Source organism: Helicoverpa zea, chromosome 27 (genome assembly GCF_022581195.2).
Source record: "Helicoverpa zea isolate HzStark_Cry1AcR chromosome 27, ilHelZeax1.1, whole genome shotgun sequence".
NCBI classification, from domain to species: Eukaryota; Metazoa; Arthropoda; class Insecta; order Lepidoptera; family Noctuidae; genus Helicoverpa; species Helicoverpa zea.
This window is the reverse complement of record NC_061478.1, coordinates 4,790,850-4,896,122: the sequence shown is the minus strand read 5'-3', so window position 1 is coordinate 4,896,122 and position 105,273 is coordinate 4,790,850. Positions and strand designations below refer to the sequence as shown.

Sequence of the window (105,273 nt, the reverse complement as noted above, 5' to 3'; positions counted from 1 at the left end):
AACCGATCTCACGGATATAAAATTTAAGAACACTTTAAAGTCCACCCTAATTAAAAAAGCTTATTATAAAATTCAAGACTTTGTTGACGATAAAGATATTATATGGCGATAACTCATATCTCCATGTGTGGCTTCCCTGGCAATTAAACGACTTTTTCTTCTCCCTTTGCATTGTATAGATTTACAGTTTAACTTTCTTGCATTGTATAATTCTGTGAGCTTACTATTGTTATGTAATAGACTGTTTGTACTGTGACTATATTACTTTTTAAAAAGAGTGTCTATGGAGTTTCTTGCCGGCTCTTCTCCATGAGACCAACTTTTTGGAACCGTGCAACTAATGTCAGCGGCGGCCCTAGCCATTGCGAGGCTACGTGCGGCAGGTCTATGCGAGGCCCTTTGTCCTACGTGAAAAGTCTGTTGTGAGCTAGGAGTTATTTTCTTGTTAATAAAAGGACTTACAAGCGGCGCTACCTTCTAGGTTCGCCTAAAAAAGGATGAAAAAAATAAAAGAAGTGGAAAATAAAGCACCTAAACAAGCAAACATTTTTGAGCTTTGGGTCACTAAAGCACCTAAATTTGTATACTAAAGAACGGTGCAAGGTGAAGTCGCGAGCGCAGCGAGCGCGAAAATTTTTGAGTTTTGGGACATAAAAGTACTCTAATCATGTTAGAATGAACGGTAGTGACAAGCGAACAGCCGCGAGCGTGGCGAGCGCGAAAATTTTTGAGTTTTGGGACATAAAAGTACTCTAATCATGTTAGAATGAACGGTACTGACAAGCGAACAGCTGCGAGCGTAGCGAGCGCGAAAATTTTTGAGTTTTGGGACATAAAAGTACTCTAATCATGTTAGAATGAACGGTACTGACAAGCGAACAGCCGCGAGCGTAGCGAGCGCGAAAATTTTTGAGTTTTGGGACATAAAAGTACTCTAATCATGTTAGAATGAACTGTAGTGACAAGTGAACAGCCGCGAGCGTAGCGAGCGCGAATTTTTTAAAATTGTTTATTTAAGGACTCTCAAATTAAACTCGGAATTAAAGGCTCCAGCAGACCGGATGCGTATGCGTAGACGTAAGCGTAGACGTGCACATAGACGTGCACGTACCATGAGTTGTAATGTATGGAAATGTATGAGACAGGCCACACCGCTTGCGTAACGACGCGCACGTCTACGTTACGCAAGCGGTGTGGCCTGTCTCATACATTTCCATACATTACAACTCATGGTTACGCCGTAACTACGCGCGTGACTACGACGTGGTTACGCATACGCATCCGGTCTGCTCGAGCCTTTAAGCACAAATAAAAAGAATCCGTGACTGGATCGAGAGCCAGTTGTTTTTGTTACGTTGGTGTTCCAATTTTTTTGTTAAATTGAGAACTCAAAAAGTAAACGCAGAATGAATAAGAAATAAATAAAGAAAAATATATTTTTTCTTGGACCAGATATATATGTATTTTTTAATTATATTTTTTATATTAGTGTGGGTTGTAGCGCGAGGCCCCCCCAAGCGCGAGGCCCTGTGCGAAGGCACAGTTCGCACACCCCTAGGGCCGCCACTGACTAATGTGACGTTTCATAGGTGCCTGCAAAGGCCTGTGTGAAATAAAAAGATTTTGATTTTGAAACACTTAATTTTGCCCTGAGCACTGGCAGTCTTTTCATATAGATTTGTACTTATTGCAGGCAGTGGTGGGTGTCCTAGTACTTCCTCTGAGTTAAAACCATGCTCTGTGTTTTGATGAGATAGAACCGAAGAGCCTTGTAATCATTTATTGGATCTAGAACACTGAGGACACAGCACCTTTAAAACCATCGTTATAAGTAGATAGAATCTATTTCGCAATCAACACGACTTTGAAACAACGTAAAAGCAAAAATATATTTATCTAATAAAATAATAATAATTTTCAAATCTGATATCGATAGTTTCAGCATTTAATTGATTTTTTTCAAAACGTTTAACATCACAATTTAACAGATTTAAAAAAAAAACGAGGAGGTTCTCAATTCGACAGTTTTTTTTTTGTGTTTGGTACTCGTTTGCAGTAAGAATGTCTAAACTGTTAGTTGGTTTGATTGCAACGCTTCTATTCAATTCGGTATCTTCACAATCAGTTCTGGTACAGCAGCAGGGACAGCAGCAAACAGGACGTAAGTTTTTAACCTTAAGCGATATTAGTTTCACTTGTAACTATGCATGTAAGAAAATCTTGGAATCTTAATTTGACCCACTTCCCGGTCTTCGATTAGGATGAAATTTTGCACACGCTATGAGTTCTGATGACATTACATGACTAACTGTTTTTAGTTTTTAAAACTATTTTTTTTTAATGTAAGCTATCTTATTCTTGACTAGCCGTTTTCCCGCGGTTTCACCCGCATCCCGTGGGAGCTACTGCCCGCACCGGGATAAAATATAGCCTATGTTACTCGCAGATAATATAGCTTTCTAATGGTGAAAGAATATTTAAAATCGGTCCAGTAGTTTTTGAGTTTATCCATTACAACCAAACAAACAAACAAAGTTTTCGACTTTATCCTAATCCTAACTAATATTATAAATGTGAAAGTAACTCTGTCTGTCTGTCTTTTCTTCACGCCTAAACTAATGGACTGATTTGTGTGAAATTTGGTACAGACATAGTCTGGAACTTGAGAAAGGACATAGGATAGTTTTTATTACAAAGAAATACAAAAATAAAAATAAAATTTATTCCGGACATATACCGCCATCTATTGGTCAAACCATAAATCTGCCGCAAGTCACTATTCCACGCGAACGAAGTCGCGGGCAAAAGCTAGTAGTATATAAAGTCGAAAACTTCTACTATCTTTAGATAGTTAAGTTTATAGATTTTATAACTATCTATATTTAGTACAGATAGTATGGATATATGTATTGACGAGGTATGATATACAACTTCGTGCCAAATAACTTTGCCAACAGTTAATGTAAAACCTTGTGTTACAGGTGCAAGATGTCAGATGCCAATAGACACAGGCAGCTGCGGAGCTCTATATATTTTATCCCTAAATAACCCTACACAAAGGTATGCTACCTATATGTACTTCTACCTATTATGTTATCTATATGTACTTCTGTTGCTGTTACAGCCTTTTTTTATCATCCCACTGCTGGGCATAGGCCTCCTCTTAAACGGAGAAGGATACATGTACATATATGTACTTCTATTCTAATATTAAAGAGGAAATATGCTCGTTTGTACCTTAAAGGAACATTTTTACGGTCAGATGAAGCCCACTACCATTGTTTTATAAGGAGCGACTGCCCATCGGTTCTCCTCAACCCAGTTAGATACGTGGGCAACCCAATACCTGCATAGTCTGGTGTCAGGCTTACTGGCTTCTGACAACCCATAACGACTGTCAGTAGTGTTCAATGACAGCCGGGACCTACAGTTTATCGTGCCCTCCGAGACACGGTCATTGGTGTCCAAGATATACTTAGAAACTTCCTACGTACAGACTTAGAAAAGTTGCATATTTTATGTACTTGCCTGACGTGGAATCGAACACACACTCATACTTGAGAGGTTTTTATTTATTTTATTTGTTCCCAGGTACGCCTACGATAGAATAAGTCGTGGATGTGTGCAGTTCACATACTCTGGCTGCGGAGGCAATAGGAACAATTTTGTCTCGTACCAAAGGTGTATGACGACTTGTAACCCTACACAGTCTACTTTCAACCAACTTGTTAACTTAGTGCAGTATGCTTTGACCGACTTTGACGGGGCAAAGTGGGTAGATATATACAAATAGGCATAAGGATTAAGATCTAACCACACAATGCAGAATTAGTCGGCCGATAGTTTTTTGGGCTCATAAATTATTATGAAGATGAATGGTAATTTATAGATTAATTTATTGTTTATTTAATGTTCTTAGTTAAGTACTACAAAATAAATGAGTTTAAAAATGAACTAACACTTGTTTTTTTTTTGCAATTTTCGATTTTTAAAGGAGTTTCACGAAGAAGGAGCAAAAGACGAAAATTTATTAAGTTTGTTAACATGGTAGCTATCAATTGCCAACAATTTCAACCTGTTATTTCATCATTTTATAATCGCTTCGTGTTCGCAACGAAATCGCCCACATAGAACGCAGATCTATAACCTTCTCCTTTCTCAGGCTACAATACTTAGATCATGATCAGTACCTATATCAATAAATCGAAGTTTACAGTGCGTGTGAATTTAACGCCTTAATCAATGAGTAAAAATAAATAGAAAAGTAGTTACAAAGAACGCGATAACATTGTGTACAGGTTGTTTCGAAAATAGTCGTTTAATTTTTCCTATTGGTTGTATCAATTTCCGCAGAATGTAATTGCATTGTGATTTTAAAAATTCATCATCATCAGCCTTTTTATGGTCCCACTGCTGGGCTGCGACCTCCTCTCACACGGAGAAGGATGGAGCGTTAATCACCACGCTTGCTCAATGCGAGTTGGTGATTTAAAATTTCATAGTCCAGCTGTTGCCTCGAGACGTTTCCCGTCACACTTGCCTGACCTGGAATCAAACGCACACTCATACCTGCATGGGCTGCATGGGAAGTCGACGCTTTGCACAAGTGTGTTGGTTCGATTCAAGGTCAGGAGAGTATCAATGTAACTTTTCTAGTTGGCTGCTAGATGAGTCATCGTCATATCTATGCTATAGAAGAAGAGGTGCTGTGCCGTCTATAAAGAAATTAAAAGAAAAATATACTCATTTGAAAATTATACCCAAGTATTCGTTTCCAGTTTTATCCACGTCCCAGGAGACCCACTTCCCACAATTGAGTAAAAAGTAGCCTTGGCGTTTCTCAAAACTCCAAGGCTACTTCAAAGATTCAAGATAAAGTAAGATTCGGGCTGTAGACATAATGTAACACTTTAATGGCTTCAGTAGTTTTGGTCTGAAAGCACCAAACACATACAGTTAGTTCCGCATTTCATAAAATGGACAAGTGCCACAGGATCGCACAGTGACATAGTGCATAGTGGAGTGGAGTGGGCTAACATTTATGTTAATTTGAGTTTTTATATACTAACATTTTTGAATAATATAATGTTATTTATGTTAGTTTTTAAAGAATATATATCTATGGGAAAATGCAGCCTGAGAATAAATGTATTTTGATTTGATAAAATGTTGATAATTTTAGCATCATACTGTACCTATGTTTAAGATTGTGAAGGCCTTAGAAAAAATCTAACGATAGCCGTGACTGCACCTTCATTCAGACTTACTGGCCGACTACACCTAATTTAATCAGTTCAATTAAACAATTAATTATTATTAAAAATATAACATAAAAACAAATAAGAGAATAAAAATAAAATGTGCTGTTTAATAATGTGCCAAAATGGCTGTTTTTAATTATATTTTTTTGGCAACATTTTCGGTTTTAATGTTATCGATATGCAGAAGTGATGATCAGTCGACGGAAGAATTAGTACCAATGGGTAAGTTTTTATAAATTTGTTTTATTTATTTAACAGCTTATTATGTACAGAGTAATAGAGAAGAAAAATAGAGGTAGAACAATCAAGTTTATTTAAAAAAATGCTTTTCCGGCTTTCCCGCTGTGGGAGAGTAAGAATAAAAGAGATGTAAGTAGACACTGTGAAATAAAAAGAAGTATCGGGTTGCCCACGTAAACTGAGGAGGTCACATTTGGCGTCATCTTGTAATGGGTAGTCAGAAGCCATAAAGTCTTACAACTAATTTTATCAAAGGTTACGGTGCTGCGAGGCTAACTGGGTTATGTATGTTAGACAGGCAGTCGCTCCATGTAAAGTACCTACTGCGACTCAGCAGTTGTCAAACTGCAATAAAGTTAGGAAAATTATGGCAATAGCGGGACCCACCCATTTAACGTGCCTTCTGAAACACGGAGTAAATCATCATGACAAGATGTCAATCGACCACGCCAAGCGTTGCTTAACTCTATGACTACTCGACTACTTACCCGTGCATCGGAGAGCACGTAAATGTCGGTCCTGGGGCCCGATTCTCCTAATTTTACTTAAGCGCCATACGATTCACGTTCGACTCGATTCGACTGATATCCAATCCCGACTCGATTACGATTGAAGCGTATGTGGCATTCCGCTATTTTTTCTTTGAAATAAACGTTTTTATCCTTTTCTGTCATTCAATAATGAATCGTTTTGTCTGCAAATGATTTACGATTGCAAAATGATTGTACAGCAAACTACCGTATAGACCAAAATCACCAAAATAGCAGACCAATCGCACACCAATCAAATGTCAATCGAATACGATTGGTCTTTTATTAGTAGCAGAATGCCCGATATGGTTAAAACTGCTATTGCGATCATATTGCGATTCGTTTTCTATTCGATTTTGACATTATTAACTTAGGAGAATCGGGCCCCTGGCCTGATCTCTCGCCGGTCGTGTCGGATTGTCGTCCCATCGGGCTATGAGAGTGAAGGAATACCTAGTGAGCGCACCTGTGTTTGCTCAAATGCTTGTGCACTATAATATGTCCTGCGCAGTTGGCTAATCTCCTTACATGAGAACAGTCGCCGTTGCCGATAATTGGCTAGGAGGACATCATCATCACTTAATCATGAGCTCCTCCGAGACTTTTTTAATCATTTAATATAATTTCAGACTTAGAATTAGCTGAAGACATATGTAACATACCAATTGATGAAGGGATTTGTGAATCTGAGAGCGTCAGCGACAGCAACGGTGACACTGCAGTTTAGTAAGTACCTAAATCTCTACTAATTTGCATTTGCATTTTTATTTGCATACAAAATTCTCAGGGTGCTGAAAGAATCCGGATAAAATACAGTATATGGCACTCCCAAATGCATAGTTTTTTGTTGATAAAATCTGAGAGAGTTTAAAAGAAAGTAAGAAGTTTGTGAAAGAGTTTTAAAATCGGTTCAGTAGATAATGACTTTACCCTTTCGTTTGAGTTTTCCTGGGATCAGATAATCCCGCTGTGGGTGCAGCGTGAGGAAGTGTATGTATGACTCTCACTGACTACAACCCACCATGTTCCTTCTTATGCCCTCTATGTACCAGGGCCGCGGTAACTCGCGCAAACAATCCCGTAACCCCGGCAGGGTGTTGCCCACTAGGTCTTGCTGACTTTCTTTGAGGAGTACCCCTTACCCCTTACCTACAACGTCATCAACACACAGATATTACTTCTTTAAAATATTACCTGCTATAGGCTGTGTCTACCCTCCTGTTTCCATCGTTTGTTTTTAATACTTACCCTATATTTTCTTCCACAGTTTCGGCTACAATGTAAACACGACGAATTGCGAAATGTTTATCTACGAAGGTTGCGGTGGCAACGGTAACAGGTTCGACTCCAGTGCCGCGTGCTGGCGAGCTTGCTATACACCATTTAGATATTTCTTAGCCAGAGTGACCAACTTTATAAAGTATAGATATAATGATTCGATTGATTGGACAGCCGAATAATTTGAGTAGCAATAGCAACTGTTACCTAAAAATATTGTAAGATCCAGTTGCACCCTTTTTTTTAACGACGTCAGAAATCATCAAATGAGCCCTATCGCTGTGGGTTAGCAGCGGTGAGGAAGTGTCAGACTCTTACTGACTAAAAACCGTCGTGTTCCGTCGTAGGCCTTTTATGTACCAGGGCCGCGGTAACTCTTTCAAACAATCCCGCAGCCCTGTACCTTATAACTATAACCAGCTATATAGTTGGCGCCCATCGGTCAAATCCGATTCGACATCATCATCATCGGTCGATTTGACAACTGAAAATGGTTCGGTTATCGTTATAGTTAAGTGGTTTAAGTGACCGTTAATCTTATATATTAATTAATTGATTAATGTTATTTGTATTTTTCATTAAATGTTTACAAAATATGCTCTGAAATAAATTAAGGAGAATATTAAATAATTGTTAAAGAAACTACTTTTGTATACCTAGGTACTTGTTATTTTGCGTTACTTCGGGTGACCTGATGACTTGATTATTATTAAAAATATAAATGTAAATAAATATATTTTTTTACTGGTACACATGATATAATATCTGCTTTATATTGTTACTTTTGAATGAATGTGCATAATATGTTTAGTATAATTTCATGACATGATACAGGATTACACATAAAAATAATATGAAAGAAAAATAAGAATTTTAGACATTCAATTTTTTTTTATAACTTGAAACGAAGATGGAGAAGAAGTGAATGAAAGAAGAATAATAAGAAATTAATTATGGCGTTTTCATATAGGTATATCATTTGGAGGACTCCTTTAAATGTGTCACTGTGCATTTTTTGTGTTGTTGTAAAGTTTTCTGAGCCTCGAAGCCGACATGATGCGACTCCCGTTCACTGAAAAAAAAAAACAAGGAAATAAAATAGGTACAGTATTTCAATTGGCTAGGAATTTAAGTAAATAAGAACTTTTACAAGTTTTTTTTTATTTGAAAAATTAACTCATTTTAGAATTAGGTAAATGTATGTTAGTTAAAAATCTATGTAAATAGTTAAATACAATAACAATAGGTACCTTATTTAATCGAACTTTTATTTTAAGCAGCATTTGTGAAAAACGTTATTTAAATACTTATTAATAACCTACCTGTGAATAAATGAAAAAATTGATGTAAAAAAAAATCTTTAAAAACAAGCTTTTATTTAAATGCACTAAAAAGAAAATAATAAACTTTTACTGTCAACTTATAACGATATTTCAAATTTAACATATTTGACACAATTTATACCTACATTTTAAAAGCTTGTCGCGAGATTTAAGTACTCGTATTTACTTTCTTAGTAAAATCGCGACAAGCTTTTAAAACATTTGTTGTGACTTTTAAAACAGTTGAGGGCAAGTGCCTTAAAATTGAGTTGTAAAATTCCCCCCGAACACACGTAGTTACATACATACATACATACATTGCAAGTTAAATAAAAGCTTGTAAAATTTTTATTTCCTACATAGGTAGATCTATCACCATAATATTAAGTATCTCATCACAATCGGTTTATAGATTCTATTTACAATATTTTATTTAAGAAAGGCAAAATGACTTACCCATGTTTGCAAATAAGATATAGAAAAACGCCCCCCATACTAATAAAATTAATATGCGTTTCATTTTGTTTCAATAGACACGTGTGATTAACACAAGTAATAATATACTTAATGCAGCTTTACATTGCATTGCATTGATTATAAATATTGCGATAAAAATGCATTTTGCAGATGCAAGTGGAATTTAAAACCGTTTGTGAAATATTATACTTCTGGTTTTATAGAAAAGATAGACTGTGATTTGAACCTGTCTCTGATTGTTTTTTTTTATTTAAACCTTTATCCACATATAATAAATTAGCTTCCGCCAGCGGCTTCGCCCGCGTGGTGTGGAGATAAAAAGTAGCCTATGTGTTAATCCAGGGTATCACCTGTCTACATACCAAATTTCAATCAAATCGGTCCAGCCGTTTTTGCGTGATTGAATAACAAACATACATCCATACATTCTCACAAACTTTCACATCTATACATATAATAAATCTGTAAAAAAACTGTGTCTGTACATTGAATATATTTAAAAAATAATAATTGGGTGGGGTTTAGAAACAGTAATGGAGCACGAATCCAAAAAAAAATTCTGTCTGTATGTCTGTATGTCTGTATGTCTGTTTGTTTGTACACGCTAATCTTCGGAACTACTGAACGGATTTCAATGATTTCTCCCCGTCATCAGCCTCAGATATCCTGCGGTGCTTATATCTCATTATTATTGTCGTTATTATCTCAAGAGCCTTTGTCCCAATTATGTTAGAGTCGACTTCCAGTCACGATGCAACTGAGTACCAGTGTTTTACAAGGAGCGACTGCCTATCTGAGCTCCACAACCCAGTTACCCGCTCAACCCAATACCCCTTGGTAAAACTGGTCAGACTTACTGGCATCTGACTACCCATAACGACTGCCAAGAATGTTCAATGACAGCCGGAACCTACAGTTTATACGTAGAAACTACATACGAACTTAGAAAAGTTGCATTGGCAGGTACTTGCCAGACCTGGAATCAAAGACGTACGCTCATACTTGAGAGATTGGTTCTCTACCCACTAAACCACCACGACTTACACTAAGTCATCACGACTTTGTTATCTCAGTAACATTTAATGTTTTTTAACGTATTAATAAGTGTAATATTTTTGCCACACACAACTTAAATGCGGACTAATTAGAATCACTACTTTTATTCCTATGGTCACATCTTTTTCAGTTCTCAGCGTTTAGTTTAGTCTGCTGTGCTTTTGCCGTTGAAGTACAAAAATTAAATATATGGAACGTTTCTAATGGCTATGCGTATTCCGTTGTTTTCAAGTCAACGGGCCCTTAAAATTCAATATCAGACGGTTCAGATCTTTGATTTTGCTGACCCCGTAGTCGCTGGCATAAGGGACTTTATCCGCGTACGAAGTCGCGGGCAGAAGCTAGTTTATAATATAAGTAGGATATGATGACATAGTGTACAAGCATTTGCGCAGACACAGGTGCACTCACTATTCCTTTACTCTCATAGCCTGATGGGATGGCAATCCGACACGACCGGAGAGAGATCAGGCGGAGGACCTCCAATGCACGGGTGTAGGTATCAATCACCAACTTCCAGGCTCCGGGTTTCTTTGTGAAAGTCTTCTAAAACCCACAAAGCGATTTCGGCCCGACTCGGAAATCGAACCCGAGACCTCGTGCTCCGCAGCCGCACTTGCGATGGAAGCCGACCCCATCATAGTTGGGAAAAGGCTAGGCAACGACTGCTGGGCTGCGGCCTCATTTCATACAGATACCTAAGGAGTGAGCGTTAATCAACACGCTTGCTCAAGGTGTATTGGCAATTTCAGACTTTCAAGTCCAGGTTTCCTCAAGATGATCAGGTACCGGATGTAAATAAAAAACAGTATTTCTATCTTGTTTTATTTTAAGATATGAAAATATATCGTTATAAACTTATCGAATGTGAGTTTTTGATAATGTATGGATGTATTTTTATTATTCTTTCACGCAAAAACGGCTGGACCTAATTAGTTGAAATTTTATATATAGGTAGGTGATTCCATGGTTTAACATACAGGCTTTTTATCCCGGTCAACACACCATGCGGGCGAAAGCTAATATAAAGATAAAGACTAATAATATCGATCACTACAAAAGAGGAGTTTGTTGCGCTACTTCTTCTTCCCAGCAAAAACACATAGGAAGTGGTGAAGGGTGGGCGTTTTGGGAGTTGTCTTTTGTAAATTTCTGACGTTCGAAAAGTGCTGTTTTGCAGCCAAGTTTGAATGCCGTGCTGACGTGAAAAATAATTAATGTGATAAACTGATATGATGATGATGAAAGTATGAATCGCTTGTGACTCCGTGCTCTAATAAGTATTAATCCGGGTACGGTTTAAGTGATAAAGTTTCATCATCCTTTTTGATGACATTAAATCCTGCCCGTTCACTGTAAAAAAAATAATATACTTAAGTAAAAACCCTACTAATGTTATAAATGCGAAAGTAACTCTGTCTGTCCGTCTGTTACGCTTTCACATCTAAACCATTGAACTGATTTTAATAAAATTTGGTACAGAAATAGACCTTGAGAAAGAACATGAACATACACATTTGAAGAATTCTCTTGGAAACGCGATATAACCGAATTCTACGCGGGCGAAGCCGCGAGCGGAAACTAGTAGGCTATATCCTACTAATATTATAAACGCGAAAGTTTGTATGTATGGATGTATGGATGTTTGTTACTCTTTCACGCAAAAACTACTGAATGGATTTTAATGAAACTTTACAATAATATAGCTTATACATCAGAATAACACATAGGCTTCAATTTGTAAACATATTGTTCGAAATACTAAACCTGCGCAGACGAAGTCGCGGGCACCAGCTAGTTTTATATATGAGAAGAAGTTTCCCCGGGACGTGGGTGAAACCGTGGGAAGAAGCTGGTCTGATAAAATGTAATGTATTTAGCCTGATTGATATAGTGGTGAAGGGTGAGTGATATGGTCCTTTGTTGTATGGGAGCCCCCCAAAAGATTTACTTTATTCAAGTATTTGTTGTTATAGCGGCAACAAAAATACTGTGAAAATTTCAGCTCTCTAACTATCACGGTTCATGAGATACAGCCTGTTGACAGACTGACTGACGGACAGAGGAGCGAAAACAATAGGGTCCCGTTTTATCCTTAGGGCACGGAACCCTAAAAAAGTACTTAACTATCGAATATTTTTTTGATAAAAGATTCACTTACCCATATTGATGAATAAAATGTATAACAATACTGCCCAGGCCGATAATATTATTATGCGTTTCATTTTGTATTGCGAGACGACTGCTCTACTTGATAACTGAATAATAATAGACTGTGTCTGTGAAGTAAGTAATTAATAACGAAGCTCATATCATTAATTAAGTAATAAATAATATAGATATGCAGGGAGTTTCAAAGAAAAAGCAGACCTTAGGGTTACCTACTATTATTTTGACCTCTTCACATAATTAAGTACCGAAAACTATTACCTATTGAGCTTCTATTTATTCGATGTTATAACAAAACAGCTAAAATCTAAATCATATTATAAATCAGAAACTTGGCAATAATAGGTAGGTAATAATAATCTATGCCGACGACTTGCAGCTTCATCGACACACCAAGGCCATTGACTTGACTTATACGCTTGACAAAATTAATGCAGATTTGAAAGTGGTGAAGAATTGGTCTGACAGGTTTGGGGTGGAGGTTAACCCTACTAAGTGTCAAGCTATTATCATTGGGGGCTCGAGAGCTATGAGCAGGGTTGATGGTCTTGGCTTACCACCTTTAGTTTTTAATGGTATCCTCATTCCGTACAGCTGCACTGTGAAAAATCTTGGCCTACACATTGACTCTACGCTAAATTGGCAATCACAGGTTGCAGCTGTCAGTCAGAAAGTTACTTGCACGCTACGGTTCCTCTATCGCTTGAAAAATTTTCTCCCGTTCAAGGTTAAGGAGACGCTTATGCAAACCTTAATCTTTCCAATAATCGACTATGGTGATGTTTGCTACTACGACCTGAATGCAGATCTGCTCAATAAACTGGACCGGCTTCTCAACAATTGCATTCGATTCGTTTTTAATCTCCGCAAGTACGATCACGTGTCAGCGTATCGAGCGCAACTTAAATAGCTACCGATAAGACAACGACGTGTGATGAGGGCATTAACTACTCTTTTCTCTATTCTACATTCTCCCACTTCACCTTCTTATTTAACTCCTCACTTCCAATATATGTGTTCTCAACATTCCAAAAATCTTCGTTCTTCAAATAATCGTCTTCTGCACTGCCCTACTCACCGTTCAGACATCATTCATTCTTCCTTTTTCGTTAAATTCATTCTTCTCTGGAATGAGCTTCCTCTGGAAATCAGGATGGTTAACAGTCGATATTCCTTTAAAAAGAAACTACGCGACCACATTCACAAGAAATTGGCAGAATCGCTACCATAGCTTTTTTTCTATTCTTTTTTTATTCCTTTGTCTCTCATGGCAAATGTAATATGTATGTATGTATATATTTTATGTATTATTGTCCATATATTCTATATATATACAACATGTAACTTATATAATTAACGCACATCCTGAAATTAGTTTGTTCAGAATCGTTTACTGAATCGATTTATATCATTTTTAATATAGGTAATTTTTTATCCCAAAAATAATTAAATCTACGGAAACTATTGTCACATTAACCGATTTATTCCATTCTAATACCAAAAACTAATACCACTGGTATTTGTTTCAACTCATATTTTGTTTCTATTCCGAACGGATACCATTGTTTAAACTAATACCAAAACAAGTTCAAAGATATAAGGTACAGTCAGTAAAAATGCTTTGTATGTAAATATAAGACCTTTAATTGAAAAAAAAAAACAGATAACTCCAAAAAAAAACAAATTTTGTTAGCAAACGTCTTGTTCAATGATAAAATATCACTTAAATAATCAACTTTAATATAATTTTAGTTCCTCTCTATACCTGTATAATATTTTTTTTTTGCAAAACCATCAAACAGGAAGAATTTACTTACAATCTAAAAATTACAAAATATCTCAAAAAATTAACTCTTAATTTATATTGAAATTTATCTGACATAGTTATTATTAGATAGGTACGTAATTATTCACGTCTACCTATCTCATAATAACTATGTCAGGTAAATTTTTAACAAAAATAAATCACTTTTTATCTAACAATTGTAAAATATCACAGAAAATCAACTTTTTGTATAATCAAATCAGTCATTCATCACTTACATAGCAATGAATCAGCAATTTTTTTTGCAATGAATTCTAACCTTACCTAAACAATTGTAAAATTTCACAGAAAATCAACGTTTTGTTTAATCAAATCAGTCATTCTTCACCTATATAGCAATGAATCAGCAATTTTTTTTTGCAAAAATGTCATATATGAATAATTCACTTATAATCTAAGAATTATAAAAGGGTATGATTTAAGCTGTCACCAATTTAATTCATTTTGTGTTTCTTTAATAATAGGGTTTGACCTCAAAATAGTAGATTTGTCACCAAAATGTAGTCACCAAACAATATAAAATCAATTCCACAATAAATTACCGAAAATCATGGAGATATGGGGTCAAGTACCAAATAAATGGTTTTGAATGTATTATAATAGGTTTGTCCTAATAGTATTTAAGCAAACTAATTTAAAGAGATCACCAATAACGACGGGGCACTCGAATGCCGGCCGGCCAGCGGGACACTTTCTCGCGGGCTTTTATGGTTTTTTTTTTATTTTTATCGCGCGACGAACCGCGGGCGATACCAATATTTGACTTTTTCAAAGAGAAGTGAAAACAAAAGCGAGACCCGTCATGGCAGGAAAAATTAAAAATAAAGAAATGAGGAAACGACCAAGAAGTCTGAACACACTTAATAAATAAAAATCACTGTCACTGTGATACCAATACGCCACCGCCACCGCACGGAAATGTACTGAGGAATTTATGTAGATAAAAGGAGATGGCCAAAAAAAAACCCAGAGTCGACAGAAACTTCATATGTATGGTTGGATTCAGTATAATGTGTAGATTACAAAAAGTATTTCATATCATCTAAAAACCATGGGGTTCTCTTTTTACAAGGTTTTTTCGATGAAGATTTTAGTACTAAATAAATAATAGTTAAAAAAAAAACTAAAAAACACGCTTTTTATAGAAAACCGAACTAAAAATTATTATTAATAAATTATTATTAATAAATTAATAAATAAATTATTATTAATAATTTAAATTAAGAAAATAGTGTTAAAAATTGCAATGAATATAAATTTATAATAGTGTGAATAAAAAAAAATATTTAAAAAAAAGCGTGGGGTGCATCGTGTCAATAGTTATAAATATTTTATTGACAGATATGAGTAGAGTGATTATCATTTCGAGAATAGGTATCTTAAAAAGCACCCCACGCTTTTTTTTAAATAAAATATTTTTTTTTTATTCACACTATTATTAATTTATATTCATTGAAATTTTTAACACTATTTTCTTAATTTAAATTCATTAAAATTTATTTTCTGTTTTTTAGTTCGGTTTTCTATAAAAAGCGTGTTTTTTAGTTTTTTTTTTTAACTATTATTTATTTTCTACTTTTTAGTTTGGTTTTTTATAAAAGCGTAATTTTTTAATTTTTTTAAACTATTATTTGTTTTGTAGAATTAAAATTGTCTTTAGTATACAAAAAATTTTCAATATTAGAGAAAACGGCTAAAGTATACATATATAAATAAATTATTTATTGGAAATAAAAATTAACAACGAGTCCTGCCTTATCGACTGTAGAGAAAAATTATAGAAAATTTTAATTGATTTTCTTACCTTATCGACTATATATGAAAATTATATAAATTAACAAAAATCATATTTTGCAAATTGAAAAACTTTTTTTCAAAAAAATTAAACCGACTTCCAAAAACACTAAAAAGTTTTTTATTTACAGCTTTTCAGTGATACGAATAGTTGTCACTATCCATATAAGTCGAAAGTTCTCATCGATACAAAGAATATAAGCCCAAATACGAGGTATTTTACATATTCAGTTGTCGAGTTCCCTCGACCTTCTCTGGTCTCCATCATCAGATCAGCTCCAAACCTTCACTGTTGCAAAGGTCTCGTCAATATAAATAATATAAGCCCAAACACGAGGTAGTTTACATATTCAGTTATCGAGTTCCCTCGACCCTCTCTGGTCTCCATCATCAGGTCAGCTCCAAACCTTCACTGTTGAATAGTGCTTTCAGGCATACACCTGAGTGTCAAGTTTTTACCCTACGTATGCCTACAACTTTCGAAGTTTGCCCTCGATTTCTCAGGGTTTCCATCATCAGATCCGTGACCTGATGACTATGGGACCAACCGGCAGCTATTCCGCGTCGAACAAAAAAAGAATCACGTAAATCGGTCTATAAACCTCGGAGTAATCGATGTAAATACATAGAAAAAAAAACACCGGCCGAATTGAGAACCTCCTCCTTTTTGGGAAGTCGGTTAAAAATGGAATAATTTTATCAAATTAGTGTATTGTCATCGGTCCTCAATAAATCTACAAAGTTTGAACGAAATCTGGCCGTTTAAAGTGGGTCAAAATCGCGCCCAAAGAAGTCGGTTACAAACAAACCTACAAACATACAAACATACAGGTGAAGCTAATAAAAAGCGTGTAAAAAGCATAACTTTTCTATTTGCTGTTCATTAGAAGTTGTGCATAAGATAAAACTTTACACTCTGGTGTATGTCTGTTAGCACTATACACGAGTGAAGGTTTAGAGCTGACCTGATGATGGAGAATAGAGAAGGTCAAGGAAACTCGGCAATGGTAAATATTAACTACCTCGTGTTTGGGCTTATATTATTCGCATTGACGAGAACTTTTCACTAATGCGAATAAAAAGCTAAAAATACAAAAAAAAACTTCTAGGTTTTTTTTTTTAACTTCTAAGTTTTTTTTTTACTTTTAATTTTTATTTTTAAATTAATCTTTGCCAGTTCAGAAGTTTACACATAATAGGGAAACCTCTTCAAGCAGGTAAGGAAGGGTACTTAATCGTATCTGGAGTGGTTCATGTCAATAGTGCAACGGGAGGGGGTCAAACTCAAGACCTTTTAATTACCAGGCAAACTCTGTAACTATGGGGATATTACTATTCGCATGTATAATGTTAGTATACCTTGTTTTTTATGGTCCTTTATGTAAATAATCTTTAAAATGAACATAAATTCAACATAACCTATTTTTGTGAAAATATGATATAGCTCCTATACCCCATGGATTTCAGGCTGGACTTTTTGGCACCATCAAAGGTCTATCCTAATGAACCCACTGGTACCCATTTCGTTGCTGTCGATTCTGGGTTATTTTACTATGAAGATTTGGCCATCTCCTTTCTCTCCGAGTCAAAGCACAACATTCCAGTCACACTTGACTCTGATTGTTTGTTTCGAATTTTGGAACAATAGAGCAAACTCACCCTTTCTCGCAGGTAAAAAAAATAGCAAGATGATTCACTAAAACTACTCTTACCTATGCTAACCTTTGTAAAAATATTGGAGTGAAGTGAATTTGGAAAGTTTTAAGCATTATATTACGATTACATAAAAATATTGAAAAAATTTACTTTGATTGGGTTTGACTGCGCTGACTGTACCAAATTCAAGTTGTTGGTATTCGTTCGTACATCAAATTAAATTATTTAAAAAGTGGTATCCGTTCGGAATAGAAACAAAATATGAGTTGAAACAAATACCAGTGGTATTAGTTTTTGGTATTAGAATGGAATAAATCCATTAACCCTGTACAGTCAAAACAAATTCAAATAGACCGTATCTCAAAGTAATAAGACTTCGTGTAATGTCGGCTTTTTCCGTAGTTTCGTTATGTTGTGTCGAGTCGAGCGGCGCGCGGCGCGATATTTGCGTGCGTAGTAGTATGACCAAAAAGTTCTCCAAGAATTGGTATAACTAATTTAGTAAATAACAATGCATATACATGTTAAATTAAAAATTCAGTGTATGTATTATGATTATAACATAATATTCTAATTAGGGTGTTTGAGGGTGTGCGTTAATTACGTTACATGTTGTATATATATATATTTTTTTCTTTGCATGTAGATTGTATTAAAAACTGCACCTACCACTGCTATTTCCCCACCACCCAAAGGTAGACTGGGAGAAAACGCCTAAGGCGTTAAGTCCGCCATAGTACTATTTGTGCAAAAAGTATTATAAATAAATAAATAAATAATAATAGTTAGCACAGAACCGGGGATTGTCCTTGGGTACATTTCTATAGTGTATACAGGGATAATCGTCGGTTTTGTGTCACCATTTCATTAAAGTTGTCTCAAAAGGGCTTCAGCGTGTTGGCTTCGGCCCCACGTTCGCCTCCCAAAAATCCGGGACTCTGTAGTCCCGAGGTCTGGTAGAGACATAACAAGTAATAATAATAGGTACCAACTCTCAGATTCCATAAACCTGAGATCACTCTCCGCAAACGATACATATAAATACTTGGGTATGGCGGAGGGGTTAGGCATCAATGTGGCTGTCATGAAACAGTCATTACGGGAGCGTTTCTTTGGCCGCCTGAATAAGGTCCTAAAAAGTTCCTTATCAGGCGGCAACAAGGTTCGCGCCTATAATGGTTGGGTCATGCCAGTCTTGATGTACTCCTTCGGCATACTCAAATGGACTCAAACTGAATTGGATGCCTTGGATAGGAGAGTCCGCACACTGCTGACCGCAGAACGAATGCATCACCCACGATCGTCGGTGATGAGACTGTACATCCCACGGAAATGTGGAGGCCGAGGCTTTTTAAATGCAAAGACGCTCCACAACCGTGAGGTGTGCAGTCTCAGAGAATATCTTCTCAAAAGCGACGTGGGTATGCATCGTGATATGGTAGCAGTGGACAAAGGACTCACCCCGCTATCGTTGGCAAATGAGAACTGGCGCAGACCTGTGGTACTAACTACCCATGATCGCAAGGAGGTATGGCAGAGCAAACAGCTACACGGACGCTTCTTCGGGGCTCTTCATGGCCCCGATGTAGACTTCAATGCGTCCGTATCTTGGCTACGCTTCGGTGACTTGTTTGGAGAAACCGAAGGGTTTGTATGTGCAATTATGGACGAAGTTATCCTTACGAATAACTACCGTAGATATATCGTGAAAGACGGGACGGTTGACATATGTCGGGCATGTCACCATCCGGGTGAGTCTATCAGACATATTATATCTGGTTGTTCTCGTTTGGCTAATGGTGAATATTTGCACAGACATAACCAAGTGTCCAAGATTATCCACCAGCAGCTTGCTCTGCAATACAACCTTGTAGACCTTGAGGTACCGTACTACAAGTATGCGCCCGAACCAGTTCTCGAAAAGGACCGTATCACGTTGTACTGGGATCGATCTATCATCACTGACAGGACTATTGTAGCTAATAAGCCTGATATTGTGGTGATAGATCGATCAGCGCGCCGCGCGATGATAGTCGATGTCGCCGTTCCGCATGACGAGAACCTTGTGAAAGCTGAGAAAGAGAAACAAATAAAGTATCTCGACTTAGCGCACGAGGTTGTCGCCATGTGGAGTGTCGACACGGCTGTTGTTGTGCCGATTGTCGTTACGGCCAATGGTTTAATAGCCAAGAGCCTCGACGAACACCTCAGGAGGCTCTCGTTGGGCGGCTGGATTAAGGGACTGATTCAGAAGGCAGTACTCCTTGATACGGCACGTATTGTGAGGAGGTTTCTGTCTCTGGGACCCTAACCACCGGTACCTTGGACCCTGTGCCCGATATCGGTGGCAACCTATTTTTTATATTTTTAAATGTTTTTTATTTTTATATTTAATATTTAAAAATGTAAATTATATGCTTGAAAATAAATAGCATAACGAAAAATAGGTACCTATAACTTATAGATCGGAATAACATACAGGCTACTGTTTATCCGGGTGCGGGATTTAGTACTTATGAACCTTAAAAAACGTGCGTAAAGCGGGTGTAAGCGTGTGAAAAAGATATTAAAATTGTAAGGAGCTTTGAGTACGGAACCATAAAAACTGATAAACATAATGTACCTACCTACCTACTTACATGTAAATACTATTTATTAGTGTTTATATGTGAAATAAATACCTATGTGTGTTTATATACCTATTAGTATTTATATGTAAAGAGATAAATACAATCATATAGAGTTACCTACTTACTGCGTCAGTGATAGGTAATGTTCACTTTTATACAAACAATTTAATGTACCGTACTTTTAGAAACACGGAAGAACTCATCATGAGCTTAGCATGGCTGCGGATTATTATAACCGATCATCAGATACCTACGTAAAATGGCAGTCGCCCCTTGTAAAACACTGATTCTCAGCTGCATCCGGTTAGACTGGAAGCCGACCCCAACATAGTTGGGAAAAGGCTCGGGAGATGATGAAAGAAATAAAACCCAAACTTCATATCAAGTCAGTATATTGTTAAAAAAAAAAATCGTACACTGTCTTATCAGTCGGTATCGTTCCAGATCCCCATTGCATTAAACTAGTTACAAATTAATATAATAATTAGTCGAAAAGTAAACTAAATAAACAAAAAAAAAAACAATGGGGAAGTATGAAACGTATATCGATTATTCGTTGTTACTAAACATACATACAAAAACCTATAAAAGAAGGTATTGTCCATTGAGGTTTAACATAATTGAAAAAACCGCCATCTAGTGACAAAAGTATGTAACTAGAAAAGCAGAAATAATTTCTCAGATTTTTTTTTCCATAGATTTAGGATTCCACTACTATTTGATAGATTGGCAATGTGTAACTATTTGTGGTTTGAGTCCAAAATATAGACACTATAGAGGCCCGTAGCGGCCCCGCGATATTTTGAAAAATGACTATGGAAATACAAAATGGAAAAAAATAATACTGATTTTAAAGCAGAAAAAAGCAGCACATATTTCCTCACACATGAAAAAACACTCAACTGATGTAAGTATTTAATTTTTGGCTGCACTAAAATCACTCCATTGCCGATCTATCTTCTTCTATATCTTTGTTTTTTTTTCAATGGACAATAGCGACAGTAACAAGCAAATTAAAAGCAAAATAAAATAGTAAAGATTACACATTAAAATAGCACCGATTGGACGGAATTACTGGTGGAAAATAAACTTAAATATAACTTAAAAAATATGGCATCCATCTTGTCCAATTACGTTTAAAAAATTTCAATCCACGACTAGGTTAACTAAGTTTTGATTTACTGCAGTTTCTATAAGCGATCCATCCGTGGATAGAGATTGAAATTTGACATCTATACTAATGTAAGGAAGAGATTAAAAAAAATTGTTTGTAATGGATAAACTCATACACTAGTGGACTGATTTAAAAAAATCTTTCTCCATAGGAAAGCTACACTCTTCACGTGTAATATAGGCTATATTTTATCCCGGTACGGGCAGTAATTCAAACGAGACGGTGGACGGTGAAACCGCGGGAAATCGTCCAGTAATTTATATGTAGCTTATGTTCAATTTCAAACCGCACCAACAGATAGATTAGTTATAGAAATCCACATTTAATTAACTTATAAGTCAGTGAAATAAAATTTTCATTGAAGAGAACTAGCCCGCCACCTTTACAGGAAAGATTAAGGCCTGTTAGAAATAGAAATTAATATTTTTATACATAGAAACATAGAAACACTGGTACTCAGCAGCCTCCGGTTAGACTGGAAGCCGACCCCAACATAGTTGGGAAAACGCTATTCGGATGATAGCGTAGAAAAATAATAACGTTTTTATTTTATTAAATAAAATAATTCAGTTATTTCGTTTTAATTTTGGCCACTAGGTATTTTGTAGTTATTTTACACCTGAGGATAAAAAAATGGAGTCATTTGAATAATTTTTAAAAGTTTATAAAGTATTAAAATCTAGTTGAACAGGCCTTTAAAACACCCTAAGAAATGACCATTTGTCATTGTTTTTAATCTATATCTTTACGTAATGCAAGGCAACCAGTATATTACTTAAATTACATTGTTTTCACATAAAATATCGAATCACGACGCATACGAATAAAGGAATTATCACAAATTCGTTATTATAGTTCGGCCATTCAGAGAATGCGTTCCTGACACGTCGCGATTGAACTGACGACGTAACTTTGCAATGGCGTTGCAGTTACGATAAAAATATTTTTGCTGGTTGTTTACCGTTTTAACAATTGAGGAGCATTAAAACAACATTATTATATCAATAATCAATGAATGTTATTACGTCGTCAGTTCAATCGCGACGTGTCAGGAACGCATTCTCTGAATGGCCGAACTATAATATAATTATAGGAAATGTGGTTTTAAAACGTTGAAATCAAAATTAAGTTAGATACAGAATAATATTTATTTTGAAATTGCGAAAAATAATATTATTTCTTCAACTTTTTTGTAGTTTTTTTACTTAATGTACGAAATCGCGTATTAAAACCACATTTTTTAACATTATTGCTAGTTTTTTCGGAGTTTGATATTTGTTATTAAATATTTTAAATTGACACAGATGCACTCCTTTACAGTTTTTTTTAATGTAATGGTAAATTTAATACACGTGGTAAAATAAACTAAAAAAAATACTAAATACTAATATATGACTCACTCGCTGTGAAAATTGCCACAACTTAAAAAAAAGTTGAAAAAATTATTAACTCACTGTTATTCGATTTTCACCATCAAATTGGCATTTCGATTTCCAAATAATTTATTAAAAAAATATATCCTAATATTTAAACTTTATATGCGAAATTTACTTAATAAAATGGCGATAAATTTTGAAAAAAGACTTAAAATTTAAACACCTTCACTTTTAAAATTATTTAAAAAATTCGCTGTTTCTGAAACCAATGTCTAAATAAAAGATATTTTTTACATACATGTCCAATACTTAAATGGCACTGAGCTAAATGACATACACTGCAGTTCAAAATAAAGGGAACATTTTTATTTCCATAATTATTTTGTTTCTTTTCTTTCTCAAATAATAGTCTGATTTGTAAATTGTCCAAATGGGAACACTCGAAAGTAAGCACTGCTTAAATCTTTTATATCTTTTTACTTTATTTTAGCGAAAGAAATACTTTTATTGCGCGTATTCAATCACTGGGTAAGTTGCACCATTTAACTATAACGATAACCAAACTATAACCAGCCGTATACTTGCCGCCCATTGGTCACATCGGCATTACCGTTATAGTTAAGCAGAATGAAGAGTTGGCTGACTGTTGGCCCTTTAGTAGGAAAAAAAACAATGTTTTTAATCGTCCTGATACCGGACAAATATCTAATAGTTGTTACGTGTATACTTCCATTCATCTTCATACTGATTTATGAGCCCAAACCAATTATCGGCCGATCAAAACTTGTCGTTAGCGCTTATTCTTAAATAGTGCAAATCTTCGAAGTTTTAGAAGAAAATGGTGTACATCATTTGCATAAACAACCAACTAATTTAACTGGTATGTGAATACCCAGTGTTGGTGTAAGGCCCACTGTACAAAGAGCTGCCAGTTCGCGAGTAAGTCTTGGGGTTTCGTCTCCTAGCGAGGATATAGGCGATGGCAGCTATGACGCAAATCATCAGAATAACTCCAGCTATGCAGATGCCCATAGCGAAGTTTTTCTGGGATATGCAGATTTCGTCTTCTTTCTGAAAGGTGGAAAATTATAAATTAGTATACAATGTGTCTGGGATATAAAGAAATGATGATGATCATGATCTTGATCATGATCTTCTATTCATATTCTAGTTTTATTTGTGGTCGGCGCAGCATGTTTTCTTCTTCTACTTTACTGTCTGCCGTCATCTCACAAGTGACTCTTTCCAGCCATAAAGTCTTTCACCCAATCCATCCATCAATTCTTTGGTTGTCCCTATATAATATACTTTCACGGTCATGCTCAGCGCCTTATTTATATCTACTTTCCCTTGATATAGTTTTGCATACATATTTTAGAGATGTACAAAGTAGCATTCCCAAAGAAATGGGTTCTCTACGGGAAAACTTACCCCCGCACTCAGAGACATTTAATGATTACTTAAGTCACTCCTTAGTGACAGATTCTCATAGAAATTCTGCACTAAGGAATGGCCTATGTAACCATTAAATGTCTCTGAGTGTGTCCATCGGAGTGATAGAGAGATGTGATAGCTAACGAGATCAAAATGCCGTAGCAATATGATTTCTCCTAATATTATGCTCTTTTCTCAACTTTGACAAGACCACTTCATGAAGCTATTGAGCATTTTATTCATCATATTACAACATTCATACCATGACTGGACAGCAGTTTTCAGAAGTTATAACAAATCAAAAACCTCACCTTTTCACTGGTAACCTCATCGTTATCAGGAGAGTCAGCTTCGTTGACGTACAGGCCTTTGAAGAGTTCCACAGTAGCCGGTGATCCTTCATCATCACGACGCACTCGCCTCTTGTGGGAACAGGGCTCCTGTAAAAACCAAATGAAAATCATTATAGATCTGTTGATGAAATATGAATGAGACTTCGTGATTTCCGTGGCTGCGGCATTGTTTGAAAGAGTTACCGCAGCCCAGGTACACAAGGGCTGAAGAAGGGACATGGTGTGTTTAGTCAGTAAGAGTCTGACACTCCCTCATGCTGCACCCACGAGGAGTCTGACTTCTTCTTACAGATTGTTAGAGTTTCTTAGCTCGAGCTATTTCGGCCTGACCCGGGAAATAGAAGCCGAGAATATTTTTTAATATGATAATTTTGTTCCTAAAACGTTTAAAACATTGGATTCCCAAAGTAAATAAAGACAAAAGTAGCTATCCCATAATCTAAGCTTCTTCATCTTTTAAACGAAGAATTACGTAATCAACTGTCGGCAAAATTAGACCTTAAATAAGGTAAGTTTATAAAGATTACCAAAATATAAAACTGTCGGTAAACGACAAACGATTAGTCGGCAGTTCTAGCAACGAATTAACCGCATCCGCTACTAATTTGCTACAAAACGGCGGTATTTTTGCTGGAATTAAATAAATAACTACTCAAGATTCTAAAATTGGAATCATTAAGTTAATTTATAAAATGAAAAATTCTTCACATGGATTAAAACCACCAACAGGGTTGTAAGTTGTAATATACGCGACTGTTGAAAGACTTGAAAGTTATATCCATTCTTTTATTATAATGAAAAGTAACTCTTGTCTAAATCTCGAGCTTTCAAGTCAAAACTACTGAACCAATTGAAATGATATTTGGTACACAGCGAGTCTAGAGCCTAAGACTGGTGCTAGGTACTCTTCATCCGGGTGCGAGAAGTTCTACCCCCATTACTGTAACAGTTCTCCCAAAAAATTAACTCCTAAAACAATTTGGTTTGAAGTATTAAGAGTTTTTTTTTAACTGTTGAAACAGTGGTTGGAAAGCTACACTATATTCCCGAGCGACAAGACTACATTCTAACTGGGTTTGGGCAACAGTTCACCCTATATACGAGTTTTTAACCTTTCAAAATTAACAGTAATTAACCTACTGTTTTTGTAGTACCTATAAGGAGCTCTTTTTATTCTACCTATATTCTGTGCAAATAAATAATTATTTCTATTCCTATTCTATAATACTCACACAATCAGTAGGATGCTTCAGATCGCACAGTTTAACCTCACAGGTGTAATACACACTGGCGGTGTAAGGGAACTTGTGTGCCGGGAACGAGACGCGAGCCGTCTGTCTGTCTGACGAGTACTGGAACTGTCCCATTATCTCGCCGTCTAGAGGGCAGCTGGGGATAGAAAGACGAATAGTGTTAGGTAAATCAAATCAAACCAAATACCTTTATTTTCAGGCTGCGTTGGCCCATATATTTAGATATATACCTTAAAGACTAACTAACATATTCTATTACACAAAATTGTTAGTATATAAAAACTTAAAACTACGTTAGTAACACTTCATTATGCACTATGTTACTGTGTGAGGCATTTGTCCGCGGAAGGACAAGTATCACAGGAAGTTAGGTATATGCATGAAGAACTAAATAACTAATGGAGGTGCCATAACGGAAAATAGAAAAAAATTGTTGACAGATGTCGAAGACAACGAATTCGAACGCCCCGTTAGTTCACATAAAACTGATCTTAACTGATGATGTTATGAATTTAAACAACATTCTATTACATCATACACTTTAAATTATACCAATAATTAAATTGTAATAGTCAGCTGTGTTGCTGGGTAGTTGGTTCTTCATTGCTTCTTCTTTCTAGCTATTAGGTATACAAGGAAATGGTGAAAGGGGGGGGCGTTTTGGGAGTGTTGTCCGTTTGTAATTTTGACGTGAAAAAGAGCTCATCTTTAGAAATAGCCTAGATTCAATAAACAGATGTTGTCTTTGATGCCGAAGATAAGAGCTTACCCATCATCAGCTATGAGGCTCTGCTCGGCCCAGCCCAGGCCGTCCCTCACTGAGCGCTCGGAGACCAGCAGACCGAACTGTCGCTGCTTCTCTAACGACACCACGAGGCTCAGGATGTCTCCTATGCGTACATTGACTTACCCATCATCAGCTATGAGGCTCTGCTCGGCCCAGCCCAGGCCGTCCCTCACTGAGCACTCGGAGACCAGCAGACCGAACTGTCGCTGGTTCTCTAACGACACCACGAGGCTCAGGATGTCTCCTATGCGTACATTGACTTACCCATCATCAGCTATGAGGCTCTGCTCGGCCCAGCCGAGGCCGTCCCGCACTGAGCACTCGGAGACCAGCAGACCGAACTGTCGCTGCTTCTCTAACGACACCACGAGGCTCAGGATGTCTCCTATGCGTACGTTTGATGCCACCTGGAATTTTAAGCATATTTAGATTTTCTGTTACATATTATAACTTTGAAAATGGACCGATGAATTTCACAATAAAACCTCCGTTTTATTAAAAGTTTTCGTAAATTAAATAGTTGTTTCACGAAAACTGACAATTATGTTGTCTGTGAAATTAGCTTTAGTCTCTTCGGGAGTTTTTGCACCCAAAAAAAAAAAAAATAACTGTGCGAAGAAAGAAGTGTGTATGTAGCAAAGTAACTCTTAATTTTGTGTAGTTTTTTTTAGCTGACATGTGGTTTGAAAACGGTTGTTCTTAGATACGTTTCATCGAAATAGGCTCAGTCGTAATTAAACATATTTTGACAAATATAGCAGTAATACCTGTTTATCTTCAGGGTCTCCCTTATAAATCTTCATAGATACGGAAGGTAACAGTCCTGAGTCCTCGTCGAATTCGTCACTAAAAAGAACACAACAGATTTCATTATAAATCTTCTTCTTGTTCTCCAATGATTAATTAAAAATAAGTTGGTGTTCGTTTGTCTCTCTAAAACTCGAGAATAATTGGACCTATAGTTTAATTTGGTTTTAAAATATCCGTATTGTAGTTGAAATCTAGGAAATATTTGAGATAAATAAGACGAGGCGAGTAAGTTCATTCTCAGAATCATCCATGACTTTTTAAAGAACTTATTAAAGTTCGGCCATTCAGAGAATGCGTTCCTGACACGTCGCGATTGAACTGACGACGTAATAACATTCATTGATTATTGATATAATAATGACGTTGTTTTAATGCTCCTCAATTGTTAAAACGGTAAACAACCAGCAAAAATATTTTTATCGTAACTGCAACGCCATTGCAAAGTTACGTCGTCAGTTCAATCGCGACGTGTCAGGAACGCATTCTCTGAATGGCCGAACTATACTAGAACTATTTCCTTTCGCATGTATGCTGGAAGAAATGTCTTTAGATATAAACATTACCTTTGTAAATTCTTTCTTTCCTGTCGTATCTACTGTGTTATATACAATTTGTAAATGTAAAATAAATATTACCTGGTATGATCACTACTAAAATCATCAGCCAGCGAGTTAGTCAGCCGATCAGCGCGCGGCCGGTACAGATGGAAGTGCGTGAGATCCCGTCGGCGGTACCTGCAGCGGACGTGGTACCCTCGACCCTGGCCCGTCACCAGGCGCAGGTGGGGCTGCACTATTATGTTGTTGTAGTACTCTACGGTGCCGTCCTCCTGGGAACAAGAGAAAAATATATAAGGAACAGTCATTTCATCATCTGTCTAGCCTTTTTTCTACAATTATGTTGGGGTCAGCTTACAGTCTAACCGGCTGCAGCTGAGTACCAATGTTTTACAAGGAGCGACTGCCTATCAAATACTGCTTCAACCCAGTCACCCGGGCAACCCGATACTCCTTAGTAAGACTTGTGTCAGACTTACTGGCTTCTAACTACCCGTAACTACTGCCATGGATGTTCATTGACAGCCGGGACCTGCAGTTAAACGTGCCTTCCGAAACCCAGTCATTGGTGTCTAAGATAAACTTAGAAAGCACACACAAACTTAGATAAGTTGCATTGGTACTTTCCTAACCTGGTGGTCTTTTGCCCATCAGGTAACCACCAGTTTTCACGTTAAAGAATATCCATATTAAAATAAACTTTTCTTAAAACAACTGTTTAGTTTGAAAACTGCTCATGAAATTTACAGTAAACAGTTGCAGAAACCCATGAAGAAAAGAGACGTTTACGTTTACAAGGAACCTGTGCCTTATTATATTTGAAAAGTTTATGAATTAAGTTCTCTAACAATAGCGAAACGTATGCATAATTATGGTACAGTAGTCCATGGACCCAGGGTATCAGTTTGACACATAGTTTGTTGCAATTTGTACGCAGTTGCAGGCCCGCCGCTAGCTGTTTGTTCGCCCGCGTGCAAAACTGATTATGCCGCCCTACGACTACATATTATACTGGGTTTTGTCAAAAAATATATAAAGGGGGGGGGGGTCCGGACGGACCCCCCCGGCCATTCATATCCATTTTACTTGTCCAACAGAAAAATATATATCGTACACCGCTCTGATTGCAGAAAACCCGCCTACTTTTGGATACATAAATATTGCAATACATAACATACATTACACATAACTTTTTATTTACTTGAAATGCTCTAAGACTTAGAGTAACCTAAGAAGTCCTGGGTTACCCCATTAGCAAACTAAGCAATTGCTTAGGGCATCAATGCAGTGCAATCATATCCCAAGTGGCCCCTATGTATACGATATACGTTAGGTACCAACATAACGTACATCAAAGTGCTTAGAACAGATTATGAGTAACTTAAACTAACGAACTTCAATATCTATAACAATGTTTAAATTCAGTAAAATATTATGTTATTTATGGTTTTTGGTGAGTTTCCCGTTGAAAAAGTGAACGTATAAGACACCTTCCGTATGTAAGGAAGCGCGAGCGAAGCGAGCGCGAAAATTTTTTAGTCTAAGGACATAAAACAAATCAAAATCACTGTAAATTAACAAAGCAAAGTCAAAAAGTAAGATATGCACAGAAAGGAAGTGCAAATGTATATGAAGCCGCGAGCGAAGCGAGCGCGATTTTTTCCTTTTAGAGTTTTCATGAAGTAAACATATCATAAAAAGCCAAAGTGAACAAAAAGCTATAAATGATTTAAATTCGGAACTGAATGCCTCAACAATTAAACAAAGATAAATTGTGATATCTGACATGGAGCCGCGAGCGCAGCGAGCGCGAATTTTTTTGCGGATGCAAAGGGTGAACCCGTCAAAATTTATAGGAGACGACCAAAGCGAGGGTGGCTTTTTCTGAAATTTTATTGCAAATCTACTCATCTATTATTAGTAAAAATAGTTTTATTACATAATTATGGTTTAATTTTGCCGCCCCCTAAATAGTGCCGCCCGGGGCATTTGCCCCAACGCCACGCTAAAGGTTGATCTTAAATCGTTTTTAATAATTTTTAATTTTGAAAATGATCTTTCAATAGAAGTAACTGAAACCGGCAGTGTAAGTAATATTCTTAGCGCTATTGCTGTGTTCGGAAATATTGAAATCAAATCATTGGTAGAAAGATATTGTATTTTTTAAATATTACGTGATAAGTCGCTCGATTTGCCGCCCCCTAGGACGTGCCGCCCGCGTGCGGTGCACGCCTTGCACGCCCGCTTACGGCGGGCCTGCGCAGTTGCTACACTTAAGTGTCCACGATCCCTTGCTAGTGTGACAAGAATATTTAGAGATAGACTTTATCAAGCAAAAGCTATTTATAGACTTTGTAGACTGGACCAATTGTACTATTGATTGATATATCAGATAGGAAGAGACAGCGCCTGGACGTTATAGAAAACATTAAATTACCGTTCTACCATAACTACAATTTTTTCACGGGGTGAAATTGATAAAATCCGTTTTTCAAATCAAGCCGTTTATTTTGCAAAGAATATGGGTACGAAATACGATGTTAACATTTTACATTTTTCTTTATAAATTAAAAAACGCATCCGAAGAGTCATCGCCCAGCCCTTCTTTTTCTCTCTGAATACGCAAGTCCTAAGTTTTAAGGACTTACTATTAGAAAAAAACTCAAAACAAAACGAAAACAACAAAAAAACGATCCAAATTCGAAAACCACGATTCAAAATTCGAACATGAGCGTTCCTCAAAATCGTGCGCCCGCGCTGGCTGTCTGGTTGTAAAGGAAGTTACGTCATTTCCCCCTATTGTTGTGTCCCGGTGGGCTTGGTACCCAGTGACCCTACCTTACTTGGTATTTTATTTATGGTAATATTTGAGTTAATTTTAAAAGAGGGTTCGTTTTTTGCCGTGTCGCTTTGTCGGCTTTTGTTTTAAATTGTGGTCAATTTTGATGTCAAAATTAATGGCATATAGTTCGTGCCACATAAAAGCACATAACGAAACAAGTGTTATATTCATATATTTTTGACTTATGTGAAGTTTATTGTATCCAACCTCAGACAAATGCACAGGGAGTCAAATTAACTTCAGAATTACAAAGTTCCGTGGCTCAAAATATACTAAATAGCTATTCATCCCCGCGGATTCATCCACGTCCCATAGGAACTTCTGTTATTCGGGAATATTGCCGCTTTCTAACAGTAAAATATTTTTTCAAATCGGTTCGATATTTTCGGAGTCTTTAAGGTACAAAGGAACAATAAAAACCGGCCAAGTGCGAGTCGTACTAGCGCACGAAGGGTTTCGTAGCCTTATTTATAAAACGGACAAAAAATCACGTTTCTTGTATGGGAGCCCCCCAAAATATTTATTGAATTCTAGTTTTCAGTATTTGTTGTTATAGCGGCAACAGAAATACATTATCTGTGAAAATTTCAACTCTCTTACTATCACGGTTCTTGAAATACAGCCTGGTGACAGACGGACAGACGGACGGACGGACGGACAGAGGAGCTAAAACAATAGGGTCCCGTTTTACCCTTTGAGTACGGAACCCTAAAAAAGAACATGTTTCTTCTTTATCATTGGATTGCTGTAATCAGTATCGTGACTATACCTTTGGTTAAAATCTTCAATTGCACCCTGTGTTTTTCTATTAGTGCAATATTATCTTGCAAACTCTTTCAGTAATTCTGAAGATTAGTTGGTACATACCTAACAACAATACCTAGGTACTGAAATGTCAAGACTTTACGAAATATTTACAGCTAACATTAACTGTTTAACCGTATCTGTTATGTCGACAGAAGCATCAATAAATGCATTCACATCGGCACTTAGAACATTCAACCAACTAAAGAAGACACTGCTGTGTACTCAGCATTTTAAAGAAAAAGTAATTTGTTCGAAGTAGGCCGATAATCAGCATTTTTTGAAGGTCAAAATAAAAGATAGCCCTGACAAAACGCCCGCAAACTTGACCACTTCCTATGTGTTTTTGCTGGAAAGAAGAAGTGGTGGAACGAACTCCCCAAATCCCCATTCAAATTGTGCAGCAAGTATATCCTTCATTATCTGCATAGCTTTTGCTCAACTATGCTGTGGTCGGCTTCCAGTATAACAAGATGTAGCTGATTACCAGATACCCCTTGGTAAGACCAGTTGTCAGACTTTGTACTCCTAACGACTCCCAAAGAAATTCAAATGTCAGACCAATTCAACGTGCCATCCGAAAAGTTTTCGTCAAGTTTAAGCTTATGTTTTTGACAATATTGTCGTATGGGTGCGTAATGATGTGAATGCCTGAGTTCATTATTTGTTGCGTTGTCAAAATGACACTCATGGCGGTCTCAGTTGGTTAAATGTTCTTAACCATTATGTCGAAGCTGCCGAGTGATTGTCGATTGTTGAAATTTTATCGATAAGTTTATATGGCAGTGTCCATTTTACTCGTAATGAAATCTCAATGACTTTGCTTTTAACAACAGCCTACGTAATGTAATAAATTATCACTTATTGTGTGTAGGTATTAAGTAACTACTTATTTGATTACTAGCTTCCGCCAGCGGTTTCAAACCATGTGCTGAGGGAAATACTTTACGCACCCAAACAAAAACTAGCCCATAGCCTTTCCTCGATAAATGGGCTATCCAATATTGAAAGACTTTTCGGAAATCGGAACAGTAGTTCCTAAGATAAGTGCATAAGTGCGTTAGGAAAAGCAAGTTTGGCACAACAATATAATAGTCTTACGAACTCAGTTACCCTTGAAATGAAACATTAAGAAGTTTTTTCACCTCTAACACGCTTGCTAATGTGTGTACATTGGTGAAATACGCAGTTGTACAAAAAAATCTATTCTTAATATGATAGAGAGTTTGTCACGCTGACTTCAGGAACTTCCTAATGATCCGATTTAAAAAATACTTCCAGTGTTAGTTAACCCATTTATGGAGGAAGAAGACTATAGTATAGACTACTAATTATACTAGTAATATTAATAGTAAAACCACAAAATCGCCAATCAAAAACAGAACGCGCGCTTTCAAATGTCAAAAATAATGACAGTTATAATTTGACATATCAATCTTTGACATTTCATTACACAAGATAAACAAATTACACACAGATTTTCCGTACATCGAATTATAAGCAGGTTCGTATGTTTAAAATGGCAGAGAAAGACCAGTAACCTTTGAAATGACCTTGTGGCTTGTCCGAAAGGCGTGAATGGACTATATAAGGAGTTGAATATACATTACGGTGGGTTTTTAAAATGGCGACGAGAGACGAATGTTTTGTTATATGGAAGTGTGACTCAACGGTGATGAAAAGAAAATATATGACTAGAGTTTTAAAGCTCCTTCGTTTACTCCTGCATTTTTTTAATAAAAAATAATTTTAGTTTTTATTTTAGTGACGTAAGTAAATGTCGGTCCTGCTTGTAATCTCTCTCCGGTGGTGTCGAATTGCCGTCCCATCGCGCTATGACAGTGAAGGAATAGTGAGTGCACCGGTGTCCAAGCAAATGCTTGTGCACTATTATATGTCCTGCGCAGCTGGCTGATATCCTTAGAGAATACAATCGACGATCGGTCTGAATGCCAGTTATTACCATGACTTTTTAAAATGAGTCTTAAATTAGCATGACACGACATAATCATTTCAATTTTGGTTTTATATACTTTCTATATAGACTTATTGCAGTAAGATGGTCATGAATACTTCTGCCTAAACTCCAAATACAAAAGTCATGAAAATACCACGTATTAAATCATATAATAGCACCTGTCTTCATTTTGGCAGGTCACCTCTCTACCAATGAGGCGGGTTGATTGCAAAACGACTTAAGATGGCCGACTGCAATTCTTTTAAAGTAATCCTTATGTAATATTTGAAAGGCAAGATGGTAATATAATTATCGTGTATGCCTTATATGTAAGTATTGGGTTGTTATGATAATACTAGGTGTTCCCCGCAGTTTTACTTGTCTGTTAAGGAAACTTTTAATTTAGGTAAGTACTTCAATCTCTTTGTCTGTCGAGCTTTTATGCTAAAACTACTGACCCGATTTAGATGAATTTTGGTACACGGATAGAAGAGTAGGTATGCAAGGGGAAAACATGCTGCGCCGACTCAAATTGAAATAAACCCCAAAACAAATTGGGGTAAGGTCAGGAGGATGATGACGATGATGAGATAGGTAGTCTAGAGCCTGAGAAAGGATATAAATTATTTATTAATCCAAGGAATGCAGTAGTTTCTTCGGATGGCGAGTGAAACTTTGTTCGGAAGCTAGTTAAACGCAACTACACCGAATGGTTATAAGTACGTAAATAGATAATGAAAATTAATAACTAGGTATATACTTAATATCGTGGAAAGACAAAGAGTTATAATAACAAAATAAACAACATTTAATTAGATTTTTTTAGGATTTTTTGTAACACCTCATACAATTAAAATCCTGCTTAAATTAACGTTTTTTTTATACAGCTACTTCTTCGCTCAAAGGTCATTTTTTGCGGTAGGTACGCTGCAAGCGTACACAGAGACGTTAAAAATTATAATTATTTTTAATCTCAGCTTCACAAGGAAACAGAAATTAACAATAGATGCAAAATAACTACACAATAATTCTACAGCATTCATAGTTTAGATTTATCAGCGTTGGTTACTACAAGCTCTAAAGAACTTAGAGTGTTTAAATAACTGGAATCAACATAAGCAGTTTATGCAAAAAAAGGTGAATTTTCGCGTAGGGAGCGAGTCAATGCAACAATTAATGCTAGCTTATAGTAAGCAGGGCTCCCACAGCTGGGCTGCGGCCTCCTCTCACACGGAGAAGGATTGAGTGTTAATCGCCACGCTTACTTGTTCAATAAGGGTTGGTGATTTCAGACCTTGTTGTCCGGGTTTTCTCGAGATGTTGTCTTTCACCTTTAATCAGTCATTGGTGTCCAAGATATATTTAGAATGATCATAATAACATTTAACTAAGAAAAGTTGATAGCTCATAAAATTGACAAATACAAGCATATACCTACTTGATACAACAAGATGAATGGTGTTTTCAAACCTTTGATAGAGTGGAAGGCACGACAATGGCTTCTCCGGTTGGTGACATTATCTAAGCTTATAATTATTCTACTATTTATAAGTTGTGACCGATGCGACCTCCGACTTTGTGTGGGCAGTTTGTACTTAGATATTGTGAATTATTCATTTAAATACTAAAAAATATAAGAAAAGATAGATTGTACATACAAACATTTTAAAAACAGGAATATATTTGACTTAGGCATCCCTTACTATTTTTTTGATGGGATACCATCAAAATATTACCGCTCCCGCTGTGGGTGCAGCGTAAGGAAATGTCAGACTCTTTCTGACCAAAACCCGCCATGTTCCTTCTGAAGCTCTTTATGTACCAGCACCGCGGTAACTCGCGCGAACAATCCCGCAGCCCCGGCAGAACATATCCTGACTAACATTACGATCCCGAAAAGGAGATGGCCAAATTTTCATAGTAAAAAAACCCAGAATCGACAGCAATGAAATGCTTACCAATAGGTTCATTATGATAGACCTTTGATGGTGCCAAAAACTCCAGCCTGAAATCCATGGGGTATAGGAGCTATATCATATTTTCACAAAAATAGGTCGTTGAATTTATATTGATTTTAAAGATCATTTACATCAAGGAACATAAAAAAAAATCTATGTACACTAAGATTATACTAGCCAACAGTAATATCCCCATAGTTACTGAGATTGCCTGGTGATTAAAAGGTCTTATATTTAACCACTCCAAACACGAAAGCACCGACCTTACTTACTTGGAGAGGTTTCGCAGTTATATGCAACCTTCACAACTGGCTATGAAACATCTTTTTAAAAATTGTCTTTGAAAATCGTGCCATGTGACCACAGCATGTGACATTGTCAAATGTAACAAATGACTTAACGATGCAAAACGGTCCAATCACGAGTCTGCATTCAACTTCTAATGAACATGAAACAGTAAAAGTAAACTTTTCTGTGAACTAAAATCATGATCGAAAAAACGTTATAAAAAGAGAACCCCATGGTTTTTAGATGATATGAAATACTTTTTGTAATCCTTACATTATACTGAATCCAATCGTACATATGAAGTTTCTGTCGACTCTGGGTGTTTTTTTGGCCATCTCCTTTGAGAATCTGAATATTTCTTTTTTGACCGATTAAAATAAAAGGTAGGTACACAGATAGTCCAGTGCTCAAGAAAGGACAACAGCTACATTTTATCCAAATGTAGGAAGAAGCTCGCTTGGGATATAGGTGGATCCGCTGGCTAGACCGAAACTACAGCTAATAATTTGTTGTTTGTTGTGTCATTCAACTAAGTATACTTAATATGTTTACTTGTATGTATGTATGTCATGTAGGCGTCAAATATTAAGCACAGAGCATAAAATAATAATATGATCAGCTGCAGTTTCACAATATCCTAGCTAGTTTAGTGTTGGTTTCCATATGCGAAATGTCACATTTTTATTGCAATCTTTCTCTAAAAGGGTTTTTAGATCAATCGCTTTTTAATTATGTTCGTTCTATTTTATCACGCAGTTCAAAAGTTTGAAATGGTCAAAACTTAACTGTAATCTGTCTGGCCTTTTCCCAAATATGTTGGAGTCTGTATTCAGTCTAAAGAACCGGATGCATCGGAGAGCGGAGTGCCGCTTGGGGCCACTGTTTGTCATCATCTGCCGAGCCTTTTCCCAACTATGTTGGGGTCGGCTTCCAGTCTAACCGGATGCAGCTGAGTACCAGTGTTTTACAAGGAACGACTGCGCTACCTGACCTCCTCAACCCAGTTACCCGGGCAACCCAATACCCCTTGGTAAGACTGGTTGTCAGATTTTCTGGCTGCTGCCTACCCTTAACAATTGCCAAAGATGTTCAAGTGCACGTCAATTCAACGTGGCTTTCGAAACACGGAGGAAATCGTTATGGCAAGATGATCCATCGATCCTAGCGGCTGTTAAGATCTTAGCCACGAGCTCCACTAGGCAAGTCCCTATGTATAACTACTTTCTAAGTATATGTCGGGCACCAAGGAAATCATCGTGGAGGAAACATAAGAATTTAAAATTTGTAATCACCAATTAAGCAAGCGTGGCGATTAACGCTTATTCCTTCTATCCAGTAAGACGATAAAATACTGATAATGATGTATCGTTATAAAATCATAGACGATCCTTGTTTTACGGTCTTACTTAGTAAATTGGCTAAAACTGACTATCACTTCCGTGTAAAACCGATTCAAATTAATTATTGATTCGTTGTTAGTTATGTGCATAAATGCCAATTTGTGCTCCTCACGATTTAGACATTTTGTTTTTGATTACCATTTTATAATTAATGTTTTCGGAATAGAAACCTCCTTTACCTATTTTTATGGTCTTGTTAACAAAGTTATCTTCGTGTATTTTATTCTTTATAGTTTACTGTAAAATATACATTGATATCTAAATCAGTTGACCAATCATGATTGTTCCTCTTTCACGAAAAACTAAGTACTGACTGGATTTAAATTTTGATGAATATAGGCCGTAATATACGCAGGTTACATGTCAGAAAAAACATAAGCCTACTTTTTATTCCTGTACGGGAAATAGTTACCTCAGGACACCGCAGAAACTGCTGGCGGAAGCTAATACCTATGGTTAGATAGTATATAAACTCGTACATTACATAATATTATCCGACGAGGCCTCTATGGTCGTTAATGAAAATAGCCTTCAGCCACCACGCGTTTTATTATATAATTTACATAAGAACTACCCAAGTAAAAAAATTTGATACTATAAAGGTCCTGAGAACGTTTTGGAGCGTGCTAATTAGTGTCATGATTAGTACTATAATGGTGTTGTAAACATTTACAAAACCCCAATTAGGCCCTAGTATTATCACGGATTTATTGTATAGACATTACATAAAGGCTCTCACGGTGATAAGTCAGCTCTTTAGTTGAAATGTAAAAGTATCAAGAAACGCTCTTTAGTACTGAAATAGTGTTGTCTGCAACGTTTATGTAACTAAAAGTGCAATATAAAAGTAACCAAAACATGTTTATAGTGCTATTTTGCACCGTAAACGGTTCCAGTGATCTTTTTTATCACACTGTTGACCATTTTGTTTGTGTTGTGATCGTGAATCGTGAGTGTTCTTCAAGAAAACAAAATATATCGGTAAGTTATGCTTTATGTCGTTTGCCATTGTTGCTTAACATAACATACTATAAAACATGCATGGACCGATATGGTCTTACTCTCCCATAACTTGCTCTTGCGAAAATTATTGTATCGATAAAATCATTATGCTGATTTCAAATTTGACAATGCGCCATTATAATTTACGTGTTTTAATTAAATTAAAATTAATAAAATAAGGACTGGTTCCGAATATGGCTGCTATAGTACACATTGGTTTCAGCCGTGCTTCTAATGTGCTATCATGGCCGAAAACAGCAGCCATATTGTTAAAGAAAACGAATTAGGGTTCGTTGTCCAAATATAAAATAAACCTTTTTTTGTCATAATGCTGGAAGTAATTGTACGATTGCGTTTGTTTCAGTGCTTTACCTGCGTCGTAACATACTAAAATTAACGATGGCATATATAATGGACGTGGATTGTTTCCTGAGCAGATATAATTTTTGATTTTGATTTGAACATCAAAATCAACAGGAATCTTGTAAGATTCCTCAGTATGTATAAATTTACAGATTTTAATACAGATCAGTGGCGGATTTACCAATAGGCCAAGTAGGCCAGTGCCTAGGGCGGCAGATTTAGAGGGGCGGCAAATTTAGCAATTTTTTTTCAGGTTTTTTTTTATAATTGAGTATATGAGTACACAATCCATATATAAATAAACGATTAATAAACGCAAAATTAATAAACTGTAATATATACTTAGGTAATTACGTGATCATGAATTTTAAAATATTCTAATAGCGTTTAAATAAAAATAAAATAAAAAATCCGCTCGCTTCGCTCGCGATTTTTTCGTCATTCCTGTTTTGTTCTGCGCTCTTTGAGTCCTCAATCTAACAAAAAGTTAAAGCACCGAAGTAGCAAAAACAACTGACGATTTCTAAGCTGTTTATGAGGTGGAGGACTTTTGTGTCTCAAAACTCGAAAAATTTCGCGCTCGCTGCGCTCTCAGCTTTTTCACTTTACACTGGTTTTTTTTCAAACTTGTTTGAGTATTCCAAGACTCAAAAAATTTCGCGCTCGCTGCGCTCGCGCCTTTCACTTGACAGAGACTATTTTCTGATTTCTTTAGGTGTTATTGCGTCCCAAACATCAAAAAGATGTGATAATTATGTTGTTAAATAAAAAGATGCATCTTTTTGTTGATAGTTATTTTCAAGAAGTCGAGATTATGCCCGCCGAAGTGTTTTTTTTTCTATAATTGTTATGTTTTATTTTAATATTACTTATTCTAGGTTTAGAATATACATACATTAAAATACATCTTGCCATAGATCATTTTTATAATTAATAAACAAATAAGAAACATTAAGTCTTTTTTTTTTAACTCGGAACTAATTTTATCATAATGGGACAAAATACATCATAGAATCGTAAGTTATGCAGACAATTTTACATTTAATTGAATCTACTTTACAATTTACTTTCTGTTTAAGAATGCTATTATATTATGAGGTGCTTTCCCTCTCATATTTTTCATCCTTATTCCTGGCTAGGCCTAAAAGAAACATTATTGCTTCAGCCCTGTTGTGGTACAAAACAAATATTTTGTACAGAACCATGTGCTACAGTGTGTCACAATTTATGAAATACTAGTCATATAATTGATTCTGAAAAGCTAGTATAGATGTAATTAGACCATTAATTATTCATTTTAATCCTTTTATGTCACGCTTTAGTGTCGTATGAGTAACACAGACTCATTAATAGTGCTATTTAGAATGGTTATGTCTATAGAAGGGTTTGCATGGCTTTTACAGAACTAGCCCCGTAGTAATAATGAGGGAGCTTTTAAAAAGCTAAAAGGTTACATAATAGTTGTGTAAGGTGCTTTCATAGTGCAGATTAATCCTGTAATTATGTTTTTGATACTACTACAAAACTAGTACTATAAAAATAATTTTGACGCATTATTAGTGCAAAATAGATACATGAAAGGGTCGGCTAGGTCTTTAATAGTACTAACTAGTACCATAATCACTTTATACATATCTATTACAGTGCAAAACTTTAACGATTCTTTTGTATGGTCCTGTAAGCGTTCTAAGAGCTTAATTATAGAACTTAAATGCTCTTTATCTTATAGAATCAAAACGCTTTGTTAAAAACCTTTATAGTACAGGCAGTCATAATGGTTACCATTACAGGCCTACTATAACACTGATTGGTGACAAAACGCCTTGGTTATAGAAGCTTTTGTTACTTGGGTACCTATATAAACATAATAAGTAGGTATTATGTATTGACTGTCTCGTTGGTACAGTAATTACAAATCACGACTAGCTTGGGATCTCGGGTTCGACTCCCTTAGAAAACTTTCAAAAACCAGCCCGGAGTCTGGAAGTTGGTTTCTGATACACCCGTGCATCGGAGAGCACGTTAATGTCGGTCCTGCGCCTGATCTCTCTCCGGTCGTGTCGGATTGTCGTCCCGTCGCGCTATGAGAGTGAAGGAATAGTGAGTGCACCTGTGTCCAAGCAAATGCTTGTGCACTATAATTTGTCCTACGCAATTGGATGGTCTCCTTGTATGATAAAGATATTCTTTCCTTGACACATTTTTGTATGCGTTTATTATTCTCACCTTCTTTTGTTTTCTCGTCATATTTTTGTTCAAACAATTCTGATATAGAATATTTTATTTCTATTTGTTTAGGTTGACATTGTTTGTATGTTTACACCAGTATATCTATTTAACTTATACAGTTTGTTTAGGATACATTTTGTATGGTTTCATGTATCATAAATCATATCAAGTTATTTAATACTTTTTGATATTTGGTTTTCCCGTTTTCATTATACTTGTTGCATGTTTAAAATCTAGATCGGTAGGTACTGAATTTATTTATTTTTACGTAAAAGTGTAATATCGAAAAGAAGGTACTCTCAAAAATTATGTACCTATGTGTTCTAATATGTGTGTGTTCTAATATTGTAAATGGGGAAGCTTATGTTTGAGTCTCTATCTATATTGGGAGGTTTTGATACAACTAGGTTATTTGAAATTATTTCAGTCGTAATATGTACGTGTGTGTAGATATTCGAAGTCATCGTTGATTAACGTAATGTTACGTAACGAAGAAGTCTATACTCTGTAATTAACCGTGGTTAATAAAAATAAAACTTGCACAGTACTTAACTGCATGCATTTTCTTTCATGATGATATAATAATAACTAAATAATTAATAACCATAGAAATAAAATTTGGTCCTATCCATTTACTCCCCCTGGTCCTATCCATTTACTCCCCCTGGTCCTATCCATTTACTCCCCCTGGTCCTATCCATTTACTCCCCCTGGTCCTATCCATTTACCCCCCCTGATCTTATCCATTTATCTCTATATGAAAATGATCCTATATCTCTTGGTCACGCCCTCACGCGTGAATGGTCGATTCGTTTTTAGCTGAAAATTAGAGGGGGTAGCTTAGTCTCGGGAGAAGGACATAGGATAGGTTTTGTCATCATCCAGCTACAGGAAGCAGTGATTTGATTACAGTAGTATATATCCCACCCAAAACAAAAATGTGAAAGACTGCCAAGTTCGATAATATGGGAATGCTTCGCCTATAAAAGAAGTGAGATCTGAATAAGTACCAAGTTCCATACACATACCTCAGTTAAAAATAGTTACTTTTTAATGATGTTACTTGGCAAGTTTTAATAGAAATTAAATACTTGATTCCCTGCGTTTAGTAGGTTTTTTAACAAGGTGTGTGAAAACTTGCCAAGGAACATCATTAAAAAGTAACTATTTTTAACTGAGGTATTATGTATGGAACTTGGTACTTATTCAGATCTCACTTCTTTTATAGGCGAAGCATTCCCATATTATCGAACTTGGCAGTCTTTCACATTTTTGTTTTGGGTGGGATTTCATTTATTTTTGTAAGGTTGTTTATTTTGTTTTTTTCTTATGATTAAGTTAGTTAAGAAAATGTCTCATTTATACTATCTTTCAGATTTTTGAATATGGACTATGCTTCTTACAAAGAAATGAACTAGAATAACTAAATGGACTAGATTTACCAACTGACTGACATGACATGTTATCATATATTATGTTCGTGGATCAAAGTTACACATTCGTTATTTTCGAAAGTGACTCACACTTGGCCGTTTTCAGATTTTTACTTTACTTTGACTAAATACAAACCTTTGTAATGAATTTCAGATCGGTACGACCATTCGAAGATATATTATATAAATATAGATAAATTTAGTTCGTTTTAGTTCCTTAGGGGTATACACCTTCATTATTTTGAAACCGGCTCACACTTGGCCATTTTCAGATTTTTTCCTTTACCTTGACATAAAGACCTACCTCCATGCCAAATTTCAAGTCAATACGACCATTGGAAGTGGTCTAGGTTTTTGATGAGTGAGTGAGTCAGTCAGTGAGTGTATAGTAAAAAGCGATTTTCTGACGTCAATATCTCAAGACCTACAATAGGTATATTAATGAAATTTTGTATTTTAGATAAGTGAGGGGGTCTCAACAGATACTAGAATTTTGATATGTGTAAATAAAATAGATTTTGAGTTATAGGGGGGTCGAATTTGGCCCGAAATGGTTCGTGTAATATAACCCACGGCCGGTGTGTCGCTTTTTTTGCTCGATCTTGGCGGATACACTGCCGTGTGTCTAGATTAATAAAGTTAATCAATAAGTTGACTTTACCTTCACATAGCGTAGAAACTCGTGATGGCAAAATATTAATAACCTTACATAGTCGTGGTATTACCTCACTCGCTGACGGAACTGATGATGTCATTCACGTATAGTATGCAGAACTAGTATGTGAGAGATAACTGTGACATTACTTGTGAACTTATGTCACCAACTTGAGAGTTTGGATAAATCGATGTTTACCACTGTTTCACTCAAAAACTTAGGAACTAATTGTTATTTTTGGCTGTATTTTCTGGGTAGGTTTTTATTCGGGTGCAGGTAGTAGTAGAAGAAAGTAGAGTACAAAGTACAAAGCTTTTACCCAGCTTTTTTCAATAATTGCAAAATCCACTTTAATCTTCATTTACTGTTTTGGTATTGAGATCTGTGATCTGATTTTCATCAACTCTTATTGTACTCGTGAGAAAAGTTGATGAATGGTTGGTTGTCAACTATAACCAGTAACTACTGCCAAAAGTCTTTTAGTGACAGCCGAGATACATGAAACAAAACGCGGAGGAACTCATTATTTCATAGATTACCATCCATGTACCGACCGCTCCAAATGTTGCTTAACCGTATAATCGATGGACCCGTGCTCTTCAAGAGTTTACAGTGAACCGAGTCTATAAAAAATAAAAATATTTATACATACTTATTTTTAGTATTTTTTTGCTCTCAGTACTAAGAAGGCCTTGTGGTGATGCATCATACTTCATACACGTAAGAAATCAATAAGACGATATGCCTACGATAAGTATCTTTGTACATAAAAGAATATGTTTCCTGTTTGTTCGTAACGACCATACATGATTTATCTATGCTTATAATCACTTATACATGTATTATGTATTTAAAGTTGCGTAGTGTAAGTACACAATTTTGTTTTATAAGGAATGGACTATCAACAGCAAAACTAGTTTTTGAAGCATCCAAAGAATTTGCAATGGTTCCTTCTATCTCCATACTAATCTATTTGATGATTATTTTGATCTCTCTCCGGTGGTGTCGGATTATTGCCCATCGCGCTATGAGAGAGAAGGAATAGTGAGTGCACCTGTGTCTGCGCAATGTTCGTGCACTATAATATGTCCTGCGCAGCTGGCTGATCTCCTATATGAGAACAGCTGCTGTGCAAATTCGGTCTTGGAAGCCATCATCTCCCGAGCCTTTTCCCAACTATGTTCGGTTCGGTTTCCAGTCTTACCGGATGTAGCTGAGTGTTTTACAAGGAGCGACTGCTTATCTGGCCTCCTTAACCCAGTTACCCGGGCAACCCAATACCCCCGGGTGAGACTGGCTGTCAGACTTCCTGTCTTCTAACTTGGTGCCCTCAGAAACAATTGGTGTCTAAGATATACTTGAAAGTACATGCAAACATAGAAAAATAGCATTGTACTTGCCTGACCATGAATCGAACCCACGCACTCATACTTGAGAGGTTACCTTAGACCTCCTATGGCCTTTGTAAAAATACTTTGTTGAAATAAGCATCTAAATCCTTTCAGCCATATGTGAAACTGAGAATCTCCCTTTTTTGAAGTCGGTTAAGAAGATACGTAACCCAATAAAGATGCCGTTACAATGCAGCCTCACGCACAGATGTGTATCTTGCATTCACAAGTATAATGCGTTTAACACATCGCATGCAACGCCTTTCCTTGCTTACGTAACGTGTGACTAAGCAATTATATGTAGTTTTAGTTAAATAACTGGCCGTTCGAAGTTTGAGGAAAAGGTAAAAAGAGTCCTAATGAAAAACAAAATTTTTTTTCAATAGAGTTTAACTAGTTATCGGCACGGATAATGAGCTCTCGGCGGAAGAGTGGGGATCGCTTTGCGCACTGTACACTTATGGCAATAAACCAATAAATCACTTCTGCGCAGGTGAAGGTCAGGGCTCAATATCCTTGCCGATGATTATACGAGTACGCGGAGCCACCGCGAATTTGTCATGATGCTTTGAAGACAGTAAAATTATTTACAAAATGTGAAAATGAACGAACTTTTTATTGTAAAAAAAGTGTTAATAAAAAGTAAATAAGGCACAAAAGGTTCCTTACCTTAGACAGGGTATAAAGGAGTATTTAGAACGCTGGATTTCAAAAACCTATCCATTTGTATTTTTGCTATATAACATTACTTCTCGAGGGGGTTATTAATATTCTATATCTAGTGAGCCAGTCAACAGATACCTACATAGATTACAGAAATAAGCATACAAATTGAATACTATCTAGCTTTATAAAATGCGTACTTTAATTGCAAAGTACACCTACATTCATAACCCTATATTACCAGGCTACTGCACAATAATACGGTAGCCATATAATATATTTTTCATGACAATGACATCAGTAATTATACAGCCAAGGTCTGTGTGGGATGCGCCTAAGAGTGGCACACTGCAAACTTTTAGTCGGCCGATAGTTTGTTTGGGCTCATAAATCAGTATGAAGATGAATGGTAATGATGATGATAATGGCCTCCTAGCAGATTATCGGCTACGGCTCTTGTAAGGAGATTAGCCAGCTGCGCAGGACATATTGTAGTGCACAAGCATTTGCGCAGATGCAAGTGCACTCACTATTCCTTCACTCTCATAGCCCGATGGGACAGCAATCCGACAAAAACGGAGGGAGATCGGGCGCAGGACCGACATTTACGTGCTCTAAAAATGTGTGAATGAATTCTTTAAAAATATTGTAATCGACTGTCGGCCGACTGTTTAGCCTGTTTTCTTTTTTAATCTTGAATCTAATTAAAGTTTTCAATCGGTCTGATAGGTACCGGCTAAATACCTGATCTTTGTAACGTGCGTACTATCATTCATCTTCATACTGATTTATGACGCACACAAACTATCGGCCGACTAAAAGTTTGCAGTGTGTTTGTATGAAGGTACGTGTGATACAGACAGAACAATGGGTTAGGGAGAATTGCAGTATGAAGTTAATATATACGTGTATGTAAATGATATATGGGTAGGGGTTTTGAAGTTGGATTTGTATGGTTTTTATGTCGGTAACCTAGTCTGATATTATAAAGAGGGTTGTGAAATTGCAAGAGCTAACCTATTATCTCTCTGGATTTAGAAGAAAACCGGCCATTGTAGTCGCGCATGAAGGGCTCCTAACCAATATTGATAAGTACATCATTAATTGGGAGTTAATATTATGTGCGATCTCCCTTCAAATATTTATTTCATTCTAGTTTTTAGTAGTCATTGTTATACTGGCAACAGAAATTACGTCTTCTGTAAAAATTCCGCCTATTGCGGTTCATGAGATAACAGCCTGGTGACAGAGTTACGGACGCACAGCGACGTCTTAGATTTAAGGTTACCTTTTTTTTTGTGGGAAATAGTCAAATGACCCTTCCAGGATGCAGCTTGAAGGAATAAAGACTAATTAAACCCACCATGTTCCTTCTTAAGCCCTTTATGAACCAGGGCTGCAGTTGCTCTTTCGAACAATCCCACAACTCTGGTAGTCTTCAGCCGTAGGACTTCACAGAGTTCCCTTCCCAATCCCTAAAAATACACAGGTATATGGGTATCATTCATAAAACTAGCATCAATACTTACATTATCATTAGACATAGTGTTACACCCTCTCAGAGGGAGCGTGTAGTGCAGGTCCCCTTTCTCGGAGACATACTCCCGGAGACAGGACGAGTTGCTGCCCAGGCCTGCTGGGTAGACGATGCCGTTGAACGTGTCGTATATGCTGTGGGAGAGAATAAATTATGAGTAAATGGTTTTGGCAGGAGTTGTGGTAGCCTGTGTTTCGGAGGGCACGTTAAACTGTAAGTACCGGCTGCCATTGATCCGCCTAGGCAGTCGTTACGGGTTAGTCTGACACCAGTCTAACCAAGGGGTATTGGGTTGCCCGGGTGACTGGTTTGAGGAGGTCAGACAGGGCAGTCGCTCCTTGTTAAACACTGGTATTCGGCTGCATTCAGTTAGACTGGAAGCCGACCCCAACATACACTTTCGTGTGCGGATTCGATTCTAGAGCAGGCAAGTACCAATGATTCAAAGTTATATGTCTCTTCGCTGAAAGAAAATATTTTGAAACCTAGACTTTAGTTGAAATGGCCAGTCCGCCTTGAGAAAGTCTGGAGAATTCTCTTATTATCGTTGGAGCAAAGCCCCGTTCGTATAGTGTTCGTTGTCGCAATTGCTATGTATGGGGTTCCGGGTTCGATTCTTGGGTCGGTCTAAAATACCAATGTGGGTTTGCAGAAACTTTAGCAAAGCTGACCGGATCTTGAAGTTGGTGGTGTTTCCATCTATTACATTTTTAAATCTTATATTTTAAAGTGTGTAAGTGTGTCATTCATCTTCATTACCTAGTGTCACAATAAAGCTAACCTCGATGAAACTAATTATTCAGAAACATTATAAACCATGATTACCAGCGAGAAAATTATTTATAATGAGGAACACACAATAGAAATATAATAACGCTTCTATCATGCAAATGTTGAGGCATTTTGCAATATAATTATGAATATTATGAAATAGTATAGCTATTTGGAAACTAGGCTAGACTTTTTATTTGAATAAAAAAGTTGTTGAACCATAGTACCTAAATTAGAATTACAGTTTTGGAAATTATTATTGCTCTTTCCACAAAACGGGGGTTATTTCTACTCTATCATGGCGTTATACTAGAAAACAACTTGACAAAATATGATTGACACTAAGATGATATGTTGATTAAACTAAAGATTTAAAACTTTTTAGTTTAAAGAAATGCAGCTAAAAATCAATGTACCTGAATATGTACAACTAGCTTCCGCCCGCGGCTTCGCCCGGGAAGAAGTTAAAGAACATAGGAGTTCTTTCAGGTCAACTCTAACTCTGTACCAAATTTTAAGGTTTAGACGTGAAAGCATAACAGACAGACATACATAGTTACTTTCGGATTTATAATATTAGTAGAGATAATAACAGATACCTGTTCCTGCCATGGGTACTGGACAGCGACACGGTGACATGCATGCTGTCCTTCTCTAAGGACACAGTGACATGCTTGCTGTCCTTATCGAAGGACATGGTGAGCTTGTTAAAATAAAACTGTTAAAACTACCTCCATCATCCCTCACCTGTTCCTGCCGTGGGTACTGGACAGCGACATGGTGACATGCATGCTGTCCTTCTCGCAGGACACGTTGACATGCACGTGTCCTTATCGAAGGACATGGTGAGCTTGTTAAAATAAAACTGTCAAAACTATCTCCATCATCCCTCACCTGTTCCTGCCGTGGGTACTGGACAGCGACATGGTGACATGCATGCTGTCCTTCTCGCAGGACACGTTGACATGCACGTGTCCTTATCGAAGGACATGGTGAGCTTGTTAAAATAAAACTGTCAAAACTATCTCCATCATCCCTCACCTGTTCCTGCCGTGGGTACTGGACAGCGACACGGTAACATGCATGCTGTCCTTCTCGCAGGACACGTTGACATGCACGTGTCCTTATCGAAGGACATGGTGAGCTTGTTAAAATAAAACTGTCAAAACTATCTCCATCATCCCTCACCTGTTCCTGCCGTGGGTACTGGACAGCGACACGGTAACATGCATGCTGTCCTTCTCGCAGGACACGGTGAGAGTGTCGAGAGGGGCGACGGAGCTCGGCCACGCTGTGGTGTCGGCTTCTGTAGCTGTGCCTACTGTTGTCGTTGCTAATTCTGTGGGTAAAAAAATATTTTATGTGAGTGCATTGCTGAGGGTAAATTGGAAGCCTAGTGAGTAAAGAACCAACTTCTCAAGTATGAGTGTGAGGGTTCAATTGCATCTTCAAAAGCAACATTTCTATGTACTTTCTAAGTATACCTTGGACACCAATGACTGTGTTTGCGAGGGTACGATTAACTGTAGGTGCGGCTGTCATTTGAACAGCATTGGCAGTCGTTACGGCTAGTAAGAAGCCGGTAAGTTTGACAATCAGTCTCACTAAGGGGTATCGGGATGTCCAATTAGCAGCCGCTCCATGTAAAACACGAAAACTAGGCTGCATTGCTGCTGAACATAATTAATTGGGAACGGATGGGCAGATCTTCGAAGTTATAAACCTATCCTTTAAACAGAGTTCTTTTGGAAGTCATCTGATTATTTACCTATTAATTGACCTTGACAACGAATTTTAATCTACATTTCGTGTTATGCCAAGCATATCTTATAATACAGTAACCCACAAAATTAAAGGGTTAAAAACTAACGAACTGGATCATTACACCAAAATTATGACTATGTAACACTAACAAAAGTATTCGAGTCTCAACTCTATCTTAAACGTCATAGAGTGCACTTTCGCTTAGCAAAGAAAGTCATTATTTACGTAAATTATGATAGATACATAATAAGTGCGAAGGCAGAAAGCATAACAAATTGTATGTATGTGTATGTAATTGATATATGTAAGTATATAAGAAATATAGTGCATAACGGATCTTATATGCAAGAGCGGAACTTATGGTATGTTTTTTACGGTTTTGTGGTGAAGAAAAACCGTAACATCACGGGTATTACGATTGAGGTTTAAGTTTCTTAATATGCCTAGCCTTTTCCCAACTATGTTGGGGTGGGCTTCCAGTCTAACCGTATGCAGTAGAGTGTATCCTCCCCACTCAGAGACATTTAATGATTACTTAAGCCATTCCTTAGTGAAGGATTTGTATGACATTCCGTCACTAAGGAGTGACTTAAGTAATCATTAAATGTCTCTGAGTGGGGACGTAAGTGTGCCAAATGGAGCTGACTGTCGAACCTCCACAACCTAGTTTCCCGGGCAACTCAATTCCCTTTGGCAAGATCGGTGGTCATACTTTCTTGCTTCTAACTACCCGCAACGACTGCCAAAGATGTTCAAATGACAGATGGGGCCTACAGTTCATAGTGCCATCCGAAACACCACAGAACACGTCATGACAAGATGGTCACCCATCCATTTACCGACAGCGCTTTAGGGTTTAGTGGATATTTGAAAATCAGCGCTGTGCCCAGCACAGCTTATACTGAGATATACCCCTTGCCACACTGTTTATTTTTCTTGTTGTTGTGTTCTTTTTCAATGACTGTATGTATGTGTGGCTAAATAAATGGTTTAAACTAAATAATATAAAACAAAAACGCGGAAGAATATACCCACAACTCTACATGTCGTTTAAGAATTATATTCTGGTCCTTCCTAAGGGTAAAAGGACCAGTTTTTGCAAATCTAGCAACAATCCTGGAAATGTCAGGAAACACTTCTCTTAAGTTAGTTTCTAGTTCTTTATAAGGATCGCCTATCCATAGTAATGAAATTTTATTTATCCTGCTTTTTATAGTATACTGGATTCCGCGGTTTCACCCACGGAGAGAGAGTTTTTTACGTACATGGATAAATAGTAGCCTATATGTATGTTATTGAGATATTTAAGCTATTTATTATTGCTAAGTTTCTTCAAATTCCATTAAGTGGTTTTTGCGTAAAAGAGTAATACACACACATCTATATATTCTTACAAACTATCGCATTTATATTATTAGTAGGATACAGCTACATTGCAATTAATTGCAAAGTGCATTGAACTCTCCAAAAAGGCGATAAAATATAACTCACACAAAACTATCTTCAAACCAAACAATTCGCCTTAAAAGGTAAAACAAATACATAGGTATTACTGTCTCCCATAATACCGTCGCGTCGCGTTGGATGCGCCCGCGCAGGGTCAATGACCTCTCACCGGACAGCGACTTATACCAATAAATATAGCTTGGGTGACTTTTTATAAGGTAAAGTTAAAGTCAGTGGAATAATAGAAGAGACTTACTGAAGATATTTTTTTAGGCAATATATATCTACTATAGTCGTGATTGAATATTTTTTTGGCAGTCATATTATTGTTAAATGTGTTTTAAATGGATTTTCCTGTCTTGTGTTGCGAGTTTTTTGTCCTGTAAGCTAGACATTTGCTCCTGACGAGCTGGTCACGGTAGTGTTAGTCGCGTCTCGGGGAACTACCTTCTGTACCCGGATAAAATATAGCCTATGCCATAAAGAGATAGTGTAGCTTCCAAACAATGAAATAATATTTCATATCGGATCAGAAGTTTAGGGTACAAAATAAAAAAACTTTTGCCTCTTTATAATATTAGTTAAGAAGAATGAAGAATGAATGAACAACGTTCTTTTTGGGAAGTCGGTTAAAAAGTTTTGTCACACAAAGAAATGAGTATTATTCATCGTGTTTGCTCATCGGGTTTTGGCGTTTAAAAGTCCATTAAACTCAGGGTTTCCGCCATTTTTGTGAAGCTTATTTATAAGGATTTAAACTCCATATCTGTTAAAAAGATTGGAGATAATGAATCGGACACCTATATTGCAATACTAACGATATCATTAAGGCTTTGCCTGATATTACATATATTAAAGTACCTATATTGTATTCATGAATGCTATCGTACATGGTGGGTGGGTCCCGACTAGTTGTCATTTGAACATCTTTGGAAGTCGTTAAGGGTATAGTCGTGGTGGCCTAGTGGGTAAAGAAACCACCTCTCAAGTGAGTTCGATTTCAAGTGAGACACGTAGCAATGCAACATTTATAAGTTTGTATGTACTTTCTGAGTATATCTTGGACACCAATGAATGTGTTTCAGAAGGCACGGTAAATTCGAAAAATTTTGGCAGTCGTTGCAGGGAGTCAGAAACCAGAAAGTTTGACAACTAATCTTATATACCAAGAGCTATCGAGTAGCCAGAGTAACTAGGACGACAAAGTTAGATAGGCAGTCGCTCTATGTGTCACACTGGTACCTACTCAGATTCATCCTTATTCTGCCTTATATCATCGTAACATTCACATATTCCTGCATAGATAGACTGGAACCCGACCCCCTCATAGTTGGTAAAGGCTCGGCAGAAGATGATGGTATTTCTGCTGTTAAATGCTTACCGGTGGAGGAGGGTAGCTGTTTGGAACGCGCGGTCGCTAGGAGCGCTGTCATTACCAGGAGTCGCCACATGATTCAGTCTGGAACAAATAGAAGCATATATTAATCATTTATGTGAAAATTACTTTTAAATATATCTTCTTTTCTTTTTACATAGTCTATCTGTATCTTTTTTTTTATTCTCACTCTCCTATAACGGGCCAGGGGCCTGATGGAAGAGATTTCGTATGAAATAAGTTGTGCCTTTGTACTATTTGTTCTATTTTTCTTCTTGTCTGTGTTCTGCGTGTAACTGTGTACATAAACTGTTAAATAAATAAAAAAAGTTGGTCATATTGATAAGTTATTGGTCCTTATCAACGGGTTTTAATGCATAACTAAACTCTCAGAAGACAAACTCTGTTGATAAGTTCAAAATTTTGCGCTACAGATGCTTATAATGCAAAGAAAGAATACTTATGTCTCGAAAGACCAAACACCATTTGAACGAGTTTGTGAGTCAACTCAAGAGGTAAACAAACTATAAATATAAATAACAGTAATGGCCATTAAGACATGCAATATTATTAATTTGAAAATAAACTAAATAGTCATTCATTTATTTTATTGTACTTTTAATAAAATCGTAGCAACTACATCGTGCACCCGGATAAAGGTCCGTTCAAACAGACCGGCTCCGAGAGCATCGGCGCGCATTTTTCTGTTCACACAGACCGGAGCCGATCGGCTGCGCGAGCATTAAAGAGCATGCAATCTTAGCCAAACGTCAAGAAAAATTACACGATCGGAGCCGGTCGGTTCCTCTTATTATTTCATACCGAGCGCCTTCGAGCATTCTTAATGACAAAAGCAGTGCACATCCAAATAAATAAACCTTACTGGAATTTGCTGTGCTCTCCGAGCCGGTCTGTCTGAACGGACCCTAAAGAGTAGCCTAAATATCTCTATTTAATGCCTTTCAAATTGGCCCAGTGTTTCCTGAGATAAGCGCGTTCAAGCAAAATAACTAACGCTTCAGCTTTAGTAAGTAGGTAATAATAGCATATTATATCGGGTGTGTCGTTCATAATCACATTAAATGAAATGCGTTAATATACTGGTTAATATATGTCGATTAACACAAAGATTAAAGAAAAATACCTAAAAATAAATAAATGATTTTTTCAAACAAAGTAAATGGAATAAAAATGTGCAAAAATTAGAACACCATATAAGAGACAGTTATTACAAACAACTGAAATTCTCCCTTGAAAACTGACAGCGGTCAACTGATCAAAACATACGATACTCCTAACTTTATCTCTGCTTTACACATGATGTTGTAAATTATAAAAACGAAAAATGACCCCTGTGGTCAAACCACTAAATGGATTAGGTTATTTTTTTTACAATTCGTCATAGAATATCATAAAGTATATGTGATATGATTTAATGTGATTGTGAACGACACACCCGATATACTGAAAATTACTTGTGAGATGAAGGCAGACAGAAGAGTATGGAAGAAGTAAACATGCTGCATTAACGCCAAATAAAATTGGAATAAGAGCAGAATGATGAGATAAAAATAGCACGTACATTGTAAATAATAGCTTTCTTTTTCTAATTACGAAACCAAAAGGATAAATTTCAATAATAACACCATAATATCACATAGAGAACTAGTTTAGTACAACAATAGTTATATAACAAGGTCGGCTCGGCCCTTGCAACGTGGCGTGGGTGAAAGGACCCAGCCTTGTTCCATACGGCGCGTATTTGGTCAAGTTAGTTTTAACAATATAATGATTCTGTTTTGAACAGCTGTTGGTTAAAACTTAGTATTTGATATATAAACTTAGTATATGATGTATAGCATGCTATAATTAGGTATAGTTTTAGTACGTGCTATAAAGTCTTCTGCTTGACTGTTCGCGATACCTATTTAAAAAGATTTAATTGTTTTTCCCGCAGTTTCCACTGATATAATATAGAGTGTCTAAAGTTGAACGGTGGCTTAAAAGCTATATAATTTTAGGAGTTCCCACTGAATTTTCTAAATCGATTTTGAAAACTCTTTTACCCTTAGATAGCCACGTTATTTGGAGGTATCATACGCTTTATTTTATTTAGATAAGATAAGTAGTTCCACCTTTTCCAGACATTTTCACCGACTTCCAAAAAGGATGACGTTCTCAAGTATCCCGCGGATATTTTTTCTCTATGTTCTTATTTCTGTTTATGCCCGGTTTACACTTTGTTAAGTTAACACTGCAGGTGATTAGTGCAGGTGTTTAGTAATCAAGGTGTGAACGGAAGCGTAAAGTGATTAGTGTTAAGTGATACGTGCGATTAGTACTTATTGATTAGTGCGAGTGAATAGAATCAAGGTCTATTTTTGTTGTTAAGTGACTACCCCCTCTCAACTTTTCTACTACCCTCTCTCGCAATTTGCCTGTACTAATCAGTGTGTAAATACGTGTGTGTTAAGTGCGCAGTGTCAAGTTCAAAGCGAAAATGAAGTGGACTGAACAACATACTTTAAAATTCGTACAAGAATACATAAAGTTTGAATGCCTATACAATGTAAAGTGCGCAGAATTTAAAAACAAACAGTTGAGAGATGTGGCCCTATTGAAACTGAGTGAAGCGATGGGAATTCCCGATTTCAAAATTGAGTTCATTTTCTATATCATATACCACAACAGATACAATCTCCTTAATTATTTGTCTCAATATTAGGCTCTGTTCATCTTCCATTTCTAGAGACACTATGCACAACGGACAGTACCACTATGAGCTTCTTCCTAAACACTGTGTAAACGGAGATGGAAAAGATTACTTAACACTTGAGACTTATCGCCTAAAGTTAACGCTTAACACTTATCACTTCACACTTCGCAAAGTGTAAACCGGCCTTTAGACCTATTGCCACTGGCAAAATTCTGATAAGAGATAAGACCATAAATTAAGAGTGAAAGGTACGAAACCTTGTCAGCTACAGCTGTCGCGGGTTGATCAACTATCTACTTAAATATTCAGTTTATACCAAAATAACTCCGTTTTTTGGAGCTGTCTGTGGTTGAAGTAAAACATTGATAGTCAAAAAATTGTCGTTATGTATCAAATACTTTAAGTTTTTATCATATTGAAAGCTCATTTCAGGATGAAAAGACTGAAGGATAACCTACTTACGAACTTTTCCAATTTTCCCTTAAGCAGTAATTATATTTGTTCAATAAACTTTACATTTCGCCTCCTCAGCTAATATTACATAGCCACACTTTTCAAATTCGAATCATAGGACCACCGTTTATGTGCTCCCTAGACGATCAATTAAATTGCGCAATACTAAGTATTATCGTATTACGTATATTTACTGCGTATCGTTGATATTGAATGTTGCGGAATGTTTTTAGCGAATTTTAATTGCAATAATATTTTTTTTGTAAACATTATTGTAGATCTCGGGGCCGCCTGAAACTAAAAGGACCAACCAACCCACACTATTAAGACCACTATGATCCTATGCCCAAAACATTACAAAATACATAATTCTAGTACTAAGCAAAAACGTCACGTTGTCAGTCAAGGACAATGAAACGGCAACAGAACGTGCGCGCACGCAATGTGCTTGCAAAAGTAAACGGACGATAAGTGTGGGTGCAAATCAAATTTATATAGTGGGCATTTAAAGGTAAAGGCAGTTTCTTAGCAAAGATAGGGAAAATAAAGTTATTGAAAAGGACTACTTATAAGTTACTAGCTGCCGAAATTGGTTGAGCCTGAGTTTCGTGGGAATTACTTAATGCGCCTGGGTAAAATGTAGACTATAACTTGTTCTAGAAGCTACATTTCTGGCAAGTTTCATCAAAATAAATTGCATAGTTTTTGCGCGAAAGAGGAATAAACATACATACACACTTACAAACTATTGCATTTACACTAAGTAGGATTTCCAAATTTATTCCTTAGATAATTGAGTTATTAATCGTTGAAGATTTTAGCTATAAAAATTCTTACACAATCTAAGTTGTTTTTTTTTTGAATAAAGTAAAATTTTGGAGCATATAATCTAACTCATACACATTAAAACAACACAAAAATTCCACTTTTATGTAAAAACAAACACGCTTTACTTCCATATTTGAACAAAATGTTACAGTTTTACATAACCCATTCACTGCACTTGTTCAAATAATATAATATTGCATAATTACAAAGTAAAAGTATTGTAATGTATGGGACAAATAAACGAACGGTTTGGCAATGAGCTACTTTACTTAGCTTTCTGGCTGTCACATAATGACTATACTATAGAAAAAAACTCAGAAGTACTTACTTCAAAATTGGTTTTTAAATTCTCTATTTTTATCATAATTTCCGGGCGATCAATTATATGGTTAGGGTTAGTCAGAAGCCAGTTAGTCTGATACCAGTTTAACCAAGGGGTATTGGGTTGCTCGGGTAACTGGGTTGAGGAGGTCGGATAGGCAGTCGCTCCTTGTAAAGCACTGGTACTCAGCTGCATCCGCTTAGACTGGAAGCCGATCCCAACATATTTGGGAAAAGGCTCGGGAGAGGATAACTCACCTAATGCATAAGTTATTTAACGGATGGCCTTTCGGTTCATACTTTGTGTGTAGTGGTCCTTCTGACCACTCATTTGTTTAATGTCGGTTCTAGTTACTAGGTGAAAAGTATTACGTGAGATTTAACTATTTAAGCTGCTCTGCTTATAGTTGAGAAAAAAGAAGATTAACATTATGTCAATACATTCGCTCAGCTTATGTATGTAACAAGTTTTATGTAATTAGTAATTAATTAGTAATTTGTTCCCTGTAGTTCAACTTCAACTTTTTGTAACCCGGATAAAAAGTAGCCTATTTATTTTTTCATTATGTAGTCTATAAGCTTATTAAATTTTATTTAAATCAGTACAGCAGTTTTGGTATTTAAGCACGACAATCAGAGTTTCTTTCGCGTTTATAATATTCGTAAGGATATTTAAATAAATAATGTCGGGACACCTTTTTCACACACGGTCGGTTAGCCCCATGGTAAGTTATTTATTAACTTGTGTTATGGGTGCTAACACAATTGATAAACTACATATAGCTACATATATACATATTTATAAATACATATCATAACACCCAGACTACGGCCAACAAGCATGCTCATCACACAAATGTCGACCGAACCGGGAATCGAACCCGGGACCTCAGGTTCGGTGGTCCGGCATGATGACCATTGCGCCATCGAGGTCGTCAAATAAAATATTTGAAAAATAGCTGTCGATCTCAATATATATTTTGGAAAAGTTTACCTCATTGTAAACTATAAAAGTTTATAATGAGGTAAACTTTTCCAAAATATTGAGATTGATCAATCGGCCCAGTCGTCTTCGACAAAATTGAAAATACCTCTTTCACGAAGTCGGTTAAAATATACCTATACATGAAAATTATATCAAAATTGCACCACAATTTCTCATTAAAAACAAATAAGAAATTACTATTTACCTAGCTGATTTCCTAGGCTTGTCAAACAAAATTTCGTTATCAGTACACTCCGTATTTGGTTCAAATACTTAAGCTACAGCTGTTACGTTAAGTGAGTAGTTTAAGTTGAACTAGGACACACTTGTGCCTATACGGATCAAATATTGCAACACATTTTAGATCGATTTAAGTTTAGAGAATGTGTTGTGAGAGGTTTTAATAGTGGTTCCTTGTCTTATAGTAGGTATACGTAACCTTTTTGATAATTAAAAATGTACGTTTTTTTCTGCATAATTGATGATTAAAATGAGTAAGTTAAATTATGATGTATCTGTAATGCAATGTCAAAGTCATTTAGGCCTTTACAGGCACTTATGAACGTAAAAAATATAAATAAGTTAAAAACATAATAGATTCTAGTTGCCCATTTCAAAAGTTATAAAATGCTAGTATCAATGCAAGTTTTCTAAGTTTGTATGTACTTTCCAAGAAATAATTAGGACATGAAGAAATAATTGGGACATGTAACAAAGATCTTTTGTAACATTATTCTGACAAATAAATACTATTACTATTACAAGTATATCTTGGACACCAATGACTGTGTTTCGGAAGGCACGATAAACTGTAGGTTTCGGCTGTCATTTGAACATCTTTGGCAGTTGCTACGGATAGTTAAAAGCCAGGAAGTCTGACAACCAGTCTTAAGAAAGGGTATCAGGTCTATTTAAAACACTGGTACTTAAACAAGCTTCAACATAGCTAGGAAAAGGCTAGCCAGATAATCTGCGAAACCAATACATTGGATATCTTCCAAAGATTTCACAGTTTATGAAGAAACAATAGATTGTTAAACATTTCCTTTATTACAAGCCAATGTCTTTGCGCACTGCCAACTTTTAGTCGGCCGAACGTTTGTCGGGCTCATAAATCAGTATGAAGATGTATGGTAGTACGCACATGAGGAAGATCAGGTATTTGGCCGGATAGGAATCAAGATTTTATTTAAAAACTAGCCATATTGCCGCGTTTAGTGGGAACTACTAAATATCGGAATAAAATATAGCCTATGTTACTCGGGAAGAGTGGAGCTGTCCAACAGTAAAGAATTTTTAAAATGGGTCCGGTAGTTTTTGAATTCCATTTCAAACAAAGTTTTCCTTTTTATAATATTACTAGCTTCTGCCCACGGACCACGTGGTGTGTTGATGTAAAGTGTTCTATGTTCACTCTAGTACCACTTTGTACACAAGAATATCTGTACAAAGTTTCATCATGATCGTTTAAGTAGTTTTTGCGTGAAAGCGTAGCAAACAAACGGACTTTCGCATTTATAATATTAGTAGGAAGTAGGATACAGTATAGATACAATTTTGCCAACCTCTACTCTAAGCTAGCGACAAATAGAAATGACCTAACCCGTCATAGTCCTGTCTCTCTCTTACTATTGCAGTTTAACTGTTGTGTGACAGAGACAGGTGTACTGTTAAGTCTGAGCACGTGGTAAGTATCTAATATTTGTGCGTGTCTGTCTACAATTATGAATATTGAAATGTTTGTTTTGCTGTGTTAAAAGAAAATCTTTTCATATATACATAATTGTCTTGTTAATACGCAACTTAACTATATAAAAAAAGTGTTTAAACTTGGTGACGACTGAGCGAATTTTGACTGGTCATTTAATGACAAAATAACATATGTAAAGGTACAAAGTTTAATTCACAAAAACGTAAACCTTTGAGTCCTACAGACAATCTAAGTACTTTTTTGTAAAAACATAAAAAAAAACAAACAACTTTAATCATACACCTAACATCTTCTTCTAAACCTGACAAATACTAATGCTTGCTGAAACCGCATCAAAATCAAAAGTGAGATAATCAAGCACAAAAATACATACAAACAGGTCAAACTGACAACCTCTTAATTTTGAAGTCGGTTCAACAAAACCGTGGCGACTGTACTGGGTGCTAATAATAGTACCTAAGTATTACAATATGCATTTTATATCTAGACTTAGTCGCAGTGAATGTCCGAAGCTATGCAACGCTTGCATAAGAGCTTTGAGCTTTCTCCGCTTAAAGCTAAAATGACGTATTTCAATACGTACTGAGAGATACAATACCTTTATATAGATTTGCACACTTATGCCTCTTACCAGATTCTGATTCTTATATACTCAACGAAAAAAATCGTGCTACTGGCACGATTATTTTCGTTGAGTCATTTAAAATTGTTGCTTTTGTATTTCCTTTCATCTGTTCTTATCTACTCATTTATTTTCAGTTGATTATTCAGTAAATTCATTATCAGATCTGTTATCCTGAAAGTAACTCTGTCTGTCTGTCTGTCTGTCTGTCTGCCTTTTCTTCACGCCTAAACTACTGAACCGATTTGTGTGAAATTTGGTACATGCAAAGTTTGGAACTTGAGAAATGCTTGAGACATTTGATAGTTTTTATTACAAAAAAAAAAAAAAATGTTCCGGACATATACCGCCATCTATTGGTCAAACAAAATTCTACTGGAAGTCACTATTCCACGCGAACGAAGTCGTGGGTAAAGCTAGTTTATTAAAATAAAACCAAACTTCATTTTATAAACGATCTGATTTAAAATTTCTCGACATTTAGAGACCCCGCCTACTGCAGAATAGCCGGCTTAGCTTGTTGGCCGATGGTTTGCTCGACAAACTGTTGACTGATAGCTTGCCCCACTTTTGTATGATAGTTTATGTAAAGATAAACATGAGTAGGTATCTAATCGTTGTTATGTGCTTACAACCATTCATCTCACTATCGGCAGACTAATTTGCAATATGCTGTCAAACACTCGGGTATCGAACCTACACCAGTAATTAAAACCGTCACTTCTCCGGAAATAGGAACTGTCGATCAAGTGAAACGAAACGTGCGTGGAAATGTGATGCCTTCGTCACATCCGCCCCGTTATGTCTAACTCCCATGGGACTTGGGTAATGGTAACTTTCAATTTTATTACATTTAATAGATTTCACTTTGTTTTTAACTATCTGAGGCAACAGAAAAGCAACTGTGGAGTTAAATTTATTTCCATTTAGATCCTGCAGTTTGTTAAAATGCATCATCTGCCTAGCCTTTTCCCAAATATGTTGGGGTCAGCTTCCAGTCAACTAGATGCACTTGAATACCAGTGTGCTTCATGGAGCTACTGCCTAGAGCCTATTTGATCTCCTCAACCTACTTGGCCCGATGGTTGGATTTTTTAATTTCTATTAAAGTTTTTAATCGGTCTGATCCCGGCCATATAATTGATCGTTGTAATGTGTGTTCTACTATTCATCTTCATACAATACATGAATGAATAAATAAATATTGATTTTTGAGAACAAACAACCTATAAGTTTGCAGTTGACGGGAATCATTATCTCATAATTCGTGTTGTTTGAAGAAACGTGTTCGTTACACGCATAATCAGTTTTAGAAGGTTTTAGTGCCTTCTATGGATATTAAATTTAGCACAACTGATGACCTTAGAATAGTTCTAAATCTACATACTGGTTACCTCACCTTGCTGTTATCAGTAGGTGTAGTAATGTCTAGATTCCCCCAGTGTGTCACACTGTGGCACTTTGAGGCATTCAAATGTGTATATTGGTCTACTAGATCTAGCAAACACTAATATATTGCGTGCGAACATGTCTAAAATACCCACGAAACTGCAACCTTTGTGCGCGAATACATGCTAGATACATAGATGTGCTCTATTAGGTACACCAAGTTTTACATTTTTGATCTTAGAATTAATTTTAGTGGGTGACAAAATGAGCGATCACTCTCAAGCAACCCTAGGGTGGATTGAGGCGAGAAGAAAATATTATATGGTAAGCAGTTAGGCAAGATGCACGATATTAGCAATAACCTCGCGCCCGCCGATGCGTACTTACATATTTTTTCTTTCGAATCTCGCCAATTACATTTAGAACAAGTGACCTTAGAATAGTTCTAAACCTACATACTGAGTGAGCTCACCTTGCCGTTATCAGTAGGTGTCGTTAGACTAGTACATAAAAAGGCCTACTTGGTATCATTGTAAAATGTTGCATAAATGGGGTTTTACCAATGTGCAGGTGAAAAACTTTATGTAATAATTTGTAACGTGTCTATGTGTTTTGCGGTTCTAAACTACATTCCATAACGAGACTAAAGATACCTACATCCTTTCTCAGGTTTTAGGCACATACAGGCTATTAGGCTTATGTGTACTAAATTTCATTTAAATCGCTTCAGTAGGTTTGGTTTAAAAGCGCAAAGTGTGACGAACAGGCATTAGCATATGCACATGGCTATTTTTTGGATTACTACGTACTTAAAAGAAACGGGTCCCTATTATTAAGACTTCGCTGTCCGTCTATCACCAGGCTGTATTTCATGAACTGATGATTGAATGGCTATTCTAACCAGCTCCTACACAGACACGACGACTTCATACCAGCATATTTTTCAAACTGTACATTAATTCATGAGTGTACCTACCGATCATTAGTGAACATCTTATGTCACGCTTGACGGACCTTGAAGAGTTCCGGGTTCAATCCAACACGTATAATTTTACTTGGTTAGCAAAAACATGACATTGTGAGCCTAAGCAGCGTGAAGACATCAATTTAAAATCTACGATTTTAACTATTGTTCTGTGTTTTAGTATTAACTATTGTTCTTCTTGATTTTTAAACGGTTTTATTTAGCTCACCCTGTTTGTTTTATTCTTTCTTGGGTCAAATTTAGTAATTCAAATTTAAGTATCTTCCTGTTGTCAGATTGATCTGAAATTTGGTACACACCTTGAATTCCGATGACAATACAATATAGTAATATCAATAACATTGTAAATCCAATGGCCGCCGGCACAAAATGGCGGATAACGTAGATTTTATCAATCCCATCAATATGGGTATCAAATGAAAGGGCTCAACAAGCAGAATACAATATACTATAAAAAATTGAAATCCAAGATGGCGGCCGCTACAAAATGGCGGATAACGTAGGTTTTATCAATCCCATCAATATGGTATCAAATGAAAGTTCTCAACCAGTAGAATACAATGTACTATATAAAATTAAAATCCAAGATGGCGGCCTCTACAAAATGGCGGATAACTTAGGTTTTATAAATCCCATCAACATGGGTATCAAATGAAAGGACTCAACAAGTAGAATACAATTTACTATAAAAAATGAAATCCAAGATGGCGGCCGCTACAAAATGGCGGATAACGTAGGTTTTATCAATCCCATCAATATGGGTATCAAATGAAAGTTCTCAACCAGTAGAATACAATGTACTATATAAAATTAAAATCCAAGATGGCGGCCTCTACAAAATGGCGGATAACTTAAGTTTTATAAATCCCATCAACATGGGTATCAAATGAAAGGTCTCAACAAGTAGAATACAATTTACTATGCAAAATTGAAATCTAAGATGGCGGATAACGTAGGTTTTATCAATCCCATCAATATGGGTATCAAATGAAAGGGCTCAACAAACAGAATACAATATACTATAAAAAATTAAATCCAAGATGGCGGCCGCTATAAAATGGCGGATAACGTAGGTTTTATCAATCTCATCAACATGGGTATCAAATGAAAGGTCTCAACTAGTAGAATACAATTTACTATGCAAAATTGAAATCTAAGATGGCCGCCGCTACCAAATGGCTGATAACAATTTTTTATCAATCCCACCTGTAGTGTATGCAGGTACATGTGCATCATTGTATAGGTTATGTCATTATTATGACGCCTCGTGCGCATACGTCACTCGGTTATAAATACCGGATCGAGCGGTGGGGAGTCAGTCGTTGTCAGACTGTCGACCTGTGTGGTGGTGCGTTGGCGAGTCGATTAACATAATAAAATGAGCGTACAATACATTGGCGACGAGGATAAAACCGTGAGTGTTTGGACCAACAGTTACCTATTATCTAATTTTTTAATTTTGAACTACCTATTAGTTCTGTGATCCAGAAAAATATTTGATATACAAGGTTATACTAAATAATTTGTCCTATTCATGCCTATACCAAATTAATGTATGCTAAATAAGCTTTGACAACAAGTAACCTCTGACCGATGTTAATATTCAATCATATTAAAAAGAGCAAAAGGAAAGAAGGAAGGGAAGAGAGTAGAATGACAAAGTATACATAACTTTTATGTTCATGTATGTATCACCCGAATTGCAAACAAATTTTAACCTTTTTACGTAATTCTTTGTTTAAGTTTACCTTGTTACAATTCTAATGGAAGTAGCAATATTTATTGCAGGTGTTAATATTTATCAAATGAGTAATTAATAATACAAAATCATTACTTGGTGATCAGTTTACTCATTCTTAAACCTGCATCAAAGTTTATTCAATAATAGGCATTTATTGGAAGCAATATAAAGTTGCTGGTTGTTGAATTGTCGTCAAGACGACTTTAGCAGTGGTGGGATTTCCTAGAGGATATAATACAATAACCTATTTGCCTTATAATCAATTGTGTTTAATAATTGTTGTGCTTGCATGCCAACAAGGCGGAATGTACACGGATCTTATTATGTTGTTTACAATCCTATTTTGTAAGTGCCTGCATTCTAAGCAAATAAAGACCTATTCTATTCCAAAAATCTGCTGGTCATTAAATTGACAGCTTGACGGTTAGCAGTAGTGTATATCTACTGGTCATTAGATTGACAGCTTGGCAGTTGGCAGTAGCGTGTATCTACTGGTCATTAGATTGACAGCTTGGCAGTTGGCAGTAGTGTGTTTCTACTGGTCATTAAATTGACAGCCTGATTGTTGGCAGTAGTCTATATCTACTGGTCATTAAATTGACAGCTTGATGGTTGGCAGTAGTGTATATCTACTGGTCATTAAATTGACAGCTTGGCAGTTGGCAGTAGTGTGTTTCTACTGGTCATTAAATTGACAGCCTGATTGTTGGCAGTAGTCTATATCTACTGGTCATTGAATTGACAGCTTGATGGTTGGCAGTAGTGTGTATCTACTGGTCATTAAATTGACAGCCTGATTGTTGGCAGTAGTCTATATCTACTGGGCATTGAATTGACAGCTTGATGGTTGGCAGTAGTGTATATCTACTGGTCATTAAATTGACAGCTTGGCAGTTGGCAGTAGTCTATATCTACTGGTCATTAAATTGACAGCTTGACAGTTGGCAGTAGTCTATATCTACTGGTCATTAAATTGACAGCTTAACAGTTGGCAGTAGTCTATATCTACTGGTCATTAAATTGACAGCTTGACAGTTGGCAGTAGTCTATATCTACTGGTCATTAAAGTGACAGCTTGACAGTTAACGGTAGTGAACGTCTACTGGTCATTCAATTGACTGTACACGCATAAATTATCTGGCGATAGTTGTCAACTACTGCAACAACTAAATAGTAAATCTTGATAATTTTTATATTTTCTGTGCCCGGTGATTTGGATCATAAAAAGCTTCCAAACTTAACTTCTCAGAGTCTAGTCAACAACTTATACCTGCTATATTGTTCTGGTACTTAACTAACTTATATAATTCAAGTGCTTGCAATATAGAGGATATTACAAGAACAAACTGGTGGGTTATATACTCAACGGTTCTACAAATGACAAACATGTGCTAGGTATCTAGTTAAACAAACAGCACATTGAGGGACCGTAGTGGGTTGGCCATGGATGTTGAAGAACTCGCCCAGCTATACTGGTATGTATTCACCTATGCACAACATCCAAGTCCATCAACACCTCTAGTGGGTTGCCTACCCATAATAGTGTTAATTATAACAGTTGCTCAGTCACCCTAGGTATAATTTCAATACTTTTACTTTATTTTGCTGTATTAAAGAGGTTGTTATACAACAGAGATATTCCAGAAGATACAGAACAGTAGAACAGCATACAAGCAGCAATACTAGCTGGAAAATGTGGATCAAAATTTCGGTATTCAATAGATAGAATCTTTGGTAAACATGCTAGCTCACAATTGTAATTTCAGTACTTTAGGTTGATATAAAACTCTTAGATCAAAAGAATATGGAACTAAGCATTGGAGCAATCTGTGATTTATTTGACAATGCTACTTTATCTACCCAACTGCCTCGTTGGTCTAGCTGTCGCAAGCGCGGCTGATGAGTTGGTGATTGATACACCCGTGCATCGGAAAGCACGTAAATGTCGGTCCTGCGCCTGATCTCTTTCCGGTCGTGTCGGATTGCCGTCCCATCGGGTTATGAGAGTGAAGGAACAGTGAGTGCACCTGTGTCTGCGCAAATGCTTGTGCACTATAATATGTCCTGCGCAGTTGGCTAATCCCCTTACGTGAGTACAGCCGCCGTAGCCGATAATCGGCTAGGAGGACATCATCATCATTTACCCAACTGGGCCTTCTCATCTGTGACAAAAAATCTTTTAAGGATGATACCTGGAAGGAGTTCCAATGTAGATACTTACTCTGGGAACTGTCTAATGATGATTAGCTCATGGATGATTGTTGCAATCAAGTTCCCAAAAGTTGATGATTGCGTGTGCTTTTAAAACCTTCAAGATTCAGGCTTGAATGAATTTTAATTGGTATCTTAGCCTCTTTTTTATTGATTTACATTGGTGTTTACAAATAGTTTAACAAAGTGGCCCTCATTATAATATTGTTATTTGCAAATTATGTTTTACAGTATTGCAGTACCAATAAGCAGTATAAGTACATTGAGAGTTGTGGAAGAATATGCTTCCATAGGGGCGAATAACATAACCATATATGAACGTATATGAAATAGAATCCATTTATTGATCTCAAGTTAATAAATCATCACATTAATATATTCTTGAAGTGCACACCTACTTGTAATATAAAGTTGTGTAATTTCCTCAACCCATCCCATAAGATGAGATCCATATGGGTGGTGGGATGGATATCTATTAACAAAATAATGTCTTGTGTCCATAGCGTTAGGGTTAATAATAATTGATCTTAGAACACCAATCTTAGGTTACCGTAAGACAATTGGACTCGCACGAGAGGTAAAGAACTTTATCACTATTTACATTTATCGACATTTATTACTCTTTTGTGCTAATTAAACTACACAGTTGCGTCGACATTTGGTTAATAATAACTAAAATATTATTAAGTTCCTAAGTCCTACTGCAATATATAATCTGAGTAAGTGTTCCTTAAAGTATAGGAAATAAAATTGCCCTTAGTCACCAAATCGTTTAAAAATTTACTGGGGTGCTGTCCCTATAAAAGATAATAATATTTTTATATTCTGGTTGTCTAACTAAAACAACGTAGATAAAGTCAGCTGCAATAAAGGGTAAGCGCTTTTGAACGAAACTATAAACATACTTATGCAGCTAACTATACTTACATAAAAACAAAAAAAATATTACGTTACCTATACGCGGTCATGAAATTGGAAAAGCGTAAAATATTAAAAATGGAAGCAGCACAAAGCTGATCATCAAATTGATGAGGTCAAGTATGACATGAGAGCAGCATAGCTGCTCATGAAATTGAGATATAGAATTAGAATCCCACATTTATCTATGTGTAGACAAATGTTTTAGAAAGGTTAGCGGTTGTTTTGCAAAAGGAAAATTGCATCGACTAGAAAACTGTTTGTGAGCTGCTGTCACCTTGTTGAAAGGAAGAAGAGCATGAGTTGAGGGTCAGGGACTCTTCTATTTTATGGTGATGCAGAATGTCACAGCTTCAAAATATATAGTGCAAAGTTAGTGACACCTGTTAAAGTGCGTTCGTTGCATAACATGGTTCTAATTAGTTAAAATCTGATTCGTAATGTTACTTTACACCTTCGTTATAATCAATATGTAACCATGACACTAAAAAGCTTACCATCAAAGCATAATAATTCTTTGACTACTTAAATTTTTGAAAACCACATTAGGAAAAGCAAACAAACATTACAGAACGCAATGTCCGGTGATAATAGTGTTCTTGGATGCCTAACCGAAATATAAGTATTCCTATCGCACTATTATATGCAGCATGGTATTCATATGTTGGGTGTTGAATGCTAAGAAGCTTACAGTTTCTGCTTACTTAGTGTTGAATGCTAAGAAATTTAAAGCCTATATCAGAATTTCAGCGAGTGTACTAGCAGAAACGTGCAAAGTACCAGCGCTGATCAATAGGGTTGAAGACCAGATTGTTTGTTACATTGCTGAGATAATGATAGGCTTTGATATTCCACTCTCAAATTAAAAACTACATATTACCAAAATTAGTTGAGTTAGCATTCTCTTGCTTACAAGGCACACAAAGTACTTAACTCGTACATAGAACTACAATTTAAACCATTAAATTGGAGACAAAGTATGTGGTCACCATTAAATGGGTGACAAAGTATGGAGTCACCATTAAATTGGAGACAAAGTATGTGGTCACCATTAAATGGGTGACAAAGTATATGGTCATCATCAAATTGGAAACAGTCCATCTAGGTCACCATTCAATTGGGACGATCTTATGTGATTACTTTCCTCGTACGGTTCGTACGGTTTTGAATGAGTGAAAAGCATTGATGAGGTACCCTAATGCCGATCTTTTACCTTGGAACAATGCATTCTGTATCAGTTTTAAGTGAAGTCGAACCAAGCAAGATGAGTGCTCATTATCTGAAGGTACAGCAATATTTGAGATTTGCTTGATTTCACATGGACTGATTGGCGGGATGTCTGCCAAATGGACGGATCATCTCTAGTGTAGATATAATACAGGGCCGGAACAGCGGCTACAAAACCTGAAGTTAAACTTGCCGGCCTGATATCACTGCTACGAATTTGTCTTGTTGAGCCTGAAGCAGATGCTGGTATGTTACCGTCTGCAAAGGGACGGATTTTTATTTATGTTTATTTCACAAGGGAAGGGATGTAGTGTCCCACAGTATCACCGATATCTGTCGTCTCCTTAAATGGAAAGGGAAATGAAATGGAAACGGAACAAAGTAAATCAGTTTGATGGCAGTGTGATCGGTGGACTGATCTGATAGCGTGGTTTTGTTGTGCTGCAGGTGTTTGATAGATCTTTAAGAAATTACCAAAATATTTATGAGTTTGATTGTTGAACTTTTTGAAACAAGGTTAAAATCAAAACAACAAGGGAGAGATGTAGTGTATGCAGGTACATGTGCATCATTGTATAGGTTATGTCATTATTATGACGCCTCGTGCGCATACGTCACTCGGTTATAAATACCGGATCGAGCGGTGGGGAGTCAGTCGTTGTCAGACTGTCGACCTGTGTGGTGGTGCGTTGGCGAGTCGATTAACATAATAAAATGAGCGTACAATACACCACCAATACGGGTATCAAATGAAAGGGCTTCACAAGTAGAAAACTGTCAGTAACTCCAGCGGGGCCCAACAGGGCCAAGGCCTGCCTGGGCTGCGAGATTGTTCGAAAGAGTTACCGCGGCCCTGGTACATAAAAGGCCTACGACGGAACAAAACGGTTTCTAGTCAAGAGTCTGACACTCCCTCACCGCTGCTGACCCACAGCAGGAGAGGTCATGTGATGATTTTTGGGGTTGTTAAAAAAAAAAGTATCTGGAGGGGCTATGTATTGAGGAATTAGATTGTAATAAATTGTCAGGTAAGAGACCGTGTAATAATGATACACTAAATGAATTAGATAGAATGAGGAATATTCGGTACGCATTTTCATTAAATACTAAAAACTAGAAAATAAAAAATCGGTAAAAAACTTTTTAAGTTAAACGGTTTTATCTTATGTGCACTGAAAACTAGAAAATAAAAAAATAGTTACTTACCTGTCAACCTACGTAGGTGGTCCCGGTCATATTAAACTAAAATAAAAACGTGGGGCCCCTGTGAAATCCTACCTATGGCAAAGCATATCTTTATACTTTGGTAGATCATGAGCTCGGCGTTCGCTGGTGAAGCCGCTACGGCTGATTATTGATTGTCAAAATCTCCAGTTACGATTATAGTAAGTCGATGCAATCCACACCTATTATACCTCTAGAAGAAAGTACTACAGCAATAGTTAATGGGCCCCACGTTTTTATTTTAGTTTAATATGACCGGGACCACCTACGTAGGTTGACAGGTAAGTAACTATTTTTTTATTTTCTAGTTTTCAGTGCACATAAGATAAAACCGTTTAACTTAAAAAGTTTTTTACCGATTTTTTTTTTTGCTGTTTTCTCATAGTGTGAACTAAGTTGTGATGGTAATAACGTTAAGTGTGGTCAGGCCACGGATGGGTGACTGTCTTGTCATGACGAGTCCTCCGTTTTTCGAAGCGATAAATTGGTGGGTCCCGGCTGTCATTTTAACATCTTTGGCAATCGTTACGGGCAGCTACAAAGTCTGGTGGGTCCCGGCTGTCATTTTAACATCTTTGACAATCGTTACGGGCAGCTAGAAAGTCTGCAGCTAAGTCTTACCAAGCTGTATCCAGCTGTATGCCAGTCGCTTGGGCACGCTCCCAGTCGACAGCGACTACTAGGATAGTTTTTTATCTTTAGTGTCATCATCATCCACCAAGCCTTTTCCCAACTATGGGCTACAGGCTTCCAGTCTACCCGGATGTAGCTGAGTACCAGTGCTTTACAAGGAGCGACTGCCTATCTGACCTCCTCAACTCAATCATCATCAGCCTATAGCAGTCCACTGCTGGACATAGGCCTCTCCAAGTGCACGCCACTGAGATCGATTTTCGGCTTCTCGCATCCAGCTCCTGCCAGCCGTCTTGCGCAAGTCATCACTCCACCGTGCCTGAGGACGTCCTACACTACGTTTGCCGAGGCGCCCCCCAACCCAATACCACTCCCGCCCCACCCCGCGAGGCCTCAACCCAATACCACTTGGTAAGACCGGTTGTCAGAATTACTGGCTCTTGACTACCAGTAACGATGGGGATGTTTTTTATGCTTTTTAGTTTTAGTTTTTTATCTTTATTGTAAATAAGTAAATATCTTTGCTTAAACTAAATATGACAGCCTAATCTAGTCCAAATCTACCTATGTATATAATAACTTACTTCTGCTTAGTAAGTGGGTAAGGTATAGTTCAGTTGCGCAAGAGTCGAGTGTAACACTTTCGTTGATCTGACAGTACTCGTTTATTGAGATTAATTGCCTCTTAAGTACCAGTTATGTTGGTACACTTGTACACATGTTTTTTTAATGTAGGGCTATAAAAATAAGTGCATATGTAGGTGTTTTGGACTGAGCTGTGTGAGTATGTGATTGAATTTGTTAAAAAAAAAATTAGATGGACCATGGAGTTTGTAAGATGTTTAAAATGCTGTGTTTTTGTTTTTACCATAGGACATATTCTTTTAAGTTAAGCCTTTCTAGGGAAACCATCTTTATAAAATTAAAGTACTTGTGGTTTAGTCCAAACTGTCATTTTTTAATATCGGACAAAAACAACCAAAAGGTTGAACCTACTTATTACCAAGTAATAAGGTGAAATAGTCGTTATGTATTGTCCAAATACATGTTGTATTGAAATCCAATTTCAATATAATGGATTTTTACAATATATAAAAAAAGGTACTTAAACCAAAACTTGCACCAATTCTTTAAGCAGTCTTGATGCAACAAAATTAACAAAAGTAAAAAAAAAAACTATTAAAGATACATGCGTCCAACCTGTTCTCTTCAGGTCATCTTGCATCATTGGATAAAGAACCTTAATACCATACAGATAAAGTGCAATTCTGTTTGTCTGTGCAAGCTTAAAGTTTTTTTGCTAATACTTTTAATCTGGTGCTGAATACAGAACATAGCAATGTCGTCTCGATACATAATTGTAGGAAAACGATTGCAAATTGTTACGTCATACATTGCTTGGTGGTAAATGCGGGCGATTCTCTGTACATAAGGAGCATTGTTTTTGAACGCGTGTCGTAATTGTCGTTATTTATTTATATTTTATTGATATCGTCCTAGCCAATTTTCGGGCACGGTGGCTGTTCTCATATAATAAGGAGATCAGCCAGCTGCGCAGGACATATTATAGTGCACAGGCATTTATGCAGACACAGGTGCATTCACTATTCCTTCACTCTCATGGCCCGATGAGGCTACTATACTATACAGTTCTACGAGGCAGTTATCTAATATATTTGTATCACTTTAGTAAAGGGTCCGGGAATCATATTCTGGATAAAACATTAGTTAAAATTGGAGTTTCCAAATAAAGTTTAAAAAACTTTTGGTCATCAAAATTTTTAAAATCAAACATTAACCTACCACCACCACCAAAACAATCGAAATAAAATTACATAATTTAAGTCATCTTACAGAAGCTCTTACCAGCTTAAATTAATCCCCTATATGGTCAAGCCAGGTCAACTGGTTCCCTCACGTATAGGGCTGCCATTCCGAATTTCGCCAAACCCAGACAAACTTTAAAAAAACCCGGACAAAATTCGTAAATAGCATTTTTTCCCCGAACGAGTACGATTTTTTTAAACAAAATATTTCCTAATTTGTAATCCATTTACTATTAACATATACTTAAATTCAATCAGGTGCTTCCTTACATGAAAAGTGTCCGGGTTTTCCCCGGACACTTCTTAAAACCCCGCCCGGACGGCCCCCGGACAACCCGGGAAACCCGGACGGATGGCAGCCCTATTCACGTATGGTACGGAGAATTTCGTGTTTTGCCTAAGGGTCTATCTGACCTCCATACGCCTTTGGTAGACCTGTTTAATATGGTGTGCTGTTATGGGCGGTCCAGGTTTGGGAAGGTGAAATAATGTGGCAGAGTTTTTTATAGGAATTACTTATATTATGTGTCTCTTATGAAACGTGGTCTTAATAATAAAACAAAGTCTTGATGAATGTAGTTAATGGTCTAAACCACCAGACAGCAGAGACGATACTTTTTAAGACCACATTTTATCAAACTGTTAAAAGTCATTAAGGACTTTACTGAATAGAGGCTTAAGACTAGGATTTCAGTTTTAATATTTTTGTTTGTGATAAGGCAATTTTTAATTTTTTCACAAAATCTCAATGATTTTAAGTACCGCAATAATACTATAGCTTATATAGTCATATTTTGATAATATAATTAACAGAAACAAATTCGAAAGAAATGTAAAGAATGTCCCACATACATAGGAAATAGTATTCATAAAAAAAAAACTATTAGACCAAACCAATCCGTTACAATTTCCTGTCTTCATGCTTACATTTCAAGATCAACAGACGTGCCATTAAGGCATGTCTACACTAACATTAAAACACCATTTAATGGGCTCGCCACACGCGAAGATATCCGATATCGTTATTACTAGCGAGAGAAATATATCAGAAAGTTTACTTTGTTAAACTTTTTCTTCTTCCTAATAATCGTTTTCCCGCAGTTTCACCCGAGTCCCGTGCGAACTACTGTTCGTGCCGGGATAAAATATAGCCTGTGTTACTCTGGAACTGTGTAGATATCCAACAGCGAAAGAATTTTTTAAATCGGTCGATTAGTTTTTCAATTTCGAGAGAAATCGGACCAATAGTTCCAGAGATTAGTTCAAACAAACGAACTCTTTAATGTTAATTACTATGTATGGATTTACATTGTCATACTTATAATTGAATTTTAGTATCTTGCGTTTTCATGGAAGACTGCAAAACAAACATAATTAATTTTTTGCAATTTTTTGGTCGAATTCCTAAAAAAACAATTTGCATCATCACATTAGAAGGACAGGAAACACACAACTTTTTGCCTGTTTTTCTGAGAAACATGAAATCATTGTATTTCACACAGTCTGACACTAGTTTGACATCATGACAAGGTTAGATTGTAGTACCCCTGTAATATTCTTGACTTGCAACTAACTATTCCCTGGGGTACCATCCGCGTCTCGAGGGAAGTAGGTTCGTCCCGGTAAAAAGCCTGGTAAAAAGTGGCCTATGTCCTAGTATCTAGACTACGTAATCTGCCAAGCCTTTCCCCAAATGATGACCAATGAATGTTCCATATGAAGCCATTTTGACTCTGACATAGTAATTTCACCACTTGGGAGAATTTTTAGACTTTCTAGATTTTGACTTTCCTTTACGATGAAAACTATAGACTAACTAAAAACACAGTAAATATAGTGATACTTCTGCATTCTTTTTATACATAGTAGAGCGCAATGAAAAGTAATTCAAAAAGCTGCGACTGCGCCTATGTCGACGGCGCGGGCGTCTGGTATGTTGAGCACAAAACTGTTAAGAAAGTTCAAGTAGTTCCTAAATAGTTTTTTTTTGTTGTTTTGTTTTGTTAAATCTGGCTGCCATGATTTGGGCGTGTGATGAGGAGGAATGAGGATCCTGTTGTGAGGCTATAGTGGAAGGTGTGTGTAAATGTCGATATGCCTAGAAATAATGTAATTTATGAGATGGCGGCAGAACGAAGAGTTTTGGATATATATATAATAATACCTCTAGTATTGGGATAAGGGCAGGAGGATGATGATCTCATCTTCTCATCATCTTGTAAAGTTCATAATGCAATATATTGAACTTTACAAATTAAAATTAGATATCTAACGATGAACGTAGTCGGTAGACTGAAATTATAGATTGGTCATTGGTCATCTCTTTATATTAAAACGATCAATAAAAATTCGTCTTTTATTGTACGTTTTAAAGTAAATCAACCTAACACTAGTGTCTGCGACAGTACAGGTCTTGCGACTGGTTGCCGGTTGCACAAGGTTGCGGTGACGTAACCATGTGTTTTCGGCAACCGTCCACCACGGTGCACCCAATCTCCTTTAATAGATCTCATGTTGAGTAGACTCCGTTATAATTTTGATGTTCTTATTTTTTTGTTTTATCTTGTTAGATAAGAGGTTATTTAAACTGTATTATTTTGAAGCAACATGTTATATTTTTATGTTCTTCCTTGATTTAAGTTTTTTTTAAATCTATCTTAGTCAAAGTCCAAAGATTTTTATTTCATATACCCATTACCGAAGTAGACCTATTACAGGTTCTTAAGAAACGTCAATAGCTAGGTGCAAGGTTCCAAGAAGTGGGTCTTATGGAGAAGAACCGGCAAGAAACTTCATAGACACACATTTAACATTTTAAATTATTTCACTCTGTACTTAAATATCTAGTACAAAGAGAGTCTACAGTCTCAGAAAGGATATAATATAGACATAGAAAAAATAAATACCACTTATTATCCTAGTGCAGGAAATACTACCCTTGCGGTTGGCATCGCGAGAAACAGTTTATATTTTACACGCATACAACACATTAACAACAAATCTTTTAAAAGTAAAGCAAAAGGTCAAAAAATATTCAAAAAAACTCTTGAAAACCGGTACAAAAACCTACCCTGAGGGCGTAGTTAAAATTCCAACGTAAACAGCGTACGCGTAAGCGTACACATGTTTTGTATGTCAATGTCACAGTTAAGTAGAAGTGGTATAGTTATCTGAACGATCTATTTCCTTGAAAATTGTGTCTAAGTTAAGTAGGTAGTAGGTAGATGGATCTTATTAAGTGCGTCACTTTGTTTAGATTTTGTGGGAGGTTAATTTTTTTTCTTTCACAAGGGTTCATCCCCTATTTTATTTATGTTACATACCTTCTAATCATGAACTTACAACGTTCAAAATATAGATAATAAAAGGACTGATGTTATGTTGTATGTGTGTTCATAATAATAAAAGATTTTGAAATCAGTTAAACATAAGAGTATTTAGCCATAGTTGTTGGTGGTTAAACAGAAAAGAAGGTCTTTAAGCTAAGCTTGTATAACAATTCTAACAAACATTAAGTACTAGCTGTTATCCCGCGATTTCGCCCGCGTTCCGGGGGGACTTCTGCCCACCCCTGTGTATATGATACCCGGCTGTAATCAGCCAATTTTACTCGGGGATAAAGTAGCTTCCCAACAGTGAAATAATTTTTCAAAACGGTTTAATAGTTTCGGGGCCTTTAGGCTACAAATAAACAAAATATGTTTCTTCTTTATGTATATAGATAGAACGAATAACATTGAGAGGTATTATCCAGTGTCTATTAAAAAAAAACATACATTATGAAGGTCCCACAAGACCGACAAAATACTTCCACAGAAGTTAACTTCTTTCAAATACATATCACAAAAACATATCAGAATATCCTCTTAAAACTAAAACGAGACATTACAGAATTCCAAGCTATTCTATACGTCAGACATGTCTAACAAGAGCTACTCAACAATGATACGCCATCTTTATAAAGAACGTGTCCATAAGAGGCGCATAACGGGTAAGAGTACCGTTACACTAAGACTATTGTGTAATCATTTCACTCGCCGGTTATGCTATGTGAAGTGAGGTTCGATTCCTGGGAGGTAGTTTTTGGTTGTATATTGTTATTTTTGGTTTGAATATGGTGTAGGTAAAGATAAGATAAAGATCGTTTATTTGTTCAAAACATGAGTCATCATCCTCCGAGCCTTTTTCCCAAACTATGTTGGGGTCGGCTTCCAGTCTAACCGGATTCAGCTGAGTACCAGTGCTTTACAAGAAGCGACTGCCTATCTGACCTCCTCAACCCAGTTACCCGGGCAACCCAATACCCCTAGGTTAGACTGGTGTCAGACTTACTGGCTTCTGACTACCCGTAACGACTGCCAAGGATGTTCAATGACAGTCGGGACCGACAGTTTAACGTGCCATCCGAAACACAGTCATTGGTGTCTAAGATATACTTAGAAAGTACATACAAACTTAGAAAAGTTGCATTGGTACTTGCCTGACCTGGAATCGAACCCGCGCCCTCATACTCGAGAGGTTGGTTCTTTGCCCACTAGGCCACCACGACTTCAAAACATGAGTATGCAGTACAAACAGGTTTTCAAAGCAGGGTTTTATATAAAAATCATGTTTTTGCATGTGTCGCCCACAATTTGGACAAATTGGGTGGTCGCTCAAAAGAAGTAATGGCTTTACTCGTTGATTAAGTTAGTGCAGATTTACGCGAGACACATTGTTTTTCTATTGTTACAAGCAGTTAATGATAAACAGCCTTTTTAGATTGGCGGATTTTTCGCTATGTCGCGTATTTTTAACATTATTTTTGTACAGACAGTAGTCAATTGTTTGCTGTTTTGCGTATTTACCTACGCACAACACGAATCGGGCGATGTCGCTCTATTTTTCCGCTTGGAAAATTCGCCAGTGTGAAAAGACTGTTAAGTACCTGGCAAGTAACAATAGTTTTTGTATATGTAGCTCTTCTAATATGTTTCAAGTGTAAACCTAAATGTTCAAGTGGAAAATGATTGGATGGTTGACAGTTTATTTTGAAGGAAATCATGAATCCAGCCAAACTTATAGTCGGTCTGATACCTGTCGGATACCTGGTCTAATTTGCGCAATACCATTCATCTCCAAACTGATTTACGAACCCGATCAAACTGTCGGCCGAAACATTGGCACATTACATAAGCCCTGACATTTGCATCAATCAAGCATCGTGTTAGCACACACACACACAGTCACAAATGAGTGCATTACAAGTGCAGAAGGTCAATATCGATGCACATCGCTGGGTGCAACCTATTGTTGACCATAACTAGTACAAACTAGTTTGTTTTGATGCCAAGTTACAATAATACTGGCGTTCAGACTGCAAGTCAAAGCGTCTCCTGCTCATTAATAAGATCATTCAGCTGCACTCAGCATATCAGGTCTAGTTGTCGCAAGTGCGGCTGCTCAGCACGAGGTCTCGAGTTCGATTCCCAGGTCGGGCTGAAATCGCTTTGTGGGTGCTCTCCGATGCACGGGTGTATCTCAACCAGCTTCCAGACTCCGGGCTCATTTGCAAGAGTCTCTTCAAATTCACAAAGCTATTTTAGCAAGACCAGGGAATCGAACTCGAGACCCTGTGTACAGCAGTCGGACTTTGGGACAACTGGACCAACGTTGATGCCTGTTTTTGTTTATACCTATATTTTGACTATCGTGCAGTCTTACTTTCTAAGTACTTATATCTTAGACACCAATTACTGTGTTTCGGATGGCACGTTAAACTGTAGGTCCCGGCTGTCAATGAACATCCATGGCAGTAGTTACGGGTAGTTAGAAGCCAGTAAGTCTGACACAAGTCTTACCAAGGGGTATTGGGTTGCCCGGGTAACTGGGTTGAGGGGGTCAGTTAGGGCAGTCGCTCCTTGTAAAGGACTGGTACTCAGCTACATCCTTGAAAACGGCTCGGAGGATGTTGATGCAGTCACTAGTAGGCAATGTCAAAACAGCAAAGTTATTTGATGAATTCTATGAACCAGTTATTCAATGATATTCTAACCTTTATATAAAAACCGGAATGGTTACGTTTGTATGTGTGTGTATTGTATGTATGGTTATAGTCATCTTATTTCATTGGGAAAACCAGTTTCTTCGCATGACGTAATGTATGGATGATGAACAATATTTCCGATTAACATTTCAAAAGGTTGCAGAAACCATATTAACGTAGGTAATTCTTTGAAAAGAAGTCGTGTTAAGGATAAAAGATGATCATCACATCATATCTATTTGAAGGTGTTAAGCTTGGGAACTCCTGGTCTTATTTGAAAAAGTTCTGTCAGTGTTAGATAGCTTATTTATCGAGGAAGACTGTAGGATACTTATTTTCAGATGTTCGAAGCAGTTCCTATCCTAAGGGACTCGGGTGAAACTGGGGGCAGAAGCCAATGTTATCTATAAACGTAGGTAATAGTTTTGCACTAACTACAGAACGGAATTAGATGAAACTTGCCAATAATACATATAGATTATAGGTACATCAGAATAACATGTAGTCTACTTTTTATACATACAACTTCTTCATAAGAATCATCGTCTTTTTCAAAATGTATAGGAGTCGGCTTCCAGTTTAACTGTATGCTGTTCAGAAGAATAAGTCTAAGAAATTATACTCTGATAAAAGTCTCAGCTTTCAGACTTCGGACCACCCGCGAAACCGGTTATAACAAGTTTTACGTATGCAACCCATCCTTGCGCCGACCTTGGTAAGCCTCTCAGGCAAGCCTCTTTTCTCTTTTTTGATATACTGTCTGATACATTTTGCCAAGTTCGATTTTTTATCGGAAATGTAACTCTTAAGAAATAGCCAATTTAGCCTGAAATATTAATATTAATATTAACCGACTAAGAAAAAAGGGGCTTCCCTGTTTGACCTGTATGTAAGTATCTCACGTCTGGCTAAACCGATTTTTATGCGGTTTTCAGTATAGTATTTGTCAGACTTATTTATAGGTCGTTAATATAGTTAGGCTATAAAAATCTACCGGTGATTGTTACGAAATGCATAGAAATAGCCCATTTAGACAGCCTAATAGCCAGAAATATTAAATAGACCCTTATTGAATAACAATCCATAGATATATTTAAAATACCAATTAAAATACTTTATCATACATTTATCAAGATAATATTATATAATTCATTCTCTATATCCATTTACTCTGAAAAGAGGTTGTAACCGCTGTTAAAAGCAGTTCTTATTACAAAATACGAGTTTCATAACATTCCCATAAAACAATGGGGTTTCGGCCGCCAATGTAAAGTCATTTCTTAAAAACAAACTTACTTTTACACCTCCTTAGCTCACACCTCATTTGATTCTCGACTCTATTGCTTAATACATAGGAGTGAGATGAGATTTTTTGGGTGTGAATTTGTAAGGTTGTTTTCTATAGGTAGAATGCAAAATTGGTTTTTAACCGACCTTGTAGATTAAAAGTAGTATGCTATTTGTCAAGTGGGTGTTATCGAGGCTGTTCCGTAAATGATGAATCAGATTGAATTTATTTCGCATATTATTATAAGCCTACTAATTAGTCAACAGCTGGGCAGTCGATTCGCATATATTGTATAAAGAATTTGACCTTAAATAATGTCATCCCTACTAATATTATAGATGCGAAAGTAATTATGTCTGTCTGTTACGCTTTCACGTCTAAACCACCGAACTGGTTTAAATAAAATTTGTTACAGAGATAGAGTTGACTTTGAGAAAGAACATAGGATAGTTTTTATCCCGGACTTTTGAAGAGTTCTCTTGGAAACGCTGTATAACCGAACTTGACGCGGGTCGAAGCTAGTATTGTATATAAAATATTTGAAAATATCTAACATTTCCTTATAAGTCTTTTATTTTTTCACAGTATTTTTCCTTACTTGGAAATCTGTATATTGACCTTCAAGATCAGATTATTAACATATAAGATCAGATTATTAGTTTTTTCTATTCCTAATGTCTCTATGTCATCATTAGAAGCTATGCAAAAACCTGCTCATATCCTCATTTAATTTGTGTGCTATTCTTTCCAACCCTATTGCCTTTTCCATAAGCTATCCATCGGTGATTACAAACTAGGTGGTCAAAAGCAAATAAATAATAATAATGTTTATTTATCCAAAAATACAGATTGATACAGAAATTTTAAACAGAAGGTTTATATTTATACATACGTCCATCACTGAACTCGGTGTGTGCTGGTTATACCAACGGTGGGTCTAGGACTTAGGATATAACATATCATCTTAGGCCCATGCTTACTAACAATATAAATAAACGTCAAAATAAACTATGAATTTTGACTTTCAAGTTTCAGAATATACAGAAGTTTTAAGAGAAATAGACTTTTATGTAATCAGTGAACTTCGATCTTAATATCCCACTGGGTGCTTTTTGGTTATACTGCCAACAGTCCGTCTTGGACCAGACTGAAGAAAACTTCTTGCTAATCTTAGTATCTGAATGAAACGCAAATGGCGTAATATTGAACAATCTACACAGTTCTAAGTAATAGTTGTCTGTCTGAACGCCCACGAGGAAGCCAAGCAAGGACCAATCGGATTTATATCGTGTCGCTAAATACATATTAATGTTATTTTATTAGATTTCGACTGATGAAAAGTCGTGGTGGCTCAGTGGGTGAAGGACCAACCTGTCAAGTATGTGGTTCGATTCCAGGTCTGGTAAGTACCAATGCAATTTTTCTAAGTTTGTATGTACTTTCTAGGTATATGGCTGTCATCAAACATCTTTGGTAGTCGTTACGGGTACAGAAGCCAGTAAGTCTGACAACTAGTCTTAACGGGTATTGGGTTACCCGGGTTGAGGAGGTTAGATAGGCAGTCGCTTGTAAAACACTGGTACTCAGCTGCATCAGGTTAGACTGGAAGCCGACTCCAACAAAGTTAGGAAAAGGCTAGACAGATGTTTATTTTTTCTCTGAAGCCGACTTAAATCGAACACATACTTGAGAGGTTGCTTCTTTACCCACTAGGTCACTACGAGTTCAGAGAAAAAAAAACATTTCAAAAAGATCCAAAAACCAGGAAATGACCACCAAAAATATTCAAGGTCTACCTATTTAAAAACTAATCAAATATTCTGAACACTAATATATTTGAACTGAATGCTCTATTCGACCTCCGACTGCTGACCTTAACAACGTGGTAGCGCACTGTCAATTGTTACCTTTGCTTATGTAATGTTTAAGATGTAGGTGCTATTTGTAATGTATGCTGTTTTTGTTGTTATCAATAATATAAATATTTTGAGAGCATCTATAAGGTCGTTGCTGCACTTTGCGGTGAATTCGCCTTTTGGTAGAACGACGCTTTAGATAAAATTAAGTTTTTTTTTTTTTTTTTTTTATAAGTTATTAGTATGTTTATAAGTTATTTTTTTTTGTAACTAACCAAAATACTACTTCTTGCAACCGGACAAAAGTACAGTCTTACAGTAAAAAAAAATCCATCAAAATCCGTTCGGTAGTTTTTGTGTAAAAAAGTAACAAATATCATAACTGTTTTCATGTTTATATGTAATATTATAAAATAATTTAGTGGTCACAAGTTATCTACAATAATGTAATTATAATTCATTTTAAATAAACTGGACCCAACATCCTGCTGCGTCCTGCAGTACCAACGACGCAGTTGTACGTGTCCCGTCTACATCACACCACGACGGTGGAGCGGATCGTGGAGTATGTCCGATCCAAGACAAACTGGACCTTGAGGGTGGCGAAGTTGGAGTCGCGCCACAATACGAACTTCAATTCGTTCATGGTGCGAGTTCCAACTCATCACATCGAGACATTCCTGAAGGAAGAGTTTTGGCCGAAAGGTGTCGTTTATCGGAGGTTCCGAGGATGGCTACGCGACACCTCGCTGCGTAACACGACGCCGACACTTCGTGTGCATTAGTTTTTTAAGTTACATAAATAAAATATGTATTAGTGTATGTTTTAATGTTATAATATTCGTGTATTGTATTTTTCTATGGGCCTTAGATGCCTGATTCAAATAAATAAATAAATAAGTAGACAATAAATTACAAAGCCTCGGCTGGTATGAATGAAAACCCACTATGTTCCTATAAAATTTTGATATCTGACTCACAATATGGCCTCCAATAGCTGTCAATTGTTTTTCTACTTTATGTAATATACAAAGACAGACTTGTCACATTTAACATTGTCACGTAAAATATGACATAACGCAGTGACTTTGAGGATGATTTTTGAAAGATTTCTTCCTGTTTCACGGCATTGAGAATAACGTAAATTATGTTTGGTCGTCTGCGCGATAATTTGCACGTATTTTTAAGTGGGTTACTTTGTTTTAATGTTTAGCAGTATACTTGTCAACTTATTTTTGCGATTGCTACAGAATTACATATCTGCCGTCGTACCACAAAAACTTTTAAACGTCTGTTGAACACTTGTCTAAATCGGATTATGACGTTGAATAAGGTCCGTTTTGCAGCCGTTTTTTAGACAAGCGGTCAACAGGTGTTTAAGTTTTTGTAGTTAATTGTGCTAGCGTTTAGCTTTTTTATATGTTTAGAGTAAACTGCAACTTTGATGGTTGCCTGATAATTTATTTTGAACCGGTATTCGTGAATCCAATCAAACTTTTTAGTCATCCTAATACCTTCTCTTATCGATGCCTGATCATTGTAATGTGCGTACTACCATTCATCATCATGGGCGTAGCCAGCTTTGGGCTCAGGGTGGGGCAGCAGTCAACTTATCCCCCGGGGGAGGGCCCTCCGATTTTAGCTGTTAATGTCAAACTTGTGAATCTCTTAATTTGAGAGGTTTATATTTTCGGGTACAGAAAATAAACAATCACACACAAGACAAAAGCCAAAAGTAAGGGTATATAGTTTCTGAATACGCGAGCGAAGTGAGCGCGAAATTTTTATCGGACCTAAACCAAATATTACGTAAAATTTAGCCCAAACGTACTTAACTTTTTGTTTGTTGACAAAAGCAAAAAATTAGGGCATATAGTTTCTGAATACGCGAGCGAGGCGAGCGTGAAATTTTCATCGGACTTATACCAAATATTACGTAAAATTTTGCCCAAACGTACTTAACTTTTTGTTTCTTGACAAATACAAAAATAATATAGTTTCTGAATACGCGAGCGTCCTCAGGCACGGTGGAGTGATGACTTGCGCAAGACGGCTGGCAAGAGCTGGATGCGAGAAGCCGTCGATCTCAGTGGCGTGCACTTGGAGAGGCCTATGTCCGGCAGTGGACTGCGATAGGCTGATGATGATACGCGAGCGAAGCGAGCGCGAAATTTTAATTATTTTTTAAGACTCAAAACCAAAAACTACGTAAAGTAAAATGGGGGGACTAGGTACGACACACCCGATTTACGTCCATACGAAAACCCCCTCGCTCGCATAGATAAGTCGATAAAAATAAAGTTAGATAACGTATAGCAACGTCGCGCAGCTAAGCTTCGCGGACCACTTGGAATGCCTACAGGGACCACCAGTGGTCCGCGGATACCGCTCGCTTTCAAATGACGCGCGCACTGCGCACGTTCGGGAACTCGAGCGTGCATTTTGTTTTGATCGCGCTCTTTTCAAAGTCGACAATTTTTTTTGTGCTTTAACTTACGGATAGAACATATGATTGTTGATGTTGTAAGTTAGAGTTAGTAAAAAAAAAACATTGTTTAATCAGACACCTGGTCAGAGCCAGGGCCCAGGGTAGGGCAAGTGCCCCAGTTTGCCCCAGTGTGGCTACGCCCATGTTCATCATCGTCCTGATTTAAGAGCCCGGTACTACCACAGATTACTATAATAGGTACTACATACATCGGGCTCTTGTGTTGTATGTATAACTAAGATCCAAGTTCACCGATAATGTACACATCAGTTTTCTTAAATAAACTGTTTATTACGAATTTCTACGTTAATTTTTTTAAGTAAACAGTTCTTTCATTCAAGAAAAACAGCTATTTATGTTATAAATGAACTTGGGTCTAAAAGTATGCAAAGTAAGTTAACTTAAAATAACTAAATATGATATTCCAATCCATCAAACTGTCCCATTTATGTCAATGAAATGAATACTTAAATCAAAGACTGATTCCATTCACTAAGCAGACAAACCATTTGTCTATAAATCTGTGCTCGTAAGGATTTGCCAAGTTATTGAAATAAGTCACGTTTTCGTTCCTTATAAGGAGAATTTGAACATTAATGAATTTATCCTTAAGTTGGTTTGGGATATTTTGAATCATTCTAAAGTAATTTTAAGTATTTATTTTAACAGAAAAAGTTTCTGTAACTGACTTAAAGGTATTTCTGTAAAATCAATTTGTTTGTCTGTCTAACTTTCACGGCAATACTACGAAATCGATTTTTGTACTTACACAGTCTAGAGCCTGAATAAATTACTTTAAAGAAAAAAAAAGAAGAGAAAGAGTGAGAAGGTTAAATTTAACCAGGTTGCGAAAAGTGGATCTCCCGAATGGTGGTTGAAACGGCCAGTCTTTTTATACTCTATCATTTAAATACTACCCCACTTCATTTACATACAAAAAATCAAGCCTTCAAAGGACAAAAATACATCCTAAAATCGTCTTTAACATACAGCCTACCTCGCAACTCCCGCGCAGTTCAAATGACGTCAGGATGACATCACAAGTTGTAGGCATAACCTACACTGTGTCAATAGTTGTTTGTCAATTATGTGCGGATGAAGGTTTTAACCTTATTTGGGGTTAGATCTATACATATAATAAATCTGTAAAAAAACTGTGTCTGTACATTGAATATATTAAAAAAATAATAATTGGGCGGGGTTTAGAAACAGTAATGGAGCACAAATCCAAAAAAAAAATTCTGTCTGTTTGTCTGTATGTCTGTATGTCTGTATGTCTGTATGTCTGTTTGTTTGTACACGCTAATCTTCCGAACTACTGAACGGATTTCAATGATTTTTTCTTAGTTGTATCAGTATTAAACCTGGTCAACATATAGGCTATAATTTATCTTCGAAACTTGAAGACCTGATGCAGAACTCCAACAGACCAACAAAACTATAAGAGATACAAAAATGGTGCCATAGCAAAAATTGTTTCATGTGATGAGCATTTTCAGCTGAGATAATAAATTTTAAGATCTGGAACACCTGATGTGGAACCCCAAGAGCCCAGCTTCTCTGTACCATATACAGGTATGACGTTTAAGCAAAAGTTGTTCAATTTGATAAGCACTTTCTATTGACTTATACAAATTGAAGATCTAAAACACCTGATGTGGAACTCCAGGGGCCCAGCTAGACTATAGCATATGAAGATATGAAGTTTTAGCAAAAGTGGTTCTATCTGATAAGGACTCTCTATTGACGTATAAACATTGAAGATCTGGAACACCTGATGTGGAACTTCAAGAGCAATACTACACTTGGAATGTATAGAAATGAATGTTATGAAATAGGTATGGTGAATCAAAAAAAGTAATTAGTCCGTCTTTTAGATAACCCTAAAATAATGGACACGTATTTTTCTTTTCTCTCTCACACAAACAAATAATAACGAAGATACAACAAAGCTTGAATTTCGTGTTAAGTCACTACTTAGTACAAATTTTACATACCTAGACGTGGCGTCACGAGCCCCCACTCTCCGACTTTGTTGCATTATATCTCATTATTATTTTGTATGTCTCTTCAGACCTCGGGACTACAGAGTTCCGAATTTTTGGGAGGCAAACGTGGGGCCGAAGCCAACACGCTGAAGCCCTTTTGAGACAACTTTAATGAAATGGTGACACAACACCGACGATTATCCCTTTATACACTATAGAAATGAACCCAAGGACAATCCCCGGTGGACGTCGTTAAAAAAAAAGACAATCCCCGGTTCTGTGCCAAACTATTGCTAACTATGGAGGAAAACTACTTGGGCTATTGTGATGGAATGTTAGTGGATGACAATGTATTAGGTACATGTAAAAATGGCAGGTGGAGACTCGCCACCTCACTTACTGGGCCCCCGGGAACCAGTCACTGAATAGCAACAAGAGGACAACAGGGACATGAGCGGCTGAAGGGTGAGGATACCTCGTCGGACTTTAAACGCAGATTACGCACCTACCCTCCGAGCAGGGCTACTAATCCTGCTCTAGCGACTCCACTCTGGACGGCCAAGCCAAGCCAGAGGCGTGAGACCTACCCCCGTCATGGTTCACTCCGACCGGCCGGAGATGGGGGACATTATACTCTCCCTGGAGAACTCAGTATATATAGCCCCGCGGGGTCGCTACTCCCCGTCATCAGCCTCAGATGTCCTGCGGTGCCTATATCTCATTATTATTGTCGTTATTATCTCAAGAGCCTTTGTCCCAATTATGTTAGGGTCGACTTCCAGTCACGATGCAACTGAGTACCAGTGTTTTACAAGGAGCGACTGCCTATCTGACCTCCACAACCCGGTTACCCGCTCAAAACAACACCCCTTGGTAAGACTTACTGGCTTCTGACTACCCATAACGACTGCCAAGAATGTTCAATGACAGCCGGAACCTACAGTTTAACATCCCCTCCAAATAACGGTCATTGGTATCCAAAATATACGTAGAAAGTATATACGAACTTAGAAAAGTTGCATTGGCAGGCACTTGCCAGACCTGGAATCAAAGACGCACGCTCATACTTGAGAGATTGGTTTTCTACCCACAAAACCACCACGACTTCCACTAAATAACCACGACTTTGTCATCTATTTAATGTTTTTTTACGTAATAATACGTGTAATATTTTTGCCACACACAACTTAAATGCGGACTAATTAGAATCACTACTTTTATCCCTATGGTCACGTCTATTGCGGTTCAGTTCTCAGCGTTTTGTTTAGTCTGCTGTGCTTTTGCCGTTAAAGTACAAAAATTAAATATATGGAACGTTTCTAATGGTTATGCGTATTCCGTTGTTTTCAAGTCAACGGGCCCTTAAAATTCAATATCAGACTATTCAGATCTTTGATTTTGCTGACCCCGTAGTCGCTGGCATAAGGGACAGGATCCGCGTACGAAGTCGCGGGCAGAAGCTAGTTTGGTAATATGGAAATTCTGTGTGTGATTTGAAAGATGAAAATATAATAGGGCTAGAAAAATAAGATAGCAGAAAGATTTATTTATGAGTAGTTTTAAACTTGCCTCAGGGAAACTACTCTGTGCACCTGGATAAAAGGTAGACAGGCCTTATTCTTAAAGATACTGCTGAAAATACACTTAGTTTAGAAATATGGATGATACTTAAAAGTGGTTTACTGGCACGGTGTGGTGATTCCTAATATTATGGACCAAGACCTTTTTAATCAATGACCAAAGAGTAACAAGCTTGGACTTTGGTTTCGAAAGAAAAAAAAATGTAGTGTCGGCAAAAACTTGGTTTCCCAGAAAATATAAAGCCACTATGGCTTTTAGTAGACATTATGCTCCGTTAGATAGTGATTTTTTTGAATTCTGCTTATAAAATGGTCGTCAAATCATTGATATAATAAATCACAAGCCTCCATGACTCAATATCCGATGATCCTTATATTAATAAGTTTGCAGAAGAGTGACGATTACGACCGGCCTCGAATCGAGGACGAGCCGACCACGACATCAATGCATCACACTTAACCCTTATTTATAAGGCCATAAGGCTCAATTTATTATTCACCAACTTCGTCAATAAGTTGGTTTTAAGTGAACCTTATCGGGACGGGATAAGGTTGTGTTTCGCTTGGTTTTTGATGATAATGTGATTTGTAATGTTAATTTAGTGATGTATTGTTATATAATTGTATTGTGAGGCGAGATTTTCATTAGCGCCATTAATAGACTTCGAGATTTTAACTGAGAAAAGCCATGCTTGCTTCATTCAATGCAAATAATAAAGTTCAGAAATCTGAATTCGTAATTCAAAACCTGTCAAAATCTATTCTGAATGTATACTTCGGCCGTTCAGAGAATGCGTTCCTGACACCTATCAGTTAGTCACGACTAGTGATGGGCACAACATAACACTGAGTTCGTTACCGTTCCTTCAAAATGAACCGCCGCATTATTTTAAGATTATTTTCGTTTTAAATTGGCGGAATAATTTGTTTTATATTTTAGTTATTTAAGTGGAAACCAAAAAAAGGTAATATTCATATAATAAAATTGTTTTATTTATTCTTTGTTACAAGTACATTGAATTGAATGTGCGAACAGAATATTAATCAGACTCCGATTTGCTTGAGGAGGTGGTGTCTTCATCATCATCTTCGCCTACATGTATAATTATATTATTATCAATAACAGAATCAATCCTGATATCTCGGTCTAACAAAAGCCGGGTAATCAAATAAAAACAGATCGAAAACACTTGAAAAACGTGGTCTATGCGCACGAAACGACAACGGACGACTGTTTTAGCGTCACAAAATGGCGGCCCATAACGCCATTTGGGGTTACCATTTTTAATCTAAGTATAAAAATGCGGTTTGGTCATAGTTTTATTTTTATATTTCATAAACGTTATAATTAAGTCTTATAGTCCATTATTTTCCAATTCTTAAAAAGAAAATCAAAACGTATTATTTTATATTATAACTGTATAAGAACAGATTACGATACTTGCCTGTTATTTTTAGCACAGCACTACAAAATATAAACCGCTGACATAACCTTGTAATAGCGCAGTATAGATTTAGAAAAATATTGTTTACCAAGTTATTTGACACTCAGTTTGGCACAAAATTATAACATTCATTGATTATTGATATAATAATGTTGTTTTAATGCTCCTCAATTGTTAAAACGGTAAACAACCAGCAAAAATATTTTTATCGTAACTGCAACGCCATTGCAAAGTTACGTCGTCAGTTCAATCGCGACGTGTCAGGAACGCATTCTCTGAATGGCCGAACTATAATTGAAAATGGTCTGATATGTATTGACAAGATTCCATCGAAACGGCAAATAATCAAAAGTACACTAAACACCTTAATTTTTACCGTGAGGTGATTTTAAATGACCTTACTACAAAAAAGTCAAACTGACGTTCGTGACATTTTTAAGAAAAAAAAATTGTTTTTTTAACTTTTAGGGTGACTTTTATTTATTTACATAATAATATATGTTTTAGTTCTCTCCTACGTTATTAAAGTAAGTATATACGAGTACATATCAGTCTGTAGACGTATGAGTGAGTAGACGTCAGCTTCTTTCAGGTATATGCATATCAAAGAGAGTTAGTAAGCCCCAGAGGGACAGCGCCAAAGCATGCCGATTGTTGGCGCGAGTTCCCGCGGCACTGCTACATAAAGAGCTTAAGAAGGAACATGCTGGGTTTTAGTCAGTGCGAGTCAGTCACAGCGAGAGGGGTCATTTGATGATTTCCCATAAAAATAACTAATTTTCTCGTCTTTTGCAATATTCTAAAAACGACGTTTTTTTACCATTTAACGGATAACCAATGACTAATCTACAGCCTATGTTTATAGAACATGAGCAAATGTGGGCGCGTTGGGCAACTTTATGTATGTCGTGTATGCCCTTGTAACCACATATATGGTCCACGGGGGCATCTCAGATGGCCTGACGAGTAATTATAAGCGATTTCAACAGATTACGTGATGATTGCAAGCTGAGGTTCGAAGGTAAAACTTGTTTTTTGTAAATGGTTTTGTGGGTGAGTGATCAAAGGAATGAAGAAAGGAATGAGATGGAAGGAATGGAAAGTGATTAAAATAGGCCTTTTCAGGCTCTTGCAAACAAATAAAATACACAGTGACATGGTTCTAAAAAGTGGGTTCTTTGGAGAAGAACCGGCAAGACTCTCCGTGTTTGATTTTATAATCTACATCTACGATTTATTTCTGGAAAAAAAAATGTCTTAAGTGGGAAGTGCTGAGTTTGCCCCAATAAAAAAATCACAATTATAAATTAACAACTGTCAACGATGTTCAAATGACCGTCAAGACCCACTTATTTAACTGCCTTCTGAACCACGGAATAACTCGTTATGACAAGATAGTCACACATCTACAGACCGATCGCGTCAAGCGCTCCTTAAATCATCATCATCTCGAGAGCCTTTTCCCAATTATGTTGGGATCGGCTTCCTGCCTAACTGGATGCAGCTGAGTACCAGTGTTTTACAAGGAGCGACTGCCTATTTGATCTCTTCAACCCAGTTACCCTGACAACAAAATACCCTTCTGACTACCCGTAACGACTGTCGGAGATGTTCATTGAGAGCCGGGACCTACAGTTTAACGTGCCATCCGAAACAGTCACTAGCGTCCAAGATATACTTGGCTATTTAAATCTATGCAATGACAATACCAATAAATATTCTTAACCAAACAGAGCATAGATATAAAGTTGAGTAACAATATTAATCGGATTGCTCGTTCTAACACAAGGTGATTCAGTAAGCAAGTCCTTCCATTTTAAGAATATCAAGATTATTTGCAAATATGTTTGGAAGGATTAATACATTTCGTAATACATATAACAATACATATATGATGACATTCACTCTATTCGTATGTACTATGTAATAGTTGAATATCCTGTATTTGGATAATATGTATTATATCTCAGGAGTGCTAACTCGATTTGAATTATCCAATTCTCGGGCCTGGCTTTAAACCCACCATGTTCCTTTTGGAGCCCTTTGTCCCTGGCACACAAACGCGGTAACTCTTTAAAACCATCACATAGGCTCGTCAGGTCTTGGATTTGATCTGCGCTAAAGAGATGAAAGATAACAATAGTCCTCATATTTTGACTTCTAAAAGCAAAAAGAAGTTATAAGACAACAAGGTTCGTGCCAGTACGAGAACAAAGTAGGTATCTTGAGAAGGCAAACAGACAAACATACATACAGACAAACACGCAAGTATTATGTATTCAACGTGGGCGCTATTTGTGTTGGCGCTAGTGTTAAATATTTCTGCATCTTTATGTAATCTTGGTCAAGCGTCGTCAGTGCATACAAAGTTGGAGGTTTTGCGATCGCGACCAATCTATCTATATAAAAACAGGAATTCTTTTTTGTTTGTTTGTATCGTAAAGAGTCCGATACTCTTTTTCCTGCTATGTATTCCACGTGGTGATGGGGGGTCTTTCACACAATCCTTCCATAGTTTCTTTGGTTGCCTTCTTCCTCTATGTCCATCCAGACCTTTTTGAAAACATTCTATTCAGTCCTCTACATCACAGTTTGTTTTTGGAAAATCCTTTATTAGGGGCATTTTCTTAAATGCTGACATCTCATATTAGAATTCAGTCCCTTTCCTTCTCTATCTAGGATATAATTTCACAATTTTCGACAAAATTGTTGCATAAAATATAAAAACCTCTTTACTAAAAGTTGAAGTGGACCGTCAGTCCCAAGGTCCTGCGTGTTTTTATGTAAAACTGTCCGTAGGAGTGCACCCACGTTGTCATTAGAGTTGACTGGTGACGCGGCGTTAAACGTTTCAGTTACCGATAATTGTACGTTTAAGGTCGTCCTTTTAATAATGGAGGTCTGGTTAGATATTAACCACCCAAAACAAAAATGTGAAAGACTGCCAAGTTCGATAATATGGGAATGCTTCGCCTATAAACGAAGTGAGATCTGAATAAGTACCAAGTTCCATACACATACCTCAGTTAAAAATAGTTACTTTTTAATGATGTTACTTGGCAAGTTTTCATACACCTTGTTATAAACCTACTAAACGCAATGAATCAAGTATTTAATTTTCTATTAAAACTTGCCAAGTAACATCATTAAAAAGTAACTATTTTTAACTGAGGTATGTGTATGGAACTTGGTACTTATTCAGATCTCACTTCGTTTATAGGCGAAGCATTCCCATATTATCGAACTTGGCAGTCTTTCACATTTTTGTTTTGGGTGGGATTTCATTTATTTTTGTAAGGTTGTTCATTTTATTTTTTTCTTATGATGAAGTTAGTTAAAGAAATGTCTCATTTATACTATCTTTTAGATTTTTAATATGCACTATGTTTTTTACAAAGAAATGAACTAGATTAACTAAATGGACTAGATTTACCAACTGACTGACATGACATGTTATCTTATATTATGTTCGTGGATCAAAGTTACACATTCGTTATTTTCGAAAGTGATTCACACTTGGCCGTTTTCAGATTTTTACTTTACTTTGACTAAATACAAACCTTTGTACCATTCGAAGATATCTATATCTATACATATAATAAATCTGTAGAAAAGTAATTTTTGTACATTGAAGAAATTGACAAAAAAAATAGCCAGCATGTTAAAGGATAACTAACAGAACCCATTTCCATCATTTTTGTCATTTTTGTCTGTTTGTCTGTTTGTCTGTTTGTCTGTTTGTCTGTTTATCTGTTTGTTTGTTCGGGATTCACGTAAAATCTACGAATTAAATGCAGACAATGTTTATATACAAAAATTCTACGTAACTTGGGGTATTACTTAGTTTTTGTTTCATCGAAATCGATTCACTCTATCAAAAGATATGATTAATTTTGTGAATTCAAGATGTAAAATATTACGACACGCAATCTATTTGTCAAAACTGTACATTTGAATGTTGTACTTATATTAGTTGATCGGCCCATTATTAATCTTTACACAGAAAATCACACCTTTATAAGTAACTTCAGAAGAAAAAAAAAATATGAAAATTTTGTTTAGCCAAGGTTAAAGTAACTCCATCTGTGCTAAATCTGTGATAAATAAAATACATCAAATTTGTCAAAGGAGCGAGGTGGTAAATGACAATATTACCATACATTCTTTATAGAGGATTATTATTTCAACAGATGGAGTTGTGTATTTTCCGTAATTCACCATATTTTAACACGTAGTGTAATTTTTCGATAGACATTTCAATAGTGTTTGTCAGTTTGCCGTGCCACATCAAAATCCAACTATAATTATTACCTTGATGAAAAGAAAATTAATAGTTCTCAGCCAAATTTAAAACGGTGCCATTTAAATTATTTTTTGAACATTATGTCAAAAATGATGACTTGAGTGGAACAATTAATTATCATTTAAAGTTACAGATGGAGTTCATATCAGGATTTTTTCATAAACATAGTTTAGCTTATCTTCCACTAATGTGGTGGCCTTAAAACAAATTACTTTGAGTGAGTAGTATTAAGTAGACCTTAATTATTTTTTCTGGTGCAAAATATGTAAACTTAATCCTAGAAGAAATGAGGATCTATCTCTCGCAAGCGCTGCTAAGCGTGAGGAAGGTAGTGTAGGATTCTGTAGCTTTAAAAACAAGCCCAGATACAAAGTGCAGATAAGAAATGGGAGCTCTCTCTATTTAATACCACACACACGTAAAATGCTTTATGCGTCTGAAAACGTACAAATTACGCGCCGCATACCAGAGACATGCTTACTTTCAACTTCTGATCGCAAATACACTGTTCACGATTACGAACAGTCTCAGTAAGACCCGAGCCAAGTCTAAAAACCCTAAAAAACACCTTTTATATAAAACTACATTTGATGTCATTTAATCACAAAGACAGAATTGTTCTCTGTTGCAAATCCTATCCACCTATATCCTATCCTAATCCAGAATGCATTGCAGGTGTGCATTGCACAAAAACCAATGGTATCCTATTCGAGAAGTCAAAAGAGTTGACCTGCCAACGTCAGCTTCTGCGCTAAGCAAGTGTTCTTAATAGTACCATCAGAATTACATTCATCGTTGAATGAGGTGAATAAATTTTCAGAAACCACAATAACAGTAGGAACCAAAGCGTATTATCGCTTCATAGAGCTCTGATTGGCCCCAGGTGACCAAGTCAGGTCTGATTTGTTCGTTCATCAGATCTTTGAAAGTGTTTCGGTGGATACTTACTGTCGTCCTGTTTACGTGTGACATAAAATATGGTATATAAACGTCCTCCGCTAGAGCGAAATTTTCCCGGTGTGCGGTAGTGACGCACAGTATACAACACTTATGTTTCTTTTGATTTGCTGGCTCCACCAAGAAATGACAAATTGCGAGCGTACATTCTGAAAATCTTGGCAAAACTACAGGTTTCAAGTACGAACACATGAAGTGGACTCTCACAGATACGTACATTTTGCCTGTTCGTGAACTAATGCAAACATTTCGGTGGAGTCCCGGCTTAGGCCTCCCCCACATTAGGCGTGCGCGATCCTCGGGCGTGTGAGTAGCGCGGGCGCCGCGCGTGCGTCGCGAGCGCGTTGCGTGAGCGTCGCGTTTTGCTGCCCTGCGGCATTTGCAGCGCGCTCGCGGCGCGCACGCGCCGCTCTCCTTGACGTTTAACTGCTAAGGCGTTTAGCGGGCGGCGGGGATAGCAGGCGAAGGGGTAAGAACGCAACTCGAGCGCCGCGTGCTCGCCGCGAGCGCGTCGCTTGCACTCTTCACACATGCCGCAGGGCAGCAAAACGCGACGTTCATGCAGCGCGCTCGCGACGCCCGCGCTACTCACACGCCCGAGGATCACGCACGCCTAATGTGTGGTCAGCCTTACCATGAGTAAGTGAAACTATCCTACCCTATGCGCCTGCTGATGATGATGACTCATTTTATCATCCATCCAGCTATTCCCCAACTATGTTGGTGTTGGCTTCCAGTCACCGAATCTGTTTGAGTACCAATATTTTGCTTGGAGCGACTACCTATCTACCTATCTTTAATCCAGTCAACTACACAAGACGATATCCATGGTAAGACTGACAGACTTTCTGGCTTCTGATTAGTCGCAGCAGCTGCAGAAAATGTACAAATGACAGCTTTGTCAGGCTCAAAGCATGTAGACATAGATTATAGCTGTTTCCTGTGAAAATTACTTACGCACCATATACGTAATAATTTTCCAAATTGGCTGAACAACGTCACAAACTTTACTTCTTTTGTTTAGATAAATGGTCACATCCACAACACAACCTTGATCAATGAATCTATGCGACTGCTAAGTGCTAATCCTAATTATACTGTCACGTGAAAGAATGCACCTACGGGATAAGTAGTATTTTGACTATTCTATATTGCCCACGCAGACGAAGTTGCGGGCAACAGCTAGTATTATATAAATATAGATAAATTTAGTTCCTTAGGGGTATAAATTTACACCGGGTATAAAACACCTTCATTATTTTGAAACCGACTCACACTTGGCCATTTTCAGATTTTTCCCTTTACCTTGACATAAAGACCTACCTCCATGCCAAATTTCAAGTCAATACGACCATTGGAAGTGGTCTAGGTTTTTGATGAGTGAGTCAGTGAATCAGTGAATCAGTCAGTGAGTGTATAGTAAAAATAGCGATTTTCTGACGTCAATATCTCAAGACCTACAATAGGTATATTAATGAAATGTTGTATTTTAGATAAGTGAGGGGGTCTCAACAGATACTAGAAATTTGATAAGCGTAAATAAAATAGATTTTGAGTTACAGGGGGGTCGAATTTGGCCCGAAATGGTTCGTGTAATATAACCCACGGCCGGTGTGTCGCTTTTTTTGCTCGAACTTGGCGGACACACTGCCGTGTGTCTAGATGTAATGTATTTGTTGGTTTTTCTGATTACAGGTTTTTAAAAGGATGGCAGATTTGACAGAACCACCATACCAACCTGCATTGAGCAAGCGTGGTGATTAACGCTCAATCCTTCTCTGTGTGAGAGGAGGCCGCAGCCCAGCAGTGGGACGGTAAAAAGGCTGATGATGATGGTGATGCCAGGTTCGCAATGGAAATAAGATTGCGGTCTTTTATTGTTTCAAAAATCTCTGGTAGCTGTATTAATAAAGGGGTCATTATTATTATTTATTATGCATAGTAAAATTCATAAAATTACTGTCCTCAAAATTACCTGCATTTTTTAGAAATGAATATTTCTGCAACCTATACTTAGCCACTTTCAACTAGAGAGTCTATTTTATTTAATGTACCATAACATTAATGATATTAAACATGTTTAGTTGCTAAAGGCGTGGCATAAGTTGTACCTACCAGGTAATTAATGAATAACGCACGTAAAGATTTCAATTATGATTAACTTCATAATCCAATTAAACATGTGCTCTTTAGCTATGTTTGGAAAACGAAATTATTATTTTTATTTTATTCGTCATAAAAACTCAAAAAAGTTGATTTTGAAAATACATAGGTAGGTTAGGTAGGTAAAATACATAGGTAGGTGGGTTATAGAGAAACTATAATGCAAAAAAGCATCTTAAATAATTATCTAAAAACTCCAAAAATAAAGTCAAGAAAAGCAATTTCAGTGACTATCAAATTACCCATCTAAATCTTATAGCTATCGATCAAATGATTCATTATAACTCTTAATACTTATAGGAAAACTCCTTATGTAGCATTTCTCAATCAAGATAAAGCTATAAACTAATCGTTGTAATTAAAATCATCGATTAAGCTTTATATGATATTTTGATACGGTCAACAACCTAACATTATTATTATAGTTCGGCCATTCAGAGAATGCGTTCCTGACACGTCGCGATTGAACTGACGACGTAACTTTGCAATGGCGTTGCAGTTACGATAAAATATTTTTGCTGGTTGTTTACCGTTTTAACAATTGAGGAGCATTAAAACAACATTATTATATCAATAATCAATGAATGTTATTACGTCGTCAGTTCAATCGCGACGTGTCAGGAACGCATTCTCTGAATGGCCGAACTATAACTAGCCATTTTCCCGCGGTTTCACCCGCATCCCGTAAGAACGTCTTCCCATACCGGGATAAAATATAGCCTATGTTACTCGGGAATAGTGCTGAAAGATTTTTTTTCAAATCAGTTCAGTAATTTCGGAGCTAATAAAGCGAACTAAAGATATAGAAATATAGATAAGTAATAGGTAACTATTAGTTTAGTATATTAATTATGTATACAGCTCACAATATATGCTGCTACATAATATTAGCACATAAAGTCTTCTCCCGAGCCTTTTCCCAACTATGTTGTGGTCGGCTTCCAGTCTAACCGGATGCAGCTGAGTACCAGTGCCTTACAGGAGCGACTGCATATCTTACTTCCTCAACCCAGTTACCCGGGCAACCCTCTATCCCCTGGGTATACTGTACTTGCTGCCTTCTGACTACCCGTAACAACTGCCAAAGATGTTCAAATGACAGCCGGAACCTACAGGGGCCCGATTCTCCTAATTTTACTTAAGCAACATACGATTCACATTCGACTGCGATCCAATCCCGACTCGATTACGATTGAAGCGTATGTGGCATTCCGCTATTTTTTCTTTGAAATAAACGTTTTTATCCTTTTCTATCATTCATAATGAATCATTCTATCTGCAAATGATTTACGATTGCAATATGATTGTACAGCAAACTACCGTATATACCAAAATCACCAAAATAGCAGACCAATCGCACACCAATCAAATGTCAATCGAATACGATTGGTCTTTTATTAGTAGCAGAATGCCCGATATGGTTAAAACTGCTATTGCGATCATATTGCGATTCGTTTTCTATTCGATTTTGACATTATTAACTTAGGAGAATCGGGCCCCAGTTTAACTTGAACGTGAATCCTCCGAAACGATATTATACCACAAAATAGTCAAATATTAAGTAACTTAAACTAAGTATATTATGTATACAGCTCACAACATACTTCTACATAATATATTAGCACGTAGAATCTGTTTTGCAATACACCCACATGCATACGGTTCATCTATTCACTTGTTTTTGTTGAATCTATAGTGTTGTTACGACATACTTGTAATATGGAGGCGGATTGTTGCTATTTTTTGTTTAATATTACAGTTTGAACAATGGTTTATCACTTTTCATTTCTAGGGAAGTAAAAGTAAGTAAAAAGGGATATGGTGTAAGCCGTTTGCTTATTGTGACTACAGACGTATCTTGTTTTGAAAAGAGAGGACTTTGATTGTAAATAGTCCGAGTATTAAGTGCTATCTTCTACCAGCAACATAGTCGCCGAGAAAAACTACTTCCCTCACTCGGATAAAAAGTGGCTTATAATTAGTCCGATGCATAAAGCTATATGCCTGCCAAGTTAAATCAAAACACATTCCGTATTTTTCGCTTGAAAGAGTGACAAACATCACACCTACGTTTATAATATTGATATAAGTATGGTTAAAAGGCACAAATAGTCGTGGTGGCCTAGTGGGTAAAGGACCAACCTCTCAAGTATGAGGGCGCGGGTTCGATCCCAGGTCAGGCAAGTACCAATGCAACTTTTCTAAGTTTGTATGTACTTTCTAAGTATATCTTAGACATCATTGACTGTGTTTCGGATGGCACGTTAAACTGTAGGTCCCGGCTGTCATTGAACATCCTTGGCAGTCGTTACGGGTAGTCAGAAGCCAGTAAGTCTGACACCAGTCTAACCAAGGGGTATCGGGTTGCCCGGGTAACTGGGTTGAGGAGGTCAGATAGGCAGTCGCTTCTTGTAAAACACTGGTACTCAGCTGAATCCGGTTAGACTGGAAGCCGACCCCAACATGATTGGGAAAAAGGCTCGGAGGATATATAAAAGGCACAAACATCCGAATTAAACTCCTTCTTTTTAGGAAGTCGGTTAAAAAGAGATTTCTTCACCAGTAATTCTTCAACTTATAATTTACAATATTATAATTTTTGTACCACACTATTGTATTACTGAAACCTGTAGTGATAGTGATGATGTTGTTGTATAAATAAATAAATAATAAATAAACTTTAAACTATACCCTCATTTAAGTAGTCGGCGAATGTAACCCGCCCCGGCTCTGGCTCGTTCCTTATTTCATACTAGCTAGCCCATCCAATTATATTATCGTTTCTTAAAGTATTTTCCAAACTGTGTTTTACTAACAATATATTCTTCTCTTTTCAAAACTCTTTTCGGTTTAATGGTTTAACGGTTCACCTACACTACCTATATGAAGTCAGTCTCTAGTCCAGTATACCAATATACCCTTGCCCTTCAAGAACATCAAGTGAAGTGTAGTGCGACGCGACGGTGCGCGCGCGCAAGGCCACGCCCACTGCCCGCCGACGCACGCGTCACTGCCGGAACTCGACGGTATGTAACTACCCTAAGATTTGTCATCCATTTGGTATTTTGCAGTTGATAGAGCTACGATACTAGCTGTTGGTTAAATAGGGACTAAAGTTTGATAGACGTTTACATCATCATCATCATAGTATTTAACTACTTAAAAAATAAAAGGTTCTCAGTTTGACCTGTAGGTATGTATGTTTGTGCGCGATTATCTCACATTTAGCTGAAGCAATGTTGATGCAGTTTTCAGCATAGTATTTGTCACATTTAGAAGGTTTTACGGTAGATATATTACTGAATATATATGGTATATTACTGAAATTGGTTTTATTTTTTCTAAAAAAGTAACTAAATTTAGAAATTAGAAAGTGTGACCACTAGTCTTTGTGAGGGTTATCGGGTTGCCCGGGTAACTGGGTTGAGGCGGTCATATAGGGCAGTCGCTTCTTGTAAAACACTGGTATCAGCTGCATCCAGTTAGACTGGAAGGCGACCCCAACATACATAGTTGGGAACAGGCTCGGCAAATGATGATTACCAAAAAGTCTGAACTGTACCAAGCCATTATTTGTTAAAGACTATAACCTCCTTTTCTTTATTCTTTAATCAGATGAGTAGAGAGAGGTAATGTGTTGTCGCAACGTTTAGTTACGTGTTGCGTGTCGGTTACGAACTCTTGCGCACTTGTTACTGGCGTAGCCTGGGAATTCGATAAAATGCGCAAATTGTGGGCAACTGAGGTTAAAATAAGATAGTGTTGTTGATAAAGAACTTGTGTTAGAAAGAAACTGCTTTTGTGGTTGTTAAAAGTATTTTTTTGATAGTCAAACTTGAGGTATATAGACAAAAATCGATAGCAAAGGGTTTTTACATAAATCTTCAATATAATAGTTTTCATTGATATTATTAATATTTGAAGTTGTGTACACAATACTTATCTAAACAGAAGAAAAAAGAAACCAAAATGTAACACAACCTATCTTGCTTTATGTATTTAAATTTTAACACACTTGCAGTGTGTCTATTTTGCTATTTAGACAACGTAAAATGCATGCATACATTATATGAATGAATATCTTCTTCAATGAAAAAATACAGGATTTTTTACCGAAAACTAACTTAGCGATTTCAAGTTGTTTTCTGAAAGAACTATTTCCTGCATCTAGATAAAAGAAGCCTGTATATAACTGCCAAGTTTCACCAGAATGTGTTCATTTGTAGCTCCCTCGGGACACGGGTGAAACCGCGAGGTAAAGCTAGTCTTTTAGTCTCTGCCTAGTGAAAGCTCTTTTTGCTGATTGTCACAAGAGAAAAAAAATAATACAATTATGGGATTGTTAAACAATAAAATTAACTTTCGAGAGATGAAACTTGCCAAAACAGATTGCAATCTAGCTGAGTAAGATATAACTACAATAAGCGTATAAAAAAAATAAATCAAATCGTGTGTCAAAATCATCTGCCAAGCCTTTTTCCCAACTATGTTGGGGTCATCTTCCAGTCTAATCAAATGCAGTTGAGTACCAGTGTGCCACATGAAGCGACTGCTTATCTGAACTCTTCAACCCAGTTACCTGGGTAACCCGATACCCCTTGGTAAAAAGGTCGTCAGACTTTCTGGCTTCTGACTACCCGTAACGACTGCCAAAAATGTTCAAATGACAGCCGAGACCTACCTATTTACGTGTCTTCTAAATCTCGTATTTACTTGTATACAAAAGACCATCATCATCTGCCGAGCCTTTTCCCAACCATGTTGGGGTCGGCTTCCAGTCTAAACGAATGCAGCTGAGTACCAGTGTCTTACAATTTTTATTTCTACACAAAAGATAACCTATGCAATATAATAAAGGCATTCAAACATTTTCAAACATGAAGTCGTGGTGGCCTTGTGGTTAAAGAACCAACCTCTCGAGACCGAACAGGGTGTGGGTTCTATTCCAGTTCAGGAAAGTCCTAATGCAACTTTTCTAAGTTTGTATGTATTTTTCAAGTATATCTTGGACACCAAAAACTGATAAAAAGTATAAAAGAAAACATCTTGAGGGACTATGTAGTCTGAAATCACCAACCTGCATGGAGCAAGCGTGGTGATTAATGCTCAATCGTTCTCCGTGTGAGAGGAGGCCGCAGCCCAGCAGTACGATAAAAAAAGGCAGTAACAGTATTCAAACATAACTCAAAGTTGCAACTAAGTTATCTTACTGATCGAGTGCTTGCTCTACTTAAACCAGTCTGCAATATTCGTAAAAGGCATTTATCATTACGACACAGCATGTTTTATTTACACTGATTGCTTTATAGTATGGTTGGTAAAAGTTTTTTTTTTATATCTAACTACCTCTTTGGTCTAATATTCACGTAACATGACTGCCGTGGCCGAGGTCTTGGGTAAGATTCCCGGATCGGGGTCCCTTTGGGGGTTATAAGAAACTTTTACAAAGTAGCCCGTAGTCTGGAAGTTGGTGATTGATACACCCGTGCATCGGAGAGCACGTTAATGTCGGTCCTGCGCCTTATCTCTCTCCGGTGGTGTCGGATTGCCGTCCCATCGCGCTATGAGAGTGAAGGAATAGTGAGTGCACCTGTGTCTGCGCAAATGCTTGTGCACTATAATATGTCCTGCACAACTGGCTTATCTCCTTAGAGAGAACAGCCGCCATAACATTATCATTAAATACATATGTATCTAATACGACTTTTACTAACTAAAACCCATCATGTTCCTTCTTTAGCCCTTTATGTACCAGCGCCGCGGTAGCAATCCCGCAGCTCATTGAAACTAGCTTTATATAATTACATTATCTACTACAATTTAGCGAAGCATTGCCCACTCACGCGCAGACGTCATTGATTTAACACCAAACAAAGAAAACGATTGTTATAACCTCTACAGCACATTGATTATTTATTTTGTCGGTAAAATAATGATTGCATTCCTGCTTTGTGCTTGGAAACGACAAAAACGTGTTTGTATCGTGTAGTTGGTTCAAAGTCATAAGTTTTCATGATGATTTCATTTTAAATACAGGTTTTAATTAAACACCAAAAGACTGGTGGTTCATAAATTATATAGATACAGGACCTATGGGTACCGCCTAGCCTTGTCTCGGCTTTTGGTCTTCCCAATAGCAGCTGGGTATCAGTGTTTTATATGGAGCGACTGCCTATCTGACCTCCTAAACCCAAGTTCGCTAGTCGCTACCAGAATCCAGAAAGTCTGCCATCTAGACAGCTTATCTAGAGGTCAGATAGGTAGAACCTCCTTGTAAAACACTTGTATTCAGATGTATTGGATTAGACTGAATGCCGATCCCAACATTATGTAGTCAGGAAACAGGTAGATGGATGGTCAGTGCAATAGGTGCGCAATTTTATCGTCAGTTGCACTATTAATTGAATTTCCTTTAAGCTGTAGGTAAAAGTTAATATTTCAGATTTAAAAAAAACAAATGAGAAACCTTCATCATCATGCCATTTAATTTATAATAACGTCATCGCTAGTTATATGAATTCGCTCTGTTATTCACAAGAATCAAGTTTAAAATCTTATTAAAGAAACCAGTTATTAGTTTATTTTGTTTTATTAATAGATATTTCTAGGGAGACATAATAAAAACAAATGAGAATACCTAAGGATCTTAACGCTACTAAAAAGTAAAAGAAGTAAATATATTTTATTACCTTTGTCGTGTCATGGGTGGATTTTCATACCTACCCTAGAAGAAGGTTTTATTTAAATAAGAATCCAGACTCTATTTAACCAACTTCCCAAAAAAGGAGGAGGTTCTCAATTCAGTGGTTTGTATTTTTTCAATAGGTAACAATGAGCTAGCATGAAAGGTGGGTATTTTTGGGACTGTCTCATGTAATTCTGACGTTCGAAAAGTGTTGTTTTCAGCCTACTTTGAATAAACTGATTTTGATTTTAAGACCTGATAATGTGGTAGAAGCCTAAGTTGTAGTATCGTATCTTATAGATCTGAATATTACGTCACCCACAGACAATACTAGTAAGTACACCTGAGTAGAGAACTCAGATGTTACTTCGCTCTCTATTATCACTATAATTCAATATACTTAGTTTTATTCAATAGATTTACGTGCCTATATAGTGTCTGACTTTTTGAGGTTATAAACAAACTTACACGACGAACTTTTCAAAACTCGTGAAGTTTTAGATTAAATGTCATTTCTGATGTCATAAAATATTGGGCAAAATTTTCCTATGATTCACAAAATACCTATCGTAAGTATGCTCCTTAACATTGTAACCTGACCTTAGTACAATTTGTGTAAGAATGTAACCCTTATACTGGTTGCTAGAACCGGTTAATCGTCGTCAACCTTCAGCTATGTATTATATTTTAATAAATACTCATTTGTATACAAAACTCTATCAAACGAAGCTACATTTTTCACCTAAAAAAAGTGTACTAAAGACAGTCGGGTATAACAATTCTTTAGTATCAAAATTTTGGGCAGTCGAGTATACCAAAACAGAGATGAAATTGGTAGGGTTAAGTTTCATTCTTATCATAGTAAAAACTTTATTGATTGTAGCAAAAAAGAAAAGACAAAAACATGAATCAGTCATGCCGTGCTCTGACCTTACGATTATATCAAGCCTTTTTTTGGACCAACAATTATCAATGGCCAGATGTTTCGTAAATTATCGATAAGTTACAATTCTTACCTTTAAAACGATTCGATCCCACACAAAACCTCCGAGGCTGTCACCTCATTAAAAAAAAAAACAATAAAAAAATCACACAACACTGGTTTTGTACATGGACACTACCACATTCCTGCACATGAAGAAAAAAAGCAAAAAAAAAAAACAAATTCACATTATTCCAATTTTGAATTTGAAACACACGTTCGATTTTAACAGAATACGTTAGAAGAATGGTTAATTTTCAAATTGAGAATGTTGATTCGTGTTCGTTTTTTAAATTGTTCGTTGGCTTTCGCATCGCGGCCGCGCGTTCTACGTCGGGTGTTGCACTGACGGCCTGCGCGGGCGCAGAGCATTCGACCTTAGGCAAAAAGGTCTTATGATCCGTGTGGGCGATTATAGACTTAATCGTTTGTATGTAAAAGGATATTAATTTTGGTTTCGTGATCAAATGTAATGGGAAGTAAGTATAGATAGACGATAAAAATAAATAAATTAAGTTTTGTTAAGTTAAAAATTTTTAAGTTCGCGTGACTGTAGACAATTGGAAATGAGCTTGAAGTTTTTTTTTTTCAATTATTGATTTGTATGTGAAGTTATGTTTTTTCAGACAAAATAGTTACTCAATATATTTTGTATATTTAATTATATAATAGGAAGAATGGAGAGACTACCTAAATATATTTCGGTCGGCTTTAGTCTAAAATATGCACAAAATCTACTTTTTGATGCTCTTACATCATCATACATCATCAGCCTATCGCAGTCCACTGCTGGACATAGGCCTCTCCAAGTGCACGCCACTGAGATCGATTTTCGGCTTCTCGCATCCAGCTCCTGCCAGCCGTCTTGCGCAAGTCATCACTCCACCGTGCCTGAGGACGTCCTACACTACGTTTGCCGAGGCGCGGTCTCCACTCTAGAACTCGTTTACCCCAACGGTTATCGGTTCTTCGGCTAATATGGCCAGCCCACTGCCACTTCAGCTTGCTGATTCGATAGGCTATGTCGATGACCTTGGTTCTCTGACGGATTACCTCATTTCTGATGCGATCCCTCAGAGAAACGCCGAGCATAGCCCTTTCCATAGCCCGCTGAGCGACTTTAAACTTGTGGACCAGCCGTACCGTCAGTGTCCACGTTTCGGCTCCGTAAGTCATGACAGGTAGGACGCACTGATTAAAGACTTTTGTCTTTAGGCACTGTGGGATCGACGATGTTAGGACTCGACGTAGCTTCCCAAATGCAGCCCAACCCAACTGAATTCTCCTATTCACCTCGTCCTCAAAGTTGTTTCTACCTAACTGCAATGTCTGCCCGAGGTATACATATTTCCGAACAACTTCGAGAACGGCGCCGTGTATCGCAATCGGTTCCGGTAGAACATGTTCATTGAACATGACCTTGGTTTTGTCCAAGTTCATCCGTAGGCCGATGCGTAGAGAAGATTCAGCCAGGTCGTTCAGCATCTGTTGTAGGTCCTGCAGCGTTTCCGCCATGATGACGATATCGTCAGCAAATCGCAAGTGAGAGATGTGTTCGCCATTGATGTTGATGCCGCGTCCTTTCCAGTTCAGCGTTTTGAACATATCCTCCATTGCATTAGTGAACAGTTTCGGGGAAATAACATCCCCTTGTCTCACTCCTCGATGCAACGGTATGGGCCTTGTTTGCTGATTCTGTACTTGGACGGACATTGTAGCGGCTTCGTAGAGACATCTCATCACTTGGATGTATCGCCAATCTACTTGACAACGCTGCAGGGACTCCAGAACAGACCAGATTTCAACCGAGTCAAAGGCCTTCTCATAGTCCACAAATGCTAGACACAGGGGCTGATTATACTC

General features: G+C 36.9%; 2 protein-coding genes and 2 long non-coding RNA genes across 6 annotated transcripts; 1 reads left to right on the top strand and 3 right to left on the bottom strand.

Annotated features, from left to right (window-relative positions):
- Positions 1 to 5,383: 5,383 nt before the first annotated feature.
- Positions 5,384 to 7,491, top strand: LOC124643224 (kunitz-type serine protease inhibitor conotoxin Cal9.1a-like). Its single transcript, XM_047182102.1, has 3 exons — positions 5,384 to 5,483; positions 6,661 to 6,757; positions 7,299 to 7,491. Exons 1-3 carry the CDS (start codon positions 5,384 to 5,386, stop codon positions 7,489 to 7,491), a joined length of 390 nt encoding a protein of 129 aa, XP_047038058.1.
- Positions 7,492 to 8,033: 542 nt separating this feature from the next.
- LOC124643407 lies at positions 8,034 to 9,288 on the bottom strand. Its single transcript, XR_006985936.1, has 2 exons — positions 9,088 to 9,288; positions 8,034 to 8,381 (listed from the first exon to the last, which is right to left on the bottom strand). It is a non-coding gene; the product is annotated as an uncharacterized LOC124643407 (long non-coding RNA).
- A 1,687-nt stretch (positions 9,289 to 10,975) lies between these two features.
- Positions 10,976 to 12,447, bottom strand: LOC124643408. The gene is made up of 2 exons (XR_006985937.1): positions 12,326 to 12,447; positions 10,976 to 11,517 (listed from the first exon to the last, which is right to left on the bottom strand). It is a non-coding gene; the product is annotated as an uncharacterized LOC124643408 (long non-coding RNA).
- A 10,350-nt stretch (positions 12,448 to 22,797) lies between these two features.
- LOC124643335 (cuticlin-4) lies at positions 22,798 to 103,760 on the bottom strand. Of its 3 annotated transcripts, XM_047182274.1 has the most exons (10): positions 103,445 to 103,760; positions 51,867 to 51,944; positions 48,464 to 48,614; positions 46,497 to 46,638; positions 28,061 to 28,254; positions 27,383 to 27,461; positions 26,880 to 27,022; positions 25,808 to 25,964; positions 24,534 to 24,662; positions 22,798 to 23,859 (listed from the first exon to the last, which is right to left on the bottom strand). In XM_047182274.1, the coding sequence occupies exons 2-10, from the start codon at positions 51,934 to 51,936 to the stop codon at positions 23,662 to 23,664; spliced, it is 1,263 nt and encodes a 420-aa protein (XP_047038230.1). In that variant the 5' UTR covers positions 51,937 to 51,944; positions 103,445 to 103,760; the 3' UTR covers positions 22,798 to 23,661. The 3 variants fall into 3 exon arrangements, with proteins under 3 accessions (XP_047038230.1, XP_047038231.1, XP_047038232.1); XM_047182275.1 differs by lacking the exons at positions 48,464 to 48,614; positions 51,867 to 51,944; positions 103,445 to 103,760 and adding an exon at positions 48,317 to 48,384; XM_047182276.1 differs by lacking the exons at positions 48,464 to 48,614; positions 51,867 to 51,944; positions 103,445 to 103,760 and adding an exon at positions 48,023 to 48,082.
- Positions 103,761 to 105,273: the final 1,513 nt, after the last annotated feature.

Bases quoted from the DNA above. Each gene is read 5' to 3' on its own strand.
- LOC124643335 (XM_047182274.1), bottom strand. From the start codon at position 51,936: ATGTGGCGACTCCTGGTAATGACAGCGCTCCTAGCGACCGCGCGTTCC. The intron at 46,639-48,463 runs GTGAGGGATGAT...TCTCTCCCACAG, and splicing joins AGTACCCACGGCAGGAACAG to CATATACGACACGTTCAACG. The intron at 24,663-25,807 runs GTGAGTATTATA...TGGTTTTTACAG, and splicing joins TGAAGCATCCTACTGATTGT to GAGCCCTGTTCCCACAAGAG.
- LOC124643224 (XM_047182102.1), top strand. From the start codon at position 5,384: ATGGCTGTTTTTAATTATATTTTTTTGGCAACATTTTCGGTTTTAATG. The intron at 5,484-6,660 runs GTAAGTTTTTAT...ATATAATTTCAG, and splicing joins GGAAGAATTAGTACCAATGG to ACTTAGAATTAGCTGAAGAC. The intron at 6,758-7,298 runs GTAAGTACCTAA...TTTCTTCCACAG, and splicing joins AACGGTGACACTGCAGTTTA to TTTCGGCTACAATGTAAACA.